This window comes from Patella vulgata, chromosome 2 (assembly GCF_932274485.2).
Source record: "Patella vulgata chromosome 2, xgPatVulg1.2, whole genome shotgun sequence".
NCBI lineage: Eukaryota > Metazoa > Mollusca > Gastropoda > Patellidae > Patella > Patella vulgata.
In genome coordinates, this window is record NC_065880.2 from 92,897,602 (window position 1) to 93,041,780 (window position 144,179).

At 38.6% G+C, this 144,179-nt stretch overlaps 1 protein-coding gene across 3 annotated transcripts; it reads left to right on the forward strand.

Moving 5' to 3' along the window:
- Positions 1 to 8,571: 8,571 nt before the first annotated feature.
- Positions 8,572 to 104,541, forward strand: LOC126810137 (ras-related protein Rap-2a). Of its 3 annotated transcripts, none has more exons than XM_050535130.2 (2): positions 8,572 to 8,683; positions 102,517 to 104,541. In XM_050535130.2, exon 2 carries the CDS (start codon positions 102,588 to 102,590, stop codon positions 103,314 to 103,316), a length of 729 nt encoding a protein of 242 aa, XP_050391087.1. In that variant the 5' UTR covers positions 8,572 to 8,683; positions 102,517 to 102,587; the 3' UTR covers positions 103,317 to 104,541. The 3 variants fall into 3 exon arrangements, with proteins under 3 accessions (XP_050391087.1, XP_050391086.1, XP_050391084.1); XM_050535129.1 differs by lacking the exon at positions 8,572 to 8,683 and adding an exon at positions 54,996 to 55,098; XM_050535127.1 differs by lacking the exon at positions 8,572 to 8,683 and adding an exon at positions 96,581 to 96,700.
- The last annotated feature ends 39,638 nt before the right edge of the window (positions 104,542 to 144,179 follow it).

A 144,179-nucleotide genomic window follows, 5' to 3' on the forward strand; every position in this document is an offset into this window, starting at 1 on the left:
CGCTCTCAATTAAACGACCATCTCTCTCTCTCAATACCTTATATCATACTGAGGATATTTCCTTTAAACCATATGTTAGTTAATGATTGATGACGTCGGTATATAAAGAGGTGGAAACTGAAATAAAACAGCCAACCAAAACAAAAAAGTACAATCCGTTTAATATGGCTATTTTCTCTATCTCTGTGATCACTTAGGTCACGTCATAGCTTCATTATAGGTTAATATTACGGACAGTTTTCACAGAAAGTTTATAGTTGATTAAGCAGAAAATTTTATCATTTGACGAATAGCTCTAAGTGTGTATGTGTATGTGTGTGTGTTGGGGGGGGGCATTTTATTTATTAAATTGACGAAGTCGGACATATGCCACACAGTGTGCTAGGGTTATTTCGAATTCCGTACTATCAATTTGTACACGTGACTTCCGCCCCATTCGAATTTCGAAGATTAAGCAGAACCGTCGCTGCCCGAGTATAAGTCCCCGTATCGTATGACATACGTAACCATGGAAATGATAAATGCCGCGTTAGTCTCAAAATAACCGAAAGATTGTGCTCAAAAGACTTGAAGCCCAGTTCCATTTCACTATTTCCACCGATGGCTTATTGTTTCGGGGAGGGTGGGGATTAGCGTGCGCGCTGTATCATAAGGACTGTCATTGAGTCAACTGGCGCGGTTTCGATTCCTGGGTGGTACGTGACAAGGAGTAGGGTCGCCTGTCCAACCTCGTAGGTTTTCTTCTGGTCCTCCGGTTTCCTCCCACTGCTAAAGACCCCTACGTGCACGCCAATTATTGAAATTAAATTGAACCATGTGTTAGTCCCCAAGTGACCTAGGGGTCATGACCCCCTCTCTCTCTCTCTCTCATTGTTTCGTTCTACATGCGTAGTCTATATGTTGATTTATACAAAGGAAGAATGAATAATGTCTGTTTATATCGTTAAACACACAGCTCTAAATTCTAATTTTTAAACGGATGAGTAGTCCCGCAGTAAATAATGACCTGCTTCCTGTTGGTCTGCAATGCTGCATAAAGTATAGATTAGAAAAGAATCTATTTATAACGATATTATCATATTAACATTCTTTTTCTCTCTAATCATAAACCGCCATTAGAGCTAAAACTAGCCATATATTTAAATAGTAAAACGCTAGAATCTATTTTTACTCGCGTATTATCATATCAACATTGTCCTTTCTCTAATCACAACTATTAGAGCGCTTAAAAAACCGGTGTAAAAATAGAACAAAATTAAAGGGGTGGTTGACCTAGTGGTCTAGAGTGTCGCGCTTCGACCTCGAGCTGGCCAGTCATCTATTTCCCCCGTGGTTTCGATTCCCCGGTTGTACGTGACAAGGAGTAGGGTCGAATGTCCAACCTCGTGGGTTTTCTCCAGGTCCTCCGGTTTTCTCCCACCGCTAAAGACCCCTACGCGCAAGCGAATTATTGAAATAAAATTGAACCACATGTTAGTCCCGAAATGACCTAGTTTGTGTTGAGTGTACGTTACTCTCTCTCTCTCTTCTATCTCTCTCTCTCTCTTTGTTTGTGTCTATATTTCTTCTTTAATTATAACTGGTGAAATTATAAAGCAGAGTAGAATCCCCTTGAGTCTAAATTATTATAACTTATTATAAATACTGAATATACTAAAAACAGATTCATCACAAAAAACAATATTTTAATTAGGATTGCTGAACTGGGGAACAGATTCGGCGTCTTTAATACCCTTCTCCTTATATAATACATGCATATATATATATAATATATATCACTACAACAAAACAAAGGGGTGTATATACTTAGTTGAAATATCACACATTTTAAACACATAATAAAATGGCTGAAATGTTAAGTATATATTGTAAGTTGTAGTATACATAGTTACATACATAACACACCCATACACATCAATCCATACGCTTTATGACGGGCCTAATGGTGAAAACGAACAACCTTAGAGAACAGGCTAAAGATATGCATAACATTGAAAACGTATTTGACATATCAATAAACTTATGAATATATTAAATATATTATTGTTAACATTTATACTGTTGGTTGTGGAGATGAGCAGTATATATATTGTTTACATTTAGACTGTGGGTTGTGGAGATGAACAGTCGAGGTTAGTATTAACATTTAGAATGTGGAGATGAACAGTCTAGATTGTTGTTAACATTTAGACTGTGGACTGTAGAGATGAACAGTCTAGATTATTGTTAACATTTAGACTGTGAAGGTGGACAGTCGTCTATATTATTGTTAACATTTAGACTGTGGAGATGAACAGTCTATATTATTGTTAACATTTAGACTGTGGAGATGAACAGTCTATATTATTGTTAACATTTAGACTGTCGAGATGAACAGTCTATATTATTGTTAACATTTAGACTGTGGAGATGAACAGTCTATATTAGTGTTAACATTTAGACTGTGGAGATAAACAGTCTATATTATTGTTAACATTTAGACTGTGGAGATGAACAGTCTATATTATTGTTAACATTTAGACTGTGGCGATGAACAGTCTAGATTGTTTACATTTAGACTGTGGAGATGAACAGTCTAGATTATTGTTTACATTTAGACTGTGGAGATGAACAGTCTAGATTATTGTATACATTTAGACTGTGGAGATGAACAGTCTAGATTATTGTATACATTTAGACTGTGGGGATGAACAATCTAGATTATTGTTAACATTTAGACTGTGGAGATGAACAGTCTAGATTATTGTATACATTTAGACTGTGGACTGTGGAGATGAACAGTCTAGATTATTTGTACATTTCGACTGTGGAGATGAACAGTCTAGATTATTGTATACATTAGACTTTGGACTGTGGAGATGAACAGTGAAGATGTACGCTCGTAAACAATAATATCTTTGCTAGTTACTTGTCGACACCAACTGGACGAATGAAGACGGAGCCACGCCATGATGCGTGCCATGAGAGAAACTGCATCGGTTCTTTTACGTGCACGTCCACTAGTACCAAGATTGACCTCGGTTTATGACGCTTAGCGTGATAAATAGAAAATTCCATATATGACGATGACTCTTATCTATTTTCACTATTGTCGGAAGCTGTGTAACCAGGGGGTTGCTGACAGACAGACGAGAAGAGAGCAGAGACCGGCGAGTGGGCTCATCCGAGTTCAGGCATCCGAGGCAGAAGGGTCAAATGGTTGAAATAGTCATATACTAAATTAATGTACCGTGTCGATGTTATTGTATATATTCCTGATGTAGTTTAGTTCCTGTTTAATATTATGTTCCTGCTGTATTTATGTAGCTGTTTATATGTTGTGCCTGGTTTAAATAAATAATAATATATTTACTAAAATGTTCACTGTTATCACTAAGATGGTGTTACAGAGGAAGGGGAGTGGGTGGGGGCAGAGACCGGAGAATGGACTAACCCGAAATCAGCCGCTGCCGTGGCAGAGGAGCGAAATGATTATCTTAAACTGTTCATGTACTATGTTAATGTTTATGTTCCCGATGAAGTTTAGTTCCTGTTTAATTTATGTTCTGTTTAATTTATGTAGCTGTTTTATTTTCTTTCTAGTATCACTACTATAATAATGGTACAGTATTTCAGGTCCCAAAGTCGGTTTGGTTAATAAAATGACAAAATTAATATTTCAAAACAATCCCCACATCAGCTTTTTCTGTTTCAGTTAAAGATACATTATTGAAGTTTAGATAAAGAGCCGGAAGTTCCCAATGTAATAGTAAAAAACTAGATAATGTAAAGAGAATTTGCTGACAATTTAAGTCAAATTGATCCACTCTGAACAAAGAATTTAGCGATTTAATTTTAGGCATAGCCTAGATCATCATTACTAAAGTCGGTACGATAAAAAAAAACATAGTCTCGATTATCCATTTTTTGATTTAATCATCAATGAGCATTGAGCTGCAGATCAGATTCTAATTCAGTAAATATCACAGGCTAGCAATGACATCGAGGGTTGATTATGGTCTGGATAAGTTAATTAATGTCTAATTAATAATTTATATAACATTTCAGGCCTAACGAAAGACCTGCAATATGCAGATTTAGCTCTTGAATAATGCCTGTTTAAATTTTGAAGCCTGAAACAAAATGAATACGCAATAAAATTCAATGACATGACGATTTTTAATATGCCCCACATGAAACAAGGAAGTGACATCATATAATAAAACTAATTGGTCTGTCTAGAATATAATATTATAGAGATAGAGACAGATATATTCCAATAAATTAGCCTCATCTAAAAACAGAAACAAGGGGAAACTGGACTTCTACGATAACCTATTATCTGAGAGACTTGCTGGTTGTAAATATAATTCCCATGGAACTGTATAAGATAATTATTTGAATTTATGTAGTTAAATGGCTCTATTTTTTTAAAAGCTAGCAATTAAACTAGACTAATATTCTCTAGAAACCTAGGGCTCGTTCTGTAATGATAGAAAACGCTCTAAAGCGACGGAAAATCGATAAAATGGATATAAAATAAATTTATTTTACAAAATAGTTATAAAACCAGCTATGTGTTTATCGAGCGGCTTGCAAATGGTAATCTAGTAATCTATTGTACAGAAAAGCTAAATGTGAGAGAGAGAGAGAGAGAGAGAGAGAGAGAGAGAGTTTAACATCCACTCGACACAAACTAGGCCATTTCGGGACTAACACATGGTTCAATTTTATTTCAATGATTCGCTTGCGCGTAGGGGTTTTTAGCAGTGGGAGGAAACCAGAGGCCCAGGAGAAAACCCACGAGGTTGGACAGGCGATCCTACAACCGGGGAATCGAAACAACGCCACGCCAGTTGACTCAATGGCAGACCTTACGATACAGCGCGCACGTGCTACACCCCCCCCCCCCCTGGAAATATGAGAGAAAGGTAAAGTGGTATAATGGGATCAATCAAAGGGGTTCTACACGTGCATCTGACGGCTAACACGTTGTTACATCCCACCTTACGTTATGTTTACGTCCCAACTAATAGTATGCTACATCCCATACGTTACACCCCACCCATCTGACCTTATGTTATATTCCACCTCACATCATGCCACGTCCCAACTAATAGTATGCTACATCCCATACGTTACACCCCAGCCATCTGACCTTATGTTATATTCCACCTCACATCATGCCACGTCACAACTAATAGTATGCTACATCCCATACGTTACACCCCAGCCATCTGACCTTATGTTATATTCCACCTCACATCATGCCACGTCACAACTAATAGTATGCTACATCCCATACGTTACACCCCAGCCATCTGACCTTATGTTATATTCCACCTCACATCATGCCACGTCCCAACTAATAGTATGCTACATCCCATACGTTACACCCCAGCCATCTGACCTTATGTTATATTCCACCTCACATCATGCCACGTCCCAACTAATAGTATGCTACATCCCATACGTTACACCCCAGCCATCTGACCTTATGTTATATTCCACCTCACATCATGCCACGTCCCAACTAATAGTATGCTACATCCCATACGTTACACCCCAGCCATCTGACCTTATGTTATATCCCACCTCACACTATGCCACGTCCCAACTAATAGTATACTACATCCCATACGTTACACCCCACCCATCTGACCTTATGTTATATTCCACCTCACATTATGTTACATCCCACCTTGTGTTATGTTATAACCGTGCAGGTTATAGTAGTTATATGTTATAATTTAAATCTTGAATATTTAAGATAATGTATTATTAATTTTAAAAGTGAAAGCCTTCAAATTGAATTTATTTAAACTCTCGGGACAATAACTATTCTATTCCTTTGAAACATTAATTGTATGTGTGCTATTAAAAGGCGACTAGCCAAGGGTAAAATGTTATGTAATCCTAATGACATGTTAATTTATTATAATCCCTTATTGTTTATAAAACTGTTATAGATAGAAAGTAACAGACAATATGGCCTGTCTGGTGAACATGCCAATCGTATGATTAATCTATTAATTGTTTTATTTACCATTGTTTTATTTCTTATATTGTACATCATTACATCAATGCTTATTTATGTCAACACTTGATCTAGCCAAGTGATTAGAAGTAATTCCATATAAATATGTGATTATACTTGATACGTCAATCATTTAGGTCTATCCGACTTAGTAGCATAAGGTACTAGTCGGTTATCCGCGGTCCTGTAAGTGTATGTAGATAATTGTTATTATAAGTTTCCAGTATTAAAGATTTGAAGAACCATTCCAGACTCTTGTAATATCTGACGGACCTCACGGTCACATATGCTACACCAAATGTTACAGACTACTTGTCGCGTACAAGCGGAAAATCGAAACTACGCCTCTGGACTCAATGACAGACCTGACGATGTTAACCATTCGTCCCCCCACACACACACACACACACCCCGACCTAGCAAAATGATTCGACCATATTTAGTAAGATCGATTGGTGTAGAAGACAAAGACGTTGAACCCATTTCATTTTGTTAACAAGTTTGGAAATCAATAATGTGAATATTGTATGAACATTGGTGTGCTGAGTATAATTATAACTGGGCAACTTTAATAAATCAAACATAAATACCATATTTGGAAGTCAAATATCCCAAATCCAAGAAACATTGTTATAAATATTCAGGTTATGAATGAATCACACGCACCCTCATCATCGCTTACTTGTTAAATACTAAATAGGATAAAAAGGGAGGAATAGCAATATTTAAAAACAAAATGAGTCATTTAAAGGGGAACTCTCAATAAATAGTAGATATAGTAAATATTTAAAGAATTGATGACTTAAAGCTGAACATCCTCATCAGAGCTTACTTGTTAAACACTAAATAGGATAAAGGGGTGAAATACCAATAATTATTTTAAAAAATGAGTCACTTAAAGGGGAACTATCAATAAATGGTAGATATAGGGATATAGCAAATATCTAAAGAATTGATAACTTAAAAGGAAACACCCTAATGAATGTGAGAACTGAAAAGATTGCCATAAAGGGAAACTCCTTGATATATTTCCGTGAATAAAACAAACTAATTCTGTAGTACGGCTCTCGCAGCTCTTTATTCAATTCCCAGTCTGACATTCTACGCTTATTGATATGCAGTTACAGACGTGCTCCTAGACCAGCATTCGCCTTGTGGTTGGATAAACATTCTATAACACACGCGCATGCACAGTGACGCCTTTCCACTATACCATCATACAGTATCACCTTCCATTGTTGCAATTTATGATAGACTAGCAGGATACCCGGCTTCGCTCGGGGGTCATAACCCCGAAACCGGACGTGGTAGACTAACGCCACCTGGTCTATGTTACTCCCCGGTCCGAGCTACCCCTATACTTCAAATTTCAGACTCGGGGCAGACCTAGTGTAGCCGCCAACCCCGAACAGACCGGCTTCGCTCGGGGGTCATAACTCCGAAACCGGAAGTGGTAGACTAACGCCACCTGGCCCATGCTACTCCCCGGTCCGAGCTACACCTATACCCCAAATTTCAGACTCGGGACAGACCTAGTGTAGCCGCCAACCCCGAACAGACCGGCTTCGCTAGGGGGTCATAACTCCGAAACCGGAAGTGGTAGACTAACGCCACCTGGCCTATGTTACTCCCCGGTCCGAGCTACCCCTATACCCCAAATTTCAGACTCGGGGCAGACCTAGTGTAGCCGCCAACCCCGAACAGACAGACAGACAGACAGACAGACAAACGAAAGTCACAAATATATATATAGAAGATAAATATGTTCAGTTATCTATAGCAGTTAGGGGCGCGATTGTAGAGAAGCATTCACTAGGTGTCTGGATAAACAAGTCCAACCCTTTCAGCTATACCACCATATAGTATAGCCTGGGAAAAAGTAAACTGTTTTGGCATAATAATGATAATTCCCCGATAGCAATTTATGATATGGCTCTTCACCTCTATTACAGTAAACAGTATCATTATACAATAACTTCTAAATAATTCATATGATTCTATTATTACAATGGCGGGAAAGGGAGTCATGCCATATCAGTGACAATATTATCTGTTAGTGAATGTCGAAGTTGTGACAGCTGAACACACATAACATTATTCTGACGTTCTTTAATCTGGCGGGGGGTGAGGGGGGTGGCCGAATGGTTAGCACGTACTAAGGCCTGTCATTGAGGCAACTGACGTGGTTTCGAATCCCCGATTGTACGTGACAAGGAGTAGGGTCGCCTGTCCATCCTCGTGGGTTTTCCCCGGGTACTCTGGTTTCCTCCCACTGCGAATTAGTGAAATAATTTTAAACCATATGTTAGTCCCGAAATGACCTAGTTTGTGTCGAGTGGACGTTAAACCCTCTCTCTCTCTCTCTCTCCTCTCTCTCTCTCTCTCTCTCTCTCTCTCTCTTCTCTCCCCTCTCTCTCTCTCTCCCCTCTCTCTCTCTCTCGTTATTCACAGATACCGTAATTGGATTGAACACACGACGATATTATTCAGTTATTCCGATGTTCTGAAATCGTGCATAACATTCATGGCCACTTTGCTGGACGGAACACGCAGTTATTCTGAGATTCCTAAATCTTGAATATTATACATTACCACGGTAACTACAGAAACCATAATTTACTATTATCAGGATTAATTCCGGAGAATAATGGATAAAAACACATATCGGTAATGTATATAATTATGTTTTTTTGTCTGTGCACTTGGTGAATACGTTTCGTGATTATGTACAGTAATTCTTTGTGAGATGTAATCATTAAACCGACTAGAACATTTACTGAACATATAAATGCCGTTATTGGAAAACGAACGTTAATCAATTAACGGAAATAATCATTGGATCATGACAGGGGCTAGAGTTTGTCTCGATTAATAAAGAGATAGAGAGAGAGGGGGAGGGAGAGGGAGGGAGAGAGGGAGAGAGAGGGGGAGGGACTTAATTCAGGGGACATTATCCACAAGTTCAGTCTTATGGGGCTTTTTTGTGTGTAGTGCGGTTTCCCTGCACTTACTATTATTATATGACGTATTTGTTGACTCTGATGATCTGGTGTGTCGTATTGATAGTGACATAGGCTACTATAATTTATAACTCATTTGATGACGCCGAGGATCTCTTATGACAAATCTGCTGACTCTGGAGGTCAATGGCGCAGGACCGAGGGCCTGGCAAAGACCAATGTCTAGTCTGTTAGATGGGACTAAAAACTAAACTCTAACATACACGTTGGCATAGACAGAAATAAACCTTGGCAGTTGAAGTGTAAGCCATACTGCCAAATTTCCCTCTTGGCACGTCAAGTCTAAATATTAAGCCCATCTGCAGATTTCGTCAAGGTCGTGAAATGTAAAAAGGGCTAGGGCACGTAATTGTTGACGAGATTGTGGGTTGGGGTTAGGGTTAGCGCAAGTTCTGTTTACATCTCGTGACCTTGACAAAATCTGCAGTCGGCCTTAATTGTTAGACCTAACTCTCTTGGCACCCTGCATAGCGTATGGCCCGCCTTCATTAGCTTGGTTTGTACGGAAATGCAGGACTTTAAGCCCTATTACATTTCGGTTCTCGCTTTCCTTAATACATCATTAATAGCCAACAGAACGGCCATCGTTATTATCTGCAGAATTAATCAACCGTTTAAAATTAGAGACTGAAGCGTTTATATTTAACGAAACGAAAGTAATAGATGTGGAAATTCTCCGTGTTTTGTGGGAATTAATCGATACCTGTTGAAAATACAATAACCTTGTTTTGGTTGACTGTGTTTGTAGCTTCTGTTGAGAACGAAATGGAATCTGTTTTTATTTAACCGTTTTAAGATACGCCAATAACAGTGGCCATGGTTAGCAGCAGAAAGGGCGAGCGCACCTGTAACAATTATCAAATTATGAGAAATTGATCTTAAAGATTTCAGCCTCTGGTCGACTTTCCATTGGATTTTTCCACTGTCTGTAATTTTGTAAGGTTGTTCATTAAATGTGTCCGGCATCTACTGTAAGATTTAGATAAAAAGCGTACCGTTGTTGCTACAATAGTTCAAAAACAGATAATGCATAATTAATATATTGACAGTTTCATTCAAATTACTTTATTCTGAGCGAATATATTAGCCTTTCAAGGTTTGACAAGATGTATGCATTGATTCTAACCACCGTGCTGGTTGTTGGAAGCTTAGAATCGCTTCACCATTTTTAAATCAAATCTTTAAATGACCGAACCGTTCTAATCTATTTAAAGTCGGACTCATCCGATAGCATTCAGACTTACCTTATCTGTCCGGTTTTCAATGGATTTGAATCCGATCTGCTGTTCAATGCCTATTGATTAACCGCAAAGGTGAATAATCGAGACTTTGTTAATTATCGTGGCGGTGGTATAATAAGGTTTTATCGGCTTAGAGTGAAGCAATTCGGCTGAAATTTTCAGCATATTCCCTTTACATTATCTATTTTGTACCTACTATAGTGAGAACTGCCGTATCTTTATCTAATATTACCTAATGTATCTTTAAGTATGTGTTATACTGTATTGCTCTATTTGTATGCTGCGGGGGGGGGGGGGGGCGAATGGTTATCACCTGCGCGCTGTATCATAAGAGCTGTCATTGAGTCAACTGGCGTGGTTTCGATTCCCCGGTTGTGCGTGACAAGGAGTAGGGTCGCCTGTCCAACATCGTGGGTTTTCTCCGGGTCCTCCGGTTTCCTCCCACTGCTAAAGATCCCTATACGCAAGTGAATTATTGAAATAAACTTAAAAGCATATGTTAGTTTGTGTCGAGTGGACGTTAAACCCCATCTCTCTCTCTCTCTCTCTCTCCCTCTCTCTCTCTCTCATAATAAAGCTATTACGTTCAATCTCCACTGTCGTCCAATTACACTTGATGTTTTTGTATTTAAATAAAATATTCCTGCCGTGTAAGCCTCTTTGTGTTTATTTGATCTGTGGGTCGCGTTCCTTAATTAGTTTTACCACTTCGTCTACATTTATTCCTAAATCCCACGTGGTTTCTCTATCGGGATTATGGGGTTAATTTTGTTTGATCGCGTTGTCCACATCTGTCCTACAAGTTCGTCTCATGGTGATTCTAAAAAACAAGATTGTCCTTTTATAATTATCCAGTAGCCCCAACTCGCACCATTTCGTCTACTTTTGATACCAGTTCGTCTCTTGTGGTTTACGTTATCTGGATTGTGAGTTACTCGCGTTTTATGTCGATAAAGAGAGATAGTTATAATCTACTCCCTAGAGCTGTTTCGAGTCGATTTAATAAATAAAATGATCCCTCCAAGATCTATTCGTCAAATTATCTAATTATCTGCTGAATCAACTAAAACCTTCCTGTAAAAACTCTCTAATATTAGCCTCTAATGAAGCTATGACGTGACCTAAACGATCAATGGAATTGAGAAAAATGGCCATATTAAACGGATTGTACTTTTTTTCTTCGTTGGGTGTTTTCCGATTTCCATATTTTTATATATTGACGTCATCAATAATTGGGAATATCCCCAGCATGATATAAGATATTGAGAGAAAGGTGATCGTTTTGTTTATTCTGAAAATATAGAATAGTTTTTAAACGCCCACAATTTCATGTGGCGGCATATTGTCGTCGCCACATTTCACAATTATTATCCAGTTTTGAAGAAAATTAAAATATAGGTCTATCTCCCAAAAATCTCGGTTTCTGTTGACATTTTGGCAAGTATCGGACCATAACTTCGCGGATTATGGCCCCCTATTGTACAAAAAATGACGTATTTAGATACAGGTCACAATATTTGATCAAATTTTAATGAAACTTGACATGTATGTTTGTAACCCAAAGCTCTTGGTTCCTTTCGATATTTGCTCATATCGGGTGGCAACTTCCAGAATTATGACCCTGATTGAATGAAAAGTACCTTTAGAGGTCACAATTTTTATCCGATTTAATAATCCTTTTGAATATATCACCGTTACACCATGATATTGGTTGAAGTCAAATTTTCTGAAAATCGGACAAAATGGCCGTTCCTCGTACGCAAATAGTGTAAAAAATATGGTATATGGTCACAATATCGGTCAATTTCGATAATCGCGCATATCAGAACATTAACTTCTTTGATTTTGACCCCTAATTGTTCGAAAATTCTCATTATAACCTAAAGATCTAGGTTCCTTTCGATATTTGCACATATTGGACCGTAACTTTCAGGGTGCAGGAAGGAGGGTCTAACAAGGACAGCTGTCTAGTCGCCCGGATGGGAAGAAAACCCGAGGTCACGTGTACACATTGGCGTGCACGTACACGAACCATTGTCAGTTTGAATTTGATAGAAGGGTAGGCCGGGCAAAATCTCCCCCATAGCACACTGATTGGCGTATGCCCGTCTCCATTAGCCCAATCAGAGCAGAACAGTAGGACGTTAAACCCAATTTCATTTCATTTGTCATTGGCAGAGAGACAGAGCTTGTATCATTGAGAAAAGGGGATGGAGTGGCGATATACGGTCACTGTTGGTTACTTGATATACTGTCACTGTTAGTCACTCAGTAGTAAATTAAATTGTAAAAAGTTTAAGGAGAGAAAATAACTAGTTTCCAACAGGAAAATGTCGACATAATTTATCATTAAAGTTTTCTCGAGCTCGTAATGTACAATTACAGAAGCTATAAACGACACAGCAATAAGAAACATATTTTAAAAGATGGCGTTTTAAGAAGTAAGCATGGGAGATTTTTAACCATTAATAAGTTGATATTGAGAAAGGTCAGATAGAATCTAGTGTATAATTATTAGAAAGTCAAACACGATATGTTGACAATTAAAATATAGGCTCTTTGAGATATAAAATAACTAACAGTTTCTCTACTCTATCAATCATATATTTAATCAGGTCTCCATGACCCACGTACTGTACTTGATAACGAACGGTAAATTTGCCTTTTAAACAATGGTAGGGTGACCCATGTACTCACAGAAATACAGTCCACCGCTGATAGTTCGAGACTACCACTGAAGCGTGCACATTCGCCGTGCCGAGACCAACTTTCTGACAGTATGATACTATAAATAGCCATGGCACGTGCAATTCTCTACAAATCTATCGACTATTACAGCCGTAAAAAATTTATTGTTGACGATTTTGAATAGCAGTTAAATTAAGCTTCTTGGTTATTACAGCAGATTTAGAAATTACGTTCGTTTCATTTTTTAAATCGCTTTATCATTAACTGTACCGTTAAGAGCGGCATCTTTTGGTTTAGTACAAATAATATCTCTGAATCACTCGGGTTAGGCAGGAACATGATACTAGCAGCAGTTTCATTTTACTTTTACAAGCTTCTTAAAACGATTGTTGAGCTACCTAACGTGCTTATTTCTAAATTCAATTTCTTGTTCTAGCTTTCTGTTACGTTTCGTAAAAAAAGTAGTCTTGATTATCCCGACCTGTCAATCAGACGTAGAATGGTCGATAGACTGGTTAAGCGAGACTAATTTCAAAACAAGGGCACGTAACCTATCTTTTACTCAAAAGTGTCTGGATGTTATGGACGACTCTTGGAACCAGTTTTCAGTCTATTATTTATACATGATTAATGGTCATAGCTTATTAAGTACAACATGATCGTTTATTTAGTGACTATAATTGTGTGAAACTGATTTGAGGCTTGGCATATATATAAATATTGTGGCGTAATTGTCGAGATATATGGAGATATTTATTTATGGTGGGTCACCCTAACAATGGGATCAACTATCGTAAAAGACCACATGACAGATTCAATGGGGAGTAAGTTTCAAATTCCTCTTCCAGCACACACTGCATAGTGCATGGGCGTCTCCATGAGCGCGTTTGGTGCAGATTAGTCAGATGTTAAGCGTCATTTCTTAAAGATGCATTATGTAAGATCCAGGTCCGTCTATTTAGACATTTATCCATATAACAGGCCCATAATCAACTCTCTGCGCCATTGGAAGGCTTAAATATTGAATTCGCAATTTAATAATTTAAAGGGCCACTCTCGATTATATTTTGGAGAATAAAACTGATAAATTTGGCGTGAGAAGCCCTTACAATCCTTTACATTAGGGCCGAGCAACTAACTCAATATACGCGATACGTTTTCAAACAACTTAAACCCGTCAGTCTTATCTGGAAATAGAGACCGTGTTCCAAGCTGTAATATACGGTGACTGAATAAAACCATACTTTTATTTTATAAAAATCATGTGCAGGTGAAATTTACCTTTCGTCATCAGGTACAGCACGTGGGCCATGCACTAAAGGAACTGCAATAGATTTTCGGGTCACCGAACGATAAAATAGACCCCAAATCTTAAAAGGGTTACGTTTCCGGATAAGCGGTTTTGATGTTCACATCCAAACGACTCAATATTTTGAGCTGAAATTTTGAGGCAAAGTAAATACAACACTCCTCTATATTTTAGCGCTTACATTTCATACGTACACAGACTTTTATTTCTGAGACTCTGTTAAAATCGGGATGGTCCCTTTAATATGAAAATGTAGAATTGTTTTCATAAAATGTGTCGATATTTTGTTCCGTTTTGTATGATTGATTGTTCAACCATTTTCATGACACGTGTGTTAGCAGCATTGATTATCTAATGGAATGGACTGTTTTAGCGGGGTAAAAATAAACTAAAGTTCAACCTGGATTAAGCGTCGTATTTATTCTGAAAATATTTAGGCGATAAACACTTTAGAGGGATGTTATTGTCCAATAGACATGTCCTGAGATCATCAGGACCCAAGACGCGTTCTAATGTAAAATCTCAGGACATGTCTATTGCACAATAACACCCCTCTAAATGCGAAACAGGAAGTGTTTATCGACACTGTAACATGCTATTTAAGGATTTTAAAAGAAATTACTAAAACAGAGGGGTGTTATTGTCCAATCGACAGTGTCTAATTGACCAATCAAAACGCAAGATTCACTCTTAAGCATGTTACAATAAACTGTATTTACGGAATGGATGGTCAATATTGCCCTCGTCAACACAATACTGTGTATAATGCTAGCGAGGGGAATGTTGCCCGGACAGCGGCATTTCGACCAACTCGTCAAACTTTAACTGGTAATGGGTTCGACGAGGGCTGGCTGAAAAGTTTTAAGCCCATCTGTTCTCAATATTAAGGTCACCTGCAGATTTCGTCAAGGTCACGAGATTTAAACAGGGCTAGCGCTAACCCTAACACTGACCCTACATCTAACTTTAACTCGCAATCTCGTCAATAATCACGTGTCCTATCCCTATTGAAACCTCGCTACCTTGACGAAATCTGTAGATGGCCTTAATATTTAGACCCGGCCCTCAAATGACACAGGAAAATAAAACGGTGTTTTAAGTTTTACTTTTCGGGGCCCTTATTCACGAAAACTTAAACTAAGATACAATCGAAATTTTAAGAAATACTGCAATTCGACTGGCTGACCAGTAAAATCAATTTGCATATATCCAATGAAGTTGCAGTATTTCTTAAAATTTCGGTTGTAACTTAGTTTAAGTTTTCGTGAATAAGGGCCCTGCACCAGGACGAAATGAAATGGGGTTTAACGCTCTACTGTTCTGCTCCGACTAGACTTACGCCATACCATACAGTGTGTTATGAGGGAAATTTTGCCCGGACAGCGGCGCTATAGCCTACTCTTATATCGAATTCCAACTGTACGCGGCAAGTCAGTTTTTCTTCCCATCCGAAGGACTACACAACTGTCCTTGTCATGCCCTTCGTCCTGTACCACTGACAAGTAGAAATCACGGCGGAAATCCGGATGAACTATTTTGACCAACACCGGGATCGAACCCGTGATCTCAGGACTAGCAAGTCAGCGTCTTACTCACTTAGCCACCGTAGCTCCTGCACTAAGAGGGTATACGATATACAGTGTTCTAACCTGTGTTTCTCCGCCTGCTCCTCATTGAATGTCAATTACCAATGGTTCTTTTATGTGGACGTTAAAGACTCCCGTGTAGTTAGAAATCGAAATAAGGGTATTATACTGTAGCGCCGCTGACCGAGCAAAATTTGAGACTAACACGCTATTGGAAATGAGATGAAATGAAATGGGGTTTAACGTCCTACTGTTCTGCTCCTATGCTGGGCTAATGAAGACGGGTATACGCCAGCCATACAGTGTGCTATGAGGGAAATTTTGCCCGGGCAGCGGCACTATCGCCTACTCTTATATCGAATTCCAACTGCCAAGGGATCGTTTACGTGCATTCTAATGTATACACGGGTCCTCGGTTTTCCGTCTCATCCGAAGGACTAGACAGCTGTCCTTGTCAGGCCCTCCGTCCTGCATCACTGACAAGGGGGAACCACGCCGGAAAATCTGGTTGAACTTTCTCGGCCAATGCAGGGATCGAACTCCAGGCTAGCGAGCCAGCGTCTTACCCACTTAGCCACGTGATCCCCAACACGCTATTGGTTTAGAGTACATGTCAAGGTATATTGTCGCTTTAATGCCTTGCCCAACTAAAAGTGAATTAATCAAGTAAATGAGGCAGTAGTTTTATAGGTATTAATATACTGCTCAAATAAAATATAAATAAAATATAAATAGCGTGGCTGATGTAAACAAATAATCTAAAAGACCATGTAATAAACTAGGCCTCAGGGGGTTTATCCATTAAGCCTTATAATAGCTCTGTAAATATATATTTAGACTAAACGCAGAGAATAATTAAGATATTTTCTGATATCGGGTATTCTCAGTGCTTCTAAACGTTAAACACTTAATAATATTGACTAGTTTTCGGGCTTTAGTAGTTCCGATCAATGTAGAATAACAATAGACCTGTTACTGCCTGTGGGTGGGTACGTCCAGTCGGAATACCCATTGGCAATGACGTGGATGTTTGGTTTGCCATCGTCAAGATAGAGATCGACTCCCAGTGGGTATACGCTATAACTAGGGGTATACGACTTGCAACTACTGTGTCACCCCTCACCCCCTCCACGCCACTCTCTCTCTCTCTCTCTCTCTCTCTCATTGTTAACGTCACTTTAAAAGAAACTGATTGTTATATAACGTCTCTTTAAGGACTGGGCGTTAGTCCTAATATGGTGTTATTATACAATCAATATTAACCTCAATAAATACGGCAAGTGCGAGGATGTCAAACGTTATCTTTAGATATACCAGTATAATGAACATAAAAAATGGAGAACTTGACGTAATAAAACACACGATAATATGAGAGAGAGAGAGAGAGAGAGAGAGAGGGAGAGAGAGATAGGGTTTATGCAGCATTGAAGACCAACAGGAAGCAGGTCATTATTTTCTGGGGGACTAATCATCCGTTTAAAATATAAAAGATTAGACGAGACTTACCTGTAAGTTGAAGTCTGATCAGACTTCTATCAGCCAATCTTTAGTGATGAGGGATTAAGTGAGATAGCAATACGCATGCTCCAATCAGTCTTTGACAACATGTGTGCTTGACAGAGGATTAAGTGTAATGCAGGGAAGGGAAAATTGTTACCAATATTATTATTCATTAGTGGAGGGCACTTATTCCCTCAACACTAAAGATTGGCTGATAGAATTCTGATCAGACTTCAACTTACAGGTAAGTCTCGTCTAATCTTTTATATTCTATCAGCCAATCACGTGATTCGTGATTCTGTGAGACTTCAAATCCTGTCTGCACTCATGTTCATTCAGTATCAGTAAAGAAAACAAGAAAACATGTTTGAAGAGAAAAAGTTCTCTTTTCCTTAAAATACAAAACAATCACGATATAATAGTAACAATAATATTTCTACTTCAAGTACTATTCAAAGTTATAGCTTCAAAAGTTCAGTATCATAACATTCACTGTCAATGATTTGTTTGTTATAATATTTGGCAAAAGTTTTCTCCGATTTCCAGTCTGCTTTTTTAGGTATTTCAGAAATGGGAACATTTAATTGTCCAGCCGACGATGTTGATGCAGCTTTTACACTATGAGACTTAATTTTTTAAATATCTACTCCAGCTTTAATTAGACCAATTTGTGTCCATCTCGATATTGTGTCCCTTGAAACGCTTTTGTGTGGCTTTATATATCCAATAAACAACTTTGTTTCACCACTACGTAAGGAATGAGTACGTTCTAGATATTCTTTTAATACTGTCACTGGACATAACCGCCTATCAGGTGCATACGCCTTAAAGGTCACTGTAAGAGGTTTTCTACCTGGTTTAGATTGTTTCAAATGTTCACCAATATGAAATTTATAAATGCTTTTAGTCTTATTTACTTCCATAAAGTCAATGTCAAAACATTTCAAAGTTTGACCTCTTTGGGCTGATATAATTAGCATAATTAACACAAGTTTGATTGTTAAATCTTTCAGTGATAGTTCTTTCACTGGTGACAATTTTCGCAACAAATTTAAAGCTAAGCGAATATCCCAAGTTTTATCATAACGAGGCAAGGCTGGTCTGCTGTAATAAATTCCTTTCATAAATTTGCAAACCAGTGGGTGTGATCCTACTGAATGTCCATCAATAAAAATAAATTTTGACAAAGAACTTCGTGCCGTATTAAGTAGGCTGTAACCGGATCCTTGGTTATAAATGTTCACGAGAAAATCTAAGATTTCAGATATAGATGGGTTGGAAAAACTTGTCTGTCTTTCACTACAAAGCAGTGTCCATTTTCGGAAAATGAATGAGTATTGCTTTCTTGTTGAAGGCTTCCATGAAGAGATGATAATTTCAGCTGCCTGCTGAGAAATTCCTCTCCCTCTGAATAAATTCCGGACACCACTAAAGCTGTCAGGTGTAGTTTGTTCCACATTGGATGTGATTTGTCCATTATCTTGAGGAGGTTCTTCCTCTGTGGTAACATAACTGGTCTGAAACATAAAATGTTGATAAGCTGTGAAAACCAAGGCTGTGTTGGCCACATAGGAGCAATGATTATGCCTTTACATTGATCTTTTATGATTTTTTGAATACACCGGGGTAGTAGACATAATGGAGGGAAACAAAATACGATTTCTTGCTTCCAATCAAATGAAAAGGCATTGATAATTGTTGCACGAGGGTCAACATGCCAGGAGGCGTACCGATCTAGTTTATGATTTAGTCTGCATGCAAACAAATCTATAGTAGGAGTGAGGTTGCAGTAATCTAAAATGTCTCGAAAAACTTTTTCGTCTAATGCCCATTCTGTCCTTTCAGAATAGTTAGCTCTTGACGCTGCGTCAGCCAAGGTGTTGTGTTTTCCAGCAATATGCGAAATTGAAAGCCAGGGATTTCTGCTCTAACACCACGACCAGGTCTCATGTGCCAATTCATTGCACTGTATACATTTGGTTCCCCCCATGTTTTTGATGTAGCTAACAGCAGTCGAATTGTCGCACTGTATATGAATACTGGTGTTATGAAATTCATAAGTTTTGTCAAATGATAAAAGTGCCATTAGAATGGCCTTAGTTTCTAGTGGACTCTGTCACATCCGATCTCTGATCACTCCGGATTGCTGTGACATCCGACATGATTTTCATGTCCCGATTTATTTCCTTATTACTTCAGCCAAAAATTCGCTGGTAAATCCGAATTCTGTATGTTCCGGATTCCGACATCAATTAGCCGTCCCGTCACATAATTTCCATTGAATCGGCACTGTACAATCCGTACTTCAAACAGTGGGTGTGAAGCACCCAATTATCGGTGAGATTAAAACTCAATGGGTGTGAAGCCGAGCTACAGTGTCAGACATATTAAAGCGTAAAGATGAATTTAAACAGAAGTTTGCCGATAATTTAAACTGCAGTAAGAAACGATTTTACGCCAACTCAAAATTTGAAGACGTCAACACAGTGACACATGAGTGGTTTGTACGCGCCAGAAGTAAAAACATTCCAATAATATCAGGTCCAATAACTAAGAGCCAAGCGTTACTTTTTGCGAAGGAAAGAATTGTGATGATTTTAAAGCATCGGATGGCTGGCTTTCTTCGTGGAAAGAACGTTTTAACATCAAAGAATGTTTTAAGGGAGTGGACAAGATCAACCCGCCAGTCAATTGGTCGGCCAATCGCAAAGCTTGGATGACAGTACAGTATTTCCGGTTTTGGAGAAAGCTCCGGTATTCCGAAACGCTGTGTGATCCGAAGTATTGTAACGATCCCGTACGATGTCGGATGTGACAGAGTCCACTGTATATCGATATGTAATTGTTTTTCCTCCATAGACCAATTTCCACCAACAGATTTCCCACAACATATTGCACCCCAACTTAGACCACTCGAGTCTGTTTGGATTATGAAGTCGTGTTCAGGCATAATGATAGGTTTCTCAGAATTGAGAAGATTTTTGTTCCACCATATGATCTCATTTTTAGATTGTTTATTAACTTTCATTTTGGAATCAAAATTCCAGTTGTTAGGCCTAAGGTAACTTAGTTTGTTAAGTTCAAGATGTCTAAAATGTGACTGTCCATATTTGACAGCTGGCATTGCCGAATTGTAAAGTCCAATCAATTTCGCAACATCTCTTATAGATGGTGCCTTTTTGTTTAGAATTTTCTTCCCAAATTTTACTATGTCTATTGCTTTTTCTTGTGGCAATCGTATCGCCATACGTTCAGAATTGATAGTAAATCCTGAATACTTAATCTCTGTAGTTGGAGTAAGACATGACTTTTCATAATTTATAGTAAAACCTAGATATTCAAGATCGGTAATAATACTATTTAAATGTTGTTTTAATTCCTCAGGACTGTCTGTCTGAATATAAAAGTCATCGATATATATGACACACAGAATACCATTACGTCGAAAGTGTGCCATAACCGGCTTCATAATCTTACTAAATACTCTAGGACTAGATGACCTGGCGCCTGGTACGTTCGGGCATTTTTATGCGCGAATTCTTAGGGTTTTTTTACTGGCATGCGCACAGGTACTATTTCTTTTTCTTTTAACAAGTACCCAAATCGGGGATTTCGTGCGGAGGTAGTTCGGAGGTAAACAGTCTGTGAAGTACAACACTTGCCACTGTATCTGTGTATCGCTAATTATAATCCGAATGTGTGAAGACAGTTCATACATATCACTGAAAAATTTTTCAGTACAAACTCAGTTGATTCACGCTCGATTTGCTACTAAACAAACCCATCGGTTTATTTTCTCAACAGTGTGACCCGAAGTGACCGCGGATTTATTGACCTTGTATGAACTTATCCATAGCTATATCCTTACACCGAGAGAAATTATCTAGTCTCGGTGAAAAGAGCCATGGTCATCTGGTTGAAAATTACTTTTGTATTTTTTGGAACAGAAAACAGTGTTTTTAGAAGCAAACTAACCTGCCGCACATGAGGAAGTCATTATACTAATAATAAAAGGCAAGACCTCTTTTTGCGGCGCAGGCTTATCACTGAGTAGTAAACCGTCCACAAACAATAATATAGGAAGCCTAGTGATGGGTCTAGTAAGTAGGCTATAGACTATAGGTTTGAGTCGAGATTACTCGCTTTCAGTTTACTCTGTTTTTGCGATAACCAATTATGTGAGAAATACCATACTGACATTCGGTTTTTAAAAGTTGTACGCGAACTAAATGCGTTTGTTAGATACTGACAGAGCAGCCCCGAGTCGAACAATCGCCGCCCGAGCTGTCTTCGTCAGCTAGTTTCACAATATCGTGCAATAGGTGTATTAATGTGATTTTTAGGTTTAACCCCGCAAACAATGCCAAAATAGTGTTTTCACTGCTTACAGAAAACTGAAATTTAAAAAAAAAAATTTTTATGAGGGTGACCCTCCCACACACTCCCTATCGAGTTGCCGCTCGGTCTGCGCAGCCTCATGCCTGGCACATACTGTCAACATTGTATATTTTTTCGTTTCCGCCCTTCCCCCCACAATATATATTTCACGGCTACGTTGCGACGGTACCAGCATACCCAGTTGTTGACACCCATTACATCACTCCTGTCTAACAAATCATAAAGCTGTGGTGTTACGGTGGCGGCATAGTATTTCACCGTAACACCACAGCCACTCTAACCATTCATAATACATCTAACTATCCCTTTACAGCACTTCACTCCCTACACATTTCCCCTCGTCCCATTTTCCCAAACGTCAACAACACATCTCATACATCCAGTTCGCTGATTAACCCTTGTACCACGTCTACTGGATGACCTGGCGCCTGGTACGTTCGGGCATTTTTATGCGCGAACTCTTAGGGTTTTTTACTGGCATGCGCACAGGTACTATTTCTTTTTCTTTTAACAAGTACCAAAATCGGGGATTTCGTGCGGAGGTAGTTCGGAGGTAAACAGTCTGTGAAGTACAACACTTGCCACTCTACCTGTGTATCGCTAATTATAAACCGAATGTGTGAAGACAGTTCATACATATCACTCAAAAATTTTTCAGTACAAACTCAGTTGATTCACGCTCGATTTGCTACTAAACAAACCCATCGGTTTATTTTCTCAACAGTGTGACCCGAAGTGACCGCGGATTTATTGACCTTGTATGAACTTATCCATAGCTATATCCTCACACCGAGAGAAATTATCTAGTCTCGGTGAAAAGAACCATGGTCATCTGGTAGAAAATTACTTTTGTATTTTCTGGAACGGAAAACAGTGTTTTTAGAAGCAAACTAACCTGCCGCACATGAGGAAGTCATTATACTAATAATAAAAGGCGAGACCTCTTTTTGCGGCGCAGGCTTATCACTGAGTAGTAAACCGTCCACAAACAATAATATAGGAAGACGAGTGACGAATGTAGTAAGTACGCTATAGACTATAGGTTTGAGTCGCGATTACTCGCTTTCAGTTTACTCTGTTTTTGCGATAACCAATTATGTGAGAAATACCATACTGACATTCGGTTTTTAAAAGTTGTACGCGAACTAAATGCGTTTGTTAGATACTGACAGAGCAGCCCCGGGTCGAACAATCGCCGCCCGAGCTGTCTTCGTCAGCTAGTTTCACAATATCGTGCAATAGGTGTATTAATGTGATTTTTAGGTTTAACCCCGCAAACAATGCCAAAATAGTGTTTTCACTGCTTACAGAAAACTGAAATTTAAAAAAAAACATTTTTATGGGGGGGACCCTCCCACACACTCCCTATCGAGCTGCCGCTCGGTCTGCGCAGCCTCATGCCTGGCACATACTGTCAACATTGTATATTTTTCCGTTTCCGCCCTTCCCCCCACAATATATATTTCACGGCTACGTTGCGACGGTACCAGCATACCCAGTTGTTGACACCCATTACATCACTCCTGTCTAACAAATCATATAGTATTTCAACGTAACACCACAGCCACTCTAACCATTCATAATACATCTAACTATCCCTTTACAACACTTCACTCCCTACACATTTCCCCTCGTCCTACTTTCCCAAACGTCAACAACACATCTCATACATCCAGTTCGCTGATTAACCCTTGTACCACGTCTACTGGATGATAGCCCAAAGGGCATACAGGTATACTGATATAACTCATTATTCCAACGGAATTTTAACTTTTCCCTAGAGTTTGGAGTTACATTTATAGAATGAAATGCATTTTCTAAATCGATGGATGCCATAAACACACCTGGTTTAATCATGCCACAAACTGACTGTAGGCTTTCCATTTTATAAAGTTTGTAATCAACTGATTTATTCATATCACTCAAATTTAAAATTAATCTATATTTGCCATTTTTCTTTTGGCGAATGAAAATATTTGAAACGAACTGTGAATCGGAGGGTGAGGTCAGTTCCACTGCTCCCCTATTTAAAAGATGTTCAATCTCTTTGTTAATAATTTCGGATTCAAAGTCATTAAATGGAATTACTCTAGGTTCATGAAACTGAACCGGTTCGTCAGTAAAATCAATTTCCAGACCCTCTAGGGTACTAAGGATAAAATTATTTGTTATTTTCTTCCACTCTGGAATATAGTATCTCAATAAACCTGCATGACCCTTTTTATTATGATTGTTGGACTCACCTACTTTGGGTTTTTTGGTCGCTGAGGTATCTATCTGTGGCCTTCCCCCCCCCCTTTTTTTCTGGAGGTTTGAAATTGTTCTGTCGGCCTTTGTATAAAAAAGGTCGATCTCTTTGTCTGTAATTAGAGCTAGAACCACTAGCACTAGGATAAAATCTCTGAGACGAAGGTTCAGGTCTATTATATGGGTGATGCCTTGGTTGATATTGAGAATTAGTATTTGAACGTTGTCTGCGTCCCATCTTGTGTGCTAGACGACTGGTAACTGACATATCTTTCATTGTCTTGGGAAGATCTTCTCCAAATAGATTCTCATGAGATACTGCAGCACTTGGAGTACAGAGTGGCTTAAACTGTTCTTGTAGATATGGCTTTATCAGAGATTTTCTTCTCACAATAATCTCTCTAAAGGCGTGAGCATTTATAGCAATGGAGTCTTCTAATTTCTCTGTTAATTGTTTAGCCAAGTCTTTAGGAAGATCTTTTTTAGATTTTAGAATAAGATCTAAACACTGAGTTACAGCGGTTGAAGATTTTACTACAGCTTTCTGAACTTTTTGAAACTTGCAGTCATTAGATCTACACTCATCTCCGACTGAATCCCACATTAATTTAGAGATTTCTTGGGCTTGTAGCGCTGGACAGTTTTCCGGTCTCTTATATTTTTTCAATTTTTCCGCCATTACGTCGGAATCCTGTTTATTCGAGTAAGTGAAAGCTGTCGTGACGATAAGTGCTAAATTGTCATCTACTTTGGTTCCTATTAGGTCATCTCTTGTAATGCTAGATTTTAACGATGATAAAGCATCAAAGTCATCTTCCGACTCGTCCGTATCTATTGTTTCTGTTTGATTTTCGTCTTTTGACAGTAAATTATCAATAAGTTTTGATGCCGGGTCCTCACTTCCGGTATTGTCCTCAGTAACCTTGACCTTGAATTGTGATGGTTGTATATAATCCGAATCGTTCGACTCGTAGTCGTACTGAGGGCTAAGATGACTTGTCCCTGGGTATTCTTCAAGACGAGCAAAAGAATTTTCTACCGAAGACTTCATTTCACTCATTGATGAACAAAGTTTCTTTAATTCTAGTAAAGTTTGGACGGCAATATTAGAATCACCCGTCGATTGATTCGAGTTCGACCCGGATTAACCGGCGGCGGAGGGCGAGTTGGCGATGTTGCCAGATGAAATAACACTACAGGTATTATCTTTCGCCTTTGATTTTTCTACAACAGACGATTTCTTCGAACTCCTTGACTTTTTAGTAGCGACTGTAGGAGATTTCTCGAGAGAATCATTTTTCATGCTTGTATTGTCTTTCAATTTAACCCTCTTTGGTGTAAGTTGTGAAGGCGAGGCTTCTTTTAAAATGGTGTCTGCCATCCCGCCATAAGTTTATTTTTTATAAGTAATGGTACCATCTACTAATTAAGTAGTAGTAGAATAAAAACTTATAGTTTATTAATTTCGAATTATCGAAATTGATGTGCCAGTGATATTAATCACTATGTAGAGGCAAATAAAAGACAGTTTTATGTCTTTAGAATAATGTGTCCTTCTTCCTCGAGAGCATGTATCGCACTGATTGGAGCATGCGTATTGCTATCTCACAGAATCACGAATCACGTGATTGGCTGATAGAATTAGAATTTAGAGCTGTGTGTTTAACGATCAGGACTCAGACTAGCAATTATTTGCCCATTGTCTTCAATGTTAAATGACTGTAACATCACAGGCTGTAGCTTTTTGCTCAACATTCCGTTGGTTCCAATCTTTATAGGCACAATGGGGACAACATTTGGCAATCTCCTCATCATAATTTTGTAGGGGGTTGACCGTTTAGATTTTTTGCTACACGGATTTGAAGTTGACAGGGGTGAAAATCTCACTTCCGACACAATGATTGCTCTGCAGAAAGACACTTTATACCCCCTATCCCTCCGCTGTAATATCATCAGTATTACCCAAAACTGCTATGAAATTGCAAATTTGATCCCTTTTCTCCAATTCTAGACCAAAAAGTCAACCCAAAAATGCAGGAAGAGGGGAGAAAAAAATTAAGGGAAAAATTGTCTATTTATAACTCACACTACATTCGTCCATCATGAAATAAGGGGAAATAATTACTAGTTTTAGTCCATATAAACAGACATTATTCATTCCTCCTTTGTATAAATCAACATATAGACTACGCATGTAGAACGAAACAATGAGAGAGAGAGAGGGAGAGAAAGAGGGAGGGGGGGTAGTCGCGGATTATATACAGCATATATGATGTCAATATTTGGGGATTCCAGATACCCTTTTTACATAGCTTGCCCAGTGACTGTGGGGATCGGATATGCCAGCTCTAATGATACCTGGCCCCGAGTTCCACAAACCATTCTCAGACCTAAGATAAGAATTTATTCAACTTTCAATCACTGTTTATGAGAAATATCTTTGATCCAGACACACAAAACTTTGCACATAGTTTCTAATTGATGTATATGATACATTAAAACAACAAAAGTTTTATAAAGGGCTATATTTTAGTTAAAATAAGGCGAACAATTTTGAGGAAAATTTAAACTTAAGTACGAGAATGCTTTATGAACTTGGGGCCTAGGCTCTTTGGAAATGAAATGAAATGGGGTTTAACGTCCTACTGTTTTGCCCCGATCTGGGCTAATGATAACAGTGTGCTATGAGTGAAATTTTGCCCAGACAGCGGGATCGTTTACGTGCACGCTTATGTGTACACTGGACTAGACAGCTGTCCTTGTTCGGCCCTCCGGTCTGCATCACCGAAAAGGGGAAACCACGCACAATGTGCTATCTCAGTTAGTGATATTTATAGTATAATTATGATGATGAAATAGTTTAGGGCGTGTAACCAAAGCTAAATAACAATATATAGACCACGTGATTATATTTAATCATATATATATATATATCTTTTTGATGAGGTATCACTTAATAGCTTTCTATTTTAACTCAAGGCGGAAGTGACGTGTGATTGGACAATGCAGTAAAACAAATGTTTCCACGGGGAGATAACCACGTATATTAATATATTATTGATACATCATAAAGTTTTATAGGAAAATTATTTTAATAGATGTAAACAGATATTACAGCGGATATTCTTGGTTCAATGGCGGAATAATATGTTGTGTGGGATGTTTTCATACATACACTCTATGATCACACATATATTAGTCCGCCAAAGGGAGTCGCGGTGGCTTAGTAGGTAAGACGTTGACCCGCTAGCCTGGAGGTCGGGTGTTCGATCTCTGCTTTGGCCGAGAAAGTTCATCGTGATTTTTCGGCGTGATCCCCCCTCACCTCTTGTCAGTGGTGCAAGACAGAGGGCGTGGCAAGGAACAGCCTATAGGCTAGTCGTTCAGATGAGACGAAAAGACGAGGTCTCGTGAACACATCGGCGTGCACGTAAAAGAACCCTTGAAGTTGAAAATCAATAAAGTTTAGTCAAAAAAGGCCCTGTTCCACATAGCACAATGCATGGATCAGTATGCGCGTCTTCATTAGTCCGGATAATAATAATAATAATAATAATGACTTTATTCAAGAAGGGTTGAAGATTAGGCTATAATAGCCTCTCTAGCATCCTGCCCTTCATAAAATTCACTTAAAAGATTAATTTAAGTATATATGCGAGTTCATACACACAAAAGACAATGAATATATATTTAAAGTATACACGCCTGTATTAACCCGGATGGAGTAGACCTAAACACCATTTCATTCCACTTTGATGTAGTAGTCCCTTGGGTACACACAAAACACAATTAATATAGATTTACAGTATACACGCCTGTATGAACCCGGATGGAGCAGACCAGTAGGACGTTAAAACCCAATTCATTCCACTTTAATGTAGTAATTCCTCGCGTACACACAAAAGACAATGCACATTACCTTTAATATTTAATGGTAAACGTAGACCGCCTGATGACGGCAATAATTACTAAGCAAACAAAACAACTACAGTGGTTCCATAAATAAACTATCCATGTATTGATCATCTAAATATAGATAAAATCACGGATGCTGATCAGATTTTAACAGATTAATTCTATATATAGACCACTTAACAATAACCACCAAAAGGTTATTACGTTTCTAAAATACAGTACTGATAGTTCAATTTATATTCAGATATTGTATCAACAGATTAAAACATTTAGTACATAAAGTTAGTAGTGAAGGTAGATTTACATTTAGAACATAAAGTTAGTAGTGAAGGGAGATTTACATTTAGAGCATAAAGTTAGTAGTGAAGGAAGATTTTTATTTGTGATACAATGCTGTGGTGGCATGTTTATTAAATTTTGCCTCCCAATGATAACCTGACGCGACCTTGGCAACTTTGGACCCCATTGGAAAAAAGCAACGGATGTTATATACGTCAGGCTTTATGGGCTATCCTAAGTAAAGGTCTCTTCATGACACCATATTTCTCTATGCTTGTCTCATATGGCATCCCACATTACAATGTAGCACATAGTTCTTATTTTCATATACATATCTGTATTTATTGTTGTCACTTTCCCAGTCGTGTAATGCGACACTAGTTCTTATTATAATACATTAATTTATTGTCATGTTGTAACCTTTACTTGAAGAATAAATAAATAAATAGATAAATAAATTTACATTTAGAGCATAAAGTTAGTAGCGAAGATCAAATACATTTAGTAGTGAAGGAAGATTTACATTTAGAGAATAAAGTTAATAGCGAAGAGCGAATACATTTAGTAGTAAAGGGAGATTTACATTTAGTAGTGAAGGCAGATTTACATTTAGTACATAAAGTTAGTAGTGAAGGAAGATTTACATTTAGAACATAAAGTTAGTAGTGAAGGTAGATTTACATTTAGAACATAAAGTTAATAGTGAAGGCAGATTTACATTTAGAACATAAAGTTAGTAGTGAAGGAAGATTTACATTTAGAGCATAGAGTTAGTAGTGAAGGTAGATTTACATTTAGAACATAAAGTTAGTAGTGAAGGAAGATTTACATTTAGAGAATAAAGTTAGTAGTGAAGAGAGATTTACATTTAGTAGTGAAGGAAGATTTACATTTAGAACATAAAGTTAGTAGTGAAGGAAGATTTACATCTAGAACATAAAGTTACTAGTAAAGGAAGATTTAAAGTTAGTAGTGAAGAGAGATTTACATTTAGTAGTGAAGGAAGATTTACATTTAGAACATAAAGTTAGTAGTGAAGGAAGATTTACATCTAGAACATAAAGATTTACATTTAGAACATAAAGTTACTAGTGAAGGAAGATTTACATTTAGAGCATAAAGTTAGTAGTGATGAGAGATTTACATTTAGTTGTGAAGGAAGATTTACATTTAGTACATACAGTTAGTAGTGAAGGAAGATTTACTTCTAGTAGTGAAAAACGATTTACATTTAGAGCATAAAGTTAGTAGTGAAGGAAGATTTACATTTAGAGGATAAAGTTAATAGTGAAGAGAGATTTACATTTAGAACATAAAGTTAGTAGTGAAGGAAGATTTACATTTAGTAGTGAAGAACGATTTACATTTGGAGCATAAAGTTAGTAGTAAAGAGAGATTTACATTTAGGAGTGAAGGAAGATTTACATTTAGAGCATAAAGTTAGTAGTGAAAGGAGATTTACATTTAGTACATAAAGTTAGTAGGGAAGGAAGATTTACATTTAGTACATAAAGTTAGTAGGAAAGGAAGATTTACATTTAGAACATAAAGTTAGTAGTGAAGGTAGATTTACATTTAGAACATAAAGTTAGTAGAGAAGGAAGATTTACATTTAGAACATAAAGTTAGTAGTGAAGGAAGATTTACATTTATTACATAAAGTTAGTAGGGAAGGAAGATTTACATTTAGTACATAAAGTTAGTAGGGAAGGAAGATTTACATTTAGAACATAAAGTTAGTAGTGAAGGTAGATTTACATCTAGTAGTGAAGGTAGATTTACATTTAGAACATAAAGTTAGTAGTGAAAGGAGATTTACATTTATTACATAAAGTTAGTAGGGAAGGAAGATTTACATCTAGTAGTGAAGGTAGATTTACATTTAGAACATAAAGTTAGTAGTGAAAGGAGATTTACATTTATTACATAAAGTTAGTAGGGAAGGAAGATTTACATTTAGTACATAAAGTTAGTAAGGAAGGAAGATTTACATTTAGAACATAAAGTTAGTAGTGAAGGTAGATTTACATTTAGAACATAAAGTTAGTAGAGAAGGAAGATTTACATTTAGAACATAAAGTTAGTAGTGAAGGAAGATTTACATTTAGAGGATAAAGTTAATAGTGAAGAGAGAGTTACATTTAGAACATAAAGTTAGTAGGGAAGGGAGATTTACATTTAGAACATGCAGTTAGTAGTGAAGGAAGATTTACATTTTGTACATAAAGTTAATAGTGAAGGGAAATTTACATTTAGAACATAAAGTTAGATTTACATTTAGAACATAAAGTTAGTAGTGAAGGGAAATTTACATTTAGGACATAAAGTTAGTAGCGAAGAAAGATTTACATTTACACATAAAGTTAGTGGGGAAGGAAGATTTACATTTATACATAAAGTTAGTGGGGAAGGAAGCTTTGATGAAGGAAGATTTACATTTAGTACAAAAAGCCAAAGCAACACATACTTCATTCACGTCGAATCTCTCCGTCCTGTACCATTGGAAATAAAGAACGGAGCTGAACCATTAATGGACTAATATTTCTTTCAGAGTTTCAATCTATTTCTTTTCTTAGATTTTTAAGTTGTGAAATCATATAAAAATTATAGTTCAAAATAAAATAAATTGTTTAAAATTATGATAATAAATTATGTAAATATATACACTACATAAACAAGAAGAAGAAAATCCTCAATGTTGAACCAAATGTTAGACCCGAAATGATCTAGTTTGTGTTAAACACACTCTCTCTCTCTCCTCTCTCTCTATCTCTCTCCTCTCTCTCTCTCTCTCTCTCTCATGTCACTTTAATTTATTCTAGATCGTATTAAAGTGTACGAGTAGTCAACAGGGACAATATAAAGAGCAAAGAAAATTCTGAACACCAAGTAAGGCAATTATTTTGATTCTTAATCATAATTTGTTGTGATCTAGAAGTCAAAGTATGTTCGTCTTCATTAGCTCTTAGCAGTGGGGGGAAACCTGAGGACCAGAGGAAAACCCACGATTTTGGACAGACGACCCTACTCCTTGTCACGTACAACCGGGAAATCGAAACCACGCCAGTTGACTCAATGTCAGACCTTATGATACAGCGTGCACTGCTAACTATTACTCCGTAAAGATAAAGTATTTGCGTATTATTGAAATTCATCGTATATCCCGCTTAAAAATAACCATTTTACATTCATTATTACTCAATCGAATTTAATTTAATTCTTTTCTTTAGCCAGAGAATTATTGTATTAACTAAATCAATTTCGTTTCGTTCATTATTCCAGTTTTTTGTTTTACTTTACCCTACATTATAACCCAAAAAGGAAACATAAAAAAAATAAAACTCATCTTTTCTAAATTAATTAACAACAACTTAAACCGAGATAATTATTAATTAATGTATTTACAAAATTAATTAGATTTGTATTTCGTTTCCTTTTTTCCACTGTATTCTAAATTATAATCAATAAAGGAAAACATCACAAAATAAAACGAAACGAAACGTAATTGGCATCTGACACTGATGCGAGATTAACCGAATCATTACCACTAAAGTACAACAATCTTGGGTGTTAGTGTGTCAAGCCGTGTTTATGTGTAAATTAGAGCGGGTCATTCTGATAGATAAAGACACAGACTAGATGAAAGATTGACAGAGCTAAAGCCTGTCTCATTATTTGGTTTAACTAGTAAGTATTATTAACACCATTCTGTTACCTCGTTGACATTATAATCACCACCTGGACAACGGCCATGTTGTTTGTTATGATAAGGTAGTGGTTTAGGTTTTGACATTTTGTATTTGTTTTGAGGGAGGGAGGGAAAAAATGAAATGAAATGGGGTTTAACGTCCTACTGTTCTGCTCTACTAGGCTAATGAAGACGGGCATACGCCATACAGTGTGCTATGAGGGAAATTTTGTCCGAGCAGTGGCACTATGGCCTACTCTTATATCGAATTCCAACTGCCAAGGGATCTTTTACGTGCACGCCAATGTATACACGGCCGGATCATCGGTTTTGCGTCCCATCCGAAAGACAAAACAGCTGGCCTTGTCAGGCCCTGCGTTCTGCACCACTGACACGCGGTAACCACGTCGGAAAATCCCGATGAACTTTCTTGACCAATGCAAGGATCGAGCCAGCGTCTTGCCCACTTAGGCACCGTGGCTCCAGAGCGAGAGAGAGAGAGAGAGAGAGAGAGTTTAACGTAATTTCTGGACTAACCGAATCTTGTTTGGACTGTTATTTATGTTAGAGATTGAACGTACACAATATCTTAATCTACAGGGGATTCCAACAGGATATGGCCATTTCAGAAACTGGAATCAAACAAATAACGACCAACGACCTTAATTAGTCCCACACTATTCTAAATGGTACCCGTCTTACACCAAGGGAAAACCGATCACGAAAATTTAATGGGACCGAGGACGTCCAACACAAAACTCATTGAATCATCATGGTTGCCGTCGTGTATACGAGAAACAGAATTAAACGAAATGAGAATGACACATGTATTTGGTTCATTTACTTACATTGTATACCTTGATGAACTTGAGATCTCTGGTTAAAACGTTGATCAATAATGATTTATATTATAAACAAGTCAGCCATGATACATCTAGACGTGATGGTGGAGATCATGGTATGCTGAGGTTTAATTTTCTGCTTCAGTGATCAACTATTGTTGCTGGTGTTTTACAGCTATGTTTAAACCAGGTCTCGTGAATCTAGGAGAGAATCTAGAAGAGAGAGAGAGAGAGAGGGGGGGAGATAGAGAGAGGGAGAGAGAGAGTGAGAGAGAGAGGGGAGAGAGAGAGAGAGAGAGGGGGGGCGGGAGGGAGGGACAGAGAGAGAGAGACAGAGAAAGACAGAGAAAGATATTAAATATTGTGGCCGCTGTTTATCAAAACAACCAATGAGCCGCAGGACATTGGCTTCTAGTCCGGGTTCAAATGTCAAGATGCGGGCCTGTGCATAGTTGTTCCGATGGCAAAAAAAAAACAAAACAAAAAAAAAATAGAGGGATCACACAAGAAGCTTATCGGTTCCATGTGGCTACGTTCCATGGCGTATGATACTAACGCGAGGTTTTACTTCTTTCGCCAGCGTTTCGTTGTAAAGTTGTTATGGCCTCCGTGGGTCGTTGTGGTTGTTTTAAATGTCGGTTTCGCCAGCACTTCCGGTCACATCAGTGGTGTGTTTTCATTACGTCTCATACTTCAATTGTCTTTATTAGTCAGCTGGGAAAACAATTCTCTCTCCGCAACAGAACCCTTGAAGGAGAGAGAGTGGGAGAGGGTGTGTGTGTGTGTGTGTGGGAGAGAGAGAGAGAGAGAGAGAGAGAGAACCCGGAAAAAACACACGAGGAAGATCAGGCGAGCTTTCTCCCGGCCACCTACAAGCGGGTTATCGATACAACACCCATTGACCAAATGTCAGACCTTATAATGCAACGTTAGATCATTCGACCCCCCCGACCCCCCGCATGGTGTATTTTAGGTAGAACATTATAGAGGGTAGCTTCAAACTCAAATGGATATTGAAATGAAATGAAATGTGGTTTTAACGCCATACAGTGTGCTATGTGGAAAATTTAGACCGGACAATGGCGATACGGCCTACTCTTACATCGCATTCCAACTACCAAGGGATCTTTTACGTCCACACCAATGTGTACACAGGATTCCGGTTTATTGTCCCATCCGAACGACTATACGTTGTCCCTTGCCAGTCCCTCTGTTCTGTACCACTGACACGGGGGGGGGGACCACGCCGGAAAATTTGGATGAACTTTCTCGGTGCAATGCAGGGATCGAACACCCGACCTCCAGGTTAGCGAGCCAGCGTCTTACCCACTTAGCAACCGTGACTCTTTAGTATTTATGTGTACACGGGACTAGACAGCTGCCCTTGTTATATCGAATTCCATCTCCCAAGGGTGTAGCTTTAATCTCAAATGGACACCAATTATTACAAATTTCCCTCACTTTCATTGCTATCATTAAACAAAATTACTATAATTTCATGTCCAGTTCTTTCTTGCCCTAATGGCCATAAATGGGAGACCCATATATCATACAGTCACGTGACATCAACCAACCAATCAATAGATATATACGCCATCTTAAATTATTCAATTTGTCTGCAAGGCTTCGGGTTATTCCGATTCTGAGGGAAGAGGACCATGAACAACAACCTTATGAAGATAAATCGACATGGCGTATAAAGCTGACGGTTCATTTGTCATCGTTGTCTAAAAACAAGGGGTAATTGAAATGTTAAATACTCGTGTCGAGAAAAAATAGATCTTTCAGCATCTGGAATAAAAAAAACAATCTTGAATCTATAAAATTTATATCTTTTAGATAGCTTTTCGTGTTAGACGTGTCTGTGTCCGAGTTCACAAGATATTAGCGACTCTATTAGAAAAATAAACCCGACAAGATAGACGACACAGACATTGCGCAAGAAATAAAAAAAATAAATATCAAATCAAGTGACTGGACCCGGGACCAGCCTTAAACGCCCACTGCGCTGTACAGTACCCCCCCCCCACCCCGTACACACACACACACACCAGTAAAGATAAAATTTTCAAAGTGTGGACATATGATTGGACATTTAAAGGGTCAAAATTTCAAAATATACCAATGGGTTTTGGGAGACAGTCAACCCCAACCCCCTCTCCCGGTCTATCTTACCCCCACGGTTGCGAAACCTTAAAGAAAGGGGGATGTTTCATATTCGATGTCAGGTCGATCTGACTGACATCAATAATTAAATGACGGTTAATCTTAAAGTAGGGTTAAACTCTATTTGGCTTCGTTTACTCTCTGGGGAAAATGGCGATCTTTTGCAGGATATATTACTGCACAACTAAGACATTCTGAGCGAAAGTTCTGATTACACAAGTTTACCTTTTAGTCTGCATGTTTATCACCGATTTGTTATAAATTGACGTCGTCTGGCCAACTTATAAGAGTAATTTGTAGATGGCTAAATCTATTTGTTACGGCCAACTCAATCTTTGTCAAGGTCGCTGAGATGTAAATAAGGTTAGGGCATGTTATTGTTGGCGCGATTGTAGGCTAGGGTTAGGGTAAGCATTGCGGCTAGGTCCAGGGTTAGGGCTAGGGCAACTCAATCTTTGTCAAGTTCGCTGAGATGTAAATAAGGTTAGGGCACGTTATTGTTGGCGAGATTAAAGGTTAGGTTTAAGAATTTGGGGGAGAGGTTAAGTCTCCACTTAAGAACTGACCTAGGATGATGAAAAATTATTTCGTGATATTTCCTAGTTTTATTAAAAATACATACAATACATTAGATTTATATAAAAAGATGATTTCACTGTTTTTTGGTGTTGGCGACGCTGATGGTCTTCCTTTGATGGTGCTTCTGGTATTCTGGTATTTTGGTTTCTGAAGAAAAAGAATATCGTGACCTATGACGAACAATTGAACTGGCCTTATCATTTAGCACTAACCATTTGTAGACATCATATAGTTCTGTACGAGTCTTGTTCTCCTAAGATCTTATTAGTTAGCACGGGCCCTGTTTAGTCCACGTGTACACATCAGACTCCTTGTTGCCATCCTTAAAATATACTAGACCCGAAATGACCTAGTTTTGGTCGTGTGCATGTTAAACCCCATCTCTCCCTCTCTCTCTATCTCCCTTAAATAAATGAAATGAAATGAAATGGGGTTTAACGTCCTACTGTTCTGCTCCTAACCTGGGCTAATGAAGACGGGCATACGCCATACAGTGTACTATGAGGGAAATTTTGCCCGGACAGCGGCACTACGGCCTACTCTTATATCGAATTCCAACTGCCAAGGAATCTTTTACGTGCACGCCAATGAGTACATGGGACCTCGGTTTTTCGTCCCATCCGAACGACTAGACAGCTTTCCTTGTCAGGACCTCCGTCCTGCATCACTGACAAGGGAGAACCACGCCAGAAAATCTGGATGAACTTTCTCGGCCAATGCAGGGATCGAACACCCGACCTCCAGGCTAGCGAGCTAGCGTCTTACCCACTTAGCCACGTAAACTTACTGCCATAGTTATCGCCTGGACGACATTATTAGATATTATATTGAAACCCATCTCCCTCTCTCTCTCTCTCTCTCTCTCTCTCTCTCTCCCTCCCTAAAATAAACTTACTGCCATAGTTATCGCCTGGACGACATTATTAGATATTATATTGAAACCCATCTCCCCCTCCCCCCTCCCCCTCCCCCCTCTCTCTCTCTCTCTAAAATAAACTTACTACCATAGTCGTCGCCTGGAAGACATTAGTAGATATTGATGTTATTTAAAATGAGTTATATATTTGTCTATGTCTCCTCCTTTGTTGACCAAGTGTCTTATAAATCGTTTGGTACTTGTTCAGTCCGAATCATCGATTGATACTTCGTAAAGGTGGCGAATAATAACATCACGTGAGTAAAAATGTCAGTATCAGGCAGGTTTAGAAGGATTACCTATTAGGAACTGCCTTGTGTTAAGTCTGATGAATTGTTCCTGTAAGTGCCCTTAATCAAGTTTGTAAAATTAGGGAAATCTGTTACGGATGCTGGTGGTATTAGGTGCCTGTGTAATTCAGGGTTATCACACTGTGATGGATGCTAGTGATATTAGGTGCCTGGGTAATTCAGAGTAATCACACAGTTTAACGAGGAGTCTGGTTTAAATATAAAATAATTGTCGTGTTTTATTGTCGACAATATGTTTAGACGTATCTCACTTATATTTAATTATGTAGTTTAATAGGTCACGGTACATTATTGATTTCCCAATAGTCCCTGGTTAGCAGGTGCGCGCTGTATCATAAGGTCTGTCACTGAGTCAACTGGCGTGGTTTCAATTCCCCGGTTGTACGTGACAAGGTTTCTCCCGGTCCTCCGGTTTCATCCCACTGATAAAGACCCCGATGCGCATGCGAATTTTTGAAATAAAATTGAACCATGTCAACATCTAAAAATAATAGGCCATCCGCTAGATTATCCGGTCTTTCATATTGTCACAAACAACGTGTAAGGGAGGTAACTAGTGCTAAAACAAGATAAAATCAATTTAAGAATGTCATTTCAGAAAATCCATTTGATTGCATTGCCAGTTCAATATCCAACACTCTTAATTTTTTTTTATTGTAAAATTTCTCTCTTCATGGGCCATAGCTATGTTGTTGTTATGATCTGAAGCGTGCCCCTTGCACCCCCCTCCCCTCCTATATACTCCGGAAATAAAACCATGTGGACAGGCAGAACCTATTTCAATATCGCCCCCTTTTCGTTCGATTCGGTGGGGGGTTGGATGGCCGAATGGTTAACACGTCCGCGTTGTATCATAAGGTCTGTCATTAAGACAACTGGCGTGGTTTCGATTCCCTGGTTGTACGTGTTGGTCGCCTGTCCAACCTCTTGGGTTTTCTCCAGGTCCTCCGGTTTCCTCCCACTGCAAAAGACCCCTACGCCCAAGCAAATTATTGAAATAAAATTGAACCATTTGTTAGTCCCGAAATGAGCTAGTATGTGTAGAGTGGCTGTTAAACCCATCTCTCTCTCTCTCTCTCTCTCTCTCTCTCTCTCACACACTCTCTCGTTCGATTCGGGTTCAACAGACCTCTGGTAATCTCAAATTACAGTGTTTCAGTTCCCGGGGCCTGTTTCACGAAATTTTAACTATGATAAAATCCAAATTTTATTAATTTGATTGGGTAAAATTAGATTGATTTTAGTGCTTAGCCAATCAAAATTGAAGTATCTACTAAAATTTGGATTTTACCTTAAGTTAAGATTTCGAGAAACTGGGCCCTTATTCACGAAAACTTAAACTAAGATACAATCGACATTTTAAGAAATACTGCAATTCGATTGACTGACCAATATGCAAGTTGGATATATGCAAATTGATTTTACTGGTCAGGCAATCGAATTGCAGTATTTCTTAAAATTTCGATTGTATCTTAGTTTAAGTTTTCGTGAATAAGGGCCCAGGGCCCTGGTGACAAGCCATTTATAAAATATCGTAAATAACACAACACAGGAAGTCGTGTAAATTAACAAATGGTGGTGTATGTCGTAAAACTACTGTATTAACATGTTTTATATCATGAAGCAGATGATATTAATGGGTACAAATAGAAATTATGGCGTCTTTTACAACTTTAAAGTATAATTCGCCTAGGGAAAATAGCAGTAATATCGCTAATGTCTTTGGATTTATTCATAAGAAAACATTAATTAAATTTTCGATACATAGTTTGGATAAAATATTTGATATAGATATAACACGACAAGTCGTTTTAAAATGAAATGAAATGAGCGAGTTTGTCGGTTCTTCCTGTTCAATCAAATCTATCCCAAGTACAGCAACATGACAAACCTTCGTTTGATCTGGGGTCTTCCCTAAAACTTTGGACAGTGATTTAAGGTATTTAAAACGGCGAAAGTATTGTTCGTCTCCAAACAGTATTGTTTATATTGTATTCGTTTTGATAGCCTCGTTTGTTACGCATTTAGTTTTTTCTGCAATATTCTGCTATGTACTGGTTAATTGGGCATAACAAAGTCGTGAGTCATGACGTAACCTTATGTAAACATATTTGGTCCAATTTGGAGCACTGTTTAAAGCGTAATGATATTGTTACGCAGTTAGCTATTGGTTATTAATCGATCTATTGACCTGTCATAATTTGGAACAAAAATTTGCTTCCTTTACAGCAGTGTTAAGTGGGATTAGGTATAATCAAACGAAACACTGCGAGGAGTGTGTCAACGGACGACAGGCGGAGACTTTTTAACTCACAAATCTGTTGCCATCATTTCATTGGTGGAGGTTTGTACACACTCGGGATGTTTTTTTTACGGTCTGTGGAATAAGCCAGGGTGTGATGTACTGGCGCTCCAGGAACATTGTTGTAAATAGGTCGACGCTTGCATGCCTACAAAACCTCGACTGAAATATCGATGTACACCGCGTGACATTCCGGTTCAGATGATAATATTTTACGGCAGGTGTCGTAAATGATTGACGTCGAACGAACATGTTGAATACTGGTATCTTTCCTCCAAGCAATTTTAGTCTCTGTTAATCGGTTTTTATGGGGTTGTTGACGTGATGTTATTGTGATATAATCTACTTGAGTAATCATACATTATGCAAGAGCTAAATCTGCATATTGCAGGGCAGTGGCGGCGCCAGCCTTCGGTGATTGGAGGGGCAAAGCTGGGGCAAAGTCCAAGGTTAAGGGGGCAAAGGCACGAGCTTTAACTAGGGGTAGGGGGCCTCCCCCAGAAAATTTTGAAAAACAGGTTGCCGGAAATGCAGTCTGGCAGTATTTCAGGCACTGATCGATGAGGTAAAGTGTCAAACGAACGGACTTGCGAATCACGACGAAGCCCACTCAAGATCGTCAAAGTAGGGAGTCCTCCACCAGAAAATTTTGAAAAATAGACTGCCGGAAATGCTGTCTTACAGTATTCTGTCAGGCACCGATCGTCGAGATAAATAGATCTGACCAGATACCGCCCGTCGCCTGTTCACTAGTTTATCCGACTAGAGAACAAAATGTCAAACGAACGGACTTGCGAGCCTCAACGAATTCCCCTTGTGAGCGCCAAAGTAGCGAGTCCATTGGGACCTCGCCAAGAAAATTTTGAAAAATAGACTGTCGGAAATGCTCTACAACATGCAAGTTTATGACTGAGTGGGGATGTGGGATTTATTCACCGTAGAAGGTATTGATTACCGAAACGTATCACAAATACTTTTTTTATTTTCTTAAATTATTAGGGGGGCAACTGTTGCAGGGGCCTGTTTCATGAAATTTTAACTAAGATAAAATCCAAATTTTTGTAATTTGATTGGATAATATTAGATTGATTTTAGTGCTTAGCCTATCAAAATTGAAGTATCTAATAAAATTTGGATTTTGTCTTTAGTTAAGATTTCGAGAAACAGGGCCCAGGTATTTCTTTGGGCATTTAATGTTATATAAACTATTAATTAGACATTAATTAACTTATCCAGACCATCAAGTTGCGTAACAGGCAAGAGGTACATTTGCCAATCGCAGGTCTTTCTTCAGACTTGAAATGTTATATAAACCATTAATTAGACAAATATTAACAAAACAAAACGATAATAAACTCTCGATGCCATGTGATGGGTCCGATTTATGATTATTAAACACAAAAATGGATAATCGAGACTTTGTTAATTATCGTGACAGTGCTAACAATGACATCCGAGTCTACAAAGAATTTTAAATAAGGTTTTCTCGGCTTAGAGTAAAGCAATTTGACTGAAATTTTCAGAATATTCCATTTACATCATCTAGTTTTTAACTATTATAGCGAGAACTGTCAGCTCTTTATCTAATCTTACATAATGTATCTTTGAGTTAATTTGAGCATGAATGAAAGGTAGATAAAGATCTGTATGTTCTTACTATAATCGTTCAAATATAGATAATGGAAAATGAATATATATATTGAAAATTTCATTTAAATTACTTTATTCCGAGCGCACTTATAACTGATTGAGGATTTAGTCTAAACCCAATTGCTGTAGAGGGTTAGATTGTTGGTTGGTGGGGGTGGGGGGTCACGGTGGCTAAATGGGTAAGGCGCTGGCTCGCTAGCCTGGAAGTCGGGTGTTCGAACCCTTCATTTCCCAAGAAAGTTCATCCGGATTTTCCGGCATGGTTCCCCCTTGTCAGTGATGCAGGACGGAAGGCCTGACAAAGACAGCTGCCTAGTCGTTCGGATTGGACTAAAACCCGAGGTCCCGTGTACACATTTTCGTGCACGTAAAAGATCCCATGACCGTTGGAATTTGATATAAAAGTAGGCCGTAGTGCCACTGTCCGGGCAAAATTTCCGTCATAGCACACTGTATGGCGTATGCCCGTCTTCATGAGCCCAGTTCGGAGCAGAACAGTAGATTGCTGGTGAACAGACGCTTTGGCTACAGACAACTATTCAATGTGATCTTGTACCGAAGGGGGTGGGTGACCGAACGATTAAGCAGGGAATGAAAACCACACCCCTTGACTCAATGACACATCTTATGATGCAACGCGCATGCGTTAACTATTCGTCCACACAACTCCCCTCGAACGGCTGGAATCTGGCATGAACAATCTGGACGGCCCACGACAGGATTCGAATCAGAGAGGGAGAGAGAGAGAGAGGGGGAGAGAGAGAGAGGGGGGGAGCGAGAGAGAGAGAGAGAGGGGGGGGAGAGCGACAGAGGGGGAGAGAGAGAGGGGGAGAGCGACAGAGGGGGAGAGAGAGAGGGGGAGAGCGAGAGAGAGAGAGGGGAGAGAGAGAGGGGGAGAGCGAGAGAGAGAGCGAGAGAGGGGGAGAGAGAGGGGGGGAGAGCGAGAGAGAGAGAGAGAGAGGGGGAGAGCGAGAGAGAGAGATAGATGAGGTTTAAAATCTACTCAACACAAAGTATGTCTTTTCGGGATTAACATGTGGTTCAATTTTATTTCAATAATTGGCTTGCGCGTATGGGGTCTTTAGCAGTGGGAGGAAACCGGAGGACCCACAGAAAACCTACGAGGATGGACAGGCGACCCTACTCCTTGTCACGTACAACCGGGGAATCGAAACCACGCCGGTTGACTCAATGACAGACCTAATGATACAGCGCGAACCTGCTAACCATTCGGCCACCCAACCCCCCTCCTAGCGATAGAATACAGCGACCCATTTTAAACTAGAACAAAACCATTATGAACGACCTGGAGGTAATTTGAGATTGCATCCCATTTATTTGACGGAAAAATCGTTGAGAGATAATAATTTTCATAATAATAGGATTATAAAGTATAATAGAAAGTGTCTATTGCGTCGGTCATGATCGGGTAGTCGGAAATATTGGTATTAGGTTCTCGCTGAAATAATTGTTTAAACATAATTACAAGATAATATGCCTCACAAACAATCGTGGCGTATTAAAGCGATAGTTGCATATTTTCTTAGAAAATCAAAACAGAAATTAAATGGGGTTTAACGTCCCACTGTTCTGCGCGAACTTGGCTAATGAAGATGGGCAGAACGCCATACATTGTGTTATGAGGGAAATTTTGCCCAGGCAGTGGCACCATGTCGAATTCCAAATATGGATCTTTTACGTGCTGCCAATGTATACACGGGACTCGTTTTTTTTTTTGTCCCATGCGAACGACTGGACAACTGTCCTTTTCAGACCCTCTGTCCTGCACCACTGACAAGGGGAATGCACGTCGGAAAATCATTATACATTATGCAAGAGCTAAATCTGCCTATTGCAGGTTTTTCTTTAGGCCTGAAATGCTATCTAAATTATTAATTAGACATTAATTAACTTATCCAAATCATAATCAACTCTCGATGTCATGGCTAGCCTGCGAAGTTTATTGGATTAGGTTCCGATTTGCTGCTCGACTTCCATTCATGATTTAATCATGAAATGGATAATCGAGACTATAGTAATGATGATCGGGGCTAGGCCGAAAATTCAATCGCTAAAATCTCAGTTCAGAGAGGATCAATTTGACTGAAATAATTTAGCAAATTGCCTTTACATTATCTAGTTTTTAACTATTATAGTAAGAACTGCCAGCTCTTTATCTAATCTTCCATAATGTATCTTTAACTGGGCAGGACGATTTATTCAATACTGTCCAATACCACCCGATACTAACAAATACTTCCTCATTATTGTAAAATAAAACTTACATAAACAAAGATTCATTTAATTCATGGAAAACTTGAAATAAAAATATACGTAGTATTTGGTGGTACTGGGTAAATCGTTCTGCCCTAGTTCACTTATAATGTAAAATGTGGTATATCAGAACTTGAATATCCACAAGCACAAAGAAAAAATGCCGTACAAGGCGAGGCGGGGGTAGGGGTGTGGTTGGGGGGGGGGAGTGGCGTTAGATCATAAGGTCTGTCATTGAGTCAAAGAGGCGTGGTTTTGATTCCGCGCTTGTACGTGACAAGGAATACGATCGCCTATCCAACCTCGTGTGTTTTCTCAGGGTCTAATAAAAACCCAAATGCAAGCGATTTATTGAGATAAAGTTGAACTATATCTTAGTCCCGAAATGACCTTCTTTGTGCCGAGTTGACGTTTAACCCATCTCTCTCTCCGTACAGCCAATATATTTGGTCGGGTACGGTTTCTGTTAAGAATTGTCAATGGCCGCGAGAAATCATTATATCAATTACTATGTGTTCCATTCGAGAATTGATACAATCGACCCTTTGCTAAGTGGACATGAAGTGGACATCACTTAGTCCGATATCTTCAGGCTTGCTACGTCTTAATGTAAACATGTTCTGTTTCACACCAGATTTCCATTAAATTTATTTCGTCCGTGAGTCATGACCGTTAGTATGAACTGAGGATAATTTAGATGGTTTTCGTGCTGGTTAAATGTTGTATCGGATAATGGACATGGTCAATACGGACAAGAATGGAATCAAGAGGAACCAATTATTCCTTAAGGTGACCAGTGCTTGTGGCTGGCGGCACTCGAAGACTTCTCTACAACTGATGTTCATTACCTCAAGCCATCCGTTACTGATTTCTGCTGTAACCAAACAGACCAGCGCTTGTGGCTGGCGGCACACCCTTTACTGATTTCTGCTGTAACCAAACAGACGAATCTGGAGATGTCGATATTTTTTCCGACAAACAAATGATATTATAATGGTAATATAGGGTATTTTTTCTAATAAAAGTTTTCTGTGAGCTGCGACGATAAAGACTAGAGAGATGCTCCGCTGTCAGGGCGATAATCTTCCTCATATACTCGTCATCATTTACCCTTTCCCGTCATGGTTTCCCCTTGTCAGTGGTGCAGGACGGAGGGCGTGACAAGGACAGCTGTCTAGTCGTTCGGATGGGACAAAAAACCGAGGTCGGTGTATACATTGGCGTGCACGTAAATATCCCTTGGCAGTTGGATTCGATATAAGAGTAAGCCGTAGCAAAATTTCCCTCATTGCATACTGTATGGCGTATGCCCGTCTTCATTAGCCCAGTTCGGAGCAGAACAGTAGGACCTTAAACCCCATTTTTCTCTCACTTTCTCTCTTTCGGTGTGTGTCTCTCTCTCAAAACAAAATACAAATTATCAAAACCTAAACCACTGCCTTGGTGACATACTACCTTATAATAACAAACAACATGGCCTTTGTCAAGATGGTGATTATAATGTCAACGAGGAAACAGAATGGTGTTAATAATACTTACTAGTTAAACCAAATAATGAGACAGGCTTTAGTTCTGTCAATCTTTCATCTAGTCTGTGTCTTTATCTATCAGAATGACCCGCTCTAATTTACACATAAACACGGCTTGACACACTAACACCCAAGATTTTTGTACTTTAGTGGCGTTAAACCCAATTTAATTTCATTTATCCAGTTGGTGCAGAGAAAAGTATGGTGTTATATCATATTTAATCTCTATTTTCGACCTTATAAATCCGAATTAAATATATTCATGCAGCATTTGTAGAGATTCGCGATCGTTTACGCCATTAGCCCGTGATATAGTAAATCCATTCTCTACCAGCAAAGTACACTTGCCTTAGAGAAGTGACCCACGAACGATTTCTTGTATTTGACCTGGAGACGTGTACTATTGTCTGGTCTTATTTTCCAGTGACATTAAAATTTATTGAAGACAACCAATCGACATATTGCTATGCTAGACACCATCCAAATAATCTTTTAATTTCTAGATTCCCCGGTTGTACGTGACAAGGAGTAGGGTCGCCTGTTCAACCTTGTGGGTTTTCTCCGGGTCCTCCGGTTTCCTCCAACTGCTAAAGACCCCTACGCACAAGCGAATTATTGAAATAAAATTGAACCCTATGTTAGTCTCAAAATGACCTAGTTTGTGTCGAGTGGACGTTAAACCCCATCTCTCTCTCTCTTTAATTCCTTCCAATATGGCCGTTTCCTTGTGTAGTTCCAACCTCAGAATGGTTTACTAGATATGTTTTTTACACGCTAATAATTTTCCACTGTAACACGTGTGGTGTTCATGGTGACTTTTGACCTAACATTAATCAATATAACTAATCAATATGAAACCAGTTGTATACCTGCATTGTTGGTGTATTGACCAATATAGCTAATATATCTGAAATCAGTTGTATACCTGCATTGTTAGTGAATAGCATTGAAAAAACTTGTTTTTCTAAATGGATAGTAGAGCGATATAAGAAGACGCTTACCACACATTTTTTCCCCACGATGTGCATTGTGTTATATTTAATGGTGTAATTATGTTTGATGTGTAGTATGCTGCGTTCAACTGTTCAAGTATAATTTGATGTATATTATTTTGTGTTGAACAGTTTAAGTATGTTTGACCTGTTGTGTTGAACAGTTTAAGTATGTTTGATGAACGGCTTAAGTATGTTTGCTATGTTTGACATGTATTGTGTTCTGCTGAACAGTTTACATATGTTTGACGTGTACTGTTCGATGCGTAGTATGGTGTGTTGAACAGTTGAAGTGTGTTTGATGTGTACTAGGTTGTGTTGAACAGTTTTAGTATGTTTGGAGTGTAGTATGTTGTGTTGAAGTATGTTTGACATGTATTATGTTGTGTTAAACAGTTGAAGTATGTTTGACGTGTATTGTGTTGTGTTAAACAGTTGAAGTATGTTTGACGTGTAGTATGTTGTATTGAACAGTTGAAGTATGTTTGGTGTGTAGTATGTTGTGTTGAACAGTTTAAGTGTGTTGTGTTGTGCTGTGTTGAACAATGTAAGTGTGTTTGATGTGCATTGTGTTGTGTTGAACAGTTGAAATATGTTTGATGTGTACTGTGTTGTGTTGAACAGTTGAAGTATGTGTTATGTGTATTGTGTTGAACAGTTGAACAGTTTAAGTATGTTTGACGTGTATTGTGTTGTGTTGAACAGTTTGATGTGTAGTGTGTTTTGTTGAACAGTATAAGTATGTTTGGTGTGTATTGTGTTGTGTTGAACAGTTTACGTATGTTGTGTTGTGTTGTGTTGTGTTGAACAGTTTATGTATGTTTGCTATGTTTGGTGTGTAGTATGTTTGATTTGTATTGTGTTATGTTGAACTGTTTAAGTTCGTTGTGTTATGTTTATCGTGTGTGCCTGGGGCGGCGCAAACCCCCGTTATTGATATTGCTATTTTTGAAGTGACACATGTTTTCCACAGTTGTTTTTATTCTGTTTTTTCTTATTAAAATCAATATGAATATATTAATGAATATACTGGTCTATATGAAATATTGACCACTCTCTTTCAATATATAGGTCTATATAAATTATTGACAACTCTTTTTTTTAATATACACATTTCAGTTACATAATGTTGACAGCTATTGACATGAAGTATATTACACAGTGGGCGTTAACGCTCTCTCTCTCTCTCTCTCTCTTTCTCTCTCTCTCTCTCTCTGTAATAACACTGTTTTTTGCGATATTTTAAAAGTAATTGACCACAAGACGATATCAGATGACGTTCACGTGGCTAATCATGCCTGTTGTTATTTTTAATTTAAACAATTTGTCTGGTGACTGGGTACTATTATCTCATGATTACTTCCTCCTAGAAACACGTTCCGGTATTTGAAATACAAGAGCAAACTATCGCCCTGTCTACGGTTACCGGAACGACTCTTATTTTTTAGCCCATATAGCAAACAGTAAATTTCCCCTCATTTCCGAGTTCATATAAATTGGTCTTGTCGTGGTCTTGAGAGCGACCAAGTCACCGCGCGTTAACACTGGTATTATTTAGGGCCTTAAACTGATTATTTACGGAGACTTTGAGAAGAAGTTTAATTCTTGTATTATTTTGAGGCCTTAAGTTGGTTATTCACAGATACATTAAGAAGTGGAATTAATTCCTGTTTACAGATTTACTCTTCTGCACGGATACATGCTATGATATGCTATGAAAAATATTTTTCGTCCCATCCAGACAACTATACGCCTTTACCTTAACAGCCCCTCGAGTACCTTTCTCTCTTTGTTCTTGTGAGGCCGTCCGTCTAGAATCAACACTGGGATCGAACCCCAGATCTCCCGGTTAATGAACCAATCACCAGGATCGAACTCGCAACATCCTGATTAGTGAGCCAGCCACAGCAAGCACATTACATAAAGACCAGCCAGATCCTTCCGTCCAGAACCAATGAAAGAGGGGAACCCCGTGATCTACTGACAGTGCCCTACTCAATGCGTCAAACACCAGAATCGAACCCGCAACACTCTGATTAGTGAGCCCAGCTACAGCACATTACATAAAGACCAGGTCAGAACCAATGAGAGAGAAAGAGAAATGGGGTTTAACGTCCACTCGACTCAGACTAGGTCATTTCGGGACTAACACATGGTTAATTTTTATTTCAATAATTTGCTTGCTTGTAGGGGTCTTTAGCAGTGGGAGGAAACCGGAGGACCCGGAGAAAAACCCACGAGGCTGGACAGGCAACTGACTCAATGACAGGCCTCGTGAAACAGCGCGCACGTGCTAACCATTCGGCCATCCAACCCCCTCAGAACCAATGAAAGAGGGAAAACGGAAACCCCATGATCTACTGACTAGTACAGAGAGGATCGAACCCGGAACATCTTGATTAGTGAGCTAGCCGGGCCAGAACCCTTCCGTCTAGGACCAATCAAAGGAAAAACCTGGAGCCCAAGGATCAACCCACTGAGTCAAACCCCGGGATCGAAGCCGGAACTCCCTGGTAAGTGAGCCAACCACAGTTCATTGAGAACAAGACATAAAGACCGGACCAGAACCAGTAATAAATTGTAGTTTGGTGGTGTTGTTCTTCTGTCTATAAATGAGTTTAATAACTAACAGTTTGAGAGATTGGTGTTCTGCTACACTGCATTATTCTATCATCTTTCAAATCCACGACAAAGTAACATGTTATCTTTCGATAAATTCTTGCAGCATTTATTGATTTCATGGAAGTTTTTTATGTCGTGGTAATATAGGTTTTTTGGTAAATAACAGAAAATCGACATATTTAAGATAACATGCCCAAATCGTTTGAGTTTTGTTTTGTCTTGTAGAAAGATATATTATTTTGAAAATGGGTGTGTTGATTTGATTGGATTTGGGAGGGAGAGAGAGAGAGAGAGAGAGAGAGAGAGAGAGAGAGTGGGGGGACAGAAAGAGAGAGTACCTGATATCATGTATTTACCACGAGTGTTGACATTGTGCCATGGTCAAATTATTTGGACTCAGGTGTTGAGAAATTTGCCATGGCCAATTTGTTTGGGCTCAAGTATTGAAATTTTGTCATGGTCAAATTGTTTGGACTCAACTGTTGAAATTTTGCCATGGCCAAATTGTTTGGACTCAAGTGTTGAAATTTTACCCTGGATAAATTGTTAGGACTCAACTGTTGAAATTTTGCCATGGTCAAATTTTTTGGACTGACGTGTTGAAATTTCGCCATGTCTAATTGTTTTGGTCTTGTTTCGTGTTTTAAATTTCTGATGTGATATTTTTTGGTAAAACATTAATGTATCGATTTAATTAAATATGGTAGAAATGAAATGAACTGGAGTTGGAATTCGATATAAGAGTAGGCCGTAGCGCCGCTGCCCGGAGAAAAATTTCCCTCGTAGCACACTGTATGGCGTATGCCCGTCTTCATTAGCCTAGTATATGAGCAGAACAGTAGGATGTTAAACCCTATTTCATTTAATTTTCATTCCTTTGAAATTTTATAGCTTTATTTCTAGCATGGTAGGAAATAGTTCTGAGTATTGCCACGGCAGGCACGAAAACGATACGTATCACGATTCAGGTGTTACGATACGATTCATTTCACGATTCATAACCAGGCGAATATTTACCAAGAAAACGACAGAATTGATATTTTGATGTCAAAGAAATAAAACTGTTTTATATAACGATGTTGATGTGGATCACAACGATTTAAGAGTGTTTGTGTACCAATGGATAATGTGTAACGTGGATAATTAAGAGTGACAGGTTACTTAATGAAGCGACAAAAAAAAGGTGAATCGCGATACATCGTTTCAACGATATCTCGTGCCAGCACCAGCAATAATTTAGTTGCCTATGGAAGCCTATAGGGGTCAGTACCGCGATAGATACCACAATATTAAGTTAGTAATATGTCAACATATTATGCTTGTTCTGATGATTTTATCTCTGAAAAGACAATTTTTGCCAAGTTAATTGAATAATTCGCTATGTTGTTTGACATAATTTCGTTTTAAATGCACACGTCTACAAAGCGCATGGCGATATCTCGCGAACATATACAACGGCGAAATTGAATATGTCGACAAAGCTTAGAATAGCAATATTTTAAAGCAAACGTGCATATTTAAAACGAAATAACGATATATAACATAGCACGTTGGTTCAGTTAGCAGTATCTTTCGCGCTGTTGACCCCTATACGCTTCCATAGTGCTTCACTGAACTTGGGCGCATTATCATAAAGTCATCCATGTTCCTGAAGCAACGACTGTGAGTTTTACACATCTGGACGTTGCAAGATTACTTTAGAATTCCCGAACTTATAGCCACGTTATCTGCAGACGCGTGAACAGTAACGAGGTTGGGACATAGCGACCTCCACGGAAACCTTGACATTGAATGAACCTTGAACTTTGCAACTCGATTATCACAGGTAGACATTTTAGCTGGAAAGCGCGAGACTTGGTATTCGCGATTATCGAGGACTCTGATAGGCTTACAGACTGGGTGAATACCCACCGAATCGAAATTAGTGCCGAAATATGCAGGGTATTACGTGAAGGCCTTGATAAGATGTACGTAGTTATAGCGAGATTAAGCCTTCTATTGAAGATGAAAGTCATCTAGTTTCCCACCTTATCGTGGTATTAACATCAACTGAACAAAAAAACAAATTAATTAAATTCGTATTTACATTTCTTATATATTAGATTATTTAATGACTATAAAAATAGAACCCGTGGGAGCTAGGCCAGAGTAATCAGAAACAAATGTCAGCGTGATTAATCCAGAAATAACTTTACAAATAGATTTCAAAAACAGGTAAAATAATATATATATAGAATCGTTAGTTTATTTATTATTAATATAGATATAGTCAGTTATTATAGAGGTAAAATTACTTCCTTGTATTGGGATTGTTTATTAAAAGCCTGGTCATCTGAAATTGATGGGTTTCAGATATTTACAAAAGAAAAAGATATACCAGATTTAAAATATAGATCAAATATAGAAGAAATAGGTAATAAGAAAGATAGTATCCAGAATATATAAAGTAACCCCTCCGCATTTCACAGCATAGAAGTGACATTAACCATATTAGCCCCCCCCCCCTCCTCCCTACTCCGAAAAAAAATCCGAAGTATTATGTTGTTTCATGGGCATTTAGTAAATTGTAATGCACAGGTCAAAATTCTATGGAATATAATTATTGCGTATCACTGGGTATTACTGAGCGATTTTTCGGCTATACTTATCTAGTCTTTAGTAACAATAAGTCGCAATAGCAGTAACTATATTCAAAACAAACATAACAGCAGTAATTGTATTCTATAAGCCGTAACAGCAGTAACTGTATTCTATAAGCCGTAACAGCAGTAACTGTATTTTATAAGCCGTAACAGCATTAACTGTATTCAATAAGCCGTAACAGTATAACTGTATTCTATAAGTCGTAATAGCAGTAACTGTATTCCATAAGCCGTAACAGCTTAAAGGGGCTAAGTCGCTAATATTTTGGAACTAGAAATTGACACAAATGGGTCGCAACGCATACAATAATGTAATATGAATGTATATAAATTGATTTACATTCAATTGTTTCTGTTTTTACTGTAATTTCTAATCAGTTAGGTTCGGCGAAATACGCCAGTATTCTCAATCGAATTTCAATCTCTAGCGTCTGGTTTTCCAGTCTACGCCGATAGTATTTATTGGGCATGCTCTCCAGATAAGAATATAACGCCACCGTTTGACATGACTTGTGGAATATGCCTAGCCTCGTTTTTCGAGTCCCTTATTACAAATAGCGCTGAAAAGCATTATGGTACACGATTCGTGTACCAATTGTAAAATGTTTATTTTGTCTTAAATATTGGATATCACAAGGTTATCTTTTCCCGGTAAGATCACAACATCAATGTTGATTTAAAGCGACAAATAATTCGTGTTTTCAATGTCGAAGATTTTGGATGATATTGAGTTAGAGACTTAGCTACTTTAAGTCGCATCAGACCCGTAATTAAAGTCTTTTTAATTACAAGGCTGTAGATAAAAAAAATATTATATTGGAAGCGCTCCCCACAAGAGCAAAACCGTATTTTAATTTATCTTTTCATCGTTTACCGAGAAATAAAGTAGTGTAGCTTTACGGTTGATTGTGTTAACATATAAAAAGATATGAAATAAATAAAATAGTCCTGTTCCAGATCGCCTCTCCGGATTGCACACATAAATATTGTAATGAATTCCAGAAATATTGTCTTGACGGGACATTGTATTTCATTGTTTAAGCATCAGTTAGTAAGTGGATGAGGAAAATACATGACACAATTATATGGAATACAAATTGCTTGATAACGACGAGAAAAAACCCTAGTTGAAAAGTCAACAGAACTAAACCCTTCAAGTAACTTGTATTCTATATAATTGTTAGTATGTGTTATTTTATTCCATCAACCCAACTTCACCCTTTAGCATTAATACATTGCGTTTCTCGCTGTTAATAAAACCATAATCTCACGTTGTGCTTGAGATCTTCTGTATGGTTAGATGTCAAGGGCAAGTGAAACGCCGGAAGGTATCTGGTATTTGTCTCTTCCGTTGTGTTAACAATGTTAGCAATGAAAGTCTTTCAGGACTGAATAAGAAGCGAGACACGAAGTAGAATAATAAATATTCTGCTTTATCTGTCTTCATTAACGATTTATATTATTTACTTTCTGTTGTTTGTTCGTCATATTTCCTGTAGGTTTGTATTTTAGTTTTTGTTGTTTTCTTCGACATTGTTTTGCTTTATTTTCTTCTACATTGTTTGCGGGTGCTGGATGGCCGAATGGTTAGCTCGTGCGCGCTGTATCATAAGGCCTGTCATTGAGTCAACTGGCGTGGTTTCGAATCACCGGTTGTATGTGACAAGGAGTAGGGTCGCCTGTCCAACCTCGTGGGTTTTCTCCGTGTCCTCGTGTTGACTCAATAACAGGCCTTATGATACAGCGCGAGCGTGCTAACCATTCGGCCATCCAACCCGCCTTGAAATGAAATGAAATGGGGTTTAACGTCCTTCTGTTCCGCTCCGAATGGGCCAATGAAGACGAAAGAATAAATGAAAAGGGGTATAACTTCCTACTTTTGTACGTGAACCGGTGCATCATACTAAACTTAAGCTGCAGCCTGTCTACAGTTAGCTCCACTTGAGAACAGTAACTAAGCTAGCTGACTGACATTTTAAGTCCTAAATGACAACTTTAGTCAAAAACACTAAGTATACTTCGAGAAGTTTGAGACGTATTTATTCTTCTTACGTTTAGTCTAATTAAACAGGTTTATTTAATATTTGGGTGTATGACAGATGTTAAACGGAGTAGAATCGTATTACAAAATAATATACTAACTGTTGGATATGGCGGCCATTCAGGACAGACATTTATTCTCGACAGTTGAAATTCGATGACGGACATGTGTAACCTGACGGACAGGTGTCAGCGCCACTGTGAAGGTAAAACACAACACAAGCGACAACTGAAATAGACATGAAATGTAATGTAAGTTAATTGCAAGATGACAGACAGCCATATTGGATAACCAAACACAAAGGACAACCTGTTACCGTGTTTCGCTTGTCTACATATAAATTAAAATATAAATCATATTATGCCCTATAACAAATTCAAATAATACGGTCATAACCAATTTATATAGCGCTTCATTACAGTTGAGTGTTTCTAATCGCATTCACAACAAAACAGTTCAAGACAAGCAGTAGACACTTTGGTCCTGCACCTACAAAATCATCATCCTGTTTCTTGCGGCTGCTCTGTGAGCTACCAAAGCCCCCGACCCTAGCTGCAATATTTAACCGTGATAATTCTTATCTGCGGCTGCAATTGATACACTATTCGAGGCTTTGACCGAGTAAAATTAGGTTCAATTTGCAAAATTTTCAACACATATCATCACTGTTTGCATGGAAATAAGTAATTATGTTACAAATAGTGAAGAGTGGAACACTGAAATCATAATCTTATCTTACCGAACAGGTTTTCTGTATTTTCGGGTGACGTGTCACCACGTGATTCTGGTCCGGCGACCATTTTAAAATGAACAGAAATTTCGCATAGCAGTTGGGTTTAATCACATCATATTCGGTCCTTTATTTCAATGGGAATTTGTTTATTATATGTTAAGCTATGTACAGTACAGTTTGGGGCCAGTGTTATTGGAAATTAGGGAGTTATAGGCCAGTAACTTTTTTAGTCAATTAAAACTTGCTCAAAGGAAGTCCTTAGGACGGTCCAGTACTGTGGCTGGAGCAAGACGGAAGACATCTGTAGTGGAACCATTTCTACCATGACCCGTGCGTGATAAAACACGTACGACGGGCTGTAAGCTAGTCCAACTGTACTAATAAAGACAGACATGTGTCCTGGCGGTGACGCTATGGTCTATTCTTATTTCAATCTCTAACTGTCGTGAAATCTTTAACGTGCTCCCTGTGGGACACACATGCCATAGAATAACTCAATAACAGTGACAACTGATCGACCGTTACAATCCCTTCTACTATATCCTCCCTGACTAGATCAATGAAATCCTCTCTCTCTCTCTCTCTCTCTCTCTCTTTCAGAAAAGACACCTTCTTATATGGCTTTATTGTTCGTCCACCTATGCAAGTAATATCGTTCTGTAAGCGCGCCTTCACAAGTATTTTGTTTAGCTATAATCTCCAAGGTATTATGCTTTAATAATAATTGATAAAAATTGTTTGTGGTCTTTTAATAATCGATAAAAGTTGTTATATACTATACCCTAGCAGTTTAAATCATAATTGAGGGATAAAACGAAATACCGAGCACTGGGCCCTAAGAATTCAGAGAGAGCGAGAGAGAGAGAATGGGGTTTAACGTCCACTCGACACTAACCAGGTCATTTCGGGACTAACATATGGTTTAATTTTATTTTAATAATTCGCTTGCACGTAGGGGTCTTTAGTAGTGGGAGGAAACCGGAGGACCCGGAGAAAACCCACGAGATTGAACAGGCGACCCTACTCCTTGTCACGTACAACCGGGGATTCGAAACCACGCCAGTTGACTCAATGACAGATCTCATGATACAGCACGCACGTGCTTACCATTCGGGCACCCCACCCCCACCCAAACCTCCCCACCCCCATCGTAAGAATTCAGTGAAGAGTGTACGGAAATCACGTTGTCTGGGTAAAATGTTATAAAATGAAATGGAGTTTAACGTCCTACTGTTCTGCTCCTATACTGGGTTAATGAAGACGGGCATACGCCATACAATAACACACTACACGACGGATGATGGACTTCATTATTCCGGTTTGTTCAGAAACATTAAACCTTATTTCATTATTATATTATATTTTTATTATATACATCTTTATTATATCGTTACTATTATTAACTCTTAAACTCCATCATAACAACTTATAACAAGCCAGTTCATTGGTTGCCGTGTGACGAGATTTACACCAATCAATACGCCATCGATTCCCGCGTACAGAATATCCTACAGCACGTGTTGGTATTCTTACAGATACTAAGAGACGCCGAAGGATAATGTGTCGTATATAGATACAGGAGTACATTGATTTCATTGGAATCCTACAGACGGTAAGTCTTTTCTCTTTAATATTTACGCCTGGCTTAACGTGTTACTTAGGCGATGAGGCACAGTTACGAGTAAGCCGATTAATAAAACGTTTTATAAGTCATCATAAGTCTGAGTATTACACCAATATTTTCAATTATCTCACAAAATCTACATATTATTTAATGCGATATTTGTGGTTAAACATTCGCAATAATTAATACGTTCGTTTACGGACTGACTAAAAGACTTTCCACCATTACAAAGAAGACTATTATCAAATGCGCAATTATATTTTGTTTTAATATGTGGTCTTTGATTGCTTGAGGAGGGGACCTGGGTGGTCGAGCGATAGGAACTGGTCTCTAGAGTGATCAGACTCTTCCTTGTTAGGATCTCGGTTTTTCAAGCAATGTGTGTCTAGTCCTTCGGGGTGAAACAAATATTCAAGGTTCACTCGTGTATCCATTAGCATGCACGTAAACGACAAACAGGATCCGGTTTGACAAAATATTCTTAGACTTAAGTTAAATATTTACTTAGAATTGTTGGCTTAGAATAGCTCCTTATAAAACGTTTCTTGTCGTTTTTATACCAATACATCAATAAGAAACTAAGTCCAGTGTTTCTGGATCAATGATATTTCCCATAAACAGTGAGATTGTTTTGTGAACTCGGGCGAGGTTTATAACTTGGTAAAATGAAATAAAATGAAATGAAATGGGGTTTAACGTCCTACTGTTCTGCTCCGACTAAACTAATGAAGACGGGCATATGCCATAAAGTGTGCTATGAGGGAAGATTTGCCCTGACAGCGGCGCTACGGCCAATTCTTATATCGAATTCCAACTTTCATGTACACGCCAATGTGTACAGGGGACCGCGGTCTTTCGGGTTTTCGTACCATCCGAAAGACTAAACAGCTGTTTTTGTCAGGCCCTCTATCCTGCACCACTGACGAGAGGAAATCACGGCGGAGAAAACCGGGAGCGAATCCACGGCCTCCGGGCTAGCGAGCCAGCGTCTTACTCACTTAAACCACCGTGGCTCCCTACCAGGTAATCTCGGACTAATGTACACGTATTCCTATAGCCGATGGATCTTATTATACGTTTTACGATACTACTGTTAAAGACACCAGCAAATTCCCTCAAGCAGGAAGAAAATGTGGTTGATTTTAAAGTATTGCGAATTAATTTTGTGACTTATTAGAAGTATATGTCTTATTATTTTTAATTCTCGATGAAAACAAGTTCATTTCGATCAATTTTGTTTTAAAACGATTTACTTTTGATCGTTTGAAAAAACCTTTAAAGATAATATATTTTCAAGGCTCCTTTTAACATATCTAAATCATTTTGAAACTTATTATATGACAATTCCTCAGTATTTTAATAGATATTTGTTTTGAAAATTAAACCGGAAAGTGAAATTAGAGAACATAACTATACACTGGACATTTTGGGTTTGACTTGCGTTGCTTTTATATTTCGTCTTCATAGGCCGGCAAACCCCATTTCATTTCACTTGCTTTTGTATGACTATAATTATAGGGTGAATTAAGAGCCCGTGGTCCCGTGAAAACGTGTATAGTTTCACTTGACGCAAAATTCTTTCTAGGGCGAGTGGGTATAGTGTTGAATTCAAAGTATATTATTTTTAAAATATTAGACAACATTGAAATAGATAATGTTATCGGGGGGGTGGGGGGGGGGCATGGTGGCCTGGAGGTCGGGTGTTCGATCCCTGCATTGGCCGAGAAAGTTCATCGGGCTTTTCAGGCGTGGTTTCCCCTTGTCAGTGGTGCAGGACGGAGGGCCTGACAAGGACAGCTGTCTAGTCGTTCGGATGGGACGAAAAACCGAGATCCCGTGTACACATTGGCGCGCACGTAAAAGATCCCTTGACAGTTGGAATTCGATATAAGAGTAGGCCGGGAAAAATTTCACTCATAGCACACTGTATGGCGTATGCCCGTCTTCATTATCCCAGTTCGGAGCAGAACAGTAGGACGTTAAACCCCTTTTTCATTTTCCATTAGAAATATTACAGTTTGGAAGGATGCCGGATCAGAAGCTTTCTCCATTTGTTCTTTGTCTTTCATGGCGTAATTCCATGAACTTTCTTTCTCGATCGATTAACTCGGGATTGGAATGTGATCTAGTGACATGTGTATTTTAATGTACGTTCATTAGATCGTTAGGCCTCGGAAGGCACGATTCATAGCTGTATTCACAATACAACCATATAATAGAATAGATGGGTGATGGCCAAATAAATATATACATTGAAACGACAAGAACAACAGGTCTGTTTATTGTCAGGTCACATGAAGGCGAATTTTTGTCATGTTCTGTATTTACCAAGAAATGATAATTTGGAGATTTGTCAGACAAACTACAAGGATATAGTCATAATCTTGATGCGCTTCTTTCCACAAGACATTATTTCAACGCGGGTGAAGTGGTTTAACGACTAACATATTATGGTTCAATTTTATTTCATTAATTCGCTTGCGCGTGGAGGTCTTTAGCAGTGGGGGGGGGGGGGCGGAGAAACCCACGAGGTTGGACAGGCGAATCTACTCCTTGTGGAAACCACGCCAGTTGACTCAATGACAGACCTTTTGATACAACGCGTACGGGCTAACCATTAGGCCTCCCCCCCCCCCCACCTCATTTTGATTTTGTTGCCTTAAAGGAGCTAAATCGCTAATATTTGGCACCTACAAATGAACACAAATCGGTCGCAACGCATATAAAAATGTAATATGAATGTATATAAACTGATTTACATTCAATCGTTTCTGTTTTACTGTCATTTCTAATCAGTTATATTCGGTGAAATATGCGAAGAGTATGAATTTGGTTTCTGGTTATACCAGTTTACACCGGTAGTATTCTCTTACATAGGATATTTTTAGCCTAGTTCATCGAGTCGCTTCATACAAATGAAGCTAGAAAGCATTCTGCCAGTTTTAAAATTGTCATTTTGTCTTAAATATTGGGTATCAGAAGCCCATATTTTCACGATAAGATAACAACATCAATGTTGATTTAAATTGATCAATAAGTCGTGCTTGCAATATGGAAGACTGTGGATGATATTGAGTTAAAGACTTGCCTCCTTGAATTAATGGTTAAATAATTAACGAGGGTGTATATATATAGCGTTAATTAAGCCGTGAAAAATCAGAAATAATTCAAATGGCGATCAGTACCTCTAATGAAAGAATTTTATGCCGTGTCTACTACTGAAGCAATTAGAACCGTTTACCTACTTTAGTTTGCTGAGATTTTAATTAGAGAAGACTGTAATTATTTAGTGTTACTAAAACGAATCGATTGTTTCCATTAATAGGTCAACTGAGTTTAATTCCATCGGTAATAAGATGTGGGTTAACGTTCTAATTACCTACCCCATCCGGTGATACAACCTAGTCTTATTTCGAAATTCATCGGGTTTTCCGACGTGGTTTCCCCTTGTCTAGGCCTCGGATGGGACGAAGACCCCATTTACGTAGAATATACCCTGTCAGTTGGAATTCAATATAAGCGTAGGCCATAGTGCCGCTGCCCAGGCAAAATTGCCCGCATAGCACACTGTATTGCGTTTTCCCGTCTTCATTATTGTAGCAATATTGTCGTTGCGACATTGTTTTCAATTTATGGGCAAGGAATGGAGGAATAAGATTATATTATATTTCATTAATTAATATCTTTGGCAAGTTGGTAGATTCACATATATGTAGAATTGTACTTAAATCAACTTAGTCTGTAATTGATGGGTTGACACATAAAAAGAGTTATTTAGCCAAAACGTGTCTATAAAATACCACGAGATATCACGTGCATGGAAATTTACCATTGCATCATTTGGCTTAATTTAACCAATCATATCGTTAATTGCACATGTTCAGGGCCATGATCACACTTGATTGTGCATGATAAGTCTTATAAAAGAAATCATAGTAAACTTTTAAGTCAGACTTCCATTAGATTCCAGAGAGGTTCCATCAGAGTTCCTAGCTAGTATTGTTATCTATTATGGTTGTATCCATGTAAGCAGCTATATATATAAAATGTAGAAGCGAACTGTTGCATTGTTATTCCTGGTAAGACAAACGTCTTAAGAAAACTGTAAGAAGTAAATACACAACGTGAAGCAGAAGTAAAGACAGCTAGAGACAAATTCTAGACGATCACAAGGCTACAGAAATATGTAGTAAGAAAAGATGCATGGGTCGTATGTAGGATGTGGCGCTCTCCACGTCAGACAGAAAGGCTCATGGTGCTACATTAGCCCAGTCGGAGCAAAACAGCAGGACATTAAACCCCATTTCATTTCATTTCTTATTTCTAAACCCAATTATTTTTTTTATTGTGAAAATAGTAGTAGCGTACCATCGGTCTATTTAGTCCAATAGGTATCGCGAGCGAGGCGGCAAATGATAAATGTTTTGTGCCTGGTGAACTTTTCTTGTAACGAATCTTTCTCTATCCACCAGTGTGTACAACTGGGTATTTCGGATAAACAATTATAACTACAAATGGAGATTGCTGTCGTACACGAGGCATACTGTGCTTACTCTTTCCGGGAAACTTCTCAATACGCCTCACTGATATAGACAGAACCCTCAATAATAAAACTCTCGGTGCACTGTCATTGATTCTTGGGCTAGACTTTGGATTCTTTCCACAACTGAAAGCCGTACGCTGAAAAGTTGGGTTAATTATTGGTATATAAGGTAGAGCGGTTAAAGAGAGAGAGAGAGAGAGAGAGAGAGAGAGAGATGGGTGTAACGTCCACTCGACACAAACTAGGTCATTTCGGGACTAACACATGGTTCAATTTTATTTCAATAATTCGCTTGTGCGTAGGGGGTCTTTAACAGTGGGAGGAAACCGGAGGACCCGAAGAAAACCCACGGGATTGGACAGGCGACCCTACTCCTTGTCACGTACAACCGTGAAATCGAAACCCCGCCAGTTGACTCAATGACAGACCGTATGATACAGCGAGCGCACCATTCGGACATACAACCCCCCAAAAGCGGTTAAACATTGTCGGTGCAATGTATGTAACGTTATGGATAGGTTTAAAATACAGATCCTATTTGGTTTCGTTCTTTACAGTTCAGTATTTCGTTTTAGTTGTCTTTCCTACACTAGGATCTGGAAGAGTTGTTATATAACCCGTGTTCTGGTTAATATGAGGAATTAGCAAATGGAAAGGTCTGTTACGGCGAGTTGTTTTTGGTTTGCGGTGCACGGAACTGTGGGTAAGCCAATAGAAACATCAGCGCTGATTGGTTAATCAAATGTCTGATGTCATAGGCTTAAAAGCCGCTTGTATGACACCTGACGCGACCTTCCCCTACAACCGGTCAGATCTTCATGTAGTGTAGGCCATCGAAAAAGTATTAAAAAAAACGAAACGAAATATAGATCTGTATTTGAATCCGATTGTTAACGTCACAAACTGTAAACAAACTAATCTAAGAATTTGAGTTTTCAAACGTTATATTTGAAAAATGTGTATGTTTATAAGACTCAGTAAGTTTACAGATGAGTATAGTGTAATGAGAGATGCTAATTGTAGGCAGGTTAGGGAGGTTCGGGTATTTCCGGAGTCCTAAATGGCCGCTTCATATAAATGAGTATTTTGGGGAATACTAACCCGAACCTTCACCCTTTTAAGAGGGGGTAAACGTTAAATTAGATCCAAGCTCAGTCTTCTATAAAGGGTTAGGGTTAGTTTCAGGCCTAATTCTCGTTTATATAAAGCAGCCATTTGAGTCTCCGGAAACACCCGAAGCTCGCCAACCGGCCTACAATTGGCATCTCCCTGATATAATATATTTTTAACTCCATGGTGAAGAGAGAGAGAGAAATGGGGTTTAACGTCCACTCGACACAAACTAGGTCATTTCGGGACTAACATATGGTTTAATTTTATTTCAATAATTCGCTTGCGCGTAGGGGTCTTTAGCAGTGGGAGGAAACCGGAGGCCCCGGAGAAAACCCACGAGGCTGGACAGGCGACCCTACTCCTTGCCACGTACAACTGGGGATTCGAAACCACGCCAGTCGACTGAATGATAGACTTTATGATACAGCGCGCTCACGCTAACCATTCAGCCATTCAGCCATACAACCCCCCTCTATGGTGAGACTTGACGTGGTTGGCTTTTATAACTCAATGACACGTGTTACTACGTTAAGAAAACAATGTTAAAGGAGCATAGCGTGTTTTATTGTCGATTAAAATTAAGTGATTTGCTAGGGTTAAAATCAAGTTAAATTGCGTGTGCTATACGATTAGCCATTTTAAAAGAGATTCCCAACCATCGTTTTATCATACGAGGAGGAAGTAAAATTATGATTAATGAATATGGTTTCTTGTTTTCGTAAAACTGTTGATTGTTGAAAAATAAAACCCGTTATATGTCAGCATGTTACTCCGCTCTGGTCCAACCTCGTGGGTTTTCTCCGGGTCCTCCGGTTTCCTCCCACTGATAAAGACCCCTACGCGCAAGCGAATTATTGAAATAAAATTAAACCATATGTTAGTCCCGAAATGACCTAGTTTGTGTCGAGTGGACGTTAAACCCGATTTCTCTCTCTCTCTCTCTCTCTCTCTCTCTCTCTCTCTCTCTCTCTATTTCTCTCTCTCTCTCTCTCTCTCTTTTGCAATCTGATTAAAACACAGATCCTATTTCGTTTCGGTTTTTTACAGTTCAAAATTTCGTTTTACTTGTCTTTACTACGCTAGGACCTGGAAGAGTTTTTATATCACCGGCGTTTTGGATTGAGGGATAAGCCAATGAAACAGTCTGTTACGGCGACTTCTTGGCGTGCCATGCACGGAACTGTGGGTAAACCACTAGAAACGAAAACGCTTATTGATTAACAATGTCTGACGTCATAGGGTGAAAAGCCGCCCGTACAACCCCTGACACGTCCTTCGAGTACAACTTGTCAGATCTTCATGTAGTGTAGGCTATCGAAAGTATGAAAAAAACGAAACGAAATATAGATGTGTATTTTAATGAGATTGGAATGTTTTGTGGTTGTTGTTGAGGTTAACGCCCGTTTAACGAAGTTGTGAAGTTCACGCATAAATTAAGAACTTGTGTGTTACTTTTGTATAAACCGATACTCTAGGGGCGTAGGCTTATAACACGCGTATTAGCTATGCTTAATTAGGGCTAATCAACTTTGATTTAAGCCCCAGCCACACTGAGAGATAGGATTACGACCGGCTACAAATTGAAATTGCAAGGAAATCCTGTTACTAGCCTTGCATGAACTTGGATGGTTGGAAAGGCTTTCGGAGCTATCTCTAGACATGGCTTCAACAGTCGGGCTATGACTTGAACGATGTTACGCAGTGTCGTGCGTGTCCCTATCTGACTAGAGCAGACATTCCAGAGACAGAAAGCTCACAACCTTGCCAAGAACGTGTTATGAAGCACCTCGAATGCGACTGGGGCATTAAACTATATTCAAAGCACATTACATTTGATCAGGCATTGGCCGTAGTGGCAAGGGCACCGAACCTTCAGCTTGACGGTTGGAATACGGTGACAGTTAAGCTGCCCCACCCCACCCCCAACCCACATCCGGCCCCGCCTCCCTAACATTGTATACCTGACAACAAATACAAAAAAACGCATTTTAATTTGGAAATGGTCGTGTTGTTGTGTTGCCGGGACGCTGCACCTCGTTCCCTTCCTTTCAAAATAGATCAAATGTCATTTTCATTGTTCATCCAAATGAAAGCGGTGTTCTTTGGCAGGATACATGACGATAAATGAGATGTTATCAAATCATGTTTGTTTAATTTAAAACTGACTACATCAAAGTTTAAAACATCAAAAGTCAAATCAAAAGGGAAACCATTAAGAACAAACAGATCTACTATTGCATTACATGAATGACTTCTAGTTCGAGACTATTGTTTGATTACATGCATGATGACTACTAGTTCGAGACTATTGTTTTATTACATGATTGACTACCGGGGCGAATAAGCAATGCTTCACCGCTTCAAACAGCCGATTGATATCTGACATTTTTATTATGAAGATATTGCTTTTGTAAAAAAAAGGATAAATCGCGGAGATGTTGTTTTCGTAAAAACAAAAAATGGTCTCTTTGACTAGCGTTTCTATTCAGAAGCAAGACTTTTGAAATTCAAGTCAAAAGTACAAGGGGGGTGGGCCGGGGGTGGGGGGGGTGCTTGTATCAGAAGGTCTGTCATTGAGTCAACTGACCTGGTTTCGATTGTACGTGACAAACCTCGTTGGTTTTCTCCGGGTCCTCCGTTTTCCTCCCACAGCTAAGACCACTACACGCAAGCGAATTATTGAAATAAAATTGAATCAAATGTTAGTCACGAAATGACCTAGTTTGTGTCGAGTGGACTTTAAACTCTCTCTTGTAACGTACAACAGGGGAATTGAAACCACGCTAGTTGACTCAATGACAAACCTTATGATACAGCGCGCACACGCTAACCATTCGGTCATCCAACCACCCTGGTGTGTTAGAAGTCTCGTTCAATTTTCAACATTTTACTAGGAAACACTGGGATGTTTATTGGTTTTACTGACAAATATCGTGGTATTTCCGTATCAAACAGCAAACAAAATAGATGAAGGCGAAATAGCCACACAATCTGTGAAAGCATTAAAGTGAACATGTATCTTACAATTGCATTTTTCTGTTACCCTTAAATAATAGATTGTGAACCTTAAAAATATTTAATAATCCCGGTCGTGGTGTTGTCCGGTATGTTCCGTAGAATTTCGTAGTGTGGTTTCCCCTTATAAGTGGTACAGGAGGGGTGGGATGACAAAGAACAGCAGGTATAGGATGTGGGGTGGGGTGGGGGACGAAAACCGAGTTTTAATACTTCATACCGGAGGTCGACTCTCTTTAATACCGGAGGTCGACTCTCTTTAATACGAAAAGTCAACTCACTTTCATACGAGGGGTCGATCGTCGATAATACTGGGTTTTTCTCACCATTATACTGGAGCTCTACTCATTTTAATACCGATGGTCGATCGTCTTTCATACTGGAGGTCGACTCACTTCATTAATACTGGACGTCGTCTCACCTTAATACTGGAGGTCGACTCACTTCATTAATACTGGACGTCGTCTCACCTTAATACTGGAGGTCGACTCACTTCATTAATACTGGACGTCGTCTCACCTTAATACTGGAGGTCGACTCACTTCATTAATACTGGACGTCGTCTCACCTTAATACTGGAGGTCGCCTCACTTGAATACTTGAGGTCGACTCACTTGAATACTTTAAGTCGAACCACTTTATTACTTGAGATCGTCCCACTTTATTACTGGAAGTCGAACCACTTTAAACCAAGCGAAATAAAATACAGTTTATTACCCTGGGGAAATTTGAACACTGATGACAAATACATCTTGTATTATGAATCATTTGGATCAGGTATAATCTTTCACTTTGTCTAAAATACATGTTGACTAATGAAGATTTATGGTTTTCACTTGTACAAGAGAAACGTTTTTTGTATCTTTAATGATGTTTCTTGGATTGAGATAAATTATTGAGCTACAAACATGGATATATAATATCTTTAAATGATTTGTTACCCGGATGCGTATTCACACAAAAAAATACCGATCGTAGTAATGATTCACGGCTTAATTCATGTTGGTAAAGGCGGTATGGCTCTATTTCTTGGGGGGGAGTCATGGTGGCTAAGTGAATAAGGTACTGGATCGCTAGTCTGGAAGTCGCGGGTTCGGTCCCGGTGTTGACCAAGAAAGTTCATCGGACTTTTCCGGCGTGGCTTCCCCTTGTCATTGATGCAGAATGGAGTCCCGTGTACACATGGGCCTGCTCGTTAAAGATCCCTTGGCAGTTGAAATCCGATATAAGAGTAGGCCGCAGAGCCACTGTCGTTGTAACATTTTTCTCATAGCACACTGTATGGCGTATACCCGTCTTCTTTAGCCCAGTTTCCAGTCTTCATTAGCCCAGTCGCAGCAGAACCTTAAAGTGGACGACAATAGGTTTAATGTAATTTGAATGTATATAAAGCGATTTATATTCCATTTTTTAAAATAGTTATTGTTATTTGTCATCAATTATGTTCGGTGAAATACGTGAACAGTCCAATTTTGCCCAGGCAGCGGCACTATCGAATTTTAACCTCGGTTTTTCGTCCCATCCGAACGACTAGACAGCTGTCCTTGTCAGACCATCTGTCCTGCACCACTGACAAGGGAGAACCACGTCTGAAAATTCTGATGAACTTTCTCGGCCAATGCAGAGATCGAACACCCGACCTCCAGGCTAGCGGATTATAAAGCGAAACCTCAAATGATAGGGCGGAAACCTCTGGTTGGCGATGTCTTGGGGTTCGGTATGCATCGCGTACTATATATGCCGAATGTTGACAAGTTTTTAATTCATCATATCATTTATAAATACTGAACGGAACAGAACAAGTTTTTGATTGATATTCGTATTAGAGATTGGCACTTCTTCCAGTGTATTATAGGTTTGACAGTCCATCAAATAATACTTTAGGTGATTTATTCGCACTTCTCGCCGGACACACGCCACTCTTGGCTATTGATTATGTTTTCTCATGATTCAGCAGATTGTAGAGTGATTGTAGGAGAATATAAGCGACGTGTACCTCGCGTGTAGGCAACATGCTTACTCATTTACGGTACACCTGATACTAATTCACAATTAGGTGTTATTATTTCAGTATGGTCGAATTTCGGAACCCACTTACTATTTTCTCGGTTATGGCTTTCATTTGATAGACACCATGTCTTTGATAGTCTGTTGGTTTTGTTATTATTAATGTACGTTATTTGTATTAAGAGAGAGAGAGAGAGAGAGAGAGAGAGAGGGAGACTAACGCATGGATCAATTTTTTTGCAATAATTGGCATGTGCGTAGATTTTTTTTATGGGGTTTAACGTCCTACTGTTTTTCTCCTAAACTGGGCTAATGGAGACGGGCATACGCCATACAGTGTGCTATGAGGGAGATTTTGCCCGGGCAGCGGCGCTATGGCCTACTCTTATATCGAATTCCAACTGCCAAGGGATCTTTTACGTGCACACCAATTTGTACACGGGACCTCGGTTTTTCGTCCCATCCGAACGACTAGACAGCTGTCCTTGTCAGGCTTGTGCGTAGAGGTCTTTAGAAGTGATATATTAAGAGACTTAAGTTTTCGTTAATAATGTCCTTGTTCAATAAAAGATTTATTTATCTTTGATGAACACAGATTGACCAGAATTATCTCCAGTAGTTCAGTAATAATCAATTAGAATAACAACAATGGACTTTCCGGGCACCAATCGGGATTATAACGACAGGGATTAGCCGTGTAATTTGTTGTGATTGATACTGTGTCTGGACAGTCATCCTCAGTATTCCCAGTGGTCGCATTCCGTTCTACGATACTCCACTAATCCTCGGGTTCATCCAAGGGGCAGACACGTATTCAAATTATCTGCCCTTGCTATTTTTATCGACCAATACGCTTGATGGCATAGTGACTTGCCACTGCCTGTTTCGACTGACATAAAAACACGTTTCCCTAAAAAAGATGTTTCAGGACATTCTTTTATATTAAATTGCTTGCCAACTTTCTCACAACCGAGTGAACAACAATAATGTTGTGAACGTAAAAAAATGAGGCTAATATTGATTTGTAAACTGTTTTTTGATTGGTTCGTAGAATCAAGCCGCGATCAAGGGGAGATAATCTGAATACGTGAATACCCCATGGATGAAGCCAGTGTATAGTGGAGTAAAACGGAATGAATCCACTTGGGATACCGAGGATGCTCAACGGCATACTTTTACGTCGACATTTGCTCGGAGAGTGGTCTGTTAGTCTAGTCTTCACCGACTTCCGTCTGTTTGTCTGTCTGTTCAGGCTATTAGTACTGTCCCTGGGCTGAAAGCTGTGTATCCGGATAGCTCGGCCCGGGGAGTAGCATAGGCCTGGTGTCATTGGACTACCACTTCAGGTTTCGGAGTTGTACTACTTTCAACCCGTGCAGCGCCGGATCACGGGCTAGTATTATACTATAATGATACATCTTTAGGTTTATTTGATTTCGGGGGGATGGGAGGGCCTAGAGGTCTACAGTGCCGCACTTCGACCTTTAGCTGGCCGGTCACCTCTGGCTTGCGGTTGTGGTTTCGATTCCTGGTGGGTTTACTCTGGGTATTCCGGTTTCCTGGTGGGTTTACTCTGGGTATTCCGGTTTCCCCCCACAGAAAAGACCCCTGCGCTAAGATAATAAAAATGAAATATGGAAGCGGACGTTAAACACTAACAACAACAACAGCAACAGCATTGTTTGATGTAGTCAGTGGATATGGCCAGTGTCCCTCTGACAATTACTCACATCTTCCAGGGTATATAGTATAATATATCTAGATATTTATATGATGTATTCTCTCTGACAATTACTCCCATCTTCCAAGGTATATAGTATAATATGTCTAGATGTTTATATGATGTATTCTCTCTGACAATTACTCACATCTTCCAGGGTATATAGTATAATATGTCTAGATGTTTATATGATGTATTCTCTCTGACAATTACTCACATCGTCCAAGGTATATAGTATAATATGTCTAGATATGTATATGATATTTCTAGACATGTAACTCGGAGAATTCTGATTATTAATTATAGATAGACAGATTAGAATAGTTATTATATTTACCAAGGTGAAGGTCGCCTCTGTTTTCTTCACGATGTTATCTTTCCTGAGAAGAAGACTGATACGAAATATAATGAAGGGTTATCATATATCCATCCAGAATACTATATTATTTACTTTCATTATGCGCTGTTCTCTACGAAATGAAATGAAATGGGGTTTAACGTCCTACTGTTCTGCTCCTAAACTGGGCTAATGAAGACGGGCATACGCCATACAGTGTGCTATGAGGGAAATTTTGCCCGGGCAACGGCACTATCGCCTACTCTTATATCGAATTCCAACTGCCAAGGGATCTTTTACGTGCATTCTAATGTATACACGGGACCTCGGTTTTTCGTCTCATCCGAAGGACTAAACAGCTGTCCTTGTCAGGCCTTCCGTCCTGCATCACTGATAAGGGGGAACCACGCCGGAAAATCTTGATGAACTTTCTCGGCCAATGCAGGGATCGAACACCCGACCTCCAGGCCAGCGAGCCAGCGTCTTACCCACTTAGCCACGTGATCCCCCTACTTCAAAACTCTCTGTCCCATGAAATAATAATATTCTAAGCCAAAACTCCAGTGTGTGGACAAACTCCTTTTACCTAGAGCAGTGGTTCTCAACCTTTTTTTGCCATCGCCACACCTTGGAACAGTTTATTGTGGATTAAGCCACGACATATTAGACATTATCTGAAGAAAAAAAAGTCGTAATCGGGATTTGTAGATTTAATAGAGCTCTGATAGTTCCGGGGGATTTGGATGGCAGAATGGTTAGCGAGTGCGTGTTGTATCATAAGGTCTGTCATTCAGCCAAGTGGCGTGGTTTCGATTCCCCGCTTGTAGTGGGTGTTTTTGCGGGTCCTCTGGTTTCCTTCCATTGCTAAAGACCCTTAGCAAACTATTCAAATAAAATTGAATCACGTGTTAGTTCCGAAATGACCTAGTTTGTGTCGAGTGGACGTTAAACCTCATTTCTATCTCCCCCTCTCTATCTCCCTCCCTCCCTCCCTCCCTCTCTATCTCCCTCCCTCCAACCCACCAGAAAGCAGGCTTTACTAACACCGCACCAAACTCACACAGCCACGAGAATCAATTGAAAAGAATATGCGAAACCTTATAAAACTATAAGAAGTAGGATATTTACACTGAGAAGACGTGACTGGACTGTTCATGTCTATATTGGTTAAAGACGTGACTGGACTGTTCGTGTCTATATTGGTTCAAGACACTATCTGTCTGGGAAAAGCCATCTAACATTCAGTTGAAAATAATCTCATTTATATGACACAGTAGAGTCAATTATACGGCTTCAAGTATGCTAATGATACTTCCAGTAGTTAAATACAAGAGACACGTGAGAGAGAGAAAGAGAGAGAGAGAGAGATAACGACGCCAACTCGACACAAACTAAGTCATTTCCCTCTCTCCTCCCCTCTCTCGCTCCACACACACACACACACTCTCTCTCTCTCTCTCTCTCTCTCTCTCTTTCCAGTACAATAGTTTTTGTTTTTCTTAAATTTGCATGTAAAGGTATTTCTTGATTAATCTCCATTTTCAAATTAAATCATTAAATGGCCGAACTGTTCTAATCTAGTTCAAAATCTCGAGCATCCGATTGTATCGACAGTTGATTATGGTCTTGTCAAGTTAATAAGTGTCTAATTAATAGTTTAGGCAACAGGCAAAATTAACTCTTGAATAATGTACCTTTTAGGAAAGAAAACCAAAGCTGTTGTTGTTGTTTATTACAGATTTAACGTCCAATACAATAAATATAATATTATGGACAGGTTGATTTAATTAAATTATTTACACTTAAATGGTTGACATTGGTAAATACACGAAAACAAAAAAAGTCCTTGTAAAAATTCATCTTAAAACACAACAATAAAATCCCTTTCGTGAGAACAGAAGGCGGGTCCTCTTCTCTCTCTTTGTTGAATTTGGAGGGGAAATTTATCAGCAAGTTGTAGGTATCCCCATGGGCACCAACTGTGCACCTTTGCTTGCTGATTTGTTTCTCTATTCCTACGAAGCCGATTACATACAGGCACTTGTAAAATCAAATAAGCGATTAGTCAGACATTTTAATTTCACTTATCGATATATAGATGATGTTCTATCACTGAATAATTCAAAATTTAGTGATTATGTAGAATTCATATATCCTGATGAGCTCGAAATTAAAAACACTACTGACGGTGACAATTACGCTTCCTACTTGGATTTGCGTCTCGATTTTGACAATTGCTATCAACTTAGTGTTAAATTGTACGATAAACGTGATGACTTTGACTTTCCGATTGTTAACTTTCCATTTATTAGTAGTAACATTCCAATATCACCAGCTTATGGAGTGTTTGTGTCTCAACTAATTCGTTACGCGAGAGCTTGTTCATTTTATTCAGATTTTTTAAGTAGATCGAGGTATTTGTCATCTAAGCTTCAACTACAGGGATACTTGCGAACTAAACTTATTAAAACCTTTAAAAAGTTTTATGGCCGTCATATTGACTTGATTGGTAAATATAACATGTCTCTCTCGGCTATTATTCTAGATATATTTAATTGACGCGTATACAATCTCCCTGATAATGTCTGTCTACTACATCGTTAACACTGTTCATCACGTGCATTTTGCATACCGATAGTCCATTGGCCAATCACGCTATTTTACCGAGATTTCGCCTAATAGTTTGAATGCAGCTATGGCGGGTGTGGCGCCAGGCAGGGTAAGCTTACTCTTCCGGACACCTGTTACCACTGTTTGTCGTGTATTTTGTACACGGTGAACAGTCCATATGCTGATTACACTATTTTTCCTTAGGACACTATTTTGCCTATACCGTTTTTTTTTTTGTTTTTTTTTTTAGGACTTCGAATTTTGTCTAATGGTTTGGATTGTTCGTACTGGGTTTTATTTTATTTGTCATAATAAAAACAGCTGACTGATGTTTGACGTCATCAGTAAAGTTCAATTCCTCATAACTTTATAAATACTACTACGAATTGAATCCTGTTTGGCATCAGCTTTCACAATAATTGTAGTTACAGGGGATTCCAGGGCCCTGTTTCACGAAATTTTAATTAAAGATAAAAACCAGATTTTAGTAGATACTTCAATTTTGATTGGCTAAGCACTAAAATCAATTTAATATTATCCAATCAAATTACTAAAATTTGGATTTTATCTTAGTTAAAATTTCGTGAAAAAGGCCCTAGATCCATTAAAAGATGCCCCGCGGCTTTAATTAACGATCAACACCCATCAACCTCAATATTCAGCATATAACGTGGTAAGTAATAGTTAATTACATGTGTTCAGCCTAGCTCACTACCCGCACAAGTCGTAGGGTTTGGTAGCTCTCAGACCAACCGCAAAAAACGGTTGCGATTTTGCATGTGCCGGACCGAAAGCTTCTATGGTCAGTCTGAGATCTTCTACGGTGAGCGAGAGAGAGAGAGAAAGAGAGAGAGAGAGGGGGTGGGGTTTAACGTCCACTCGACACAAACTAGGTCATTTTCGGACTAACATATGGTTCAATTTTATTCAATAATTCGTTTGCGCGTACGGGTCTTTAGAAGTGGGAGACCAGGAGAAAACCCACGAGGTTGGATAGGCGAACCTACTTCTTGTCACGTACAACCGAGGAATAGAAAACACGCCAGTTCACTCAATGACAGACCTTATGATACATCGCGTACGTGTTAAACATTCGGCCACCCCCACCCCCACCCCCCAACCCCACATGCAAATGACGCACGGAGTTACTAAAATATAATGCCCGTGGTCGCACATACGGTGGGTTGTGACCTAGGCTTTAGATAATCACATAGAAGCAATACCATTCTTCAAATACAGGAAAAATTAAGCATATGAAACATTTCTCGAGGCTGATTTGTTCAGAACACATTGGTTTTTATGTTGCTTCAATCTATTGGTGTTTTTTTCTGTACCAGAATGTTCAATAGAATTCTATGCATCACCAATGAAGATCATTTGATTAAGAGTGCATTGACTGGCGCCATGTTTACACTGGGGTTTCTTTGTCCATAAGAAGAATCGCTTATTGTCTTCAATGTTTTCCGGGTACTATATTATTCTGTATATAATTGGTGTTACGATAGTAACTGCAGGATACTTCTGGAGTCGGACCACTAATTTTCTTCAATTGTGTTTGCAGTACTTATAGATAAATCTTGGCGCCATATCTTTCTCCATCTTTTGCTGTTATTTCTCTTGGTCTGTAATATATCATTGATTATATTATGTTGGGGAGACGAAGGGTGGAGGGGGAGAAATGAGGTTTAACGTCCACTCGACACAAACTAGGTCATTTCGGGACTAACATATGGTTCATTTTATTTCAATAATTTGCTTGTGTGTATGTGGCTGTAGCAATGGGAACAAATCACCCCACCCCACCCCACCCTACACACCAAATTTCAACCTCGGGACAGCCCTAGCGTAGCCGCCAACCCTGAATAGATAGACAGGGAGAAAAAACGAGCGACAGTCACAAATATTAGTATAGATAGGCCACGAGACTTGGACGCTATTGTAAGAGATTAAAGTGAATGTGAGAAGGAATAAAGAATACAATAAGAAATCCTAAACTCCCAGCGCCTCTCTCGTGATGCCATCTCGTGGGGGGGGGGGGGGCGCTAGTGGTCTAGAATGCCGCGCTTCGACCTCTAGCTGGCCGGTCACCTGTGGCTTCCGGTTGTGGTTTCGATCCCTCCTGTGAATGTATGTGGCTTGGAGATAGGGGCGCCTTCCCAACCTCGTGGGTTTTACTTCGGGTACCCCGGTTTCCTCCCACAGGAGAGACCTCTCCGTCTCGTTCCTCCCACAGAAAAAAACACTGCGCGTGCGCAAAGATAATAAAAATGAAAAAAAAAGACAACTTGTCTGCGATATCACCTTCGATGGAAGCGGACGTTAGCCATTAAGAACAACAACAATATTGTCATCTTGACTCCCCAGAGCCTTCTGTGTTAGTGCAAGGTTGTTATTAATGTCACGTGGCTTTATTTAGTCCTGAGATCTGATAGTGAGATCTGCATATAAATGGCTACATTTCGATAAAGTGTTGAAAGGTTCAGTCCACATGTCATTAATAAGTCTCGTCTCGAGAGGTCATTATATTAATAAGTCTAGTCTCTAGAGGTCATTATATTAATCAAACCGCACAAGTAGAGGATTCAAATTGTCTGATTAAAGTAAAACAGTGTTTTCTATTCTTGTTTAATATTAGCCCTAAATTACAGTCGAACTACATCATTTTATGAACTTAATGTTAGCACTACATTTAAGTACATTACAGTCGATCTACATCAAATAAAATTGAACCTTAAGTAAGTCTCGAAATGACCTAGTGTGTGTGCCGAGTGGACGTTAACCCCCCCCCCCCCCTTAGTTAATAATCTCGTGCCCTAACCCTATTTACATCTCGCGACATTAACGAATTCTGCAAATGGCCTTAATATTTAGACATAACCTCCGATCTACGACAGAATCAAGCGAGAGAAGAGAGAAATGGGGTTTATCGGCCACTCGACACAAACTGGGGGGTTGGATGGCTGAATGGTTAGCGCGCGCTGTATCATGAAGTCTGTCATTAAGTCGACTGGCGTGGTTTCGAATTTGCGGTTGTACGTGACAAGGAGTAGGCTCGCCTGTCCAACCTCGTGGGTTTTCTCCGGGTCCTCCGGTTTTCTCCCACTGCCAAAGACCCCTACGCGCAAGCGAATTAATGAAATAAAATTAACCATATGTTAGTCACGAAATGACCTAGTTTGTGTTGAGTGGACGTTAAACCCCATTTCTCTCTCTCTCTCTCTCCACAAACTAGGTCATTTCGGGACTTACTTATGGTTCAGTTTTATTTCAACAATCCGCTAGCGCGTAGGGGTCTTTAGCAGTTAGAGATACAGGAACGATTAAAAAATATTACCGCCCCAGTGTCCTCATTCCATTTTGAGTGCCCATTGGCCCTGTTAATGTCCCCTCGTCCGTACATGTCCCCATTCCATTTTGAGTGTCCAGTGCTGTTGTTAATGTTCCCTCGCCCATACATGTCCCCGTTCCATTTTGAGTGTCCAGTGCTGTTGTTAATGTCCCCTTGCCCGTACATGTCCTCATTCCATTTTGAGTACCCACTGTTGCTGTTAATGTCCCCTCGCCCGTACATGTCCCCATTCCATTGTGAGTGTCCAGTGCTGTTGTTAATGTTCCCTCGCCCATACATGTCCCCGTTCCATTTTGAGTGTCCAGTGCTGTTGTTAATGTCCCCTTGCCCGTACATGTCCTCATTCCATTTTGAGTACCCGATGTTGCTGTTAATGTCCCCTCGTCCGTACATGTCCCCATTCCATTGTGAGTGTCCAGTGCTGTTGTTAATGTTCCCTCGCCCGTACATGTCCCCATTCCATTTTGAGTGTCCAGTGCTGTTGTTAATGTCCCCTTGCCCGTACATGTCCTCATTCCATTTTGAGTACCCAATGGTGCTGTTAATCCCCCCCCCCTCGCCCGTACATGTCCTCATTCCATTTTGAGTACCCAATGGTGCTGTTAATGTTAACTCGCCCGTACGTAGCACCGTCGAGGTTATCTAACGGAGCGTGACCCATGACTAAAAGCTGCCTGTTATTAGAAATGTTTCCTGATTTAATGGCAACCGTCAAGCACTTTAGTTAAACGTCAATAATGGAAATTATTGAAAACAGACCACACTACCTGGTATGCATACTTGCCATTTTCATCTATCCCTCAACAACGTTTTAATACAAGTAATCGAAAACTCACACAATTCAACAGATAAAATATCGACTTTCCACTAATAACATTTTTTACAAAGTGGATGTAGATCAGCCTATTGCCACGCCTCAGTGAGCTTCATAACAATCGATCTTATCCGACACAAATTCTGCATGCCATTACTACATTGTTCTTTTGGACATGTTTTGCACAAAGTTTTTGATTTTCTGGAGATAAGGTTACATCGATTAAAAGTGGAATTAGAATGTTTAATCTGAAAATAAATGTAGTTAATTGAATACAAAATAAAATAAAATGTGGTTTAACGCCCTACTGTTCTGCAGATGGGAGTACGCCGTACAGTGTGCTATGAGGGAATTTTGCCCGGGCAGCGGCACTATGACCAACTCTTATATCGAATTCCAACTGTCAAGGGATCTTTTACGTGCATTCCAATGTATACACGGGACCTCGGGTCGAACGACTAGCCAGCTGTCCTTGTCAGGCCCCCTGGCCTGCACCACTGACAAGGAGAAACCACGCCAGAAAATCCCGATGTTTCTCGGCCAATGCAGGGATCGAACACGCGACCTCCAGGCTAGCGAGCCAGCGTCTCACCCACTTAGCCACCATGGCTCCTGTTGCGGTAGAACCGTTGGACATATATTTAAGATAAAGGACCGGAAATAGTACGAGAGAGGACAGACATTATTTATATTACATAAAATAAATGTAACAATTCGAATAGTGAATTATATTCATTTTTGTAAACTTTTACAAAAAAGAGAGAAAAACCCGAGAATACTTCAGCTTTACAAACTTTCGTTTCTACTGGCAAGTTGGTTCAATATTGGATAATTGATATCTTTTATATTTTGTCTCGCGGAGCAATTGAATTGTTTCCTAGGAGATATCGCTCAGATATGAAAGTTATTACACAAGCGATATCTAGTGCAGAATGTGTTATTGGGTGATAAATTATGGCTGTATCACATGTGTTTTTCTACTATAAATGATCAGTTAGATGGGTATATAATATAATATGACTGTAGCACATGTGTTATCTACTATGATCAGTTAGTTGAGTATTTAATATAATATGGTTGTATCACATGTGTTTTCTACTATGGTCAGTTAGATGGGTATATAATGTGTAATATGGTTGTATCACATGTGTTGAGATCGATATTTATCTAATGACATCGCTAAAAAACATAGCATTAATTTATATTAACCTACCGTCACGCGAGCCACTCGTTTAAAAAAAACATGGCGAGATTAAATAGACGTATTTTTGTTCTAATATACATCCTGGTTTCATGTTCATTGTTCAATTATTAAGGATAAAAATATCACGATGGATTTCGGTTGCATTACTGGTCGTTTTTGTGGACGTGCAGCACTTATTCGTTAAATTCCGAGTGCTGCATTTTTACTACAGTAATGTCCAACATTTCTGCACAAACGATGCTAATTCCATTAACTTTTGAAAAAAGGAAATTCTGCTTTTTATCGAAATCAAGCTGTCAAGAGTTATTTTACGTGCACGCCAACGTATTCCATCCATCTAGCCAGCACCACTGCCAGTTGGAAATTTAACGTCCTACTGTTCTGCTCTAAATGAAATGAAATGAAATGAAATGGGGTTTAACGTCCTACTGTTCTGCTCCTAACCTGGGCTAATGAAGACGGGCATACGCCATACAGTGTGCTATGAGGGAAATTGTGCCCGGACAGCGGCACTACGGCCTACTCTTATATCGAATTCCAACTGCCAAGGGATCTTTTACGTGCACGCCAATGTGTACACGGGACCTCGGTTTTTCGTCCCATCCGAACGACTAGACAGCTTTCCTTGTCAGCCCCTCCGTCCTGCATCACTGACAAGGGAGAACCACGCCGGAAAATCTGGATGAACTTTCTCGGCCAATGTAGGGATCGAACACCCGACCTCCACTGCTCTAAATGGGCTAATGAAGACGGGCATATGCCACACAGTGCGCTACGGTCTACTCTTATATCGAATTTCAACAGCCAATGAGTCTTTTACATGCACGTCAATGTGTGCACGGGAACTCGGTTGTTCGTCTCATCCGAACGACTAGACAGCCTGCACCACTGACAAGGGGAAACCACCCCGAAAACCCCGATGTATTTTTTCGGCCAACGCCGCGGGCGAACTCGCGACCTCCAGATTAGCAAGCCAGCGTCTTACTCACTTAGCCAATTGGAAACCACGCTGGAAAATCGGCCAACGACCACTGAGAGATAACTGGGAGGTGATAGTTGGTGATGCAGCACCTTACAGCTACCATGGTTTCCAACAAGCACGGTGTTAATCGTTACTTTAAATAGAATGACATCAGGAGTCAGTTGTTGTATGAAGTTAAAAGCCGAGGTGTTTAATATTAGTGTCCAGATAATAACAGACTGGCTTGTATACAATAATTCATGCTAATCATTGCTAATAACTATTTACACTCACAGCACGTGATCATGCCAGGTCAACGTTAAAGAAAGTGTCCCAGTAAATGAAATGGGGTTTAACGTCCTACTTACCTGCTCCATCCGGGCTGATAAAGATAGTGTGCCGTACAGAAATGAAATGAAATGGGTTTAACGTCCTACTGTTCTGCTCCTAACCTGGGCTAATGAAGACGGGCATACGCCATACACTGTGCTATGAGGGAAATTTTGCCCGGGCAGCGGCGCTACGGCCTACTCTTATATCGAATTCCAACTGCCAAGGGATCTTTTACGTGCACGTCAATATGTACACGGGACCTCGGTTTTTCATCCCATCCGACTTACTAGACAGCTGTCCTTGTCAGGCCCTCCGTCCTGCATCACTGACAAGGGGAAACCACGCCGGAAAATCGGGATGAACTTTCTCGGCCAATGCAGGGATCGAACACCCGACCTCCAAGCTAGCGAGCTAGCGTCTTACCCACTTAGCCACATGATCCCCTGCTTATCTGCTCCACCAGGGCTGATGAAGATAGTGTGCCGTATAGAGTACTATGAGGGAATGTTGCCCGGGCAGTGCCGCTACCGACTAATCTTATTCCCAACTCCAACTGTCAAGGGATCGTTAACGTGCACAGCAATGTGTACACGGGACCTCGGTTTTTCGTCCCACCCGAACGACTAGTCTTATTCGGCACTCCAACTGTCAAGGGTTATATTACGTGCAGCCAATGAATTTACATGACCTCGGTGTTTCGTCCCATCGCAACAACTAGACCCAGTTCCTTGACAGATAATTTCTCGGCCAACACCAGAAGCCAACAACTTACTCAATGAGCCGTCCGACTCTCAGTAAATATAAATGATGAGTCCCGGGGAAGAATGGTCTAAGTCACTTTTTCAACGAACCCCAGTTAATGGCGCCATCTGGTAGCAAATTGTATAAGCTTTCTGTGGAACGATCAACCAAGGCCCTTCTTGAATGGCCTCCCGGACAAATACAAGTCCATCGTATTTATTTGACCTTAATTTTGGCTGAAAAGTGGAAGTCAGTTGTTGTACTGGTAATTATGATTCGTATTAAACATCATTTTGAAGTTGTAATTAAATCCACTTGTTGTTCTGTTCACGTCAAGCATTCTCGTCCAAAATTTTGTTTTGCCTTTTAATGTATGCGAAAAGACAAAAATGTGACTTAGATCGTTCTTCCCCTGGACTCTTCAAAAGTGTGAAAGATTGCAAGCAACTTATATCGGAAGCTCTGGGATTATTAGTGGTGTTGGATGTCCGAATGGTTAGCACGTGCACGCTTTATTATAAGGTCTGTCATTGAGTCAACTGGCGTGGTTTCGATTCCCTGATTGTACGTGACAAGGAGTAGGGTCGCCTGTCCATCCTCGTAGGTTTTCTCCGGGTTCTCCAGTTTCCTCCCACAGCTTAAGACCCCTACGCGCAAGCGAATTACTGAAATAAAATTGAACTATATGTTAGTTTAGAAATGACCTAGTTTGTGTCAAGTGAACGTTAAACCCCATCTCTCTCTCTCTCTCTCTCTCTCTCTCTCTCTCTCTCTCTCTCTCTCCTTCTATCGTCCCATCCGACGATTAAGCACACATTTCCTGTCGGCCCTTTTCCCGAGAGGTGGGGTAGAGCGGTGTGGTGATTTAACGCGTGTGTGGGAAATCGCAAAGTTTGCCTTTGAGTCAAGTGGCAAGGTTTCGATTCCCCGCTTGAACGTGACAAGGAGAACGGTCGCTTGTCCAACATCGTGGGTTTTCTCCGGGTCCTTCCGTTTTCTTCCCACTGCTAAACACCTGTACGCGCAAGCGAATTATTGTAATAAAAAACTGAACCATATGTTAGTCCCGAAATGACCTACTCTCTCAAACTTGGGATTGCATATAGTCTGGCTTTATTGGATAAAGTTACTTTTACTAGTTCTTATATATATTAATCAAATTGGCGTTTGGTTAAAGTACGCGATGTTACCAAAAGACCTGTCCGGGCAAAGTGTCCCTCATAGCACACTGTATGACGTAAGCCTGGCTTCATTAGCCCAGTCGGAGCAGAACAGTAAGACGTTAAACCCCATTTCATTTATTTCCAAATCCAATTAATTGTTTTATTGTCAAATAAAAGTAGCGTACCATCGATAAATGTTTTTGAAACACGTGATGATATTGGCAGTGGCTATTTGCCACATGTGGTAAGCAAGAATGTCAAAATAGCCCTGCGGCTACAGACCACAATTATTAACCGATTTCAATGAAACTTACAGATTATAATAACATTAATAATATCTTAAAATAGCCAAAATTTCGGCCACTTCCGGTTAGCGGTTTCCGAGATATCAGGTTACCACACATTTTATGTGGCACGGCTACAGACCACAATTATCAACCGATTTCAATGAAACGTACAGCTTATAATAACATTAATGATATCTCAAACTAGCCAAAATTTCGGCCACTTCCGGTTAGCGGTTTCCGAGATATCAGGTTACCACACATTTCATGTGGCACGGCTACAGACCACAATTATCAACTGATTTTAATGAAACTTACAGATTATTATAACATTAGTAATATCTCAAACTAGCCAAAATTTCGGCCACTTCCGGTTAGCGGTTTCGGAGATATCAGGCTACCACACAATTCATGTGGCACGGCTACAGACCACAATTATCAACCGATTTCAATGAAACTTACAGATTATAATAACATTAATAATATCTCAGCATAGCCAAAATTTCGGCCACTTCCGGTTAGCGGTTTCCGAGATATCAGGTTACCACACATTTTATGTGGCACGGCTACAGACCACAATTATCAACCGATTTCAATGAAACTTACAGATTATAATAAGAGTCTTAATATCTCAAACTAGCCAAAATTTCGGCCACTTCCGGTTACCGGTTTCCGAGATATCAGGTTACCACATATTTCATGTGGCACGGCTACAGACCACAATTATCAACCGAGTTCAATGAAACTTACAGATTATAATAACATTAATAATATCTCAAACTAGCCAAAATTTCGGCCCCTTCCGGTTAGCGGTTTCTGAGATATCAGGTTACCACACATTTCATGTGGCACGGCTACAGACCACAATTATCAACCGATTTCAATAAAACTTAAAGATTATAATAACATTAATAATATCTCAAACTAGCCAAAATTTCGGCCACTTCCGGTTAGCGGTTTTCGACATATCAGGTTACCACACATTTCATGTGGCACGGCTACAGACCACAATTATCAACCGATTTCATTGAAACTTTAAGATTATAATAACGTTAATAATATCTCCAACTAGCCAAAATTTCGGCCACTTCCGGTTAGCAGTTTCTGAAATATCAGGTTACCACACATTTCATGTGGCACGGCTACAGACCCCAATTATCAACTGATTTCAATTAAACTTACAGATTATAAAAACATTAATAATATCTCAAACTAGCCAAAATTTCGGCCACTTCCGGTTAGCGGTTTCGGATATATCAGGTTACCACACATTTCATGTGGCACGGCTACAGACCACAATTATCCACTGATTTCAATTAAACTTAAAGATTTTAATAACATTAATAATATCTCAATTTAGCCAAAATTTTGGCCACTTCCGGTTAGCGGTTTCCGAGATATCAGGTTACCACACATTTTATGTGGCACGGCTACAGACCACAATTATCAAACGATTTCAATGAAACTTACAGATTATAATAACATTAATAATATCTCAATTTAGCCAAAATTTAATTTCAATTAAACTTACAGATTATAAAAACAATAATAATATCTCAAACTAGCCAAAATTTCGGCCACTTCAGTTTAGCGGTTTCGGAGATATCAGGTTACCACACATTTCATGTGGCACGGCTACAGACCACAATTATCCACCGATTTCAATTAAACTTACAGATTATAATAACATTAATAATATCTCAAACTAGCCAAAATTTCGGCCACTTCCGGTTAGCGGTTTCCGAGATATCAGGTTACCACACATTTCATGTGGCACGGCTACAGATCACAATTATCACTTGATTTCAATAAAACTTAAAGATTATAATAACATTTATAATATCTCAAACTAGCCAAAATTTCGGCCACTTCCGGTTAGCGGTTTCCGAGATATCAGGTTACCACACATTTCATGTGGCACGGCTACAGACCACAATTATCAAACGATTTCAATGAAACTTACAGATTATAATAACATTAATAATATCTCAAATTAGCCAAAACTTTGGCCACTTCCGGTTAGCCGTTTCCAAGATATCAGGTTACCACACATTTCATGTGGCACGGCTACAGACCACAATTATCAACCGATTTCAATGAAACTTAAAGATTATAATGACGTTAATAATATCTCAAACTAGCCAAAATTTCGGCCACTTCCGGTTAGCAGTTTCGGAGATATCAGGTTACCACACATTTCATGTGGCACGGCTACAGACCAAAATTATCAACCGATTTCAATGAAACTTACAGATTATAATAAGAGTATTAAGAGCTCAAATTAGCCAAAATTTCGATTTCAATGAAATTTACAGATTATAATAAGAGTATAAAGAGCTCAAACTAGCCAAAATTTCGGCCACTTCCGGTTAGCGGTTTACGAGATATCAGGTTACCACACATTTCATGTGGCACGGCTACAGAAGGAGTTCAATGAAACTTACATATTGTAATAACATTAATAATATCTCAAACTAGCCAAAATTTCGGCCACTTCCGGTCAGCGATTTTCAAGATATCAGGTTATCACACATTTCATGTGGCACGGCTACAGACCACAGATTATATGTTATTATAATCTGTAAGTTTCATTAAAATCGGTTGATAATTGTGGTCTGTAGCCGTGCCACATGAAATGTGTGGTAACCTGATATCTCGGAAACCGCTAACCGGAAGTGGCCGAAATTTTGGCTAGTTTGAGATAATAATACTCTTATTATAATCTGTAAGTTTCATTGAAATCGGTTGATAATTGTGGTCTGTAGCCGTGCCACATGAAATGTGTGGTAACCTGATATCTCGTAAACCGCTAACCGGAAGTGGCCGAAATTTTGGCTAGTTTGAGCCCTTAATACTCTTATTATAATCGGTAAGTTTCATTGAAATCGGTTGATAATTGTGGTCTGTAGCCGTGCCACATGAAATGTGTGGTAACCTGATATCTCGTAAACCGCTAACCGGAAGTGGCCGAAATTTTGGCTAGTTTGAGATATTAATACTCTTATTATAATCTGTAAGTTTCATTGAAATCGGTTGATAATTGTGGTCTGTAGCCGTGCCACATGAAATGTGTGGTAACCTGATATCTCGTAAACCGCTAACCGGAAGTGACTGAAATTTTGGCTAGTTTGAGATATTATTAATGTTATTATAATCTGTAAGTTTCATTAAAATCGGTTGATAATTGTGGTCTGTAGCCGTGCCACATGAAATGTGTGGTAACCTGATATCTCGGAAACCGCTGACCGGAAGTGGCCGAAATTTTGGCTAGTTTGAGATATTAGTAATGTTATTATAATCTGTAAGTTTCATTAAAATCGGTTGATAATTGTGGTCTGTAGCCGTGCCACATGAAATGTGTGGTAACCTGATATCTCGGAAACCGCTAACCGGAAGTGGCCGAAATTTTGGCTAGTTTGAGCTCTTAAAACTCTTATTATAATCTGTAAGTTTCATTGAAATCGGTTGATTATTGTGGTCTGTAGCCGTGCCACATGAAATGTGTGGTAACCTGATATCTCGGAAACCGTTAACCGGAAGTGGCCGAAATTTTGGCTAGTTTGAGATATTAATACTCGTATTATAATCTGTAAGTTTCATTGAAATCAGTTAATAATTGTGGTCTGTAGCCGTGCCACATGAAATGTGTGGTAACCTGATATCTCGGAAACCGCTAACCGGAAGTGGCCGAAATTTTGGCTAGTTTGAGCTCTTAATACTCTTATTATAATCTGTAAGTTTCATTGAAATCGGTTGATAATTGTGGTCTGTAGCCGTGCCACATGAAATGTGTGGTAACCTGATATCTCGTAAACCGCTAACCGGAAGTGGCCGAAATTTTGGCTAGTTTGAGATATTAATACTCTTATTATAATCTGTGAGTTTCATTGAAATCGGTTGATAATTGTGGTCTGTAGCCGTGCCACATGAAATGTGTGGTAACCTGATATCTCGTAAACCGCTAACCGGAAGTGGCCGAAATTTTGGCTAGTTTGAGCTCTTAATACTCTTATTATAATCTGTGAGTTTCATTGAAATCGGTTGATTATTGTGGTCTGTAGCCGTGCCACATGAAATGTGTGGTAACCTGATATCTCGGAAACCGTTAACCGGAAGTGGCCGAAATTTTGGCTAGTTTGAGATATTAATACTCTTATTATAATCTGTAAGTTTCATTGAAATCGGTTGATAATTGTGGTCTGTAGCCGTGCCACATGAAATGTGTGGTAACCTGATATCTCGGAAACCGCTAACCGGAAGTGGCCGAAATTTTGGCTAGTTTGAGATATTATTAATGTTATTATAATCTGTAAGTTTCGTTAAAATCGGTTGATAATTGTGGTCTGTAGCCGTGCCACATGAAATGTGTGGTAACCTGATATCTCGGAAACCGCTAACCGGAAGTGGCCGAAATTTTGGTTAGTTTGAGATATTAATACTCTTATTATAATCTCTAAGTTTCATTGAAATCGGTTGATAATTGTGGTCTGTAGCCGTGCCACATGAAATGTGTGGTAACCTGATATCTCGTAAACCGCTAACCGGAAGTGGCCGAAATTTTGGCTAGTTTGAGCTCTTAATACTCTTATTATAATCTGTAAGTTTCATTGAAATCGGTTGATAATTGTGGTCTGTAGCCGTGCCACATGAAATGTGTGGTAACCTGATATCTCGTAAACCGCTAACCGGAAGTGGTCGAAATTTTGGCTAGATTGAGATATTAATACTCTTATTATAATCTGTAAGTTTCATTGAAATCGGTTGATAATTGTGGTCTGTACCCGTGCCACATGAAATGTGTGGTAACCTGATATCTCGTAAACCGCTAACCGGAAGTGGCCGAAATTTTGGCTAGTTTGAGATATTATTAATGTTATTATAATCTGTAAGTTTCATTAAAATCGGTTGATAATTGTGGTCTGTAGCCGTGCCACATGAAATGTGTGGTAACCTGATATCTCGGAAACCGCTAACCGGAAGTGGCCGAAATTTTGGCTAGTTTGAGATATTAATGTTATTATAATCTGTAAGTTTCATTAAAATCGGTTGATAATTGTGGTCTGTAGCCGTGCCACATGAAATGTGTGGTAACCTGATATCTCGGAAACCGCTAACCGGAAGTGGCCGAAATTTTGGCTAGTTTGAGCTCTTAAAACTCTTATTATAATCTGTAAGTTTCATTGAAATCGGTTGATTATTGTGGTCTGTAGCCGTGCCACATGAAATGTGTGGTAACCTGATATCTCGGAAACCGTTAACCGGAAGTGGCCGAAATTTTGGCTAGTTTGAGATATTAATACTCTTATTATAATCTGTAAGTTTCATTGAAATCAGTTAATAATTGTGGTCTGTAGCCGTGCCACATGAAATGTGTGGTAACCTGATATCTCGGAAACCGCTAACCGGAAGTGGCCGAAATTTTGGCTAGTTTGAGCTCTTAATACTCTTATTATAATCTGTAAGTTTCATTGAAATCGGTTGATAATTGTGGTCTGTAGCCGTGCCACATGAAATGTGTGGTAACCTGATATCTCGTAAACCGCTAACCGGAAGTGGCCGAAATTTTGGCTAGTTTGAGCTCTTAATACTCTTATTATAATCTGTAAGTTTCATTGCAATCGGTTGATAATTATGGTCTGTAGCCGTGCCACATGAAATGTGTGGTAACCTAATATCTCGGAAACCGTTAACCGGAAGTGGCCGAAAGCTAGTTTGAGATATTAATACTCTTATTATAATCTGTAAGTTTCATTGAAATCGGTTGATAATTGTGGTCTGTAGCCGTGCCACATGAAATGAGACTTGTCACATGTGGCAAATAGTCTCCGGATTGTCTTACCACATGTGGCAAATAGCCCCAGCCGATGATATTCCTCCTTTATATAACAGTTATACCTGGCGAACTTTTCTTGTAACGAATCTTTCTCTACGCACCAATGTGTTGAACAAGTCGTTTCTCTATTCACTAGGTGTTTTCGATAAACAATTATCTGGACCTCTTCCCTTAACAGCTTTGTAAATTATTGTACGGAAAATTGATTTTAACGCAAGTAATAATAACGTGACTGGAAGCTTTTCCCCGACTAAACGGTATTATTAAACTATACACCATCTCTTGGTTATTTATAGCGAGCGTTGTTTTAGTGTTTTGGTCTATTGATGTAAAATAAAATGAAATGAGAGAGAGGGAGAGAGGGAGAGAGAGAGAGAGAGAGAGAGAGGGGGAGAAATGGGGTTTAACGTCCACTCGACACAAACTAGGTTATTTCGGGATTAACATATGAAATGAAATGGGGTTTAATGGCTAATGATGACAGTGTGCTATGAGAAAAATTTTGGCCGGACAGCGGCGCTACGGCTACTGTTATATCGAATTCCAACTGTCAAGGGATCTTTTACGTACACGCCAATGTGTACACGGGACCTCGGTTTTTCGCCTGATCTCTCTCTCTCTCTCTGACTTGACGTTTTGACTAAAATAGCCCGGGTTCGATTCCAGGTATGTGTCGAGAAGAACTACCTCAATCGTGGCCCCAAACTCTTTATACGTGCAGACGGATTGGTCTCTTTTTCTTCCCGTTCGATTCTGTCGGCCAACATCGAGATCGAACCCATGCCTCTTGGTTATTGAGCTACCGCGATGGTCACCGAGTCATCTGGGTCGAACCCGAGATCGAACCCGATTAACGCCAAGTTTACTGAGCCGACGAGATCGAACCTGGGGTGGCCTGTTTATTGAGCTAGGGTCATACACATCGAGCCACCAAGACCGAACCCTTGTTTTTAAACTAGTGCCATGTAGACTGTGTCACCGAGATCGGAACCGGCGCCTACTGCTTATTGGGCTAGCATCATGTAGACTCTGCCACCGAGATCGGAACCGGGGCCTCCCGCTTATTGAACTAGCCCCATGAGATCGGCACCTGGGCTTCCAGCTTATTGGGCTAGCACCCTGTAGACTCTGCCACCGAGATCGGAACCGGGGCCTCTCGGTCATTGAGCTAGCATCATGTACACTGTGCCACCGAGAACGGAAGCGGGGCCCACTGCTTATTGAGCTGGAGCTGTTCTTACTGAGTCACTGTGATCTCAAGATGGTGGCTGTAGACTATAATCGCCATCTATGTTTAAAATGTTACAGCTGTCTATCTAGCCACGAAGCAGGGTAGATTTAGAGCACAGTATTTATAAGTATAATTATAAGTATGAGAAAGCTTTATGGTGTTCTAATGTGTAGGAAGTGGTTATTACATGGCGGAAGGTCAAGGTCACTCAATACACGGGCGACAAAATCAATGTTAGCACCAATTACTGTCAATAAAAGTGAATTATCATCACGCTGATATCCGATTTGTAACACCATTACATAACACGGCTTGCCAGCTCGGAGAAATTAACTGATATGATACGATCGCTTTGATTTTGGATAAAAGCAAATAGTGTTCGATTTATAAACAGTATTTTATTTAAAGAACTGGGTTAAGAAATGAGGTTTAACGTTCACACGACACAAATTAGGTCATTTCGGGACTAACATATGGTTCAATTTTATTTCAATAATTCGCTTGCGCATAGAGGCCCTTAGCAGTGGGAGGAAACCGGAGGACCCGTAGAAAACCCACGAGATTGGACAGGCGACCCTACTCCTTTTCACGTACAACTGGGGAATCGAAACCACGCCAGTTGACTCAATGACATACCTTATTATACAACGCGCGCACGCGCTACCCCCCCCCCCCCCCCCCCCAACGCCACCAGCCGGAATTGAAGAAGGGACAAAGGTCTGTATCATCGGTGTCGTGTGTAACAGATACCAGTTATATAAGTATAATTAAAACATATTATAACTGAAGACCACACCCGGTTCAAAATGGCGTAGAGAATTATTTTATTAACCAACCTTTGTTGTTATGTTCTATGGGGGGGGGATTGCCGAATGGTTAGCACGTGCGTGCTGTATCATACGGCCTGTCATTGAGTCAACTGGCGTGGTTTCGAATCCCCGGTTGTACGTGACAAGGAGTAGGGTCGCCTGTCCAACCTCGTAGGTTTTCTCCGAGTCCTCCGGTTTCCTCCCACTGCTAAAGACCCCTACGCGCAAGCGAATTATTGAAATAAAATTAAACCATATGTTAGTCCCGAAATGACCTAGTTTGTGTCGAGTGGACGTTAAACCCCATTTCTCTCTCTCTCTCTATTATGCTCTCTGACATTCTGTCTAGTGACGTATCTATAAACCATGATGTCTGGGTTTGTCTATTGTTCATATTAATTTGAAAATATTTCGCAATTTTATTTTCGTCTTAATTCTTTAGAGGACAATGTTGGTGTCTGTCCATGTTACAAATGTTATGGACCTGGTAAAACATACCACTTTGAACAGATCTTTAAAGGACAATGTTGGTGTCTGTCCATGTTACAAATGTTATGGACCTGGTAAAACATACCACTTTGAACAGATCTTTAAAGGACAATGTTGGTGTCTGTCCATGTTACAAATGTTATGGACCTGGTAAAACATACCACTTTGAACAGATCTTTAAAGGACAATGTTGGTGTCTGTCCATGTTACAAATGTTATGGACCTGGTAAAACATACCACTTTGAACAGATCTTTTCATATGACAACTTTTCAACGTCAACGGAAATATACATGAGCTGAAAATCGACCGTGGATAACTCGTGTTTCCCTTTTATTGCGTCACTTCCTAATTTTTCAAATCTTTGGTACGAATAAACCACAGCAAACATTTCTATGTGTTAAAATTATATTTAGAATGTGTTTATCCCGGTCTATCACATATGCAACATTGTCCTTTAACTTTTTGGTGCGCGCTGTATCATAAGGTCTGCCATTGGGTCAACTGGCGTGATTTCGATTCCCCTGTTGTACGTTACAAGGAGTAGGGTCGCCTGTCCAACTTCGTGGGTTTTCTCCGGGTCATCCAGTTTACCTCCCACTGCTAAAGACCCGTACGCGCAAGCGAATTATTGTGTTAGTCTCCAAAATGACCCAGTTTGTGTCGAGTTGACGTTAAACCCCCTCTCTCTCTCTCTCTCTCTCTCCCCCCATCCCAAAGTCTTAGACCTTCATTCATGAAACTCTATCACGACCATAATCTCGAAGATAATCTATCATAATCTGTTATAATCATTCTTTCCTAAATACACTGTTAGAAATTTTTGTAAAATTACAGTAGTACAGGTAGTTTTTGTACCTTAATTATCGGTATGTTCACCACAATGTAGTAGTTTTACCAAGTCTGGCGTATTTTAACGGAGTTTCGTGTATGTTTACAGAGTTTCGTGTCTTTTTTTACAATAGACGGTGATGAAATCAAAGACACATTCAAAATCAGTAAAAATACATTCTTACATATGTAATATTTCCAAACTGAACTCAAAATAAACAAGCATGCATGTAATTTTACAGATCTTACGTTTATTCACATTATTTTGTAAATTTACTTTTAGGTTAGAAATATAAATAAAATTACAGCAGTTCTCACTATAATAGTTAAAAACTAGATAATGTAAAGGCAATATGCTCAAAATTTCTGTCAAATTGATCCACTCGGAACCGAGATATTAGAGACTGAATGTTAGGCCTAGCCTCGATCATCATTACTTATTAAGTCAGTACGATAAAAAAAAACATAGTCTTGATTATCTATTTTTGAATTTAATCATTAATGAGCGTTGAGCCCCAGATCGGACTCAAATCCAGTGAAAATCCAACACATAAGATGGCATCCATGAGTTGATTATGGTCTTTTCATGTTAATAAATGTCTAATTCATAGTTTATAGAACATATCAGGCCTAAAGAAAGACCTGCAATAGGCAGATTTAGCTCTTGCATAATGTATGTTTAACTTATTGGTAGTTATCGTATTCGGTAAATTTATTGTCTCTTAGCAAGCAATTTTAGAGATTTTACATTTACTCACATTATTTTGTAAACTTTCAGGTTAGAAATATAAGTAAATTTACAGCAATTAAATTTTTACCAAAAATGTTCGGAATGTTTACCAAAAATGTTCGGAATGTTTACCAAAATGATGTATATTTACCAAGTTTCATTCTTTTTTACAATAAACTTTGATGAAACCAAAGGCACATTAAACCCTGGTAAAAATACATGCGTAATATTTCAATATTGAAATGAAAATAGCAAAGCCAGTAGGTAATTTTACAGATTTACGTTTATTCACATTATTTTGTAAATTTACTTATTGGTAAATTTACTGTCTCTTATGTAAATTTACTGTCTCTTATTTTATTTTAGCAACGAACCATTCCTAATAATTATTTTCTTATAGTATTCATTCTAATTTATTAACCATAATATGGACAATCACATTTTGTGAAATTTGGTATATTGCATGTTATATATATTTAATTTTCTTTATTTATACGATCTAAAACGTGTATTATTATTCATCGTACGTTGATCAGATTGTAAGTATGTTCATTAACGTATAAAAATAATGTTTTGACTTTCTTGTCATAGATTGTATTATCTCGTAACCAAGGTCAATTGAAGACGGTTAATTAAACCGATTGGCCAGTGTTAGCTTGACTGTCTCTAGAGCAGAGTTACAATGCCTGCAGTAGACAGTACCACAAGCTTACATCTAAAATCCTGGAACGGAAGTTAAAATCATTGTGGGTTTTTTTAACATTTGTCTGTAATTTTTCATTTACTGCTTTTAGGTAAATTTACATTGGGAAGTTTAAAAACAAACTTACTGTAACCGTTCATTTACTGTGTTACGGTGAATTTACAGTCCAAAGTTAAAAAACATTTACTGTTTTAAGGTAAATTTACTCACAAAGTCAAATTACAGAAATTCTGTTATATTACAGCTGAATGTTTATTTACAGTTAATTTACTGGCAACTTTTGCTGCCAGTAATTTTCATGTAAATTTACCAGATTTTTTCTAACAGTGTAGAATCTTTAGATGCTTACTTAATTAAAGCGAATAATTTTTTTTTTTGGTTCGTGTTATATAAGTGGTTATGATTTACCAAACTGATGTTAATCAAGTGATAATCACAGGTGGGATTGGAATCTTTACCTTTTGACCAGGTGGTTAGATTAATAACAATTGTTATATCAGGAATTTATATAGTTAAAGTAGCTAAGTCTCTAACTCAATATCATGCAAAATCGTCGACAGTGAAAACACGAATTATTTGTCAATTTAAATAAACATCGATGTTGTGATCTTGCCGGGAAAAGATGGGCTTCTGATATCCAATATTAAAGACAAAATAACCATTTTACAATTGGTACATGAATCGTGTACCATAATGCGTTTCAGCACCATTTGTAATAAGGGACTCGAACAATGAGGCTAGGAATATTCCACAAGTCATGTCAAACGGTGACGCCAAGTTCTTTTCTGGAGAGCATGCGCAATAAATACTATTGGTGTAGACTAGAATAACCAAACGCTTTAGATTGAAATTCGACTGAGACTTCTGACTTATTTCGCCGAACATAACTGGTGAGACGTTAGAGTAAAAACAGAAACGACTGAATATAAATCTGTTGATATACATTCATATTACATTATTACAAGTGTTGCGACCCATTTGTGTCAATACGCGATTCCCACGTACTGGTTTTTGATTGGTTAGCTTATATATAATAAATAAAATGTGGTTGAACGTTCTACTGTTCTGCTCCTATAAAATGAAATCAAATGAAATGGGGTTTAACGTCCTACTGTTCTACTCCGACTGGGCTAATGAAGACGGGTATACGCCATACAGTGTGAAATTTTGCCCGGATAGCGGCGCTACGCCCTAATGTTATATCGAATTCCACCTGCCGAGGGATCTTTTACGTGCACGGATTTCTCGTCACATCCGAACAACTAGTCAGCTGTTTGTCAGGCCCTCCGTTCTGGACCACTGACAAGGGGAAACTACACCGGAAAATCTCGATGAACTTTCTCGGAAGCGAACCCTCAACCAACATCGGGAGCGAACCCGCGACCTCCAGGCTAGCGAGCCGGCGTCCTACCCACTTATCCACCGGGGCTCCCCAGCTTGGGATAAAGATAAAAGTGGTGGACGTTGTCCTGAAAGTAAAGTCTGCTTACTTTTTGTTTTACCTTAAAATGGAAACATGTTACCACTTCTGAAATGCGATTTCTTTTTATAGTTTTCGGCCATCTGTTTGAAGGGGCTAAACTTCTACCTTAATATTTTCTATAAAATTACAAACACGATTCACTATTCATTATGGATCCATTGCCAACAACATTGATGTTGTTATCTTGCCGCGGAAATATGGAATCCTAATATCCAATATTTAAGAGAGAGAGAGAGAGAGAGAGAGAGAGAGAAATTGGGTTTAACGTCCACTCGACACACACTAGGTCATTTCAACACTAATATATGGTTTAATTTTATTTCAATAATTCGCTTGCGCGTAGGGGTCTTTAGCAGTGGGAGGAAACCGGAGGACCCGGAGAAAACCCACGGGGCTGGACCAATATTTAAGACATTTCAAATGCAGTCCACGAGTCGTGTATTCTATTTGAAAATTGAATATAATTCACTTAATATACATTACCATTACATTAATATGTGCTTTTAGAACTATTTCCTGCATTTTAAGGCTACAAGGATTAGACCTGTACGCCGTTTTAAGCGCGATTCCCACCCACTGCTATGGTTCGTATAAACTTTTAGCTTTAATTTTGCTATGTCTATAGGAAATCACTGTATCCATTAACTATTTGCTGATCGGATTTTGTTTCCTATTACTCTCCTTGTACGTTGTCTAGACGATATCCCGGTGAGTATTAATCTTGCTCAGTAACCAGGGATTCCCCGGGTTCGATCCCGGTCTTGGCTGAGAAACATCCTCGGGATTTTGGTAATCTGGGTTTCCCTTGTATATGGTGCATAGCGGATGGTTAGTAAGAAAACAAGGTCTATTAGTTGGGATGGAAAGAAACACCGATTCTCCGCGCATTACGTTAAAAATTCTCTAACTGTTGGATCCTTTGGATTGTATATAAATTCGTGGTCCTTTCGTGTTCTTCTTGGCCTCCGCGTAAATGACAACCTCGACAGTTGTAATTCGACGAATCGTAGGCTGAAAAGTCATATCGGGAGAATTTTGTCTCCGTAGCGTTGATTCAGAACAGTAGGTCATTAAATCCTATTTCTTTTCTGTGTTGGTCCGCTACCCAGAACCCGAGTTCACAAAACATTCTCAGACTTAAAGGAGCTAAATCGCTAATACTTGGGACATAGACATTGACAAAAATGGGTCGCAACACATATAATAATGTAATATGAATGTATATAAACTGATTTACATTCAATCGTTTCTGTTTTTACTGTAATTTCTAATCAGTTATGTTCGGCGAAATACGCCAAAAGTCTCATGTGAATGGCAATCTTTAGCGTCTGGTTTTTCCAGTCTACACCGAGGGTATTTATTGCGCATGCTCCCCAGATAAGAATATAGCGTCACCATTTGACATGACTTGTGGAATATGCCTAGCCCTGTTCTTTGAGTCCCATGTTCCAAATGGCGCTGAAACGCATTATGGTACACGATTCCTGTACCAATGGTAAAATGTTTATTTTGTCTTGAATATTGGATATCAGAAGCCCACCTTTTCCCTGTAAGATAACAAGACCAATGTTGATTTGAATTGACAAATAATTCGTGTTTTCAATGTCGAAGATTTTTGATGATATTGAGTTAGAGACTTAGCTACTTTAAGTTAAGAATTTACTCAACTTTCAATCACTGTTTTTGAGACATATCTTTGATCCAGAAACACCAACTACGTACATAGTTTCTTATTGATGTATTTGATATATTAAAACAAAAAAGGTTTTATAAAGGACTATAATAAAGTCAAAAAAGCGACCAATTTTGAGTATATTCTTAAAGGGACTATCTCGAATTGAACATTGAACAGAATCTCAAAAATAAAAGTCTGAGTACGCATGAATCACTGTGAACGTCAAAACCGCTTATCTGGACACGTAACCCTTTTAAGATTTCGGGTCAGTTTTTTCTTTTCGTTGGGTGACCTGATAATCGATCCCCGTTCCTTTAGAGGTCTATACATGAATGACCCATGTGCTGTACTTGATAACGAAAGGTAAATTTCACCTACATATTATTTTTATACAATAAAAGTCTAGTTTTATCCAGACATCGCACAACACAGCTTGGGACACCGGCCTCCATTTCGAGATGAAAACGTATCACATATATTGAGTTAGTTGCTCGGCCCTTCGGTAGAGGATTGTAAGGGATTTCAACATTAACACAAAATTAAGCAGTTTTATTCTCCAAAATATTATCGGGATTGGCCCTTTAAGTGAAGTATGGGAATGCTTTGTGAACTCGGGATCAGATGTTAATTATAAAAACGGTACAGTTTACCGAGATAATGATATTAACGGTATCATCCTATATAATATACATATAATCGTCTTATCCTGCTTAATCCGGATAATCTACCGTATCCATGACAACCAGTGACAGGTGCCCGCTGTAGGTAATCAACAGGCGGAGATTATTGTAGAAAAATACCATCCAATATTACATAATTATTAATATAGCTTGTGTATTTATTAATCATATTTTCAAAGACAGCTTCTTTTCCTTTCATAAATAAATTTTATTGACAACAGTTTCGTACCATGTGATTGATGTCAGTTTGAGTATGTACATTAATTAATTAATCACTATGGTTGTCGACACAGAAACTGAAGACCATATCATGGTGTTGATTACACTTTCCTTCATATGAGCAACATACAATAACCGCCACAATTTGAAGCTGAACACCCTATAGTCTTGATTCTACGGTCTATAATTTACTATATAAAAAAAAACAAAGTTTGAATCTGTACACCCTATAGTCTTGATTATACGGTCTATAATTTAAATAACGTGTATTAAAAACAGTTTGAATCTGTACACCCTATAGTCTTGATTATACAGTCTTTAAATAACGCATTTTAAAAAAACACAGTTTAAATCTGTCTACCCTATAGTCTTGATTGTACAGTCTATAATTTACTATATAAAAATCACAGTTTGAACCTGTCTACCCTATAGTCTTGATTGTACAGTGTATTATTTACTATATAAAAAACACAGTTTGAATCTGTATTACCCTATAGGCTAAATCTGCCTATTGCAAGTCTTTCTGTTGGTCTAAAATGTTATGTAAAATATTAATTAGACATTTATTAACATGACAAGATCTTAATCATCTCTCGGTGCTATCTTATTTGTTCGATTTTTACTGGATTTGAATCCGATCTGCTGCGCAACGCTCATTGGTGATTAAATGCAAAAATGAATAATCGAGACTATGTTTATTACCGTACCGACTTTAGTAATGATGATCGAGGGTAAATCTAAGATTTAATCGCTAATATCTCGGTTAAGAGTGGAGCACTTCGACTAAAATTTACAGCATATTCCCTTTACATTATCTAGTTAAGTATTTTATTGAGAACTGCCAGCTCTTTATCTAATCTTACCTAATGCCCCTTTAAATGAAAAAAAAACATAATGTGAATCTTTTATGGTGTTGATTTTTATGTTCTTTGGGTAGCCGAATGGTTAGGACATGCGCGCTGTATCATAACGTATGTCATTTAGTCAACTGACGTGGTTTCGATTCCACGGTTGTACGTTTCAAGGAGCAGAGACGCCTGTCCAACCTCGTGGGTTTTCTCCGGGTTCTCGGGTTTCTTCCAACCTCCAACTGCTAAAGACCCCTACGCGCAAGCGAAATATAGAAATAAAATTCCGCTTCATGTTAGTTCCAAAATGACCTAGTTTGTGTCGTGTGAACGTTCAACGCCATTTCTCTCTTCTATTCTCTCTCTTGATTTGGTCGTAGATCGGAGGTTAGAGAGAGAGACACATACACACACACAAACTAGGTCATTTCGCGACTAACATGAAGTGGAATTTTATTTCTATATGTCGCTTGCGCGTAGGGGTCTTTAGCAGTGGGAGGAAACCGGAGGACCCGGTGAAAACCCACGAGGTTTGACAAGCGACCCTACTCCTTGTCACGTCCAACCGGGAAATCGAAACCACGCCAGCTGACTCAATGACATAATGATTCAACGCGCACGAGCTAACCATTCGGCCATCCAATCCCTCTAATGGGTAATCAACCATTTAAGGAAACGTTGATTTTTTTAATGGAATAGGGTATAGCGACTAGACATAGCGACCCTACTCCGTGTCACGTACAACTGGGGAATCGAAATCACGCCAGTTGACTCAATGACAGACCTTATGATACAACGCTCACGCGCTAACCATACAGTTGGGATCTGAATACCTTATAGCATCCATTGTGCTGTCTTTGTTGATGCTAAAAATTGGATTTCCGATTAGGCGTTGATGTCAGAAATGTTCGTACTGCAGGACCTGTTGTAAAAATCGAATAAATCCTTTATTGAAACTACCACATTAAATGAACCAATTCGATATTACCAATAATTTCATAGTTTTCTTAAACATAAATTATGCAAGAGCTAAATCTGCCTATTGCAGGTCTTTCTTTAGGCCTGAAATGTTATCTAAATTATTAATTAGACATTAATTAACTTAACCGGACCATAATCAACCCTTGATGCCTATGTTTTTATCGTACAGACTTTAGTAATGATGATCGAGGCTAGGCCGAAAATTCAATCGCTAAATTCTCGGTTCAGAGTGGATCAATTTGACTGAAATTTTCAGCAAATTCCCTTTATATTATCTTGTTTTTAACTAATATAGTGAGAACGGCCAGCTCTTTATCTAATCTCCCATAATGTATCTTTAAGGAGCAAGAATAAAACGGCGGATTTCACATTGTAATTTCGTTTCTGTTGTTGTTGCTGGTGGATTTTATTTACAGCCTAGTAAGAAAATCACACAAACAAAAAAGCAAAAGAAAAGAAATGACGATCACAGTTTTATCATATTGCGGATTTACAGATACCTCGACAATATTTTTTTTTGTAATTTCCGAAATCAATTTAGATGTACTAATCATTATGACAGAATTAATGAAACACCTAGAAACCCTATATTAATTTTCCATCCGTGTTGATTAATGAGTTAACAGTTTACATCGTGAAATATAATCTAAACTCTCAGTAACAAGCACCTGTCCAGCCACTACCTTGTCAATCAGCCATTGTGACACATCACGTGACATCATATGAAATTTGATATACAGTAATAAGGTAATATTGATTTTAAAGTCGACAAGCTGCTGTTAAGGTGGAAAATAGACGGGCTATTTAAGGCGATTTCTAGTATATAGGCCTACATTAGATGTAGTGACTTTCAAACATACACTGATTTAAATATTAAGCAGGACAGGTAAATATTTGGATTTGTTATTTATTTATATATAAACATATATCTACGGAAAGTGCGGATATTTTAGGATCTGGATATTGTCTTGTATAAAGTTAGATTCACCATTATAATACGATATGATGTGGATTTACATAGAAATTGACATTTTGTGTCCATAATTCGTGCATTATTTTGATTTTAAAGTGAGTAATTTGTAATCTAGACGGATTTAATCCATGTTCCATGTGTCAGATATTATGCGTACCTTTTCATTTGTGCAACAGAACTTCAAAAGATTTAATTGAGAACACATGTGAGCAGGTATAGAGACATTATTTTACCTTTAATTAGAAGTTTGGTTCTGCTTTGATTTCGCTAAGTTGTTTATATTTAAAGTCAAAATTAGTTATTTTTAAATATTTGATATGATAATGTGCAGTGCATCACTTGGATTTGTCTACAGTGCCACGTATGTCATTGGTTGGTTACCCCTGGGTTAAAGCAATATTGAGTTGATATATTACACGTATATATACAGCAATATTGAGTTAATATTGAGTTAATATTGTACTAGTAAACAGCAATACTGGGCTAATATATTACACGTATATAATATTTTATCGCTCAATACGGATAATATTTTCTGACTCAATACGGATATAATTTTATAGCTTTATGAATATCATTACGAAATATGTAATAATATTATTACTTTATGGATACCAAATACGGATAATATGTTATGACTTAATACGAATAATGTTTTATGACTCAATACGAATAATATTTTATGACACAATACGAATAATATTTTATGACTTAATACGAATAATATTTTATAGCCTTATGAATATCATTACGGAATATATATTATTACTTTAGATGGATACCAAATACGGATATTATTTTATTACTTTATCAATATCAAAACGGGTAATATGTTATAATTTTATGAATATCAGTACGTGTAATATATTAGCCCAATGTTGCTGTATACTAGCTAGTGCAATATATGAACGTGTAATGTATTATAACTTTATTAATATCTGGATGGATAGTATTACATATCTCAATGAATATCAAAACGGGTAATATGTTATAACTTTATTAATATCTGTACGGATAGATGGATATTATTATATATCTCAATACAGATAATATTTTATAACTTTATGGATACCAAACTAATAAGAGTAAACAAGTCGACTCCCACTTAATCTTTTGAGATGTTGTGCCACCATTTAATCCAACAGCACGTCATATCCACGCGATTAGAACCCTCTCGATTAAAATCTTAAGTCGTGATGTGTTAAAAATGGCGGAATATTGCTTACTGAAAACCAGTAATAACGTAAGTACTAATTTGAACTGGATGCCTTGGGAACTGATCGAATTTATATCAGTTTGTTGCTTAATGAACAAGTTGCCCGTATATTAGTGTCGTATTTCAGTTCTATTTATCCCGATGTTTTATAATACTTTATAATTTATATCAGCTTGTTGCTTAATCAACAAGGTGCCCGTATCGTATATCAGGTATTGTTTTTATTATACTTTATTATTTATATGGGTAATGCAGTAAACATGGTGTATTGAATTCTCTGATCAATTATTTAATCGATCGCCAGTGATCTCATTAATAAATTATATACGTCTAATGAACATTACATGTTGGCCGCATTGTTTTTTATATATATACAGGATATATGGAATACAAATATTGTTTATTACTATTATTAGAATTCTCTAGTCTTTTATCCAGAGGGGGGGGGGGGTGGATGGCTGAATGGTTAGCGTGCGCACGCTGTATCATAAAGTCTGTCATTGAGTCGACTGGCGTGGTTTCGAATCCCCGGTTGTACGTGACAAGGAGTAGGGTCGCCTGTCCAACCTCGTGGGTTTTCTCCGGGTCCTCCGGTTTCCTCCCACTGCTAAAGACCCCTACGCGCAAGCGAATTATTGAAATAAAATTAAACCATATGTTAGTCCCGAAATGACCTAGTTTGTGTCGAGTGGACGTTAAACCCCACTCTCTCTCTCTCTCTCTCTCTCTCTCTCTCTGTTATCCAGTAATGATAAAATATGATGTGACATTGTATATAGAAGACCAAACAGCTCTGTATTCACTGTTCGTAGTTTTTAATTCATAGTCCTTATTTCTTATTTCTTCATTTGTTTGGTCTTCCATAATTATATACATATATATTTAAAGGACATTTATTGAAAGCGATTTATAATAACAGATTGCTTTATGGATGACATTCACTAGGTATATTAACTACAACGTTCCAATGGGGCAGTGATTCTCAACCAGTTTGCCGTGGCACACAGGTGTGTCGCGAGATCTTCTTAATTGTGCCGCGAAATTTTGAACGGCACACTAAGAAAATGTGAAAAAACTACGTGATCCCAATTGAGTATTCACTGATGAGTTCATAGTTGTGTTTTTCTGTATTTAGTTTGAGTCATTCTATATGTCTATGACTAGTCTACGGTTGTATTCCGTCTCACTTACCATGTTTTTAGTTTGCAAAATTCAAATAATTTGCATATATATATATATATATATATAGCCAGGTGTGCCGCTATTTTCTCATGTGTTCCAAGGTGTGCGGTTGGCAAAAAAATGTTGAGAACCACTGCATTGAGGATACTTACGTCATTGAGGATTCTTACGTCATTGAGGATACTTACGTCATTGAGGATACTTACGTCATTGCTCGATAACGTTTCAATGATGATCCTGATTGCAACTTCGCAGATGGGGTTTAACGTCCACTCGACACAAACTAGGTCATTTCAGGACTAACATATGGTTCAATTTTATTTCAATGATTCGCTTGCGCGTAGGGGTCTTTAGCTGTAGGAGGAAACCGAAGAAACGGAGTAAAACTACGAGGTTGGACAGGCGACCCTACTCCTTGTCACGTCCAACCGGGAAATCGAAACGACGCCAGCTGACTCAATGACATACCTTATTATTCAACGCACACGAGCTAACCATTCGTCCATCCAATCCCCTTAATGGGAAATAAACCATTTAAGGAAACGTTGATTTTTTAAATGGAATAGGTTATAGCGACTAGACATAATTTCCTTGACAACCTGACATGCACCACCACTGACAAGCGACACTGGATCAGAGCTAGGGAGATTTTAGTCGAAAGATTAGTAAATAATTGCCAATTATAAATGAGCTGTTTATAATTGTTAGATTTTTTTTAACTCTTTGTATTGTAAAATTTAAAAAAAAACATTTCTAACCCTGTGTATTGTAATTTCTCAAGTTTGATGAATGCAAAAAAAAGTTAATTGGCATGTAATACAACTCGATGGAAAATACAAGAATTGTCTAGATAAACATTTATCGATTTTACCTTTTCAGAAATATTTGTATTTAATTATTTAAATCAAGATTTACAAAAAGTGCAAAGCGGATTTGACACACAATAAATTGAGAGAGAGAGAGAGAGAGAGAGAGAGAGAGAGAGAGAGAGAGAGAGAGATGGGGTTTAACGTCCACCCGACACAAACTAGGTCATTTCGGAACTAACATATGGTTCAATCGTACAGAGCAACACTTCTTCCGTATAGCCATGATTCGTGAGAGAGAGAGAGAGAGAGAGAGAGAGAGAGAGAGACATGGGGTTTAACATCCACGCGACACAAACTAGGTCATTTCGGAACTAACATATGGTTCAATTTTATTTCAATAATTCGCTTGCTCGTAGGGATCGTAGAAAACACGCGAGGTTGGACAAGCGACCCTACTCCTTGTCACGTACAACCGGGGAATCGAAACCACGCCAGTTGACTCAATGAAAGACCTTATGATACAGAGCTCACGTGCTAACCATTCGGTCATCCAACCCCCAAAATAGAAATGAACGAGTTTTGTGATTATTAAAGTGGTAAATAAGAGAAAAGTGTGTGTGAGATAGTTGTATTTTACGTCCGCTTCTACCGATGTGATATCGCTAGCTTCGGAAGATGGAATCCTAGAGTCCACCAGTTAATTTGGTAAATACGAGAAAAGTAATGTTTATATCGCTTAGTGTGAATAACCCAATTTAACTGAGTGTTAAATAATTCAACTGGTGTAAAAGGTATATGACACACAATAAATTGACATCATCGAGTTTTGTGATGTCGAAACAGTAAAATAAAGCAGGCGCATTGTTTAAACCGAAAGGTGTGAAGAAAACAGTGTAGCAGGTGTTGAATAATAAAACTTATGCAGGATATATATTACAAGTCAGATTGTATTTTACAACAGTATTACATGGATTTTATGTCGATAACCAGTTTTTAGTAACATAATAATTATATAAAAATACAACCACAGCTGGCATTCCCTCTAATATGCAATCGTACGATCAAATATTTATTAAATTGTCACAATGTCGTTTTATAATCGAACTGAAAATGCACATGAGACAATTCTGTTGAATACTGTTTATTATCCAACAGGAAGAGGATTAGACTAGGATTATCTAGTTTTTATCAGGTAAAAAGAATCATAGTGGAGAATTGTGCCCTGCGTCTATATATTAATTAGACAAGTGCCAAATAAGGTAAACACTACCTGTATTGGTAACCCACTTGTGATTTGATATTACCTGGTCATTGCAAATATCATACCTTTATACAATCAAATAAATTTGTATAGTCGAAATGAAATTGAATTTTGAGGAATATTTTTAACGGATAGGGGGGCTGCTGTTTACCCTATGTTTCGAATTCAAGTGGGATATTGTACGTGCACTATTAATTTGCATAAGGGGCATAAACACTTTAGCAGTTTCATTAGCCCAAGCTGAGCAGAACAGAAGGAAGTTAAATTCCTTTTCATGACTGACAGGGGGGTTTGGATGGCTGAATGGTTAGCAAGTGCGCGCTGTATCATAAGGCCTGTCATTAAGTCAACTGGCGTGGTTTCGAATCCCCGTTATACGTGACAAGGAATAGAGTCGCATGTTCAACCTCGTGGGTTTTCCCGGGTCCTCCGGTTTCCTCCCACTGCTATAGACCCCTACGCGCAAGCGAATTATTGAATGAAAATTAAGTCATATGTTAGTCCCGAAATGACCCAGTTTTTGTCGAGTGGGCGTTACCCCCCACCCCCTTGTGTTTTTGATACGTATAAAAAGAGAAAATAAGTCTGTAAAATCCGCGGGAAATTCTCTCCGCTAAACACCGTGATCGACCCCAGGAACTTCCCTGTTGCCCTTATCGAACAAATAGCCCCGCAGTAGCACCCGACGGGACATTTCGTTAAATGTTATCGCTCTACATGTACTAAAAGTTCAGCTCGGTGACGTTGTATAATCCGAGTATTACAGGAAGAAATATAATCAGTCGCCTACCGGAGTTATTTTATGCTTTTAATTATCTAAATTAATTTTCCTCATTGGCATATAAATTAAATAGCATTTAACCGACTCGATCTGCTTTGTGGTTCAATATAGCGGATTGATAATTAGACGACGGTACAATGATCACAAAGAAATTCGCTTCGGGTATTTTCTTTAATATTGAAAATTCAAAGCACCAGTCCATAATGATGAAAACCAATTAGAGCTCGTCTAATCATTAGAATAATCTGAGTAAAGATCCCCAGATTTAAAAATACCGTCTTCAAACATTTTATCAAGTCTCTGATTTGTCATTTGAGGGTTTTTGACAAGATTTTGAACGTGGGGTCTCTTCATGAAAAGGTTCAAGTCCGTTCAGTATTCACAAAGATACGAGTATGACAAGAGTATGTTTTCTCTCTGAATCGGAAATGGATTAATTAAATTTCAAAATATTTATCAGATTGATTTTATGTTTTTCAGGAGATGATCCAGTGATGTGTACGATGACCTGATTTATATCACGATATCCATAGCAACAACAGTAATCCAATATGGCGGACGTGGAACATAGGAATAGAGTTGTGCTACTTGGGGCAGGGAATGTCGGGAAAAGTGCGATATTAAAGCGGTTTTTATTGGGTACATTCACATCAGAATATAAAGAAACAGTAGAGGATCTATTTACACGTGACTTTGATGTCAATGGCAACACAGTAAAAGTAGACTTCTTAGATACAGCTGGTACGATGGTATTTCCCGCCATGAGAAAGCTGTCAATAACAACAGCACATGGCTTTGTTCTGGTCTATGCTATCAATAGTCAGGAATCGTTTGAAGAAATGAAAAGGTTCTGGCAACAGATTAAGGAAGAGAGATCGAATTATCAGGAGTTACCATGCGTGATTGTTGGAAATAAAGTCGATTTAGAGAATGATCGACAGGTAGAGAAATTTGACGCCTTAAATTGGATTTACACGGATGGTTTTTGTGGAGGGTTTCTGGAAGTTTCAGCAAAGGAAGACGAATCTGTAACGGATATATTTAAGACTATATATGAGCAGTCACGTGGTGGTATTCGTCATCTTGATCCTTTGCTCGGTAGGCGCATGAGCACTAATTCGCTCGACGAGACCGAGACGGAGAAAGCTGACGAATGGGACAGCGATGCCAAGAAATTTAACCGAAGCCGTAGTTTAATCCGACGAAGTAGCAAGCCAAAAATGAAGCGAAACAACCGACGCGGTGTAAATAAGCACGAGCCTGATTGTGTCATTTCCTGATTACTTGCTCATTCGGACTACTCTCATTCGGTATGTAGAGTTGTAAAAATTGTCAGTGTGTTTTGTTTTCTGGAGTTCTCTTGCTTGGTGCTTCTGCTTGACATTGGTTGTTGGGAGTTAGCTTTTAATTGTGGAAATATTTCTAATTTGTGATACAGTGTGAATGATTTAAATGGCCGTCTTATTGGGATTATAATGTGATATACTTACATGTAATTGTGACATTTAACAAAATACATTTTCGCTTTGACATCTGAGTAGATATTTTCGCTGTGAAGTTTGGAAAAAACATGTTCGCAATGGCCTGTTAAAACACATCATTGCGGTGACCATGTGCATGAACAACCCATAGTGGCGAAGTGTGAAAACACGTGACCGGGAGATAACTCTAGATCTAGTCTACTATCTGTTTACAACCACAGTTGTATATATTGCACCTTGCCTTGTTTACTTATTAAAGATACGTCATGTAAGAGATAAATCGGCCTATTGCAGGTTTTCATTAATTTGGTCTTCAAATCGTATTCAAATTATTATTTAGACATTTATTCACATGACAGGTTTATAACCAACACTCTAAGCCATCGGATGGCGGGGATTTAAACAGACTAAATACGATCGCCATTTAAGTCTCGATTAACAAGTGGCTTAGCTACGATAATAAACAATCTGCGCTACATCTCCCAACACCCATAACTTCACTCAGAATAAAGTAATTTTAATGAAATTTTCAATGCCCATTTTTCATTATCTATCTTTAAACTATTATAGCACGAACGACCAGCTCTATTTTTCTAAATCTTACATAATGTATCTTTAACCTTTAGATAAATATTATACTCATTAAATATAAAAACTGAAACCATTCTCGATTGATCTATAAAATATATGAATGCCTTCAACCTCTCTAGACCAATTGGTCTAAACTGCGAATCAGAAACAGATCTATAAAAAATGAGAGAGAAAGAGAGAGAGAGAGAGAGAGAGAGATGGGTCATTTTCGGGACTAATACATGTTTCAATTTTATTTCAATAATTCGCTTGTGCGTAGGGGTCTTTAGCATGGGGAGGGGGCCGGAGGACCCGGAGAAAACCCACGAGGTTTGACAGCGATCCTACTCCTTCTCACGTACAACCGGGGAATCGAAACCACGTGAGATGACTCACGGAAATACCTTATGATACAGCGCGCACCTGCTAACCTTTCGGTCACCCCCCCCCCCCCCCCGATAAAAATCACAAATGGATATATATAAAATGTGAAACACAAACTTTGACTTGCTGATATTACAAATTAGGTAATTTGGCAAAGATTAATGAGATTGTTTTTATTTTACTCGCATGAAACGCGAAGAAACAATTGATGTGTTACTCGTCAACAAATGCATTTGATCATTCCCACAGCTACATTAAATTCCGCATAATATATAGTCCTCCCAGCCAACCACCCACCCACCAACCAGAACTCCCATTCCGGGTTGAATACATCCTCGGCACCGCAGTGGTCTCAATCCGTTCTACTCCACTTTACCTCTGAGTTCATCCATGGGGAGACACGTATTCAAATTATCTGCCCTTTATGATTGTGCTATTTTTATCTACCAATACGCTTGGTAGCATAACGACTTGCCACTGCCTGTTTCGACTAACATAAAAACTTCTTTCCCACCAAAATGATGTTTTTGACATCTGTTTGAGTGCATGTCACTTCTTTCATAATAAATTTCTTGCAAGCCGCCATACGGAGGGTGGATTGAATATGTCATAAAGAATTGAACCACTTTGTAATGTAAGGATGTCAAGCATCAGGTTATTTCGGAAATTCAAAATGTCAAATTCGTGATAATGCCTATGGGTAGGCAAATAAAGTCGGCCCCAATTTTTCCGGAAGACAACTCTTGTATCATTTATATACGTATGACTATGTCACATTGGAGTCCGTTAAATCTTATTTTTAGAGAAAGAGAATTGGGCTTTAACGTCCACTCGACACAAACTAGGTCATTTCGAGACTAACACGTGTTTCATTGGAGTCCATTAAATCTTATTTTTAGAGAAAGAGAATTGGGCTTTAACGTCCACTCGACACAAACTAGGTCATTTCGAGACTAACACGTGTTTCATTGGAGTCCATTAAATCTTATTTTTAGAGAAAGAGAAATAGGGTTGAAAGTCATCTCGACACAATCTAGGTCATTTCGGGACTAACACGTGTTTCATTGAGTCAAGTGGCGTGATTTTGAATCGAACCCCCGCTTGAATGTTACAAGGAGTAGGATCGCCTGTCCGACCTCGTGGTTTTTCTCCGGGTCCTCTTGGTTTTTTTCCACTGATAATGACCCCCACGCGCAAGCAAATTATTGAAATAAAATTTAGTCCCGAAATGACCTAGCTTGTGTCGAGTGGACGTTAAACATCATTTCTCTATCTCGTTATTTCCGGTCGATGCTCAGCTGTATTTATGTAGATTGTGTTCCCTATTCAGATCATACTCCGGGAACTTCTGAAAATGTCCTGAGGGAACCCACCCTCTACCGGATGCTGCCACCACCATTGTTGTATGAGTCATTGATACGCTGCATCCTTGCGAATCTAGCCATAGTCAATATTTCAGGTATTAAAGATGACTATCGTATAGGGATCACGAAATCAGGATGTCCTTATCACAGAGCCTATAGACGGGCCTGGCCATGACAGCTGTCTAGTTGTTCGGATGGGACGAAAAACTGAGGCCCCGCGTATACATTGGCATGCTCGTAAAAGATCCCTTGGTAGTTGAAATTCGATATAAGAGTAGGCCATAGTCCCTCATAGCACACGGTATGGCGTATGCCCATCTTCATAAGCCCGGTCGGAACATAACACTAAGATGTTAAACCCATTTCATTTCATTTTCATTTCACAAAGCGTAGATATTAACAATGATTTTGGCAACCTTGAATCCATGTACAGAACCAATCCGGTCTCAGCTCAGCGATATTACGAGGATTATTTATAATCAAAGTAACACTTCAATAAATTGTTGTTTAAAGATGTTAAGAGTTAAATCTACCTAATATATGGGTTTTCCCTGGCTTTAAATGTATTATTTGACATTTCAAACAGAAATCGAGTTAATTATATGAAACTAGCCCAATTTGTTTTCCTCTCGATTACAACGACAAAAGAAGCGTGAATTATGTAGAAATGTGTTTGGTTTTTTTTTTATTGGCTACGACGAATAATAAAATACTTCCATCAAAGCTGAATGCTGGTGAATTAAGGGCAATATTTCAAATATAATATTATCCATACATAATATTATCCATACATAATCCATGCTAATATTCGTTGCAATCAAGGCAAAGACCAATCTGATTAAAACACAGATCCTATTTCGTTTCGTTTTTATAGTTCAAAATTTCGTTTTACTTGTCTTTACTACACTAGGATCTGGAAGAGTTGTTATCATAGGCTCACTTGTCGCTCGTATGACCTCTGACGTGACAACCGGTCAGATCTTTATGTAGTGTAGGCCATCGAAAGTATAAAAAAACGAAACGAAATATAGATGTGTATTTAATTAGATTGGGCAAAGACAATGGGTCGTTGTAATCGAGGCAAAGACAATCTAGAGTTGAGGAGAGTAAGACCAAATGACCTACATACGTTACTTCCGGATTTTAATCATTAATATACAGCTGGAAGAAAGTTGAATGCATTATGATATAGTGAATCAAAACAAAAATTCAAAATATATACATAATCCACGTCTATATTCGTTGTAATCGAAGCAAGGACGATCTAAGCTGGGGGTATCAAGACCAAATGATACACATACGTCACTTCCGGATTTTAGATGTAGTTGATTATTTAAAAATATGTTTGTATATATTCTATTTATTTGGTTTGACCATAAAAAAATAATCCACCAGAGAGGAAGTTGGTCTAATGCAAATATAATGGGGGCCGTATCCATTCGACTGGCGAAAATGCGCGAGGAAACAGCGAGGAAACGGCGCAAAAACGCGTACATTTACTTAAATAACAAAGCACTATTATGTAATATTCCTATACCACGGAAAGTGTTATTGACTTAGATAACAGAACACTATAATACAATATTCCTACACCGAGTAAATAACATTATAACGATTATATAATATTCCTATAACATTCGAGGTTTATTTACTTCAAGTAAATACTGTACCATTATTATGTAATGTTTTTACATCATGTATTTATTTACTTAAGTAAATAACCTAACACGATTATATAAGATTTCTATATACCGCAGCGAGTATTATTTGTCTGAAGATCACTACTAGTATGTAATACGTTCCAACAATAATTATTATGTTTAAACTAGCAGATCAATATTATATTATATTCCTATATAGCACTAGCTACGAGAACGTAGCTAAAAACGTTGAGATATACTGATGTGTTTGTTTTTAGCTACGATTGGATGTCTTTAGTTCCAAGTGGCAAACTCAATTTCTTTATTAATGCAGGTAACATCTTTAAAATAAGATAAGTTTATGCTATTGTGATTAATTAAACTTACAGAGGCCAATGTAGTGGTCTAATTGTCGTCTAACTCCAAATATTCACGTTTAAATTAATGAAGCGTTGTTTTTGTCTGACATTCACCGCCATCGAAATCCATTCATAGTTACAGTGCTTTAGATTGCCCTTTCGATTGACTGTTATAAAAGCCTTATAATGACAGCGTATCGTTTAAAAAGATGGCGGTCTTAGTAATGGCTTAACGCCTCGATTTTAAAAACGACGATTTGTACCCGTTTCAGGTAGGATTATATGCTTAATTGTAGTTGGATGTGGCAGAAATATTATAAATAACAATAATCAATCGTTGTTTTAATGAAAACTATTGTCAATTTTGTTTACAAATGCCGGGTGCGAATCGCTCCCGCATGTGCTACGTTGAAGTTAATAGCATCAACTCTTATCTCGAAACACGGAGGGTTGAGAGATAAGATTTGTTATCTAATATAGCACAACAGTCGTCAGATCACAGTCATGTTATCTGCCTATATACCAAGGTGGTAAATATCTACCAACAGCCATGTTATATTCCTATATACCACGGTGGTAAATATCTAACAAGTCATGGTATATTCCTATATACCACGGCGGTAAATATCTAACAACAACCATGTTATATGTCTATATACCACGGTGGTAAATATCTACCAACAGCCATGTTATATTCCTATATACCACGGTGGTAAATATCTAACAGCAGCCATGTTATATTCCTATATACCACGGCGGGTGTTAAATACCGATCTTGTTGTTATCGAAAACAATTACCCGATCCCTGATATATAGTCAAAGTGGAGACAATAGTGGGTGGGGCGATTTAAGTTAGATGATCCACATACGGCACTTCCGGCTTGTCCGCTTTGAAACTGTATTATTGAAAATGTGTTTGTATGGAATGGTTTTCTTTACAGCAAAGACCCACACAGTCCGAAAAAAAAGTTTTTGCTTGAACGTGTATAAACAACTGTGTATTTGTATATTACTTAAGGCTAGATGATCTTCATACGTCACTTCCGGCAATTAATCATTTATGAAAATGATACGTTTGCATGGAAGTGTAATAATAGTTGTGTATTTGTAAAATATTTTAAAATATATTTACCAACGAATTATGATATCTGTGTTATTGTATATCAACATTTATATTAGGTCAATATTTAAATTAATTACATCTGTGTGTATATACACTGCGTAGCTTTTGTATTTATCAAAACATTATCTTTGAAAATAAGGGAGTGTTCACTTATATATGTCGAGCTTTCTTCTCATCTTTGGTTATTGTCGTACTTATAATGATGGGGTACGCCACATTCATTTGTGTCGGCATAGCCTTTGTCACCAAGACAACTGATAGTGACGTAGATGTTAGTGACGTAGACTAAGCTGGCTAAAAATACGCCTTATTATCAAGGTTCTGTGTCAACATTTGTCGTCATAGTTATGTCTGTAATTCCCGATCTTTTATGACCGTATGAGAGAGAGGGGGGGGGGGGGGGTAACGTCCACTCGACACAAAACTAAGTCATTTCGGGATTAACACATGGTTCAATTTTATTTCAATAATTCGCTTGCGCGTAGGAGCAAATCGGGGACCCGGATAAAACCCATGAGGTTGGACAGGCGACCCCAATCCCCGTCACGTACAACCGGGGAATCGAAACCACGCCAGTTGACTCAATGACAGACCTTATGGTACAGCGCGCACGTGCTAACCATTCGGCCATCAAACCCCCCATGCCCGTATGAAATGGTCTGGAAAGTAAGCTGATATCATATAAGTGGGCTAACGCTAGAAGGCCGTTAATAGATGTCGCCTGCGCAACATCGTGGTCCCCAAGTACAGGCCAGCTATATGTTAGTCCCGAAATGGCCTACTTTGTGTATATATATAGTGGACGTTAAACACCATCTTGTAGGCGAATGGTTTAAATACACAACAATAGCAATTTGGACACGCATGTCGTAAATTAATAAGACCAAGGAACATGCTTAATATGGCGGATTATACAAAGGTGCCGATATAATGACAACATCCAATCTGATTAAAACAGAGAGAGAGAGAGAGAAATGGGGTTTAACGTCCATTCGACACAAACTATGTCATTTCGGGACTAACACATGGTTCCTCCGGTTTCCTCCCATTGCTATAGACCCCTACGCGCAAGGAAATTATTTTTAAAAAAAATTTGAACCATATGTTAGTCCCGAAAAGAGCTGGTTTGTGTCGCGTGGGCGTTTAAACCCCATCTCTCTCTCTCTCTCTCTCTCTCTCTCTCTCTCTCTATTTCTGGCAATGTTACGAAAAGCGAAGACATTCCCAATGAGATGTTTTAAAACAAAAGGTAATTATATAAAAACCATATTTTTCCTTGATCAAAGGACGCCATTGTTTCCTCGGGTTGTATCTATACTCTAGTTACACGCTACATTAGATTAATGCACATTGGTTTTCTTTTTGAATTCTGTATTTTAGCCATCGGCTGTTATCGACAAGCGGAAGAATCAAACATAGTGTCATTAACTGCCATGATTGAAAGTGAATCGGATTAAGGATATATCGGGTTACAAGTCGGCGAGTAAAATTCACAGAGAACAGAATACGACACGAAAGCCCCGTCGGCTTTTGCTACTCGATTAGGGGAGATTAAAAAGGAGTAACGAACTAAACCCATGTATTATCTTTCGCTCAGTAATATGCAGTAATTGTATTCCATAGAATTGAAACCTGTCATTGAAAGAGAGAGAAATGGGGTTTAAGGTCCACTCGACACAAACTAGGTCATTTCGGGACTAACATATGGTTCAATTTTATTTCAATAATTCGCTTGCGTGTAGGGGTCTTTAGCAATGGGAGAAAACCCACGAGGTTGGACAGGCGACCCTACTCCTTGTCACGTACAACCGGGGAATCGAAACCACGCCAGTTGCCTCAATGACAGGCCTTATGATACAACGCGCAAGCGCTAGCCATTCGGTCATCCAACCCCCCTAAAAGAGGAAAGCTGACAGTCGGAACTGTCCGGGAATGATCTTTGATTGGTGGAACAGTTTAAAGCTGTTGAATTATCGTTGATTTCTTTCACTTCCGGACATGCGTATGACTACCAACTAGCTGTTCTCGTGTAACATATTTTGAAATATAAAATTTCTGTACACGTGAGATATACTTAGGTAAAATTTCTGCAAGGGGACTAACATACCAACAATTACTGTACATTGTCAGGACATTTGTTTACGAAATGAAGAGTCCAGGGGAAGAACGATCTAAGTCACATTTTTGTCTTTTTGCATAAAAGGCAAAACAGACTTTTGGACGAGAACAGAACAACGAGTAGGTCTAATTACAACATCAAAATAATGTTTATTACGAATCATAATTACCAGTAAAACTGACTTACACTTTTCAGGCAAATAAAGGTTAAAATAAAGGGTATTTGCCTGGGAGGCCATTTCAGAAGGGCCTTGGTTCGATGTGACTCCGGTCGTTTCTACCTGAAATTAATTGTTCCACGGAAAGCTTATACAATTTGCTACCAGATGGCGCATTAAGTGGGGTTCATTGGAAAAGTGACTTAGATCGTTCTTCCCCGTGGTTCTTCAAATATTGCTGTACGTGGGACTCAGGTTACGAGCAATTCTTGTACACGGGGACTGGATAATCACAACGGAACATAAGAAGATTTATGCCATCCAACCAATGGAATAATTCATGGCATATTTGATTAACCAATACCCGAAGCTAGATCCTAGACGCGACAATGTTATGGGAGAAATCCGGTCTGGAAAACGGCGCTAAGACCTACTTCCTCCTGCACAACTGGCAAGGCGAGAGCGGTGTGGTTAACCCTTAGGGTCTGTCTGACAAAACTCACCCCACCCCACCCAAACCCACCATGTAAGTAATGAATGTAAATCAAAACTCCATTTGAAGGTGGGGGCGGGGGAGGGGGAATGGCCGAATGGTAAGCACGTGCGCGCTGTATCATAAGGTCTATCATTGAGTCAACTGGAGTGGTTTCGAATCCCCGGTTGTACGTGACAAGGAATAGGGTCGCCTGTCCAACCTCTTGGGATTTCTCCGGGTCCTCCGGTTTCCTCACATAACTAAAGACCCATACGCGCAAGCGAATTATTGAAATAAAATTGAACCATGTGTTAGTCTCTAAATGACCTAGTTTGTGTCGAGTGGACGTTAAACCCCATCTCTCTCCCTCTCCCTCTCTCTATCTTTCTCTCTCTCTCTCTCCATATGAAGGTAAACCTCCCAAAGTTCAAAGTTCTGAGAAAATGTTTCATAAAGAAGAATATACAATACTTTGTAAATATTAAAGTTGAAAATGTTCATGTATACTGATTATATGCTTATATTGTTTTTATCTAACATAATAAAACAAGGCCTAATATTTGTTCAGACAAATCTGCTAAATAAATTAAATACTGATAAATCTATTGGTTTGTTGTGTTTCATGTGATACACGTCTAGTCACCATTGAAATACATGTATTGTTTTATCAGAGATCCAATCTACCTGTATTCCACTTGGATAATTCAATAATTATTTGAGGAGAAATACGATCTGATGTATCACGTCAATAATCGATAAACACGTTACCAATCCAATAGAATGACATTTTACATGACGTCATAATTATTATTCGATCCTTCTGAGACTAACATATGGTTACATTTTACATGACGTCATAATAATTCTGAGACTAACATATGGTTGCATTTTACATGGCGTCATACTGAGACTAACATATGGTTACATTTTACATGACGTCATAATAATTCTGAGACTAACATATGGTTACATTTTACATTACGTCATAATACTTCTGAGACTAACATATGGTTACATTTTATATAACGTCATAATAATTCAGAGACTAACATTTGGTTACATTTTACATAACGTCATAATAATTCTGAGACTAACATTTGGCCATGATTCTTTTACGCGAACATGCGCATTTTGGCGGTCAATGGCGTTTCTGCCTACCCTTCGTCGAATTCCACTTGCCAAAAGGGGGGTGGGGGTGTCTATTACGTGCACCCCAATGTATAAACAGGTGGACATTCAGAAATGGAACAATTAATTATACGTTAGTTTAATACAGTATTTAATGCAAAAGATATGGTGTACCCCATGGTTTAGCTTTTTGGCCCCATATTGGTGTAATGCCAGCCTTTAGTATAAAACCATAGTATAGATTATATTTTCTTACCCATGAATCACCAATCAACCAGATCAGAATTGATCATTTATTATGCTACGTTATATGTAATTTTTTGCAAAAGGAAAAGATGAGCATAAGTCAATCTACAGAGAGTAATTTCTGACTGACCATCAAACGGGAACGTCATCGTAGCCATATTGGAATGGTAACTTTATATTAAAAATCGAAGTCTAACAATCGATGCACAATTGTCCAAAGAACACGCGGGTCCAGTTTCATGTCGATCATACTCGAATTGGCAACTTCCGGGTATCTCTCAAATAGGCCTATTGGCAAATGCTATAGTGCGGACAAGAAAGCTGAAATATAATAAGAAACAAATTGGGTTTGACGTCCACGCAATCTAGGTTAGTTAGGGGCTAATAAACAGTATATATATATTATTTTACTGAGCGCAGAAAACCCGCGAGATTATTGTCAAATGGGCGAATTACGACACAAATAAAAATGGGGTTTAACGACTTCAACCGGGGTAATGCGATATATATATAGTGTTCAATGAATGTTTGCCCGGACAGCGGCGGCATTACGGGCAAATCTTATTTCGAATGCCAACTGTCAATGGTTCCTTTACGTGCCCGCTAATGTTTACAACGGACCTTGTTTGCATGCCCTACCAGAAGGGCTAGACACTGTTCCTTGTCAGCAACCATAACCCACCCTACCCGTCGCCTCGGCCTGCACCGTTGATATGGTGAAACCTCGCCGGACAATCCTGATAGACTTTACCCATAAACGTTAATATATCGTCTCCTGCTAATGATATAACCCTTACGATGTTTTTGATTTTCAAATGTGTTTACCAAGTCAAAGGATTAACCTTTTAAAACCCATACAAAATACATTAGATGACGCTTAAGCTGCAATCCCCAGATATTGGATGTTTATCGTTTGTTATTTCAAATTTAAATGTCATTACAAAAATATTTGACTGCAAAATGGTTTTTAATGTACGAATCGTGACCAACTGAGATTTGTGTAGAATTATCTTTACATTACTGTGACACGGGAAACAGCATTGTTTGTGTTATTGTTGTAAACAGCTTTTGTTAATGACAGCTGGGGGACACCCTTGTCATCAACAATGTCTGCCTATATTAAAGTTCGTTTATTTAGATAGAAATGATATAAAATGGGGCTCCATTGTCCTTTTCAGCAACCATCGGGCATCCCCCTTGAAGTGTGCTATGAGGTAAATAATGTCCGGATAACCGCTCCACGGTGGCTAAGTGGGTGAGACGTTTGCTCGCTAGCATGCAGGTCGCCTGTTCGATCTTTGCATTGGCCGAGAAAGTTCATCGCCATTTTCAATGTTCTTTTAGATTGGCGATCTTAAAGGACAATATTGGTGCCAGTCATAGTCACATATGTGATAGAACTAATTAAACACGTTCCAAATATAATTTCAACACAGAGATCATTGCTACGATAGCTGAGTAATACAGGTTTTCTGAATCGGAAGTGACGAACGCCAAAGGAAAACACGAGACATCTCTCTATATAACTGACTGATGTGACGAGTGATAACGGATGAACGGGCGAATTTCTGCTCACTAATAATTCCTTCGAAGACCAAAAGTTGTTGTGTGAGACTGTGCGAGGATATCTGACAATTCATAGAAAGAACACGAAAGAAAAACAGAAAAAGTCCGTGCGTTACCATGTTTTTATAAGGTATAGAATGAATATAAACAAGGGAATGTACGGACTATTTCTATTTTTCTCGTGTTCCCTTATCTAATGACATTCAATTATTTTATTGAATTGTCAGGTATATCCTCTTACAGTCCCATATAAAAGTTTTGGTCTTCGAGGGAATTATTAGTGAGAAGAAATTCGGCCGTGTATCTGTTATAACTCGTCACATCAGTCACTTCCGATTCAGGAAACCTGTATTACTCAGCTATCGTAGCAATGATCTCTGTGTTAAAATTATATTTGGAATATGTTTAACCAGCTCTATCACATATGTGATAATGACGGGCACCAATATTGTCCTTTAAGTATGCTTCGTCAAATGCAGATGAAAACGCAAGGATATATACTCTAGCTACGGCACTGGCGTGTGGCACACAAATTCGATCGTCATTTATTACAGTTCCCTTTCAGATTCCCCGTTTTCATTAGCCCCATTTCGTTTCTTTTAATTTCCTTTTACTAGCCTGTAGATTGTCCGGGGCAGTTGGTATATAATTCCGAACAGGAAGGGTTTGCCGACAGGAAAGAACAGCAGGGCGCTAAAGGCTATTTCATTTCATTTCATTTCAATTCACTTTATATTTACTAACCCCCATGGAGGTAGGTTAGTGCCGCCGGGGATGGTCCACGAGTTTGCCTCAACCGTAGCACGAGGAAAACAACACACGATACACATAAAATATATGGGAAAATATCTTTTAGTCTAATCGTATTATCATTATCTATTGTTCAGTGACTTTTCGGCCTATCTGTTCTTAGGACACATTGAGTCACAGCGATTAATAAAGTCCTAGATACTTATCTATACTAATATATGTGACTGTCGTTTGTTTGTCTGTCTGTTCAGGATTGGCGGGTACATTGGGGCTGTCTTGAGGCTGAAATTTGGTGTAAAGGGGTAGCCTGGACCTGGGAGTAACATAGGCCTGCTCGCGATGGACTACCATTTCCGGATTCGGAATTACGCTACTTCCGTTTTATGCCTATACCTGTGCTACGCGGGGTCAACCGCTTGTAATATATAAAGCGAATTGAAATGAAATGAAATGAAATGGGGTTTAACGTCCTGCTGTTCTGTCCCGGTCTGGGTCTATGTAAACGGGAATATATAAATTCAATTCGAGGTAGATATACACTGCTTAGATGTATTGGGGTGGTGCTCTTCAACTGGCCCGACTATAATACATCTGGTTTATTTTTTTAAATGCAGTAGTCCAGTAGCCTCCACACCAATCTTACAAAAAAGGGAAAAGTCCCAACTCGCGCCCAAGGGTATAGTACTGTATACACGTTACGTACTTGGGCATGTATTTCTAGAGAGAGAGAGAGAGAGAGAGAGGTGGCGGGGTTAACGTCCACACCAGACAAACTAGGTCATTTCGGGACTAACATATGGTTCAATTTGATTTCATTAATGGGCTTGCGCGTAGCGGGAACCAACTCCTTGCGCGTACAAGCGGGAGATCCCAAAGAAGTCCCTTGACTCAATGACAGACCTTCTGATTCAACGCGCATGCAGTAACCATTCGTAAACCCAACCACCGCCACACCCACTTGGGCATGGATTTCTAGTTTTAAACAACAACATGGGTTTAGAAAACAATGATAAATAAATAATCATAGATAGACCAAACAATACAGGAATACAAGAATCAAGGGCAGAGCACTCGACTGGTATCAGATTCTCCAAGATATTATCTTACTGGCTATGTAAATAATATATGAATGGTATAGAGAAATCTATAAATAAAAACAAAATACAGGTTGCACTCGATAGGTATAAATTTCAAGATGACTTTTTAAAACAATGCATGTGACATTAGAAAATTGAATTTTTTGTTTTTGATATGAGATTTAAAATCCTATTGTTCTGCACCGTTGACAAATGGCAAGTTGTTCAACGTGGAAAACTGTTTCCGGACAGCCTCGTTTCCGGCTTCTCTTAATCAAATTCTAATTTCGAGGCGTTGTTATACGTGCACGGCAATGTGTATACGAGAGCTAGGTTTTGCGTTCGATCTCTTTAATCAAAACTATTCGACGCCATTAAACATCTTATGACAACGATTCTGCTCTAATTAGTACTTAATAAGTCAGACATTTAAAAACCTTTTATTTAGTCTGTGTCGGCTGTGACATCCGCATTTTAAACGAAAGACAATATAAGTGGATGGATCGGTGTTATTTATTTATATACTAATATTTGTGACTGTCGTTTGTTTGTCTGTCTGTCTGTATGTTCAGGGTTGGCGGCTACATAAGGACAGACCCAAGGCTGAAATTTGGTGTATAGGGGTAGCACGGAGCGGGGAGTTATATAGGCCTGGTGGCATTAGCACTTGCAAATAGCCATGATGGACAGGTTCTCTGTGGCCTCTACAAAAATATTTGGAAAGGGAATGCTGTAAATGCCTTTTCTGAGCATTGTGGGCCCCCTTAAATTGAGCCTGGACGTGATTACCAGCTCTTAGCTTTTATATATTTTAAAAATAAACATACATAATGTGAACCATTAATAATACAATTGCCAGCCTTTCATTAGGCCTTAAATGTTTTCTAAATTATTAAACATGCATTATGCAAGAACTAAATCTGCCTATTACAGATCTTTTTTTAGACCTTAAATGTAATATAAAATATTAATAAAACATTTATTATTTTTTTATAAGTAGGCAAGGCCATAATCAACCCTAGATGCAATCGAATGCTTGAAATTATGACTAGTTTAGAACAGTTCGGATGTTCGGCCATTTAATTACTTAATTTTAAAATAGAGGAGCGAAGCTAAGTCTCGAATATACTAGTACCGTTGTTACCATGATAAACAATCAATGTACACATCCTGTCACAACTACAAACAGTAATAACTCAGCTCAGAATAAAGTAATTTAAATGCAATTTTCAATATTTTCATTTTAATTATCTATTTTTGAACTATTATAGCAAGAACGGTCAGTTCTTTATCTAAATTGTACATAATGCCCATCTAAGTTAAAGTTGTACAGGTTAACCATGTATTTACAAATACGCAATCTGATTACAACACAGATCCTATTTCGTTTCGGTTTTTTATAATTCAAATTTCGTTTTACTTGTCTTTACTACACTAGGACTCGCGTTCTGGATGAAGTGAGGGATTGGCCAATGAAACGGTCTGTTACGGCGAGTTTTTGACATGTAGTGCACGGAACTGTGGTAACCTACTAGAAACATCAACGCTGATTAGTGAATTAATCAAATGTTTGACGTCATAGGGTGAAAAGCCACTTGTATGACCTCCTCTGACGCGACCTTCTACCACAACTTGTCAGATCTTCATTTTAATCAGATTGACAAATGCGTTACATGTTCATCAGTAAAAACTCATCACATGTCTTAGTAAATGTATTGATATATTTTAAAAATAAACACACATAACATGAATTATTAATTTCAAGTTGTAAAACAGTTGAAGGGTGTTAAAACGTACAGAACTTTCTATTCATCATGTTAACCATTTTGCTGATTAACAAATTTAGCATTTATTATTTTTTAATTAGAAAAACACATAAAATGAACCATTAAGTTGAAGGTGTCCAATACAAGGAGGTATTAATATGACCTGAAACATAAAATAGGCACCATTAGGTTGAAGGTGTCCAATACAAGGAGGTATTAATATGACCTGAAACATAAAATAGGCACCATTAGGTTGAAGGTGTCCAATACAAGGAGGTATTAATATGACCTGAAACATAAAATAGGCACCATTAGGTTGAAGGTGTCCAATACAAAGAGGTATTAATATGACCTGAAACATAAAATAGGCACCATTAGGTTGAAGGTATCCAATACAAGGAGGTATTAATATGACCTGAAACATAAAATAGGCACCATTAGGTTGAAGGTGTCCAATACAAGGAGGTATTAATATGACCTGAAACATAAAATAGGCACCATTAGGTTGAAGGTGTCCAATACAAGGAGGTATTAATATGACCTGAAACATAAAATAGGCACCATTAGGTTGAAGGTGTCCAATACAAGGAGGTATTAATATGACCTGAAACATAAAATAGGAACCATTAGGTCGAAGGTGTCCAATACAAGGATGTCTAACTGTGTAGAACTTTCTATTAATATGACCTGAAACATAAAATAGTTGAAGGATGTATAAACTGTTAGGAACTTTCTATTTGTGAATCATATCGATTTGTTAATTACAGAGACACGAGTAACAATTAAACATCTAATGTTATAAATGGATTGTCAAAGGAATATTTTCTTTGTCATCTTTTAAATCACGATTTGTGTTCTTCTGTTGACAGGGAGCAGTCATTTATAACCATCAAAACAGTGTGATTCTATCTATCACAGAGAGTGTAGGTGGTTCAAACGCGCCAATCGGCTTAAGGAGAATTCAGTAGTATAGTTATTACTTGAATAATTAAGACTGAAACTGGAAGATCTTTGCACCTAATTGATTCGAGCCAAATAGAAAATAGTCATTCACAAATAAATGGAATGGTTGCCATTAGTGAATTGCCTTAAAATTCTAATTTTTCATGTCTTTATCCAGGTTAAAATCTTCTCAAATCGATTTGTTTTAACAATCACTTAAGAAAACAAAACTAAACAATTTACAGTAGATAATTTAATATGCCCCCCCCCCCTTCCCGTCCGCCATATATAGCTATGAATGAAATGGGATCTAACGTTATACATATTTCGGGGAGTCGCGGTGGGTCAGTGGGTAGGATGCTGGCTCGTTAACCTAGGGGTTTCGGGTTATTCAGGCGTTTGCAAAGAAAGTTCGTGGCTTCCTCTTGTCATTGGTACAGGGATAGTCTAGTCGTTCGGATGGGCCAAAAATACGAAGTCTCGAATTCAACGCAGTAGGACGTTAAACCCCATTTCATTTCATGTCATTTCGTGTTCAACTTTACGTACACGTAACATAAATGCAGTACCGCATACACCTTGGCGTGCACGTAAAAGACAGTTGGAATTCGATATTCCGTCAATGCACACTGTATGGGGTACGCCAATCTTCAATATCCCAGTCGAACTTAAACCCTATTTCATGTCGTTTGCTATGTCTAGTCCTTTAATACAAAGGGGTTCACCGGAACAGATATAATATAAAGCACAGGAGGACAAACATACGGACAAGACACAAACTACACAGACAGTGCTAGAAATAAACAGATACCGAGAGAGAGAGAGAGAGAGAGAGAGAGAGAGAGAGAGAGATACAAACACAGCGACGGCGGGGGCGAGAAATGAGGTTAACGTCCACTCGACACAAACTACGTCATTTCAGAACTAACATATGGTTCGGGTTTATTTCAATAATTTGCTTTAGCAGTGGGAGGAAACCGGAGAAAACCCACGACGTTCGACAGGCAATCCTACTCCTTGTCACGTACAACCGTGGAATCGAGCCACATCAGTTGACTCAATGATAGACCTTATGACATGACGGTCACTACATCACGTTAATGTCTAGCCATAGGACACACAGCTGTATGACCGTCACTTCATCATGTTAACGTCTAGCCATAGGACACACAGCTGTATGACGGTCACTACATCCCGTTAACGTCTAGCCATAGGAAACACAGCTACATGACGGTCACTACATCCCGTTAACGTCTAGCCATAGGAAACACAGCTGTATGACGGTCACTACATCCCGTTAACGTCTAGCCATAAAACACACAGCTACATGACGGTCACTACATCATGTTAACGTCTAGCCATAGGAAACACAGCTGTATGACGGTCACTACATCACGTTAACGTCTAGCCATAGGACACACGGCTGTATGACGGTCACTACATCCCGTTAACGTCTAGCCATAAAACACACAGCTACATGACGGTCACTACATCATGTTAACGTCTAGCCATAGGAAACACAGCTACATGACCGTCACTACATCATGTTAACGTCTAGCCATAGGAAACACAGCTACATGACAGTCACTACATCATGTTAACGTCTAGCACAGCTACATGACAGTCACTACATCACGTTAACGTCTAGCACAGCTACATGATGGTCACTACATCATGTTAACGTCTAGCACAGCTACATGACAGTCACTACATCATGTTAACGTCTAGCACAGCTACATGACGGTCACTACATCATGTTAACGTCTCGCACAGCTACATGACAGTCACTACATCACGTTAACGTCTAGTACAGCTACATGACAGTCACTACATCATGTTAACGTCTAGCCATAGGACACACAGCTACATGACAGTCACTACATCATGTTAACGTCTAGCACAGCTACATGACAGTCACTACATCATGTTAACGTCTAGCACAGCTACATGACGGTCACTACATCATGTTAACGTCTCGCACAGCTACATGACAGTCACTACATCACGTTAACGTCTAGTACAGCTACATGATGGTCACTACATCATGTTAACGTCTAGCCATAGGACACAGAGCTACATGACAGTCACTACATCATGTTAACGTCTCGCACAGCTACATGACAGTCACTACATCACGTTAACGTCTAGTACAGCTACATGACAGTCACTACATCATGTTAACGTCTAGCACAGCTACATGACAGTCACTACATCATGTTAACGTCTAGCCATAGAACACACATCCCTCTCTCTCTCTCTCTCTCTCTATCAAACCCAAACAAGGTACTAATGCACTCTTTCTATTTTGTCTCGCTTTTTCTGATTTCGTGACAGTGAACTTTTTAAATGGCTAGTTAGTTTCGTACCCGTTCACAGTCCCATATAACAACTAATTGTATATTGATTCTATAATACTTTAAATAAAATAAAATATTGTTATCTTATCCTTATTTACCACTTGCAGAAAAGTTAAACCCTATTTCATTCATTTATTCATTCATTTAATATCTACCATATTAATTATGTAATGTTATTAAACATACCTTATGGGAGATTAGATAAAGAGCTGGTAGTTCACACTATAATACATGTAGATAAAACCTAGATACTGTAAAGGCAATATGCTGAAAATTTCAGTCAAATTGATCCACTGTGACCCGAGAATTTAGCAATTGAATTTTCAGCCTAGCCTCGCTCATCATTACTAAAGTCGGTGTGATAAAAAACATAGTCGCGATTATGAATGGAAGTCGAACAGGAAATCGGAACCTAATCTAATAAAGATCGTAGACTAACGATGGCATCAAGGGTTGATTATGGTCTGGATAAGTTAATTAATGTCTAATTAATAATATAGATAACATTTCAGGCCTATAGAAAGACCTGTAATAGGCAGATTTAGCTCTGGCATAATGTATGTTTAAATAAAATGTTATTGTTGTATATTATATTTACCATATGAATTGTAATGTTATTGAGTAAAATATTGTTAATTAATGTTATGATGTTTTAAATACAACAGTCACCATATTGTTTCTGTAATTAAAGAGAGAGAGAGAGAGAGAGAGACATGCGACCCTACTCCTTGTCACGTACAACCGGGGATTCGAAACCACGCCAGTTGACTCAATGACAGACTTTGTGATACAGCGCACGCGTGCTAACCATTCAGCCATCCAACCCCTCTGTAATGTTATTAAATGAATTACTGGTATTGTAATTTATATCCCACAGGTATCATATTAATTATATAAAGCCATCTTTAAGTAAGTAGAAGATATAACTAATATCACATACAACTAAAAAAGTTCAAATCGCACTGGAAATAAAAATAGTAATAAGCTCCTGGCGAAATGTATCTTTAATTTAACAGAAGATTAGAAGCTAAATATCTCAGCGGGCCAGGATTTGAAAATTGGAATTCTGATGAGACGTGGAAGCTGTAATTTAAATCTATGATTACTTTCTTTTTAAAATCTTTAACCAATTTCCTAGAAGTCTGAAAATACTGGGAAAAAAACAGATCTCACGCGACATGATGTACAACTTCAATAGTTGCTTGACCAAAAAAATCAAATAATTCTAATATTCTTTTTGTATGTTTTACATAAAACGTATGTCATTAGTGAAAAAACACAAAACAGTAAGAAGCCACCACAAAAAAATGACAACATGAGAGAGTAAAAATATTATAATCGTATGTCAGAAATGAAATGAGCTCTACTGAACTACTTTGGGCACCTGCGGGCTACTGAAAAACACAAAACAGTAAACCTTAATAATGTGAAATTTAAAACTCCCGATGGAGGATTGTAATGTTTATATATTTAAATATGGCTATGTAAGAAAAGTAGAATGTACTTTAACACGTACAACCTTACTACTATGTACCAGGGTCCTACATTCTAACAGCTAAGGTTGGAGCCGTTTTCATTAGCCCAGTTTAGAACCAGAACAGTAAGACGTTAAACCCCATTTCATTTCTAAGGTGGGAGGGGAGGGAGAATGGTTAACACGTGCGCGTTGCACCATAAGGTGTGTCATTGGACGTTAACCACCCCCTCTCTCTCTCTCTCTCTCTCTCTCCTCTATCTCTCTCTTCATCTAATTCATTTAAATACCACCCTGGGGATAACCTTTTTTGAACTAAAGTGTTAACTGGCTGAAGTTGTCAACTTTCCCAGAATCAAATAACCCTCAATATTCTATTGCCTAGGATTTAACTTTCATACCAAAGTGTGACTCAGCCTGTTCGGGGGGGGGGGCTGATTCTATCCCTGTGTTGGTCGAGAATGTTTCTCTGGGTTTCACTCTGCCATCTGTTCTGGGCGGAGGAGGGTCTGATAAGAAACAACGTATAGCCCTTCACGTGGTACGTACATCCAGATTTCGTGCTGGAGGGTCTAGTAAGGATCAACGTCTAGCCCAGTGGTTCTCAACTTTTTTGCCAACGGCACACCTTGGAACACACAAAAAAATAGCCGCACACCTGGCGAAATATATATATAAAAACATGGCAAGTCATAGACGGCATACAACCGTAGACACAGACTAGTCATAGACACATAGAATGATTCAAACTAAATAAAGAAAAACACAGCCATGAACTTATTTGATTGTAGTGTTTCGAACTTCACCAGCCAAATAGCTGGTTTCTTTAGTGAGAAATTTTCTTAGTGTGTCGTTCAAAATTTCGCGGCACACTTAGAACAATCTCGCGGCACACTGGTTGAGAATCACTGGTCTAACTCTTCACGCTGTACGGAAATCCAGATCCCGTGTACAGGTTGGTTTGCACGTTGAAGAAACCCCGAAATAGCCCGTCTTTATAACTCTGGTAGATGATTTTACCGTAGCTTTATTTTCGGGAATTTCAACCCAAATTGTTAGTTAGCTGCAGTAAGTAACCTATCCATATACTGACTATTTCACTCTTATTGGCATGATATTTTAAAATGGGGAATAAGAACTGTGTATCGTGATATATTATACTCTGACGTGCTATAATATAATTGTATTAGATTTATGTCAGGTCAAGTCGACGTAGTGATACATAAAATTGAAATTCACACAAAAAAATCTAATCCCACTTTTTCTCTTAAAGTTAAATCTCCCTTCAACCGTTGACATGAAATGTTACTGGAATACAAGATGGATGACCAGGTTACTACCTTTCTTGTATGTTATGATTCGTAATAATGTTTACAGATTTAAACATGGCTTGTGGAAAATATTAGAAGTAGTACTAAGATTATTTAACGTCTGCTTCCACCATAGTGACATCGCAGACGAGATTTACGATAGCCGAAGCCGGCAAAACTGTATATTAGAATATGATTTTGCAATGTTTCGATTGGCGGTTTATGGCCATGGATTGGTTTATTGGGAAGTTCATCCCTTTTTTAATAAAACATTGTTTGGTGGGGGGTGATTAGAGAAGCCGGAAAGAAAGAAATGGGGGTTAACACCCATTCGACACAAACTAGATCATTTCGGGACTAACATATGATTCAATATGGATATGGGAGGAAATCTGAAAACCCGGACAAAACCCACGAGGTTGGACAGGCGACCCTAATCCTTGTCACGTATAAGCGGGAAATCGAAACCACGCCACTTGAGTCATTGACAGACTTTGTGATGCAACGCGCACGCGTAATCGCACGCGTTAACCATTCAGCCACATTTAAGCAACTCTTTGCCGGATTGGTATAAAAGTGTTTAAGATTGACCTTAATGGCCATAAAAAGCATTAAAAAGATCTATCAAAAATGGTTTTCTAGTAAGGATCGAGTGATATATATCAAATTATTGATAAACTTGGATCAAATGTTTCGAAATCTTTGTGAATACTAAACGCACTTGAACAATTTTTGTACTGATATTATTTTAATAGATTCTATATTTACAGAATGACATCAGGATGTTTACAAATAAATATTACCGCGATAATCGAGATTAACATTATGAAATACCCCGTTCCAAAAACATGTCAATCTAAAAAAAATTGTGGCAAAAATATTACCACGGTTTTGCTACGTTTGGACAAAAATGCCTAACGAGGCATTCTGAGGTTTATAGTGTTAGTGTTAACTGGATATATGAAGCTATATTGGAGCCTTCCTTTTAATAATAACGGTTATGGGATGGGGGGGGCAAATGGTTAGCACTTGCGCGCTGTATCATAAGGTCTGTCATTGAGTCAACTGGCGTGGTATCGAATCCCCGGTTGTACGTGACAAGGGTTGCCTGTCCAACCTTGTGGGTTTTCTCTGGGTCCTACGATTTCCTCCCACTGCTAAAGGCCCCTCGAAATGGGTCGCAACGCATATAATAATGTAATATGAATGTATATAAATTGCTTTACATTCACGTTTCTGTTTTTATTGTAATTTTTACTCAGTTATGTTCGGCGAAAAAAGCAGAATGGCAGTATTTGGCGTCTAGCTATACCAGTCGACACCGGGAGTAATCTTCAGTGTCATATGTTTACCCTCGTTCATCGCGTCGCTTCATTACAAATGGCGCTCTAAATCATTCTGGCAGGCGAATCGTGTACCAATTTCAAAATTCCATTTTGTCTTAAATATTGGATATCGGAAGCCTATCTTATCACGGTGAGATAACAACATCAATGTTGATTTAAATTGACCAATAAGTCGTGTTTCAATGCCGGGTGATACCCTGGGTGATATTGAGTTAAAGACTTGCCTCCTTTAAGATCAAGAGTATTACCATAGCGACTTCACAGACTTGCTTCTTTTAAAGCCATATAAAAAAATATGTCTTACATAGTTTTTATTATTTACACCTTACACAGATGTCATCGACCTTAACATTAACATCGAACCAGACAATAAAATGGCGTAGCGTATATACGCTATAATGACTAGGGAAATGTAATGTAATGACTAGGGAAATGTATTATATAAAATTTGTCTCATTTCGACAAAAAATTTGATTTGAGTCGGCGATTGATATCAGGAGAATCTCTTTTTATTTTATATTTTGCAAACGTAAATTGATTTTTATACCCAACCCAGACAAATTGTAATAAAACTTTCATTTTCAGCAGAAATGTGCTCATTGTTGTTGACCCGTCGTGAATTCTTGCATTTTAATCTTTTATTTTGTGAGATTAAGAGACGACAAATTCGGTTGGATTATTTGATAAGAAATGGAGAGAATGTAGTTATATGTAATGAGAAAATATTAGCTGGTCGACAAAACTCGTATTTTTATTGATTTCAGGATATTTTTAAAACTCCACAAGTAGATTGAAGATTTTCATATAATGTCTATGACTACACATCATTTCCACCCCGGCCTTTCCCCAGCACTCCATTAACTTCACCCCGGCCTTTACCCAGCACTCCATTAACTTCACCCCGGCCTTTACCCAGCACTCCATTAACTTCAGCCCGGCCTTTCCCCAGCACTCCATTGACTTCAACCCGGCCTTTACCCAGCATGTCCAACCACGAGGGTCAGAGCCACTCCCAAATTCTGAATTGATCATCTTGGAACATGGCATATTTATTCTTTATACTTTAAGGATAACAACTATTTATTTGGGTGTATGGCCCGACTCCCTGGGGTGTGGTACCACGTCCACTATTTTGTCTCTTTTAGTCTATAAATACTCGAAGGTTTGCAATAATTAACAGTTTTTGTTCAAATTGAGCAAATCAATCATTTCAATAACAGAGCGGTGTTTATATATATTGTTCTATATGCAAACCCCAAAGTGCAGAGCCACGCCCATTTTTTTTTTTTGTATTTATCATCTACAGGTAATTCTGAATGGATCATCTTGGATATATGAATATTTATTCCTTATACCATAAAGACAGCAACTATTTATTTTGGTGCATGCCGCGTCCCCCTGGCGCGGTGTCACGCCCATTTTTTGTTAATATTTAATCTTTAAATTTGACCCCAAAAAAACAACGCCTAGTCTTCAATCATTGCAGCCATTTCATATTTCATTCTCTTCATATCAATCAAAGCAGGAATGTGGACGTATATTGCAGCGTTAGCGATGCTCTTGCTGTGAACACAGTGCGTGCGCATAATATAGGTACGTTGTCCTGGATTTTTTTCGGCTCTATTAATGGAAATGAAATGAAATGGGGTTTAACGTCCTACTGTTCTGCTCCTAAACTGGGCTAATAAAGACGGGCATGCGCCATACAGTGTGCTATGAGGGGAATTGTGCCCGGGCATCGGCGCTATGGCCTATTCTTATATCGAATTCCAACTTCCAAGGGATCTTTTACGTGCACGCCAATATGTACACAGAACCTTGTCAGGCCCTCCGTCCTGCATCACTGACAAAGGGAAACCACGCCGGAAAATCTGGATGAACTTTCTCGGCCAATGCAAGGATCGAACACCCGACCTCCAGGCTAGCGAGCCAGCGTCTTACCCGCTTAGCCACGTGATCCCCTCTCTATTATGGAAATAAATGCTTAATGGACCTATGCGCCATTTGCATTTTTGTGAAAATATCAAATTTCTCTGGTTAATCAACGCTAAATATTACTCCGATTGATTATATAAACATACTCGACTCCTTCAACAATTTAGAGATCTTCCATTAACTAAGAGAGAGAAATGGGGTTTAACGTCCACTCGACACAAACTAGGTCATTTCGGTACTAATATATGGTTTAATTTTATTTCAATAATTCGCTTGCGCGTAGGGGTCTTTAGCTCTGGGAGGAAACCGGGGAACGCGGAGAAAACCCACGAGGTTAGACAGGCGACCATTCATTAAGCGAATTATTGGAATAACATTGAACCATATGTTGGTCCCGAAATAACTTAGTTTGTGTGGAGTGGACGTTAAACCTAATCTCTCTCTTCCTCTCACTTTTTTGAGGAGGGTTCACCGGTTAGGTGTTTGAAGCGTGTACATCAGTTCTTATAGTCTATCATTGATTCAAGAACGTGACAAGGAGTAGGATCGCCTTGGTGAGAATTAACCAATCGCCTCTTGGTTAGTATTAACCAGACGCCCCTTGCTCAAAATCAAACGGCTTACTGGTGATTCATATTTCCAACAGGCAGTACTACCCCGATCAAAACAACCAGACACCCTTTTTCTTACCATACCCCATTGTATTTGCATCACAGAAAAGAGGAACCAGGTTGGGTTCACCGTCTCGATAATAACTAGATCTTGATATTAAAATTAAAATCATTTGACTTGTGGGAAGAAATCTTAAGAAATGAGAGGAAGCTTGAGTACCCATAGAAAACCCACGAGGTTAGGCAGGCAATCTTTGTACCTGTTACAGACAATCCAGGCAATCCTTGTACCTGTTACAGACAATCCAGGCAATCCTTGTACCTGTTACAGACAATCCAGATAGGGGTTGAATACACAGATAACATTTAATATGATCTACTCGATTGACAGTCAGATACCTTTTACAATACACAATAGATGTGTTATACTAATACACAATCTGACTAAAACACAGATCTTCTTTCGTTTCGGTTTTTATAGTTCAAATTTTCGTTTTACTTATCTTCACTACACAAGGAGAGTTTTTATATAACCCGCGTTCTGGTTGATGTAAAGGATTAACCAATGAAACGGTCTGCTGTGGCAATCTCTTGGCGTATAGTGCACAGAACTGTGGGTAATCCACTAGAAACTTCACCGCTAATTTGTTAACCAAATGCCTGACGTCATAGGGTCAAAAGCTGCTTGTATGAGTCATGGCCTCGGACGCGACCTCTCACAACAACCGATCAGATCTTCATGTAGTGGAGGCCATCGAAAGTATAAAAAAACGAAACGAAATATAGATGTGTATTTTAATCAGATTGCATCAATACACTAAAAAAAAAATAAAACACGAATTCCTAATTTGGTTGCCGTCTTCATTAGCCCAGTATAGGAGCAGAACAGTAGGACGTTAAACTTCATTTCATTTCATTCCTACTTTGGTTATGACCAAAAAAAGGGGAAAATTGAATAGTATTTATCGGATTGTGGAGAAATTATTTTGAATACGGTGATATGGATTATATTATTTGTACGGGGTGGTCAATATTAACTAATTAAAATATTGATTGACACTTGAGTTACAAATAGATTTTACTTTTATATACACCATTGATTGAAACATGTCCATTTCTTTTATAGAGAATTCGATCATCTTGAAAATTACAAAAATTATAAAATCTATTGCCTAATCGATTGTTAATTAGATTTTAGGTTCTTGACTTGGGCTTAGTAAATATATGTGATATCTTTTTATGTTGTTTTTCAATATTTATTTCAGAGAAACTATTTATCGAGTAGTTCGTCGGGAGTATGGCTCACTAAGCAGATTTGTCCCGATGACCTTGAGAATTACAAAATCTATTGCCTCAACGATTGTTAATTTTAAAATATATTTTTTTCAATTGTTGGTTTGTTTGTTGTACGTATGGATGAGTGGCTCGCCTGTATTATCTTTCTACGAGTCGAGAGTCCTAATGTTTGGGGCTGACCCACTAATGAAAACTGTAATGGGGTTTAATGTCCTAGTTCTATAAAAAAAAACAGATAGACATGTCATTGTACGGTAAAATAAAAAATATGCGCTCTTATTAAACTGCATGGTGTATGCAATGCCCGACTTCCGGTTGGTTTAGAACGTAAGAAGTTAAACCCTTCATTTCAGTAGGGGTTCTGTAGTCTAGTGTGGTGTGGACCGGGGGGGGGGGGTAGTCTAGTGGTGGGTTGGTAGTCTAGTGGGGGCGGGGGATAGTTTAGTGTGGACGGGAGGGGGGGTGTTAGTCTATAGTGAGCGTGAAACCATAAGATTAATCATTGAGTCAAGTGAAGTGGTTTCTATTCGCCGCTTGTCCAAACTCGTTGGTTTTCTCGGGTTCCTCCCACCGCTAAAGAAATAAAATTGAATCATGTGTTAGTCCCGAAATGACCTAGTTTGCGTCGAGCGGACAGTAAATCCCACCTCTCTCTCTCTCTCTCTCTCTCTCTCTCTCGTTTTATCGTCTGCCAAATTTGTCATATGTTTGTAAAGATTAAATTTATTGGCTGATATTGTTTTTAAATATTGTTCCTTTTATAATATGCTATTGATACACGCATTCTGTTAGCCTACCGCTAACGATTCTGTCAGTTTCCAGCCACCATACATTTGTCGACCTGACTATATAATTTGTGTCATTTGTCCTGTGATTTATCGGACTCCTAGAAAGCTACACGAACGTTGACATCTCTGGATGTTTGTACATGTCGTGCTATCTTGATACTACTAAATTACATCGGTTTTACATTGTTGACACCTAGCATTCTGTATCCATGAAGTTTAATCGTTTTTTTAAAAGAATACACATTATATCCTGCTGTGTCGACCACCTTCCGTCAGTGACATTAACTGAAAATGAAATATGTTTTAGAGTAATCTACTTCCTTGATGTGTTAACATTAGTTTTAATTCAAGGTGGACCTTCTATAGTCTTGCTGTGTTAAATAGGTAACTTTAGTTTTAATTCAAGATGGGCCTTCTATAGTCTTGCGAGTCACATTTCATAAGAGAATTTGGTACAGGTCATTTACTGTCATATATTCTACATGTAGTTTAGTTTTGGAGTTGAGAATTTGCAGGGAAAAATAAATAGTTTTCCTGGAAGAAAATTGGCTAGTCTAGTTATGTTTTAAGATTACATATTAAACTATTGCGTTGAGTAGTCTAATATACGCACTAACTTTACTTTTCAACACCAATCTTAATAAGAAATGAAATGGTGTTTAACGTCCTACTGACTTTGCACAATTGTTCTAATTGTAAAATAACCCAGAGGACACATAACAGTCCGACTGTTTGTTGTGTAATAATGGAGATACAAGCGGAAAGAAAAAAAAACTATATTTTTTTTATAGAAAACGAGAAGGTTTCCCCGAAGTAGATCATGGCCGCCTCCAGCAGCAGTTTTACACTGGATCATTGGCGTCTATCTATATATGACGTCAGCAGGAAGTCCTTCTAGACGCGATTATCCATCTATCGCAACAGTAACATGGATAAAGGGCATTTTTTTTATGGCCGAAGACTACCATTTTTGAATGTGGCAGAGTAGTCCTTGAAGTAATTATTTACTTTTACGTCCGAATTGATGTATTTTAAAACCTGTTGTGGACGTATTCAAATAATTAAGTCAAAATCACAAAATGTCGTTTAAAGGTAAATTAACAAAGATTTTAAAATAGTTTGAGTTAATATTTTACAACGTTTTTTGGTGTCGAAATCTCGCTTATAATCTCTCTTTTCAATCATTCGTGAGGGGAGGATTATAAATATCTGTTTAGAATTTACAAAAAAATTCGTCGGTTTTTGGCGTTTCTATGGATACCAGACAAATCATAGCTTATAGCCAAAGAATAGTCCTGTAGCATTTTTGCAATAGCAATTGGCATTGTTTATGCAAAATTTGATGAAAATCAACGCAGGTATAACTGAGAAAATTTGACTTTTGGTGTCACCAGCACCCTTTATTATCATGCTTTTGGGGCCAAGTTTGGAACATAGTTGGTAAATAAAATTGGTATTTTTTTGGTGATTAATATGCAGTTTATCACCCCAAATAACAAAATATACCTTATCTTATCAACAAAAGTGATAGTTTAAAATGTATATTTTACACAGCTGAACGCCCTTAATAGTGCATTATTTTCCAATTAAAGTTCCATTATTTGGGAATAAACCTTTTCTAATATAATCCATTGCCTGTACATTCTGTCACCGTTACTATTTATAGCTATCACCGTTACTATTTATAGCTATATAGGCGTCAGCGTTACTATTTTGAATTGGAGCCACGGTGGCTAGGTGGGTAAGACGCTGGCTCGCTAGCCTGGAGGTCACGTGTTCGATCCCTGCATTGGCCGAGAAAGTTCATCGGGATGTTCCGACGTGGTTTCCCCTTGTCAGTGGTGCAGGACGGAGGGCCTGGCAAGGACAGCTGTCTAGTCCTTCGGATGAGACGAAAAACCGAGGTCCCGTGTATACATTGGAATGCACGTAAAAGATCCATTGGCACTTGGAATTCGATATAGGAGTATGCGATAGTGCCGCTGCCCGGGCAAAATTTCCCTCATAGCACACTGATTGGCGTATGCCCGTCTTCATTAGCCCAGTATAGGAGTAGGACGTTAAACTCCATTTCATATATTTTGAATTGGATTCCTAAATTTATGCCAATAAGGGTTCCCTTACACAAAACCCCTTTTACAAATTAGACGGTATTTAGTTCCTTTAAACCCTCAACACGTGTAAAGGATGCCATATTGATTTTATAAAGTGGGTTTTTATTCTGAGATGTTGTTCATCCATTATAGCGATTAGATGAAGGACATAGTAGCAATGTAATTTATTGACAACCATCTTATCGTATTGACCATATATTGAACGATCAATGATGAACGTGTGAAAATATAACATGAGCCAAATGGCAAGATTCTGGTGAAGAAATTGATAAATATCTCAACATACCTTTTTCTTAATTAGTTATATTGGAATTCTAAATGTCGTTGACATATTTTATGGGACATAGAATAACGTAGTTGCTACCTGAAACATTCATATTTTACGGCGCATAGAATAACGTAATACACAAAAACACATACTTATGGGAAAACAGCTACTTATTTATTTGGGCGACGTTTCGAAGAGTATTCTCTCAACGTTATCAAGTTAAGGTTATCATTAGCTTGATAACGTTGAGAGAATACTCTTCGAAACGTCGCCCAAATAAATAAATAGCTGTTTTTCCATAAGTATGTGTTTTTGTGTAATGCTCTATCCAGTTACTAAATACCTCTAAAAGATTAGAATGTAGTTGCTACCTGAATCAATCATAAACATTTAATAAGTTGACAATAACGAAAGGTCATGGATACGTTAAGTTGTCTGAAGTGTTATGCTGTACATGTTGCGGCTATTGTTTGATTTATTTTTTTTCTCCAGATATCTGGTGGGCGAATACCATTTAATCTGAGGATTATCCGTCACAATAACACATTCTTTTATAACGAGAATCATTAATTCTACCTCCCACGACTTACTGCTAACACGGGGTTATTCTATTATAATGTAGCCTGAGGATATCATGATCGACTCCTGGGGTAAATGAACCCAAATAGTGACAAATTGGCGTGAATAAAATCGTTTAATTACAGAATAAATACGATACGATACACGAATTGATATACCCAACAAAAACATTGAAAACATAATAGAATATTATTTACAAAAGTGACCAAATTTATAAGCTAGCCATAGGCTACTGCTCATTTCTAATCGAGTGTAAAGTTTTGGGTCAATAATTCGCTTACGAGTAGAGTTCTTTAAAAGTGCAATTGGAAATTTTCCAGTTATATTTTTAAAATGTATTAAAATAAAGCCTTAAAATAGATGGTATCCATAAACAGTCCTACCTTGTTAAAGAATAATCCTATTAATCCTATAATTCGCTATTGCCAGCTGAGAAATTGGCAAACATATCATTTTTAACTTCAAATTCCAACGTTGGAAAATGGCTGCCCCATGTTGTCAATAGCAAAACAGGGGAGGTAATTGTGTTGTTATTTCCTGTGTCATATATTTTTAAGGGTGGGAAATAATGCCCATGATCGTATAATAGTGATTTGATAACCTATTGAGCAAAAGACATAGAAATAATTATGTTTTGACTTTCTTAGAAATTTAGAAATTCTCGTTTAACAGTGTGTTTGTCTGGTGGTGGTGGGGGGCGCAGTTCTTGAAATAGTTTGTGTTCGTCATTTAGCGATATAACGTACCGAGAGAGGTCTAAGTCAAAAGAATTCTTAAATATACGACAGGTTCAATAATAATACCGACTCATGGGGTGCTTTTCAAGTCAAGCATCCATATTGAGACAGAGTTAAGACAGCTCGTGATATGTTCCAGAAAATGAGACGTGAAATTGACACAATCTACTTACTAATCGATAATCTCAAGTTAAAAAAATTTCACAAATTGAATGAAGGGTGTCTTAATTAGGGTTTAACGTCCCCCTTTTCACCATCCGCCGAGCGAATGATGACCAATATACACAACAGGGCATTACGTCATAGGTGTCTTGATTAGGGTTTAACGTCCAACTGTTCACCATCCGTCGAGCTAATGACGACCAATATACACAACAGTGGGCTATAAGGGTGATCAGATGGCCAAAACGAGAACACTACGTCATACTCTTATTTCGATTTTCAAATTTCAGGGAATGTTTACATCAACGTTCTACCAATGGTGTTCAAGGGACCATGGTTAGTTTTTCCACCAAGCGAATAGAGAATTGTTCTTACAAGACTGTATTTAGTCTAGCTCATAGCCCACCGTACGTGATACTACGGGCTGTCTACAGGGGTAATTTTAGTAAATCCGTGCATGAGACGTATGCGTCATTTCCGTGTGTTCGGCACCATAGAAGATCGTAAACTGGCCTTAGAGACGTTTGGTTCTGCATATTCAAAATGTTCACGTTGTGTCTTACTACTGGTCTGCGAGCAACTAAACCTCAAGACGCACGGTGTGTTGTAAGCTAGGCTTTAAGTCCTGTACCACTCTTTGTCAAGAGGATGCCTCGCTGGAAGAAGATCCTGTGGAATTTTCTGAGTCAACATCGGTATGAAAACCAAGGCCCCCTTGCGCTGAATAAACTGTTCTTTTTATTCTTGTATTCGCCTTTAAATATCCCTAACAACATCGTCTGTTTTCTGTAATTGAGTGAGAAGGAAGATACCTAACTATACCGTCTGTTTACTGTAATTCAGCGAGAAGGAAGATCTCTAACAACACCGTCTGTTTTCTGTAATGCAGTGAGACGGAAGATCTGGAAGCCATTGAGTATCTATTAACGACAGACCGACATTTTCTCCATTTCAAATTTAATCATCCATCAAATTTTATTCCTAAAGAGTTCTGAGACATATTACAGGTGTATAATCATATTAGACAGAAAATGTCGCTGGCTTCAGGCTTATATTGAATTTCAAGCAGCTGAATTATTTCATTTTGACTTTCTATATAGACACAGATAATCCTCTATATCTCAATATTGGCCTTATCTGTCAAGTTAAAAGTTTTGAACATAGATTATCATCACACAAAACAAAGCAAATCTATAGCCCCCACCTCACCCCACACAAAATCAAGCAAATCTATAAATCCCCTTCTCCCCGCAACACACACAAACACAGCCACCCCTACCTCTGCGATGAATCAGTCCAGTTTTATTTTTATCTTTTTCAAAACGACCAGACAGGTGGACATCTGTTATTATTCACGACATTGTTGTTTTCCTAATCTGACAGTGGCACTTCCTTCTCGGGTGACATTTCTATTAGAATACTAAGCTAAACTGGCGATATATATGGAGGCATGTTCTTGGCGAGGATGCTTCCTCTTTATACAACACCTGATGGACTCTCATTAGGCAAGGTGGGAGTTGCTGACACACCAACAGTAACCCTACCTCTGACCAGAATTCACAATAAATGATGTTTGACCGCAACCGGGCTGACGACGTATTCAACCGACCGAAAGAAAATGGACACCATTAACGATTTTATTTTACTTTCCGTTTCCGCAACCTTTATGTGAGCGATTCTGTATTTGTTTATGTGAGCGATGTTTTATTTGTTTATGTGAGCGATGCTGTATTTGTTTACGTGAGCGATGTTTTATTTGTTTATGTGAGCGATGCTGTATTTGTTTATGTGAGCGATGTTTTATTTGTTTATGTGCGCGATGCTGTATTTGTTTATGTGAGCGATGCTGTATTTGTTTATGTGAGCGATGCTGTATTTGTTTATGTGAGCGATGCTGTGCTGTATTTGTTTATGTGAGCGATGCTGTATTTGTTTATGTGAGCGATGCTGTGCTGTATTTGTTTATGTGAGCCATGCTGTATTTGTTTATGTGAGCGATGCTGTATTTGTTTATGTATATCTATGTGAATTCAATGATTTATTAAAGACGGTGTTTAACATGACGTGAGTAATATAGTACTAGTAGTGTATATAAGTTAATTCAATGATTTATTAAAGGTGGTGTTTATAATAAATAACTTGTAACGTACTTACAACACAACCAAACGGTTATTTCACAACGTGTCAGATTCACTTTCTTTAATGGATTTCCGGTTTCTACGTCTTACAGAATAGCACCACGCTTATTGCTTAGTTACATGATGCTATAGTATAGAACACGCTTATTGCTTAGTTACATGATGCTATAGTATTGAACACGCTTATTGCTTAGTTACATGATGCTATAGTATAGAGCACGCTTATTGCTTAGTTACATGATGCTATAGTATTGAACACGCTTATTGCTTAGTTACATGATGCTATAGTATTGAACACGCTTATTGCTTAGTTACATGATGCTATAGTATAGAACACGCTTATTGCTTAGTTACATGATGCTATAGTATTGAACACGCTTATTGCTTAGTTACATGATGCTATAGTATTGAACACGCTTATTGCTTAGTTACATGATGCTATAGTATAGAACACTAAGTTAACATATTGCTTAGTTACATGATAATATAGTATAGAACACTAAGTTAACATATTGGAATACATCCATAGTATAGGCAGTGTACTTTACATCCGTGGATGGGGGTTTGGAAAGGGAAAGGGGTTCATAGTCTCGTTAATACACTATTACTACATTTCTACAGATTCGTGTGCAATGGAAGGATTGGGGTTGCGGAGGGTGGGGTGGGGTGCAGGGATGTCGGGGTTCCACCTGCCCTTTTTCGAATTTTAACTGACAAGTGGATCTTGTACGTGCATCTAGTACTAGGTTTGTAACTGACAAGTGGATCTTGTACGTACATTAACTGACAAGTGGATCTTGTACGTGCATCTACTACTAGGTTTGTAAAGACATATTCCAGTATGGCAAGAAATAGAGACTGGGTTAGAATTCTCAATCTTGTTAGTTGTATTCTCGATCGGTGTATGTTCGAAGACCTTAATGTATTTTGGTGAAATGGTAATTTTTGGAATAATAGGTAATATTCTCGGTCAACATGAGGATCGAACCTTTATGATTAGTATACCTTACTCGCTGAAACACCGTATCTCCAACAATGGGCATTAACTAAGGATGATGTTTATCAAAAAGATCTTACTAACTTTTAACATTTTAAACCATACCCATCAGGTTTCTCCACTACCACCAATAAAAGATGGTGACATCTCGTTACGCTCGAGCAGCATAACTAAATGAAAATACAATTTATTATAACTTTGTCAATAATGAACGGAATTGAACCATTTTTAGATCAATATTCCTGTCAGAGTTTAAAGTTTCGCTGATCAATATTTCTGTCAGAGTTTAAACATTCACTAATCAATATTCCTATTAGAGTTTAAACATTCACTGATCAATATTCCTGTCAGAGTTTAAACATTCACTGATCAATATTCCTGTCAGAGTTTAAACATTCACTGATCAATATTCCTGTCAGAGTTTAAACATTCATTGATCAATATTCCTGTTAGAGTTTAAACATTCACTGATCAATATTCCTGTGAGAGTTTAAACTTTTACAATATTGTAGTTTATACTAGATTCATATCAGTCTTTAATAGAAACTAAAATTATGTAGTGGTTTTGAGCGAGAAATGGGGTTTAACGTCGACTCGACACAAACTAGGTCATTTCGGAACTAACACATGGTTTAATTTTATTTCAATAATTCGCTTGCGCATAGATGTCTTTAGCAGTGGGAGGAAACCGGAGGACCCAGAGAAATTCCACGAGGTTGGACAGGCGACCCTACTCCTTGTCACGTACAACTGGGGATACCAAACCACGCCAGTTGACTCAGTGACAGATCTTATGATACAGCGCGCACGTGCTAACCATTCGGCCATACAACACCCCTGTGGTTTTAGAAATGTGATTTAAAAATGGATGCACTACTAATGAAGTCAGTTAAACACCAATCAATCTGCTATGAAGAAAGTTTACCAAGTCAATGGTCCACTAATCGTGAATTCCTACTGTCGAGTGTTCGTACATTGGGGGGATCACGTGGCTAGGTGGGTAAGACGCTGGCTCACTAGCCTGGAGGTCGGGTGTTCGATCCCTGCATTGGCCGAAAAAGTTCATCCAGATTTTCCGGCGTGGTTTCCTCTTGTCAGTGATGCAAGGGCCTGACAAGGACAGCTGTCTAGTCATTCGGATGGGACGAAAAACCGAGGTCCCGTGTACACATTGGCGTGCACGTAAAAGATCCCTTGGCAGTTGGAATTTGATTTAAGAGTAGGCCGTAGCGCCACTGCCCGTGCAAAATTTCCCTCATCTCCCTCATAGTACACTGTATGGCGTATACCCGTCTTCATTAGCCCAGGTTAGGAGCAGAACAGTAGGACGTTAAACCCTGTTTCATTTCATTTCGTTCGTACATTGGTGGACGTTGTTTATTCGCCTGTAGTCGGATCACACCCATGTCCAATAAATATTAATGGTCCTCTCTAACCTCCACCCCACCACACCCTGCTCTTGCTTCTTCATCCTTGTCATCTGTAGTCGGATCACACACATTGAACCATATGTTAGTCCCAAAATGACCTGGATCGTGTCGAGTGGACGTTACCCCCCCCCCCACCCCATCTCTTGTGTTTTTGATACGTATAAAGCGTCTATTATCGCATTGATACTTTCCTTCTAGACGGTAATATTGACACAATCCAATGTTTTATTATCATTTCATATAAACACGTTACCAACTCGAAGAACGAAGGGCGCCAAATTCACTAGACTAATGAAATCACGACCACATAAAGATCAAAAGTTGAGAACATGATTCAATGAAAGACAAATCACGTAACACGTTAGAGACAACCCTAAAGTTAATGTAATAATCAATACAAGTTTCTTCAGATTAAAGATTCCATCAAAAATACAACTTATTTGTAAACATGGACGCTGATATGATACGAGGTGTTACACAGGTCAGACTGTATTGAGACTTGTATGGTTCTGATGTTGAAAGAAGTTTTGTTTTGTTATTATATTACCTAATTTGTTTCTGAATCGTATGGATTTGTTATTGAAAAACGTTTTGTTTTGTTATTATATTACCTAATTTGTTTCTGAATCGTATGGATTTGTTATTGACAGACGTTTTGTTTTGTTATGGTATTTCATAATGGGAGACGTTTCATTACTTAACTGATTTCTGAATCATTTGACTCGTATGGATTTGTTATTGAAAGATGGTTTGTTAAGTTATTATATTACTTACTTAGTTTCTGAATCATAAGTTTAAAAAAAAAATAATTAAAGAGCTACACTCGTCATACACCGTGGTTTTAGTACCTAAAACAGTGGCACGGTGAGAAAAGGGCTGGGGTCCATGGCGGCGAATAAGCAACTGGTTTCAATCCAGAGTGTCTCGGGATTGAGTCTTGTCATAAAACTAATTTATACAATCTGATTAAAAACAGATCTACATTTCGTTTCATTTTTAATACTTTCGATGGCCTCCATAACATGTAGATCTGACCGGTTGTAGTGAGAGGTCGTGTCATGAGTCAAGTAAAATGAAATTTAAAACTATAAAAAACGAAACGAAGTAGGGTGTGTGTTTTAATCACAGATCGTTAGCATTTATTATTTTTAAAACAACGGAAAATCTGCAACATTTAATATGACCTGAAACATAAAATAGACACCATTAGGTTGAATTTGTAGAAAACAAGGATGTATAACTGTGTTGAACTTTATTTTAACCTGAGACATAAAATAGTCAGCATGTTGTTGAATGATGTATAACTGTTAGGAACGTTCTATTTGTGAATAATATACAAGGATGTTTGACCTGAAACATAAAATAGACACCATTGGGTTGTAGGTGTAGAATACACGGATGTTTAACTGTATAGAACTTTCTATTTGTGAATCATATCGATTTGTTAATTACAGAGACACGAGTAACAATTGAAAAATCAAATGATATAAATGGATTGTCAAAGGAATATTTTCTTTGTCTTCTTTTAAATCACGATTTGTGTTCTTCTGTTGACAGGGAGCAGTCATTTATAACCATCAAAACAGTGTGATTCTATCTATCACAGAGAGTGTAGGTGGTTCAGTCAGGTTAAAGAGAATTCAGTAGTAGTTATAATTAATTGTCTGCGATATCACCTCGGTGGAAGCGGATGTAAAATACAACTAACACTAACTAGTTATAATTAATACTGAAACTGGGTGATCTGTGAACTAATGTTTTTCTGTGTGATTGATTCGAGCCAAATAGAAAAGAGTCGCCCATAACTGCATGGAATGGTCGCCATTAGTGAAAATTCTTAATATCGTTACTCGTCATTTTGTATTTATTTAGACCATGCCTTATTTTCCATCTACGTTACAATGTACTCAAATTGATATTATGAAAACAAAATTAAAATTTTAAAGGTGGATAATCTCCCGGCTGGGATTAAGTGGGGTTGAATAAAGCCGCAACAATCATTAGTGACACTAGCTTGTGTTCTACTTCTGTTAGTGTTTAACGTCCGCTACCACCGAGGGTGATATCGCAGACAAGTTGTCTTATTTTACTATGCTCATCGCACGGGTATGGGTATTTCCTGTGTCAGTAAGCCGGAGGACCCGGAAAAAAACCACGAAGTTGAACAAGTCACCCTACTCCTTGTCACGTACAACCGGGGAATCGAAACCACGCCAGTTGACTCAATGACAGACCTTATGATACAACGCACACGCGCTAACCATTCAGCCATCCAACACCCCTAGATAAATTGAAAGATATGTTAGTCCCGAAATGACCTGGTTCGGGGCGAGAGGACGTTAAACCCCATCTCTCTCTCTCTCTCCAATTGCGGTGTCCGGCCATATGAGCGTTTAACGGGGATATGGAGGACTCGACTTTTAAATGAAATGAAATGGGGTTTAACGTCCTACTGTTCTGCTCCTATACTGGGCTAATGAAGACGGGCATACGCCATACAGTGTGCTATGAGGGAAATTTTGCCCCTACTTTTATATCGAATTCCAACTGCCAAGGGATCTTTTACGTGCATTCTAATGTATACACGGGACCTCGGTTTTTCGTTCATCCGAAGGACTAGACAGCTGTCCTTGTCAGGCCCTCCGTCCTGTACCACTGACAAGGGGAGACCACGTCGGAAAATCCAGATGAACTTTCTCGGCCAATGCAGGGATCGAACACCCGACCTCCAGACTAGCGAGCCAGCGTCTTAACCACCTAGCCACGTGACTCCTCGATTTTTAAGCCATGTCTAAAAATAATTTATATAACATTTATAGTGAGTAGATTTAGCTCTCGCATAATGTCTCTTTATAAAGTCTCCCTTCTTGACAATAAAAAAAACAAGTTTTAATATTTTCGAAGTTTCTTCTCCGTCAGGCGATGACAAGCTTTTAAATTTCTCCCACTGTGTTTTCGTGTTGAGAGGTCATATATAACTTTGTTTCCATTTAATTCTGTTACGATACGTCGAAGAATGACACGTCGTAGGCCGAGAAGATCCACGGGGTCTTTTTAACCCATATCTTACTTGTCAGGGATGACAACTTTGGCTGTCAAGAAAGTGTGGCTCTATTTTATTTCTGTAGTCATAAATAAAAAAAATTTAACAATAAAACGAATTGATATTTGTGTTTCAAGACAATAGCAAAATATATTATTTTCTCCAAAATAGTATTTATTTGGTGATAGCTCAGGGCAGGCATTACCATTTTGGCTCTCACTAACTGGTAGTTCGCGAACTTTTTTCCTGAATTTACTAAAAGCAATTTTTGAAACAGGAACTGAGCTCCAATATACTCGTCTTGTTCTTGTTGTTAATATTCTTGGGGATTTCGATAAATGCCTACGATTCAGACAATTCCATTAGGATTGGCATAAACCTCCACCTTTTCGTTGGACAATTATTGTGCAACGATTGAAGGCAGAGAGAGAGAGAAATTGGATTTAACGTCCACTCGACACAAACTAGGTCATTTCGGGACTAAACGATTTAAGGACTTCGATTTTGGATATGAGGTCACAATTCCACGATGACTGCGATGACGTCATTCATGCTCTTACTTGTTATTTTTGTGGATGGGAAAATTAAATGACATTCTAGGAAAACATAGAGTGAGTACGGTGCGTGTGTGAAATCTGTCGTGTTCGTTCTGTACTCCCATAACAACACTGGTAAAGTGTAGACGAGGTCTTTTAACCTCTACAGTTCATTTGGATATTGGTATTGATGGCACACATGCTACACTGCAAACCGTAAAGTATTTTTTTTACTATATTATATAAGGTGATCGGGTACGTTTCGAACACAGCCTTTAAGGTCATAAACTGGGGCTAACTGGGGCTAGTCGCATCTTTCGTATGGGGTAGTTCACTAACATGGACATCGGTTAAAGTCACAAATTGGTGCTAACAGTAGCTAACTGGTCAACGTCAGGGCTGGTTATTTCGTCAGTATCTATTGTGACTTAGTTGGCTCGATAACCATGGTGTCTGGTGATGGTCGAGAAAGTTAAAGTCACAAACTGGTAAACGTCAGAGCTGGTTATGTCTTCGATATCTACTTTGATTAAGTAAGGAGAAAGTTTATAGGGATTTGTTTTCGTAGTTTTCCCATGGCAGTGGTACATGACGGGGGGTCTGGCAAGGTACCATATCTTGAGACAAAAACCTTTATTCGAGTGTACGAGTTGGCTTGCACGCAAATGAACCCTTGACAGTTTGTATTGGAAATAAGATTAGTTCGTAGGGCTGCTGTCCTGGCAACAGTTCTCTGCATGGCGTATACTCGTCTTCATTTCCCAAAGGACATTATAGGCCGACTTTAATTTGAGCTGTTGACTAATGTTACTGACAGTGTAAGATATTAGTTTTAGATTAAAAGCAGAAAGAGATTAAACCCGTGGGCTATAGATGTAATACGAGCAGATGATATAAAACATTTTATACAAAATAATACACGATCCACTTGTCAGTTAAAATTCGAAACAGGGAGGTGGAACCCCGACGTCCCTGCACCCCCCCCCCCCACACACACACACACCCTCCTATCGTACCCTCCTCGCATTGCGCACGAATCTGTAGAAATGTACTTATAGTGTGTTGACGACCTTTCACTTTCCAAACCCTCATCCTCTGATGTAGGGTGTAAAGTACCCTGACTATACTATGGATATATTCCAATATGTTAACTTCGTGTTCAATACTATAGCATCATGTAACTAAGCAATAAGCGTGTTAGAATTCAGTAAGGCGTGGAAAAACCGGAAATCCATTAAAGAAAGTGAATCTGACACGTTGTGAAATAATCGTTTGGTTGTGTTATAAGTTCATTACAAGTTATTTATTATAAACACCGCCTTTAATAAATCATTGAATTAACTTACATAGATACACTACTAGTACTATCACACTCACGCAGTAACCCCGTTTACATTACAAATGTTAAGCGTGCCAGGCACAGTACCAGGCACGGCACGATTCATTTTTTTGTAGTGTAAATAGGTCAAAGATAAGCGTGTCGTACTGAGTACCGTGCCAAGTGGTCTCGGCACAGTTCCAGGAAAGGCACGGTTAAATTTTCGTAGGCCTGGTGTAAACGCTATATGTTCTGGAAAACGATTTTCGGAAAGGATTACTGAACATGCGCCAAATGAACTTTGGCCTTTTTTCCCTGCGATTTTTGACAGTTCTGTCCACATTTGGCCTAGCTGGCACGGTTCCGAGGCCGCTAATTTTAAAGTAATGTTATTTCGTGAAATGTATCGCGACCAAGTGTAAACGGGGCTTATGTTAAAGTAGTGGCGTAGTTTAGATTTATTTCAACAAAACATCCAGCATACAATAACAAATACAGCATCGCTCACATAAACAAATACAGCATCGCTCACACAAAGAAATACAACATCGCTCACAT

Coding starts and splice junctions, on each gene's coding strand:
- LOC126810137 (XM_050535130.2), top strand. CDS start 102,588: ATGGCGGACGTGGAACATAGGAATAGAGTTGTGCTACTTGGGGCAGGG.